At 39.4% G+C, this 144,179-nt stretch overlaps 1 protein-coding gene across 2 annotated transcripts; it reads right to left on the bottom strand.

The window, feature by feature from the left end:
* Positions 1 to 39,013: 39,013 nt before the first annotated feature.
* sfswap (splicing factor SWAP) lies at positions 39,014 to 133,085 on the bottom strand. 2 transcript variants are annotated; one of them, XM_056235627.1, is made up of 18 exons: positions 132,732 to 133,085; positions 130,837 to 131,000; positions 114,278 to 114,409; positions 112,271 to 112,350; positions 110,204 to 110,429; positions 109,697 to 109,800; positions 106,240 to 106,390; positions 98,804 to 99,089; positions 98,543 to 98,716; positions 98,319 to 98,412; positions 79,811 to 79,895; positions 77,905 to 78,141; positions 71,882 to 72,066; positions 53,355 to 53,659; positions 48,813 to 48,959; positions 45,852 to 46,016; positions 44,762 to 44,834; positions 39,014 to 39,707 (listed from the first exon to the last, which is right to left on the bottom strand). In XM_056235627.1, the coding sequence occupies exons 1-18, from the start codon at positions 132,923 to 132,925 to the stop codon at positions 39,642 to 39,644; spliced, it is 2,868 nt and encodes a 955-aa protein (XP_056091602.1). In that variant the 5' UTR covers positions 132,926 to 133,085; the 3' UTR covers positions 39,014 to 39,641. The 2 variants fall into 2 exon arrangements, with proteins under 2 accessions (XP_056091602.1, XP_056091603.1); XM_056235628.1 differs by having other exon boundaries at positions 98,804 to 99,077.
* Between the last annotated feature and the right edge of the window lie 11,094 nt (positions 133,086 to 144,179).

The following is a 144,179-nucleotide window of genomic DNA, read 5'->3' as shown; positions in this document are numbered from 1 at the left end:
CAAGAGGAAGCTGTCTGAAAGGGATGTCTGGGTACTAACCCGGATTCTATCCAAAAAACCACAGCTGCACAACTCACTGCAGAATTAAATGAGCGCCTTCACTCAACTGTTTCCACCAAAACTATTCGAGTCAATATTTATAGTCGGGGTGCTATAGCCAAACCTTTGGTCACTCGTGTCAATAACAAATGTTGTTTTCAATGGTGCTAACAGCACAAATCTTGGGCTGTGGACAATGTGCAACATGTCTTGTTCTCTGAGTCCACCTACACTGTCTTTCCCACATCTGTGGGAGTTACGGTGTGGAGAAGCCCCAAAGAGGCTTCATACCCGGACTGTTGCTGCCCAGAGTGAAGCAGAGGTGGATCAGTGATGGTTTGGGCTGCAATATCATGGCATTCCCTACTGTACTTGATGGTCGATCGATTCACTGCCAAAGACCAAATCATTCTGGAGGACTCTCTGTGCACAGAATGGTTCAATCATTGTACCCTGAAGGGGGTGCCATATCAGTATGATAAATCACCACAGAAAAACTTGTGACAGAATGGTTTGAAGAACAATAAAGTGAAGTCGAACTTCTCCCATGGCCTGCACAATCACCAGATTGGGGGTATTTAGAAGGGAGGAGCAAGTCAGAAAACGTTTTCCTCCACCAGCATCACAGTGACCTGGCCACTGTTCTGGAAGAACAATGGCTCAAAATCCCTCTGGCCACTGTGATGGACTTGTATCTGTCATTCCCTAGACACATTTATGCTGTATTGGCTGCAAAAGGAGGCGCTACACCAGTCCCCATGCCCAATCCTGCTTCTGCCATCGACTGTCCTGCACAGTTCATCTCCAACCCTAATCAAACACACCTGCCATCAATTTTCAAGTGATCCTGAAGACATTAATTGGTTGCTTCAGGTGTGTTTGATTAGGGTTGGAGATGAACCCTGCAGTCGATCGGCAGGAGCAGGATTGGGCACTCCTGCCCTACACCATACTAATAAATTATTGTGGCCTAAAAACAAGTTTTTCAGTTGAATTGTCCAATCAGTAAAACAATAAAAATAAATAACTAAGTGACCGAAAAATATGTCTAATTTCAAAGTTACATAAAACGTATGCAACTCCTATGCAATTATTAATAAATGAGAACCAGTGTCACATTTCTTTAACCCACCACACATATACAGGAACATGGTGCCCTGAATTAAACATGCCACATGTGGTGGTCGGTTCCGCCCCAGATTTTGTGTGTAGTGAGATAACACCAATGTGAAATGAAGAGAAGCAGAAGATCTGTCAACGCTTGGCAAGCACTTTCCTCAGACTCTGACTGTACCATTTGAGATGCCATGTAATTTTCCACATGAAAAGAGAGAGCAGATACAGATATTCCCTTGCCAGGCGCCTAGTTTTAGATGAGGCATTCCTTCCCATATGTTATTTTAAGAGTACAAAGATGGGATATTAAGTAATGCCATCCCAAAGAAGTCATCATACAACTTCCGAATGACAAGAAATCTGTCTGACAAAAACCAAAAATATTTGTGAATCAATCATCCAGATTGGTTATCCAAGCTTCTCATTTGCAGCACTTACACGGTTTTCTCTTTCCAATTCTCATTGTGACATCACATGTTCACACACTGTCCAGCGGGTTTTCTTGTGCCAGATGCCTAAGAAGACAGCTGCATTTGACTTATGCCTTTTGCCGGTTTATTTCTGTTATCATTTACACTCTTTAAAAAGGCTTCCATGACACTCGAAAAGAGAAGGTTAGCGTCTGGCACAGCCACTAGAGTCACACATGCCAGTATTGTTACTCGCTGAGCTCTAATTTGATCATTTTCATCAGAGTGCCATGGGATGCAAACAGATGGCTTCAGTGGCATATTTAATGATGGTTTCATAAACAAGCCTTCTTGAGAAGTGGTCCAATTTTAAACATCACTGTGGTGAATATGAGCAATGTTACTCTGCCCGGCCGCACACTTCTGATGTTGCTCCTGCGCAGATACGAAAAAAAAATTGTAAATTAAAACTAAAGCAAAAAAAAAATCAAAGCAATTGGAAATGCTTTTTTTAATCAGAGCTAGAATAATAGCAGCATTTCAAATTAAGTCCAACCGCATGTGTACTAACTTTTTGAAACTGAAGCTTTGACAAATCATATTGATAAATGTGCAGGGCTGATTAATTCAGAAGATCAGAACCATATCTTAAAACATATGGAGGCCCTTATTATTATCCTTGTGTTCGCAATCTTGACAAAACAAATGTAATAATAGTAATGGAATGTATATGGAATAGAATCTATGTATTGTATTCATTTAAATTGTATTTGTTTACAGAATAAATGTGTGTATTAATATATGATGATACGATGAGCAAATACAAAATATATTCCACCCAAAAATATAATAAAGAAAAATAAATAAATTTGAGGAGAACAACAAGAAAAAACAAGCAGAAAATCGGATCCATGAAAAATTTCATATTTCAGCAGTGTAATAAAAACCTAGGGGGCCAAATTGACCCATTAATATCATACACAAAGGACAGGGAGCACTTCTTTTGATGTGAATGAAAACCACCCACCTTAATCAAAAGGGAATCTACTGACATTTTCTTGGACGGATATCTTTTAATCTGCACCCAAAGGCAAGGGACCATTGAGCCATATCCAGCAAATTAATGATGAACAGTTTGGAGAATGGGCCATGTGGTCGGTGAATAGGATTATGCTGGCAGCTTTGTCAAGAGCAGCTATACATCAAATTAAGGAACAGTGACGCAGCGGAAAAAGCACAGAAAAATTATGGTGACTTGACCATGCTGAACAAAAACATGATCAAAACTCAGAGATAATCTGGGTGGGGCAGAGGAAATAACATTGCTAAATAATAGATCTGCAAAGCAACCAAAATTTTGTCAATTGAAATCATATTTTCTAATTGTGCAGTTTTAATAATGCAAGCTTGATGGTCCTCAAAGTGTAGTGCTCTTCATCTGACAGCGAAAAGCCTCGCTGCTCTTCACATTCATCAACTTGAGAGAGGAGCACTCAGAGTAATAATCACTACTGTAGTAAACACCTGAACATATTTAACCACTCACAAAAAAAAAAACTCATTTCAATACATCAAATAACTACAAAGTAAACAAAAATCTGATTTACAACAAAATATATTTTCAATTACTGAATTGACTTTTTAGGTTGTGGAATCTAACAAATTTCATTGCAGGTGGAAAAAGAGGAGAAAGCTTAGCCATCAAATTCAAGAAAGAAAATAAATAATAAGATGCAATTTAAAAGCTATTTGCTCTCTGATTTTAAAACTACCTCCACAATTAAAGCAGTCTGGTAAATCAATAGGATCAGATGAGAGGATCTGGCTTAAATCCAATGCAACTGAGAACTATCATTGCCGAGTGTGAAAGAGAGGATTGATTACTTGTCATTGTCATAATGTCTCCCAAGAATTCAAAGAAGCTGATAACACAGTCCCCTTTTGCTTTATAATAAATGGGACTATTTTTCAAATGCAATGTGTGAATCTCTGCGTAAACATGCTAACATTTGCCTGAGCGGCCTGAAAATGAGTGTATGAAATCCAACCACAGCATGGCTGACAATGGCTAATTGCATTGCTGCAGAACCTCCAATGACAGCCACCTGAATCTTGAGCCATCATTTAAAAACTTAATCAAATGCATGGCTGAAGTACATCGAGTGACTTGAGAATTGCCAATAATGCTGCCACAAATAATCACTACAACTCTCTCCCCTTATGGCCAATTTCCATCTATCCGTTACCAAAACTGATTTGCATTACTGGCACATCAGCTCTCTTTCAGGACCAGTTTAATCGCCTCTGTTCTCTCAGGACTGAAAGAGGCAATAAGTTCATACCAATACTCACATCCTGGCCATTATGTTTTGATTGCAAAATAAAACAAAAAATCCATTGCTTAACACTGGAAAAGGTGATGATGACAGCAAATGCCATATTTCAAGTATACATGTGCATGTTCATGTGTGTCATGGGAAGTTCTTTATGATATTATTTGAAATGAAATGTCTTTCTATTTCCAAGTGCCTTCAGACTACCAGACTGTTGTAAGAGGAAGGGAAGGAGGATAATGCAGACAGGTCCTTGGAGACGGGTACAGGATGTCATTCACAGTTTTACAGCTTTGATACACATGCATGCAGTTCAAGCAGTTTTACATCAACTCTTTTCACCGGTAATGAAAGCCAGTTGTCTTATGATTATGTCAATATTGAAATAGCATCTTATTGATGATTAAATGGGATGTAACAATTGCAACATTTTGCATAGGCATTTGTCTCATTCGGGCCTTGAAGTCTGCTCATGCCTTTGGGTACCTGAATCATTGGGGAAGTAGAGCACAAGGCATCAGTCCCATGATAGAGCACTTAAACTGGGCCGTTCTTTGAGCACTGAGGAAGAGTCTCTATGCCCAATCGCTGCATCCTTTACTCTTTCCTCTTAAGGGAGCAAAGATCCAAAATGCGCTCAAGTGTGGCGTGTAAGACAGAAGACAGCGATTCTCTCAAAGGCTGACAGGCCTAAAGAGAGTTCCTAAGTATCTGGGGATGGTAGCCAAAAAAACTTCACAAAGAGAGATTGAAACCACTTTAATTTAATGGTTCTGCTACATGGATGCTAAACATTCATGTTAAGGCTTGTATTCAGTCTAACAAAAACCTAAGGGTTAGATTTCAAAGCCAAAGATAATCCACAAAACAACAAGCCCTCTTGCATTAATTAGACCCAGCAAACAACAACAAAATTGTACAGCAGAGAGCTATGAAAAGATGGAGCTTTTGTTTTGTTGAGTTGAAAGCTGAATGAAACTGGGCTTAATGGAATTATATTTTTCCACTGACAACTCACTTTCTGTAAGATAAAAGTACAACAACATGTTTGAGAGTTTGCAAACATTTTCATTTCAGACTCTTCAGATGAGTCATGTGCATGTGTGTTGGAGAGTAATATGCTGTTAGCTGGTCTTTTTATAGAGAGAGCTGATCCATCTAAGCCTGGTTTAAAAAAGTCACAAGTGGCTTCAAATGCTTCATCCACAGAGCAAAATGCAATTTCCTTTTGGGAGATGTACAGGTTTAGAATGCGGTGAACAATGGGGCTGGTTTGTGGGACGTCGGGAGCAGAGAGACGGCTGTAGTGTTTCTTTTGCTGAATGGCGGGGCAGAAAAGCCGCTCACAAGCTACTCCGTAAAAAGCGTTAAACAATGGTCAGTCCCAGAGTCCCAATGCATCTCAAAGCTACTGTTTTTGTGAGGAAAGAAAATCAGATAAATTTCTCTGCCAACTGGAGTCCATTCCATCCAATATGCCAACCTTTAGAAATGAGAAACGACCAAAACACTTGAGACAGAAAAAACACCCAGAGCAGGGAGTCAGATACTAAGGTAACTGAAAGACGATTCAAATGGTGCTTAAAATGCCGAATGTAGCTACATCATCTTTTAATTATATAACATCATATTGTAAATTATTAGAAATTCATTTTATTAAAAAAAAAAAAATATATATATATATATATATATATTATAATTTTAACGTACAATTATACAATTAAAAATATTTAATTATAAATGTATCACTGATAACAGAGACAGACAGACAATACAAACAAGCAAAATAGAACAATATACTTCTAATAACATTAGTATTCATTAAATTAAAAGCTAAAGATGTAAATAACCATCTATTATTAGTAGTATTAATTATAGTAAAAGATAAATATATTCATCTAATAATATTAGTATTAATTATATAAAAAGCTAAATACGCAAATCAGAACATGCATGATGCATATGCCACTGCATCACACTTGTAGTCAAAGGCTTTGATTGTCCGGACTGAGAGACAGGTGTTAAGGTTCATTCGTGGCAAATTCTTAGCTGCACTCAATACCCGACCCGTTCACACGCGTCTACATGCCTCCAAAAACGTCCACAGCACATGCCAGAGAAACTTCTTTCTGAATGCAAACACACCACAGGAGGAAAGACTGGGCTGGATCAAAGTTTCATGCATGGATCCGCCGGCTGTATGTTTAGCCAGAAATACAAGCCACATTTGAGGGGCAGATTCTAATTAAAGACATCGAGGCCTGTTAAACGACAGGCCCTTCCTGCGCTGATATAGCCTTGGCAGCCCCTCTGCAGGGGAACATTAATTTCAGTTTCACTCTGCTTCACTGGTTCCCCTCCGTAACTTATGAACAGCTCCTGAAATGTCTCTCATTGCCCTATCCGTTTTAACTGTCGCTAGGAGGGCACATTTCAAAACTGCCGTCACACAATAAAGCATTATGAATGAAACCTCGACTCGGTGCCAGTAATACTGTGAAAACAAGAGCCTGTCTGGCTTCAATGTCACAGCTATTTTCCCCTGTTATCCTTTGCATTAACGTAAAAAGGATTATGCTGTTACAAATTCGATACAGGGTTGACTGGCAGAGAGGCAGCGGTGCTGATTAGCCCTGCCAGTCAACACAAAGTCCTGACCCTTAGTGTTTATTTATTTAAAGTAAGGCACTGGCTTGAGAGGAAATATTAGAAAAAATGAAGGTTAGAGTCAACGTATGCTCAGGGTGAGGTTTTACTTTGGTATGCTGGAGTAGTCTCCTGACAGGAATGAAATGCTGTTAAAGGATTTGTTCAACCAAAAATGGAAATTTTGTCATCGTTTACTTACCCTCATGCCGTTTCAACCCCATATGGATTTCTTTCTTCTGTGAAAGAGGAGAGTAAACAACAACAACTAAAAAGCACTATTTTTTGTTCAAAAATTAAAGTTACTTTGAATGAAAACTAAAAAGTAAAACAAATTGATAACCTTTCGTTTAACTTAAAAACTAACAAACTAAACTAAAATAAATACATTTCCATGACTAATAAAAATGGTCACAAACTAGTTTTAGTTTTTGCAAGTAAAAACTATGAATAACCATATAATTTTTGGTGAAAAACAGTAAGTTCATTCAAAGACGTCCCTGTGACATACAGGGGTTTGGGCAATGAAACTAAAACTGTTTTAGACCACAATAATGTATTAGTATGGTGTAGGCAGGGCCTCCTTTTGCTGCCAATACAGCATCAATTTGGAATGACAGATTTAAGTCCTTCACAGTGGCCAGAGGGATTTTGAGCCATTCTTCTTCCAGAACAGTGGCCAGGTCACTGCGGTGCTGGTGGAGGAAAAAGTTTTCTGACTTGCTTCTCAAAAATATCCCAAAGTGGCTAAAAAAATATTTAAATCTGGTGCCTGTGCAGGCCATGGGAGATGTTCAAATTCACCTTCATGTTCATCAAACCATTCTGTCACAAGTCTGGCTGTATATTGGTGCATCACCATGCTGATTCATGGCACCCCCTTCAGGGTACAACGTTTGAACTAGGGGTGTAAATCGGACAGTTAATCACGATACGATACGATATCGATTCTCTCAGCCAGCGATACGATATTTGCCGATACCTCAAAAAATTCTACGATTCGATTCGATTCAGGGCTATATCGATCGATTAATCGATATTTAGATATTATGTGCTAAGTGTACACAACCGGTTACGTTTATTAACTCACAATACATCCAAACATATATAACATAAATGTTTAATTAAACTTGTTGAAAATTGCACACCCTCTCCCAATTGGGACATTTACAAGTTAAAAAAAAACATGATAGCCTATATGAAAATGAACAAGAACGCAGTTATCTGTTTTTGCAAATGAACTCTTCTGTTATATTAAAGTTCATTGAAAGGATGTATATATATATATATTTACATTTACATTTAGTCATTTAGCAGACGCTTTTATCCAAAGCGACTTACAACTGAGGCAGACTGATCTCATGAAATGGCTTATGTATGACACGCCAATTCGTATTTCCATTTTTGGCGTGCTATCAACACGCATAATCGCTTTTCAGCGTGTTTATCAACGCCTTTGACTTAACGTTATATTACTGTATTATGTACATATAAATATATGACCTACCCCAACCCCGTCCCTAAACCTACCCGTCACTGGGGTTAATACCATTTATGAGTCTTCTCCTACCATCCTAGGAAAAGAAATATCGCTCCACAGATGTAGAATATAGATTTTGCTTCGTTTCGCTCGGACATTTAACGGCGTACACATACACGCGGAATCACTCGGACGTTTAATGGCGTAGACATACACGCAAAAGATTTCGGCGTGGACATACACGCGGATAGCTCAAAATGCGTATAGATAACACGCCACTTGAATTGAAAGTGGCGTGTATGTTTACGCAAAGTCATGATGTCATGTTGACTGAGGACTAAACCAAGCGAGTCATCGTGAAGAGGCAAAAGCAACGCAAGAAGTGCTCAAAATACAAAGTTCAGACATAGCTCGGAGTAGCATAAGCCAGGCAAGCGAGGATTTAGAGGAAAGGATTTTATTTATTTATTTATTTTTTATGTTAAGTGCTCCCGGAAGAGATGAGTTTTCAGTTGTCTTTTGAATGTTGTCAGGGATTCTGCATTCCGGATGAGGGTGGGGAGATCATTCCACCAGCATGGAACCGTGAATGAGAATGTTCTGGAGAGTGATTTTCTGCCCCGCTGTGATGGTACCACGAGCCGTCGCTCATTGACCGATCGTAGGCTTCTGGTAGGGATGTAGACTTGTAGTAGTGAGTGGAAGTAGGAGGGAGCTGAGCCTGTGGTCAGTCTGTAAGCAAGCGTCAAAGCCTTGAACTTGATGCGAGCAGCGAGTGGTAGCCAGTGCAGAGAGATGAGCAGAGAAGTTACGTGGGCCCTTTTGGGCCCGTTGAAGACAAGACGAGCTGCAGCATTCTGGATCATTTGTAGAGGTTTAGTTGCACATGATGGATGTCCAGCCAGAAGAGCATTGCAGTAATCAAGCCTAGAAATGACCAGGGCCTGGACGAGAAGTTGTGTTGCATGCTCAGTTAGGAAAGGCCTGATCTTCCTGATGTTGTGCATAGCAAACCTGCATGATCGAGCTGTCTTTGTAATGTGGTCTGTGAAGGTCAGCTGATCATCAAAGATTACTCCAAGATTTCTGACCCACCTTGATGGGGTGATTGAGGATGAATCTAGCTGGATAGTGAGGTCGTGCTGTAGAGACGGATTGGCAGGGAGGACGAGAAGCTCAGTCTTTGCCAGGTTGAGCTGCAGGTGATGTTCCTTCATCCATGCCGAGATGTCCGCCAGACAGCTTGAGATCCGTACAGCTACTGTGGGATCATCTGGTTGAAATGAGAGGTAGAGCTGGGTGTCATCAGCATAGCATAGGTCCCAGTGATGTGGTGTAAATTGAGAAGAGGAGCGGTCCGAGAACTGAACCCTGAGGAATATAAATATTGCCACACAATATATATATATATATATATATTGTGTGGCAAAAGCAGATAACTCCACATTTCATGTTTCAGAGTTAAACAAAGCCAAGTATTTGCTATGATACATAATAAAACACTTGGTTAATCTTTGTAACGGTAATCTCCTCAGCTGATATAGACGCCTGTCAAACTTTGTTGTTGTGATTAACGTACACAAAATACAGAGAGCTGTTCACTCACCACTAAACGTGCTGTTTTAGCAAGATTCCGTGACAAAGTTTCAGCTTTTATTTTAATTTTATGCCCCGAATATCACGGGTTCATCAAGTTCGCTGAAATCCATCCTCGATCACTTTTAGTCAGCTTGACGAAACTCCTCTCAGCTAGCGCGTATTTTCAAAGTGACAAGCAGCCTTGTCACCTGACCTGAATACTGCGCACTGATTTGCTAAAACAGACTTTTCGGGGCTTGTTGTTTCTGCTGTAAAACATGAACTCGCGATGATAGTGGAAAATACCGGCTTCTGTGACAAAGGGTTCAGTCAATCTTGTCAGGCGTCTATTTCAGCGGAGAAAAGTTACGTGAGGATGTGGAGTGTGTCAAAATAAAGGTACCGTACATCGATATTTTATGTGTGGTATCGATGCATCGTATCGTTAGACGTTTGACCGATACATCGATCCATATCGATGTATTGTTACACCCCTAGTTTGAACCAATAGGTGCACAGAGAGTCCTCCAGGCTGATCTGGTAGTTTTTGGCAGTGAGGCGACCATCAAGCACAGTAGGGAATGCCATGATATTGCAGCCCAAACCATTACTGATCCACCCTTGTTCTTCAATCTGGGCAGCACAACAGTCCGGGTGTGAAGTCTCTCTGGGGCTTCTCCACACAACTCCCCACGGATGTGGGAAAGTCAGTGAAGGTGGACTCATCAGAGAACAAAACATGTTTCACATTGTCCACAGCCTACGATTTGCACTGTTAGCACCATTGAAAACGACATTTGGCATTGGCACGAGTGACTAAAGCTTTGGCTATATCACCCCGACTATGAATATTGACTTAATGGAACAACCGACAAACAGTTTTGGAGGAAACAGTTGAGTCGAGGTGCGCATTTAATTCTGCATTAACTGTAGACACAAGAGAAAGCTGTCTGAAAGGGATGTCTAGGTACTAACCAGGATTGTATCCAAAAAAACATAAAACCACAGCTGCCCAACCAGATTTCCATTAGATTTCCATTAATAGTTTCAAGACAAGATACGTTATTTTTGTCCTTTCCTTTGCTATATGGTTAGTCAGTCATCACAATTTCGAGAGTGAATCCCGCATTTATAATATGTGGATTGGCCTATAGTGAAGCATGTACGTGGTCACTAACATAACCTCGGTTCTCTCTAGAAGAGGGAACGAGTACTGCGTAATATCTTACACTAGGGGAAAACCTCTTTTCCACGAGATATTGAAGCCAAAAATGATCCTTAATTTTGAATTAATGTAAAACGCATTGCAGAAGCATGCAGACATAGGCAAAGGCGGCTAGCGTGCCTATTGGCTGCCCTGCGGCAATTGCAGCAGCCTATCGAGAGAGGCCCTTCTGTGACGGTCCAATGGGGACGCTTCGCACCCACTGTGTCACCCTCCCGCCGAAAAGGGCGTGGCCTAGCCCTATAAATATAGCTCGATGGGCTGATATAATCTGTTTTTCATCGCCGAAGCGAACCAGAGCGTGTTGCAGGCACGGAAAAGATACGCAGCACTCGTTCCCTCTTCTAGAGAGAACCGAGGTTACGTTAGTAACCGAGTACGTTCTCTTACGAGAGGTTCTCTCTTACTGCGTAATATCTTATGCTAGGGGAAAACGCCGTGCGTGCTGGGATCCAACACCAAAGTCCCAAGGGCAAGTGCCCAGGGCTCATATAGTGCATAATCACCAGGGACTCACAAAGAGTCTGAGAAGAGAGGCTAGAAGCGTCATTCCCAATAATCTAATCACATCAACAGTGTTCCACACAGTCAGGGTGAAAATGTTCGGCCTGAACTGGGTAATGGTATGGGTCTTACTTTTGCCCATGGAGTTATTTTATCGATCAGCAAGCGGATTTTTAGACCGAAAGTAGTTTAGCCTGTAAGGTGGGAACCTCTAGGTTATAAAACCTTATAAATGTAGACGGGGAGGCCCAGCCTGCCACCATACAGATATCCTGGAAGGTAATCCCGCTAGACCAAGCCCACGACGAGGCCATGCCTCTTGTGGAGTGCGCTCTAACACCTAAAGGACACTTCAAGCCTTTAGACGTGTATGCCAGCGCTATGGCATCAACTATCCATCTGGATAGGCTCGGTTTCGATGCGGCTAGTCCCTTAGCACGTCCGCTGAACGAAACGAAGAGCTGCTCAGTCTGTCTAAAAACAGACGAGCGAGACACATAAGCTCTTAATGCCCTGACTGGGCAAAGGAAGCTTGCGTCCTTTTCCTTGTTGTAAACCGGTAGGGCAGACAGGGAAATAACCTGAGCCCTAAACGGTGTGTTGAGGGATTTAGGCACGTATTCGTGTCTTGGTTTGAGTATGACTTTCGAGTCATTTGGCCCAAATTCCATTCACGTCGCGCTTACTGAGAGAGCTTGTAAATCCCCTATGCGCTTCACTGAAGCAAGAGCCATAAGAAAGACGTCTTTAACGACAGATGTTTCATGTCTGACGAATGGATTGGCTCGAACGGGGCACCTTTCATGGCTTCCAAAACCGTGGAAAGGTCCCACATGGGGACTGAGGGGGGTCTGGGAGGATTCAGCCTCTTTGCTCCCTTAAGGAAGCGGATGACCAGATCGTTCTTCCCTAGTGACTGGCCAGTCTCGGGTTTTGTGAACGCTGCTATGGCCGCCACATAAACTTTGAGCGTGGATGGGGTTCTGCCCTTATCCAGTAGCTCTTGAAGGAAGGAGAGAACTTCCGTAACCCCGCAGTCTATGGGTGAAAAGCCTCGAGCTTTGCACCAGCCAGAAAACACAGACCATTTTGAGGAATAGAGTCGTCTAGTAGACGGCGCTCTAGCCTGCGTGATCGTGTTTAACACTCCCTCCGGGAGGTTTGCGGGTACCCGTTGATGGCCCATGCGTGCAGGGACCACAGTTCCGGGCGAGGATGCCAAATTGAGCCCTTGGGGGAGAGGAGGTCTTTCCTCGTCGGTATTGGCCATGGGCCAGTGCTTGTCAGCTGCATCAGAACTGGGAACCAAGCCTGGTTTTACCAGAGCGGAGCCACAAGTAGCACTGAGCATCCGTTTTCCCTGATTCATTCCAATACCTGAGCAGAGTATGTGAGCGGAGTGGAGCGGGAGCGGAGCGAGGAGTGGAGCGGTGTGATTTTGAATGGAGTGCGGAGCGGATTTTTTTAAAGTCGGAGCGTCGTGGTTTTCACTCGCTCCGAGAGCGCTCCACTACCGCTCCATCACGAGTACAATTCATGCCAACGGCTCATTATAGAACTGCATTTTTAGTAAGGATTCACACGTTAAACACATTACTCTAGCATGGTACAGAGATGGATCACTCAAATCAGAAAAAAATGTGAAGGATGTGAATGATGACGCCGATGGACATGAGTGGCTGCGGGAGGTTATTTCTCAAGCCTACTGAATATGATCGGGCAACACCATCTCATGAAAGTGCGTCTCTATAGCACACATTTTATTTTTTGTGCCATTTATACATAAAAAAATTTTTTGCGTGCAAATGAAATGCACTAAACCCCTTTCCTTGGTTATGATTAGGTGTGTGAAGTGCGTGCACGCCATAAAGTGCGTATCATATGCACGTGAAAACTGCGTATCCTAGACTTAGGCTATGCAAGCAAAAACAAGTTTTGGGCGTATACATGGTACGAGAAATAAAATGTGTGACGCACTTTCATGAGATCGAGCTGGATCGGGTGAAAGCACATTTTAAACAGGTAACACTTATTCACACACGCAATCGCTTTCTCACGATTGCGTCTCAATGCATTGCATTCAAAAAATGTAATCTTACAGTGCTGTCGGTTTGATTTCGAACGAGCAGAAAACTGGAAGAAATGTAGTGACCCGTACGTAGATAACTGATGAAAACGTTATTTTCATCTTTCCAAACATCTTTCCAAGCAGCAATGATATTTAACTTATAATGCTGATAATGTAATAAGTCATAGGAAAAGTTTGCACACTATCCAATAAACCACATTGAAACTATTCTCCTAATGATGTTTTAAAAAAAACAAATAATAATATGCCTATATATTACGATGAGGAGAAATTTTGTGAGATTTCAAAGCATACTTAAATAGTTATTCGCAATTTCCTCGGGGAGCGAAGACGGAGCGGTGTTTCTGATATCAGTGAGCGAGGAGTGGAGCGGGAGCGGTAAATGGTGAACCCGGAGCGGAGCTGGAGCGGAGTGATTATTAAATGCTTGGAGCGCGGAGGGAACATTGTTGCCGCTCCACTCCGCTCACATACTCTGTACCTGAGGGAGGAGCGAGACGGGGGGGAAAAGCATAGAGTGGGCAGCGGGGCCAGACGTGGGCCAGCGCATCCCTGCTCTTGGAGAAAAACTTCGGACAGTGAGCGTTTTCTATCTTCGCTCTGCCCAATGTCTCCCACAGCAGTAGGACCGTCTGCGGTTGCAGAGACCATTCTCCTGCTGGAACATTGTTTCTGGACAGTCTGTCTGGTCCCAAATTCAGGTGACCAGGCACATGTGCTGGTCTCAATGAGCGCAGATTGTGCTGAGCCCAGACCAGGAGGCGTTCCGTCAGCCTGTAAAGGTTTCGGGACCTGACGCCACCCTGGCGATTTATGTAGGCCACCACTGACATGTTGTCCGAGCGGACCAAGACGTGGTGACCTTTTATTGGGGGACAAAAACGCCTCAGAGCGTTGTCGACTGCCATCCTTTCTAGACAGTTTATGTGTAGGAGCTTCTCCCGTTCTGACCACTGGCCAAATAATGGTCTGCCCTCGAGCAGCGCTCCCCATCCCGAGGTAAAGGCATCCGTAGACACCACCTTCACACTCGAGGAAGTCCCCAGGTTTACACCTGACTGGTACCAGTCGATTGCTCTTCAAGGTTTCAGAGCTGTGACGCATTTCTGATCAACCTTGAGGCGAAACAGACCGGAAGCCCATGCCCGAGGTGGTACTCACGCTTTTAGCCATAACTGCAGCGGGCGCATGCAAAGCAGACCCAACTGGAGTACTGATGATGCTGAGGCCATGAGACCCAGCATTTTCTAAAACATTTGAGCAGGACTATAGTGCCGCAGCGGAAGGATCTCGTGATGCGCTGAATGTTCAGTCTGCGCTCTGGCGACAGTCGTGCTCTCATAGACAGCGAGTCCAGTTCTGTGCCCAGAAAAGATATTCTCCGACTGGGAGACAGCAAACTTTTTTCGCCCAATTGACTCTGAGACCTAGATTCTCAAGGTGTTCCAGTAATATGGTCCTGTGTTCTATGAGCTCTGAGTGTGATCGAGCTAGAATCAGCCAATCGTCCAAGTAGTTCAAAACTCGCATGCCCCAAAGTTTCAGGGGTGCGAGAGCCGCGTCCATGCACATTGTAAATGTACGGGGTGCTAGGGACAGGCCGAACGGTAGGACTGTGTGTGACTGTGTAGGCGGCCATCTTTTTTATGTTGAGCGAGCATTCATCGAGAGAGTCACCGCTGTGTATTTGCTCTAAAGAGCAGAACAACGGCGTAGGGATCATCGTCGCCGTATTTGTGTCCACCGGACCCTTCGGAGGCTAACCCAGTTTGGCGAGTTTCACCATTTGCTTGCTCCAGGAGCTGCGCCTGGATGACGGCCGCTTTCAACGGTACTTCCGCCTGTCCCGCACCCAGTTTGATGACCTGTTGTCCCGCATCGGAGCGAGGATCACCCCCGCCCTCATCCACCTAATCTGTCATTTATTTTTGTTTTGATGATAAATGGAGCTAGCCTTCAAAAGTGATTAACCTGTCCTGTGATTTTTTCTCTCTCACACAACACGGTCCAGACACGAACTTATGCACTATAGTATGTTGGTTGTCTTTACATTATAATAATATTTCATATAATCTAGATATGGAATAAATAGCATTCAATACAAAATCAATATGTCTTATATATTGAAATCAAGTTTTATGTGCTAAAATATTTGCTTTGTTGTGCATTAGAACCACACCAGGCATTTAGTCATATTACGAAATAATTTATTGAAGCATCCAGAAACTTCACCACATGACAGCAGCAAGCAGCTAGGCTCCTGATTGGTTAACGCGGCGCGAATTGACGTCAAAGTTCAGATTTTTCAACTCGGGCGGCAGACGCGAATTCGCGTCAAACGCGTGAATGCACAAAAGCACTTAATAAAATCATTCACGCGCAACGCGCGAATGAGGCGTATTCACGTCTACCGCGCCGCGCTCTACGTCTCATTCGCGCCGCAGGAATTTTTCACGCGCACAACGCGTCTTTGCATTTATTTAACATTAAAATCACTCGCGCCAGACACTCTATTCGTGTCTGGCGTGAACGCCCCATTAGATCTAGAATGGGTTTGAGACCCCCGTCTTTTTCGGTACCAGAAAATATCTGCTGTACAGACCCCCTTCGCTCTGAGCTTGAGATAAAGGCTCTATGGGCCCTTTGGTCAAAAGTTTCGCTATTTCGGCTCAAAGTAGATGAGCTACTTCGGTCTTTACCATAGTTTCGACACGCGCCGTGTAGCGGCGGGGACGTCGAGCGAACTGTAGCGAATAGCCTCTTTTTATAATGTTCAGCACCCATTCTGATACCCCGGGAAGCTTTGCCCACGCATTTGCATGAATAGACAGGGGTAGAATGAGATCTGGGCTCTGGCCGCAACATAGTGGCGACTGGAGAGATTCGGTGTGCTGTAACGTAAACACTGGTGCGCCGATCACGGCGGGCAGCCTGGCCGCGCTCGACTCCCATATGGCAGTTTGCTGAGAGAGAGCGCATTTTGGTCGTGGGCATTTTTATTACACTCAAAACACCATCGGCCGTGGCAGGAATACCAGAAATTACACTGTTTATGTGATTTATCTGGGTCGTCGTGGAAACGGCATTTGTGTGCAGGCAAGCGGGCCGTGGCACCGGCTTGTTTACTGCAAAATACACTGGAACAGTCGCATTTTCTGGAACTGAACGAGCGAAAAGTTTCGGTGGAAGTCTGGCCGCGGCAAGACTTAAACACCGTCGTTTTCCTAGGAGGGCTAGGAAGACTTTGAGGCCTCGGGCTTTATCTCAATCTTTTGCCGGGGCCCATGCGGAGGGGGGCGGCGGCCGGCAGAGCGAGAGCGTGGTCTCTGGTTCCAGACTTGACAGCGCTGTGAAGCGGCGGCGGGCAGAGGCTGTGGCTGGGAGCTTCGAGCAGACGGCTGTTTTGGGCGATCTGCTGCGAAGCTAGAGCGCTTTGGTAAGAAGTGCTTCATAGCCTGTGACGTCTTCTGAACCTCAGTGAATCTATCCACGAAATCTTTGAAGGATGATCCAAAGAGGCCAGCTAGGGAGATGGGCGTGTCGAGGAACGCGGAACACTCCGAGTCCGGCATCTCAGATAACGTCAGCCATAGGTGTCTCTCAAATCCGGCACGCTGATAGCTTCCGGTCCTTCCTCATCCAGTTTTCGGAGAAGGTCGGTTTGGAAGATCTGCAGTACGGCCATCGAGTGTAAAGCCGATACAGCCTGCCCAGCGGTGGTATAAGCGCGGCTGTGCATAGCGGAAGTAGTGCGGCAAGCTTCAGAAGGTAGCGTTGTCTTAGCTCGCCGTTCAGCAGAGGGTGGGCAAAGATGGGCCGCTACAGCTTCTTCTACTGGAGGAAGAGAGTGGTAGCCTCTGTCTTTAGCACCGTGCACCACGGAGAATGCTGCTGAGACAGAGGTACGCGGTCCCTTTGCAGGAAACATCCATCCAGTCGGTTGTGCGCGGGCGCTGCCCACTCAAGGCCGAGGCTCGCCACGGCCTGTGAGGGCAGACGCGTCAGCTCGGATTCGATGCTGGCCCGTTTCCCTGACGACTCGCGGGCAGAGGGGGGCAGGTCCACAGAGCTCGCCCAATCCTCACTGTCCGACGCCAGGATAGAGCAGCTGGCCTCCTCTACAGATGCAGCTATCTCGTCGTCATTAATGGCGGAAGCGGCAGCGGCCATTGTCCGTCGGTGAGCGACTCGAGTGAAGCTGGTGAAGCTGGCAGGCGAACCGGCGAGCTTTCACGGGCTGGAGAAGGCTTGGGGACCCGCTGAGTACGGCGCGCCACTATAGCGGGCGGAAGTGCAGACTCTGAGTAAAATGCCAGGCGAGTCCTCAGAGTCACCATGGGCAATAGCTCGCAATGATGGCAGCCGCCGTCAACGAGCGCGAGAGCTGCATGATCCTTACCCAGGCAGGAAACGCAGATGAAATGGCGGTGCCCGTCGCTGAGTGCCCGTCGCTTTAAAAAGACGCTGCTCTTTTAGATAGAGAGAGAGAGAGTGTGAGTCGCAGCGGCGAACACACACTCGGCAGAGTAAAAGGATATAAACGCCGGAAAGCGTAGCAGGTACGGCGACTGAAGGCGGCGAGATGAAGGCAAGCGGCTTCAGATGCAAAGGCTCGTCCCGCAGAAAGCTTTTCTCAGACGGCGCGGCTTCTTCACTCCGGATTCAGCGATGCGTGACCAAGAGATGAAAAATCAGATTACATCAGCCCATCGAGCTATATTTATAGGCCCAGGCCACGCCCGCTTTGGCGGGAGGTGACGTAGTGGGTGCGAAGCGCATTGGATCTGACGTCACCAAGTGCCTCTCTCGATAGGTTGCTGCAGTTTCCGCAGGACAGCCAATAGGCACGCGAGCCGTCTTGCCTATGTCTGCATGCTGCCGCAACGCGTTTTACATTAATTCAAAATTAAGGATAATTTTTGGCTTTAAAGGGATACTCCACTTTTTTTGGAAATAGGCTCATTTTACAACTCCCCCAGAGTTAAACTGTTGAGTAAGACCGACGGAAAATGTGAAGTTGCGATTTTCTAGGCTGATATGGCTAGGAACTATACTCTCATTCCTGCGTAATAATCAAGAAACTTTACTGCCGTACCATGAGAGCTGCAGGCGTAATGATATGACGCAGCGCCTGAAAATAGTTCCGTTGTGTTGACGGAAGGTAGCCTATTTTCAGGCGCTGCGTCATATCATCTCTGGTGTCGGGCCTGAGCCCAAGTCTTCACAAATTCACCTCATACAGTCAGACAGGTTTGGAATTACATAAGGGTGAGCAAATAATGAGATTTCATTTCATCCCTTTAGAAAAGGAATCTCACCAAACAATAGTCTGTCTTATATATTAATGGAAAATAAGGCATTAAGGTCAAAGGATCAATATTACATTGACATCCCAGACTCTCCAGACACCCATAATGTTCAGCGCTACAACATAATTAGACCATATAGCTTCAGACAGAACATTATATGATCAGATAGTGTCCCTCTTCACTAATGTCAATTAAATTCAACCGCAGTAATCCACTTATGTGTGGCTGTTTATCTGTCTTTGCAGAGCAGATAGCTCTATTTTTCTTCACAAATCCCTTCATTTCATTTCCACCAATCCACACTGAAATAAGTAAGCAGCATTTATGCATATGAGGCCTAACATATTTAACATAGTCTTGGTCTTGAGCACAAAAAGTGGGGTATAAAAAAAATCAAAGCATTTAGCAGTGTCTGTTTACAGAGCCACAGGAGACAGAAACCTGCATTGTTATTCCCCACTGAAAAGTTAGTCTTTTGAAGCCACTTTTCTCTCCACAGCTAGCAAACAGCTGCAAAGGCATGATCAAATATGGCCCCTAACACGTAATCAGGCTAAGCCCCTACGGTCCTCCTCTTCCGATGCTTTCAAATAAAAAATAAAAAAATAAGACATTTCAAACAAAAAGCCACGAGTCCAGCTGAGTCCTAGAGGGAATATCCACTCGAATAAACACTCAAATACTACGAAACAAAACACAATGAGCAATTAAATTAAGTGGATTCTGACCACTCCAGTTTCCTTTCTCTCAGGCATCTACGGAGATGATGGATCAGCCATATGGACACTGATGTCCACGAGGGACGCTGAGAACATCTGAAATCCGACCGCACATTTGTGCTTATTTGTGTATGAGTGAGAAAAAGATACCGAGAGGGAACGGGAGAGAAAGCTGACAGGGTGTAAGAGAAAAAGAAAATGAAAGGGAAAACATAACGGGAAACATTACTCACACCAAAAATTATTATGCATCTAAGTGCCCTTCAGCGTATATGCGAAAGCCAATTAGGCTGTTATATTCAGTTTGGAACATGGATACATCAGCTTCCCTATGTTAGGAAGATAAAGGAAAACTATTTCTGATAGTGGCAGCGCCCGAAGGTGAGCTCAATGCAATCTCATGGGGGAGATGCATGATTTCGAGACGTCGAACATGCCTCATCACATGCCCTAACAAAATGCCTCTCTCTGAGTGAAATGATCTTCCCCAGTTCTCCACCCCATAGAGTAAGGCACATTCACGCTTGTGCAGAGGCAAGAAAGACGAGAACTGATGAGGCCATTATTCTCCCTGATAAAGGGTGGGTGTATGCCACAGGACAAACACAATGGCACACTCTGCAGGTAAATTACGCTCCTCGCCGCATTGTAATCATGTTGCAATCACGTCTCGTCTCAAAAACTACAGTTCGCTTGAAAGATCACTTTGCCCCACTGATCAAATGGTTTACTTTAGTTTTTCTTTGTTTCATAAGCAGCTTTGGTGTCTTTTAACACCAGAAGGTTTGTAAAGAGTGGTCAACGTGAGAGGACTGTTATTCAGGTCTGTGTGAAAACAGAGGACTTCTGCTAAATCAGAACCAGAGGCTTTGAGGTTAAAATGTCAAGGATTCACCTACGTGACCTCAGCAACGACGTCTTACTTCATTGTTACTACGCGTACAAAACCTAGACCAGCTGAGCTCATAAAATGCAAGTGTCATTGTCTTGGGAAATAAAAAAAGAGCATTTGTATTTTGTGAAGGTTTTGTGCCTTTTTGAGCTTGACATGATTGCCTCTGTGCAGTAATGATGTCTCTTCTTACATTCTTACTGAAACGACTTGCAATAACGTGCACAAATCAGAGTACAGGTAGCTGATCATACAAAATCAATAAATGATATATTCATCATGGTCACATGGTGATTTTATGCACATTAATATTGTAAAGACCACACAATGCACTTTTTTTCTCCAGCCTTGTCAGCACTCCTACAAAAAAAAAAAAAAAATCTAATCTGAATTGGACTCAAAGTTTGAGACTTGACAATACAGCCATCTGAGAGGCCAACCAGGTACTCTCGTGCTGGAGTATTTACGTGTCATGTTATCATAACAGTCCTGTTCATTTTAAATATCGTGGTTATCATCAACACCGGTATATTGCCACACTCTAAATTAACACGATGTCGATATTTCATGATTTGAATATCACGATTATCGTCAACACCGGTATATTGCGACACCCCTAGTCATGAACAACTTTTTTTCGCGATTTGCAAAGATTAATATAAAGATTAATAAAACTTAACACTCACTTCTTCTGGAGGTGCAGCAGGGACATGAATAGTTGGTACGGATTCTTTTTTCATGAGCAGCTTCTTAGCAAAACCAGCTTTATACTGACCCTTGTTTAAAAAGCAGTCTGCTGAGAAATGATTCGCGCAAAGATGAAAGCATTGGCGTTGATCGTGGGGAATATTCCCTTCGAAAACAAAACTCAGCCACTGCGTCTTCAGCGCTTCGGATTTAGGAACATCAAAATGACTGCTGTGTTCGTTATTACACCCAAGAACAGAACACCACAATCGCTTAGACACCATTCTGCTTCAGCGTATTAACAATGGCGGACTATGATGACAGCTCGCTCAGTGCGGGTCTGTGTTGAAACGCTGCTGTCAATCAACAATCGTGGGAGGGGCGTCCGATTTTGTGACGTCACAAAATCGAACGGCTCAATTTGAGGCAGGGGAAAATATAACGAGATTAAAACAAAAACACTGGATGGATTTTTATCATAATAGGATGGTGGTGTACAGGCACTGCCAACACACATATCAGTACAATCAACTTGAAAAAGTGCATGTAGGCCTACCATTATATGACCCCTTTAACAAACATTAAGAAATATTCATCTTAAAATTAATTAAATGCATGAATGTTTCGCCAATCATCATTACATATTCGGGTCTTTAGCGACCCCGAACTTGTTACCTTTTGGAGCTTGGAAGGGTTCAGTTTGAGCAGATGTTTTATACCAGCATCACTGTCCTTTAGGGCTGGGTAAAAAATATCGATTTCTCGATATTAATCGATTCTCATTTTTACAAACCGATATCGATTCTTAAATCTCAAGAATCGATTAGTCATCCTGTTTTCATTTGATGAATGAATGTAACATTGTAGCGCGCATCCCATCCAATAAACCGCAATAATCTTTGTGCTTTGTTACTATTAACACTAAATAAAGTCTTAAATTTCAAATTACGTCCATTTTCTTACGAAATTCAAAAACATAAATAGGCCTACCGTTTTGGCGCTGTGGCGTGAGATCGCTCTGGCTCAGCTCAGCTCAAAAGAAGCAGCATGATCTCCTCTTCTGCCTTAATAATACCAGTTACAGCGCGAAATAAACATGAATGAGCATCTGAAAGTGTGTTAAAAGATATCATAGAGTACAACTTATCGAAATCCGTATCATGTCACATGGAATCGCTCAATCAGTGTTTCAACCGTGGAAAGAACGTCAGTAGCCTAAAACAACTTGTAAACAATGTCATGTAACAGTCACATTTACCTCAGAAAAACCATGTGACCATAAACTCGTTAGTCAGCTAGAAAAATGAACTCTAAAGAGAAGCATTTTGCTAAATATATGCACCATATTACATATTCATTATAATTTTTAATGTTCTTCGATATTTAATGCATGTTTGAATAAATCTGGCAAGTTTTTATGACAGCCACCATTTAAATGTTTATATTTCATATAACTTTATTATTATAAAAATAAATAAGTGTAATTTAAGTGTTTGTATAGCTACAAATCAGTTAATTTTTACCTTCAATATTATAGTAGGCTAATGAAGCCTAGTAGGCTAACTGACTCCCATAGTTTAAAGCATTAGTTAAGAGATTTGTTTTCCTTGAGAAAATTTGCCATGTATTGTACCTGATATCCAAAATAATCAATATTGAATCGAATCGAATTGCAAGCTTGTGAATCGAAATCGAATCGAATTGTGAAATCTTTGTCAATACCCAGCCCTACTGTCCTTGTCAGAGCTCATTTCCCAGTAGATTCAGCATCTGGCTCATATTCGAGATCTCAAACATATTCTCAAAACAATAATTTTCAAAATCAATACTTTGATCGCTGACAACTTCTTCACCATTATTTGATTGCATTCAGTACTTGTTCTGCAGTAAATCACTGATCCACTCCAAGTTTTGCTGGCGCATGGTCTAAAAAGGTTGTCCCTATTCTCTTAATGAGTAATGGGTGTGTTTTAGGTGTAACGTGCAATAAACCAATCAGAGTCTCATCTCCCATTCCCTTTAAAAGCCAGTTGCACAGTAATCAAATCTCCATCTCCGCCATGGCGGATTCACCATTTACAATTTACATTGTAATCCTTAAATATTTCATATTTGGCATGTTTGTGTGCTGCTGCCGTGTGTGTGTAACAAGCAAAGTGTATGCGCGTTGTGGACCCACCTATATATTACCAACGCGCTCTTTAAATAACAAACAAAATACTGTGCCATTGACTTTAGACCAGGTTTTTGTTGGTTAATGGCGCAGTCTATTTCAGTTGCCTCAAAATAGCAACGCGCCAACAATAAACCTATTTAAACAACGTGGTGCAGGACGTGAAAATGATAACTGAGTCGGGCTGAAACTAGCAAAAAACACTTGTGTGGCGCCTGGCGCCGGGTGTATGATAGGGCCCTATGAGTGAAACGTCAATTCATCATTGTGTATCAGACATTGCCTGCTTGTGGAATAAAGGTGAATTGTACTTATTCAGTCCTCAAAGATTCAATTATTGTTGTGCAGAAAAAAATATACTTAGGTTACACACTTCTACACACCTTTTATATATATTTTTCTTGTTATATTGTTATTATGAATTGATTGAGGAATACTAAGAAGGTTGATGTCTAACTTTAAAAAAATTAATGAGGAGGATGGAGGGTTGTGAATTACGTCCAGGGTTACTAAAGACGCGTTGTGTTTAAGGGTTAATATCAGTTTTTCATGCTATACATTATAATGTTATGGTCTAAATTCACTTGTAGAACAATAGATTCTAGTTTTTGGTGTTTTATTTATTAATTGTTTGGACAAAATATATAGAATTGTAAAATCAGTCATTTATCGGTTATCAGCCAACATAAAAACAACTGTCAGCTAATCAATATTGGCAAGAAATGTAATCTTGACGTATCCCTAAAATAAATTATTCTAAATAGCAAAAAACTTGAGTCTTGCAAGGATAAGTTCAAGTCAAGTCTCAGAACTTGAACTCACCTCAAAGATTTAACAGTGGTCTCAGGACTGAATGTTAGCGAAAACCATGAGACAACAAGCCCACATTAAGTATGCTATTTGGAACAGGGCTTCCCTTTATCCATGCACTGCACTGCATACTCCAAAGTGGGAGACGTGAGAAATGGAGAGTGATATTACTTTTAAAAAGTCTTTCTCATCCAGTCAATTCTATTAAACGGAGATTGAAAAGAGCCAATGCAATCTCATGGGTCACCTTCTCCAGTGAGTATCTGCCTGTAGGGCTATGAAAGAAGGTGCAACAAAGCTTGAGGAACTCGTTCACTCTCTCTGAGTTCAATCCGTCTGAACATGCAGCGCTGAAGAGGGAGTGAAATCAGAGCTAAGCAGCTCGAGCTCAAGAATGTGATCGAACCCTGTTAAATGCTCTTTTCTCTCATTACACAAGAAACACAAAGAGTACAAGATTGAAAACATCCTCTCAGGACGCTGTGGGAAGTTAATGACAGAAACAACAAAATCAAAAGAAAAGCGAGATATTCCACCTCCCTGTGAATCTGCACACCCCTGGAGAGGGAAGCACTTGTTCGTATTAATAAGAGGATAATTAAATAGGCGCAAACTGAAATTGATTTTTCTGTGATTGGGATTATATTTTTTGCTGGGTGACCAGGCGGCTTGTTTCACAGGTGTCTAGAGCCTCGCATTCTCCCCTCTTACATTACATGGTCATCTACCGCAAGGTCACAAGTTAAAATGACATTTAGCAGCATGCTGGGCACACTGGGTAGGAAAATTTACGAGTATGGAGTTTGGAGGGGGGCATTTGATTGAGTCCTCAATCTAGTGAGATGGGCAGTGCCAGTAGCCATCATTAACCTTCACTTTTGCAGACACCCATGTTTAAAGGGACAGTTCACCCCAAACAAAAAAAGAATAATTCTGCCATCATTTACTCACTCTCATGTGGTTCCAAAACAAGTTTAATTCAGTACAACACCAGCGCATCATAAATGACTTTAGCACTTAATAAAGCACTCACAAGTATGCACAAAGTCATTTTCTTGGTTTTAGTGAAAACCAACCTAATATTTTAGCCATTTTACAGAAAAATTGTGGCAGCCCCATTTGCTTTTCAATATTTTGTGTTTTGCAGATGAAAAAAGTCTGATTTCCAGGGACATTTATAATGGCCATTTTTATACTTAACTAAATGTATCAGTGTTGTCTTTTGTCATTTACTTTTAACCAATCACTTCAAGTAAAAAATAATTACCAATAAAATTATCAACATAAAAAAAAGGCATCTTTAAACTTCAAAGGTGAAACAGAAGCAGCATCTGGCATGGCAGTTATGTTTAAAGGGTTAGTTGACCCAAAAATGAAAATTCTGTCAGTAATTACTCTCCCTCATGTTGTTCCAACCCCGTAAGACTTTCGTTCATCTTCGGAACACAAATTAAGATATTTTTGATTAAATCTGAGAGCTGGATCACTCCTCCATAGGCTTCTTAAGGGATCGAAACTGGCCGGCCCAAAAGTTATGAAAGACATCGTTAAAATAGTCCGAGTGACTACAGTGGCTCAATCTTAAAGGAGAACTCCGGCGCAAAATGAACCTTTGGTCTAATTACACATTGTTACCTAGTCAACCGTTATCTGAGATTTGTTTTCATGATTATCGAATGTAAATAGTTTTATCTCTAAAAACAGTTTAGCCTATAAAGCTAGTATAACGCTAGTATATTGGGTATAGTGTAATGACAAATAAAAATCGCTTGTTAATACCACTAACAAGGCTCAAAATAGCCCCACACTAGCACGGTAGCATAATGAGGGTCCCTACCTTCAAACCAAAGCATTGAGAACTTTGTCAGTGTGGGGCTATTTTGAGCCTTGTTAGTGGTATTAACAAGCGATTTTTATTTGTCATTACACTATGCCCAATATACTAGCGTTATACTAGCTTTATAGGCTAAACTGTTTTTAGAGATAAAACTATTTACATTCGATAATCATGAAAACAAATCTCAGATAACGGTTGACTAGGTAACAATGTGTAATTAGACCAAAGGTTCATTTTGCGCCGGAGTTCTCCTTTAAGTTTATCAAGCGACGAGAATACTTTTTGTGCGCAAAAAACAAACAAAAAATAACGACTTTATTCAACTATTATTTCCTTCTCTGTTAGCCTCGAGATTTCACGTAGTGAAACTACGCAAAGCTTCTAGGTTGTACGTCACACGCATCACACACATGACCAGCGTCGGCCAATAGTGAGCCTACGTGTGACGTGCAGCACAGAAGCTTTGCGTAGTTTCACTACGTGAAATCTCACGGCCCACAAATGAATAGTTGAATAAAGTCGTTATTTTTGTTTGTTTTTTGCGCACAAAAAGTATTCTCGTCGCTTGATAAACTTAAGGTTGAGCCACTGTAGTCACTCAGACTATTTTAACGATGTCTTTCATAACTTTTGGGCCGGCCAGTTTCGATCCCTTAAGAAGCCTATGGAGGAGTGATCCAGCTCTCAGATTTAATAAAAAATATCTTAATTTGTGTTCCGAAGATAAACGAAAGTTTTACGGGGTTGGAACAACATAAGGGTGAGTAATTACTGACAGAATTTTCATTTTTGGGTCAACTAACCCTTTAATGCAGCTCAAAGGTGGCATACATGTATTTACAGTATTGCATAATATAAATAGTAAATTAAAATAGTAATGATTATTTACAAAGCCCCTAAAGGGATATGTACGAGATAAAAATATGAGATGGGGGAAAAAAAATTATTTGGCAATGCTTTTGCGTTCTCTCAAAAATGTTTTGCCTTCTCTCGCATGTTTTGCGTTCCCCTGATAAACTACGTTGACTCACAAAATGTTTGCACCGACTCAACTCACAAAGAACACAAAAGTGTAAAACCTTTGTGTAAAACCTTTCATTCATTTAGTACATTTGACTTCAAATGCGACAACCATAATAGATTTAGCAAAATTGTGCAGCTTAGCTTGAATTTGGGGGGCATTTTTGCTCCAAACACCACCTCATTAATTTCTGACCCTAGGTTGAGTAGCTAAATGACAGAACTTCATTTTTGGGTGTACTGTCCTTTTAATGGATGTGAGGTAGTTCAGCCAACTGAGTAGGTCTGTAGACATTTTACAGCCAGAGTCCTTGAGCTGTGTGATAAGACTCATATACAAGTCTATAATTCTCAACAAAATCTCCCTCTTCAAGATTAGCACTAAACAAATGAGGCTTTCTGGACAGGGACAAGCAACAGACGAATAGCACTTCTATAAACAAGACAGAGAAGAGAAGAAATGGAGCACTTGGAGAGCTAGGCTACTTCATCCAGCAACTAAAATAACAATGCTTCAGGTATTTATAAAAATGAGAGGATAGTCTCAGTGCCAGGAATGGATTTATAAGGATTTATGAAGTCTCCCCACTTAAATCAACCATTTATGAGTTGAAGGACCTTGGGGACACACTTCCACAAACACAATGCCAAGGGTAAGAATCAAAGCTTCATTTGGGCTTTTTATAAATACTCTCTAATTGATGCATCAAACCAAAGCCATTAATATAATGTGAGGTCGAGGTATAAAGCATCAGAATAAAGCCGTCAAACATTTCCCAAGATTCATGCACTAGTCAAGCCCCTTGATCCCACAGAGTATTTGACTTGCAAATGTCCACTGACACATTTCAGTCAATGGCTTTGATAAAATATTCATTTTATTCTCCCTCGACCCCACAAACCACTGTCTTAACACCACAAAAGACAAGCCGGCTTGACTTAGCAGGTTACAGGGAGCCTGTTTAAATTGGCCTTAAGAAAGAAACTGAGATGATACTAAAGGCAGAGACTGATGTATCAAACCAGAACACTCAAGGGACATTATTAACAGCTGCAATGCATCTCAGGTTTTCAGAAAACCCACCATAATGTAAAAAGATAGGGGTTGGCATATTTATTTTTAATAATTGAACGCTCAATGAACTACATTTTAGCCAACAGTTGAATAGGCCTACTAATGAGCCACATATACACATATTAGGCCTAAAGCCTATATTATAAGTCATTGTGCCTCACTCACTGCATTATACCGGGTCCAGTCGGTTTTGGTTTAAAATGCCAGCTGCCAAACCTGATATTTAAAAACAAAATGTACAACAAAATCTCGCAGTCCTCCGTTGCTGTCTGTGCGCATTGTTCGCGCGCTGCTTCCGCAAACTTGCTCACGTCACGTGTTCGCAGTTTCGCGCGAGGAATTCACGCGACGAAATTGACCGTTCGCAAAAGCCACGCCCCCTAGTTATTGTTGCTACGCCCGTCAAACAAATGGTCAAACACGACCAGCGCCACAGATTGCCATGACGGGAAGAGGTGCGTCAGTGACCTTTTTTGGAGCATTTCCTCCGCGATATCCTCCAGATCGAGGCAAAAGGGGTTACAGTATGCAGTGGAGGGATATATTCAAAATATAAAAATACGCAATGAAGGAGACACGACTACTATCGAGCCTAATAATGCTCTAAAGCTCTCAAACCGGTCTCAAGCGAAATCTGAGAAACCCCATGACCTGTAACGTTACCTCAAATGCAACCAGCACAGCCTTGAAGAAGATTCTATAACCTGTTTCAGTGGCTAATTGTTTGGAGTTAGAAATATATAACTCGCGCTGCATATTTAGTAATTTTGGCTCAGATACAGGATTATTCATTCGCTTTAACAAGCAGGTTGTTCATTGCCACGGCAACCGCTTGCGTGTCATGCTGAATGCGATTTTCGTGTTTAAAAAGTAACTATACATTGGTCGGAAAGATGCAGATAACCATACATTATTTCTATTCGTTACGATATTGCTATGAACTGATCTTGTCAAGTAAGTTAAGCTTCATGCGTTCCCCGTTGCGAACGTGCACTCCTCTAACGTTAGTCTAAACTGTAGTCTACAGGTGCTGCTGCTCATTTCCCCCCGAAAATATCATGTTAACAACAACACTTTAGAAAACGTACTTCCTTTGTGGGTCCTCTTGATCTGCTTTCTCCATGTGTCTTTGACTAATCTCATTGTCTCAGTCTCACGCACGCTGCACACGAGTTAACCATGTTCGACACATTTAACTGGGAGTGGGGCCGTCCACACTGTTTTTATCCATTGTAGGGACAGCGCACGTTGTGTTTTCGGCTTTTGAAACGGAAAGAACACAACTCCTCCAGACAATCTCTCGGGGTATCTAGTGTCCGATTTACAAACGCCGTGGGCGCACCGCTTCACCATCTTGGAGTCAATGTTTGACGGACCTGCTCACATAGTAACGGTTGCTATGATGTGTGATTGGACAATAGCCGTTTTGGGGGAGGGGCCTGCGAACGGTCAATTCAGCAACGACCACGATTCATTCATGAACGATTCTAATAATTTGTATTCGTTTTGCCATGTTTTTTTTTTTTTTCGAAATCAAAATGCAGACAAAGATTATAATGGTTGTTACGCACCTGATTATAGGCCTACATAAGATACGCTTACTTTGTACAAGATCACTACTACATCTGTAGGCCTATAGCAAAATGAACTAAAAATGTATTCTTCATTTTGTTCATTCAAAGTCCCCTGCACTGTAGTCAATAATTGTATCCCTTAAAACGTATCTTTGATCACCAAAATGACATTCACATTTCCTGTGAAAAAAATGTATTTAGGCTATGCTTAAAATAGCTGTTTAGTAGCCTATAGGCTACATGGATTGAGTCATTCTTCGAAACAGGTGCCGCAGCGTTTGATGAGATGCATAAGGCACAAACATGTCCCAAAATGTGTTTCCAAAGCTTAAAGTTATTAATTCAGTGTTCTTGTTAACATGATAAAAATACTATTCTTAAAGATTTACATACTATTTTTTTTAATAATTTTTCCTTAGTAGCCAGTTCCACATGTCCGTGTTGACCAACGTGACATTTGCATCTAAAATATCACCAAATTTTTTTTTTTAAATAGGCCTAACATTTAGTATTTTCAGGATTGTATGTGTCCCTTTTTACATAAGATATATTTATTCAAAATAAGCCTTATTTTTTTTTTTTTTTGTAAATATTTTATAATTTGTGTGCGTCCCTCAGTTTGATACCACCCCATCACACTAACTTGTTTTATCTATAAATCATATACTGTTGCTTTAAATTAGCCTACATCCCAAAGCGTATGTGACATAATTTGAGCGTTGCAGCCACCAAGAACAAAAGCAGGCAAATACTGACATTCTTTTACATTCTTTATTTGTTGCTTTTTCATGTTAGGCAGGTTCCGTCAAGCTCAAATCAACCACCCGTCATGCAAAATAGAGAGGGAAAAATTACATTATTAATGCATAGAAAATTATATTTCAGATTGAATGCATGTATGCTAGGTGAGGAACTTGACCACATGGGAGATCTGTGGCCATTTTGGGATGAAATTTACCACCCCGTCACATGTTTTATTGTGACATGGTGGTAAGGGATGTGACGGGTGGTTATGCATTTGAATGTATACAGGATATGTGAAATCAAGGATTCTAGTATAGGCTAATCAATTTTTTTTACTGTTAACTTAACCCTGTTTTGTTCATTAACTCACTCACTATTACTCACACACATTACTCACTGTCTCTTTCATTCACTCATCACTCACTATCTCTAACTCGCTATCTCTTTCACTCACTCACTAACAGTCTCTTTCACTCACACACTCGCTATCACTTTCACTCACACACTCGCCATCTCTTTCACTTACTCGCTATCTCTTTCACTCACTCACTATCTCTTTCACTCACTCGCTCTCTTTCACTCACTCACTCGCTTTCTCTTTCACTTACTCGCTATCTCTTTCACTCACTCACTAACAATCTCTTTCACTCACTCACTATCTCTTTCACTCACTCGCTATCTCTTTCACTTACTCGCTCTCTTTCACTCAATCGCTTTGTTTCACTTACTCGCTATCTCTTCACTCACTCGCTCTCTTTCACTCACTCGCTCTCTTTCACTCACTCGCTTTCTCTTTCACCTACTCGCTATCTCTTTCACTCACTCACAATCTCTTTCACTCACTCGCTCTCTTTCACTTACTCACTCGCTTTCTCTTTCACTCACTCGCTCTCTTTCACTTACTCACTCGCTTTCTCTTTCACTCACTCGCTATCTCTTTCACTTACTCGCTAACTCACTCACTCGCTATCTCTTTCACTTACTCACTCACTATCTCTTTTACTCACTCACTATCTCTTTCACTCACTCGCTCTCTTTCACTTACTCACTCACTATCTCTTTCACTCGCTATCTCTTTCACTTACTTACTCACTCACTCACTGTGTTTAAAGGGTAACTAAACCCAAACCAACTTTTTTTAGTTAATGATCTGTAAGAATGGGGCTTTATTAGTGGTGATCATTGATTCAATGATAAAAACGTAAAAACGTCTGAGTGCTGCCCTCTTCAGTTTGAACGGTGGCTACTGCAGTTGAATTTTCCTATTGGATGTTTGCGGTGCTTCGTGACGTAAGCGGTGAGAGCTGACGTAAGCAGGTTCCAGCTTACCACGCCCTTGGTACGAGCTACCACGTCCATGGCAGTATAAAAACCATCTTGTTTCGTCAAAACCACTGCGAGTCAAGAGTTTGAATTACGAGCATTGAAAACAATCAGGATAGAGTATTTTAGCATCTATTTAGCATAGCATTTATATAGTTGTTTAGATTATTTTGTGTAGCCTAGTTAGTTAGTTAGTAGCATAGTACAGTTAGGATAGCTTCAAGTTAGCGTAGATTTATCTGTATTTAGTACAGTGGTCAGGATGGTAACGGAATAGAGGTGGAAATGGGCTTCTCCACACAGCTCGCGCTGAAAAGCGACGCAGTGCTAAACACTGCTCCTCCTGCATGGACTCCACCACCGCGCAGCGGCGTCTTGATGTGAGTGATCATGTATATTTTAATCACAATTTATGGTTAGGCTAAAGTTAATCCTCTGGGGTCGACAAACGCGCCGGCGCATTTTGCTGGATTTTTTCACATAGCGGCAAAATATCAATATGAATATATGCCTACAGAGAGCGCGCGCTATTGACATCAACTCGACAAAACTCAGTTAAGACCGCAGTTTGAGCCAGCGGCTCGAATTGATATGGCCCTGTGTCCACAGACAATTCACCCTCCTCCACTTCAGGTGAAGGTGGGGGAGAAAAGTCCTCGACTTCAAATGACCGCTCTGTTGCAAAGCTACTTGCGTCACTCCAGTCACTCTCCATTTTAGAGTCTGACAGCAGCAGTCTCAGGTGCACGCCCCCCCGCTCAGCCCCTCTATCTCCGCTGTGGTCTGCCCATTTTTTCAGTAGCACCTCAATGCAGCACATGAGATCCACGGGGAGGAGTCGGATCAAGATCCAAGGGGTGGAGATGGGTAGGATTAGGGGTGGGTTTAGGGATTAGGGGTGGGTTTAGGGATCAGGGGGCGGAGATGGGTAGGTTTAGGTATAGGCCTATGTAAGGTGGGAGGAGTTGGATCTGGATCTGACTCCTCCCCGTGGATTTCATGTTCTGCAGTGAGGACCATCTCCATTTTTTCAGCATTTTTCAAATATTGCCAGTGGGTGGAGTCAGGCTCTGACCAGGGGTTTAGTTACCCTTTAATGAAGAATGTTACATTTTATAACATTTAGCCGCGACATACCCGATGCCCATGAGCTACATAAGGCCCTCACAGAAACATCTCCAACTGTTAAGTTGTTTTAGCATCTGAAGCAGTGGAGGCAATGGAAAAGATGCCAGGCCAGATTCCACCAGTGCCATCCACAATGAAACCCACCAAGTGGTCACATTCACTCCAGGAGAAATCCTTTTCCGGGAAATTAGTTGGATGTGCTCCACGCAAAAGCACAGCAGCATTTCACTTTTAACAAGACAGCCCAAAAGGTGCCAACAGAAGCAATTGCCTGGGAAACTAAATCTCATTGGAAAATGATGCGTGCTTAAATACGACAATGACCTATATCCTGGGATCATCATGGATACAGATAAAACACATGCCCTTGTAAAATGTATGCACCGTGTTAGTGCCAACAGGTTCTTCTGGCCTAAGAGATGACTTTCTGTGGTATCTCTTTGAAGATGTGCTCGAAATCATTCAAGCAGGACAGCCTGTGACATCCCGCCACATGGAAATCCAGAGGGATGTGTGGATGCGACTCTCCCAGTCACTGTTATGATGCTCTTTTTAGTTTTTCAGAGCATGACCAAAGTTTTCCATTAAATCTCCAATTATAATGTTTCTCATCCCCCAGTTTTATAAAGTTTAAAACAAGCAGATCATATAGAAACACTTAGTGAACACACTCGTGACATCAGTTACCACCCCGTCACAGGGTCATTTTGTTAAAATTTGATGGAAAGGAAATTAAATTGTACATAAATTAATGTTAAATGATGTTCGTGTTGTGTGGACTAATCAAATAAATGTAACTTTATTTGTATTTTTTAAGTGAATTAGTTTTTTCAGTACAAACAATGAGGCCATTGAAATGTCGAATTCATATTTCAAGATTAAAAAAACCTTTAAAAAAAAAGAAGAAAAAAAAAAAGAAGAAAAACAAATGGATTAAATTACAGACTTTCTATTGATGGTTTCCAAAATAGGGACATTTTACTATTAGGAAAACATTAGATTTTAAAAATATATTTCTTGTTTTACTACTCTAATGGCATACATATTGTCCGTGACGGGGTGGTACCAGAAAGACTTCCTTGCCTGAATAAAAAGGATAATATTATTAAGGATTTTGTGCCTGAGGTGGGAAAATGTTTACATATCTTTAAAGTTGTAAGTTTTTAAAAAATAAGTTTATTAATGAAAATTTAGAAAAGTGGAAATGGCATAGAATGACTCGATTCACGAATATGCAAATTAGCCCCGCCTTCACTCAATCACATGAGCTCGGACTACCTGATGGTCAACTTTACTGTAGTAAACTGCATAATGGAAAGTGGAAATACTGGTTTAATTTAGCAATATATGTTTGAACCAGAAACTGATTCAGAAGAGTGGAAGAGCGAATACATGCTTATACAAGTCGATGTATGACAATGTGTTTTATGTATCGCTCTTTACAACGTCAGACACATAACACCAACGGTAATTAATATAGCCCCTTTCACACAGCGCTTTGAACCCGGCAAATTGCCAGAGTGCCTTCTGTGTGAACGCAAACACGACCCGGATTGATGCCGGGATCGAAGCCGGGTTGGGGACCTAGTAACATTGCCGTGTTCAGACCCGGAACGCGCGCTGTGTGAACAAAAGCCGTAACCAATGCCGTGTCGTAATGATGACGCTGAAGTAAAGTGAAAGCAGGCTAGTGAAACGGTACGTTATGCGCTAGTTTATGATCGAATCAGAGAAAAAAATGCACGAGCGTGGTTTCTCCAGAGAGAAATCGCAGCTCATAAGCAAACTATACACGCTGCTGAGACATTACATGTCACATCGATGTCACGTGTCTTTCTGGAACATACACGGGTTGTGTGTGTGAACGTGCTCTCTGATTCCGGCAAATCACTGGCAGTGTGAATGAACCAAAATCAAACGAACCCGGGTCAAATCCCGGGTCGCTTTAGCCGTGTATTTTCCGGAATCTCTGTGTGAAAGGGGCTTATGATTAGCCTTTTGCTTGATTACGATATAAAACCGCTAATAATGTGTTAGTAATAATGTTACACAATCCATGTTCCTGTTCGTCATCTCAGTCAGACAGCTGCCTTCTAAAAATCAGTATCCTTAGAAACACTTTGAACAACGAACGTCAGTGGAGAAAGGCATATTCATCATAACATCATTCAACCGCTAGGCTATATTGCTAAATGTACCCGATTTTTCTCCCCACCGGGTTAACCTGGCTTCTTTTGAGTTGATATGCTAATGCCCGGCTGCACATTGATGTGATTGGTTACAACATATGTCACGTAGCGAACCAGGTCAATTTCAAACCGCGTTTTTGAGACTGTTTTTGGTTCACTTCAGTTGAAAATTCTCAGCAATGGTGTTGACTTATGATGAATTTGCACATGGTTTGTCTTAAAGCATATTAAAAGTACCAGCCTACCACATTGACATAGCCTAGCTATATGCAACATTAAAAACTTGATTTTCACCACAGGGGGTCTTCAAGTCAAATTCCCAAAACACATCCATATACACAATTTTTGATCACTGTCTGAATTAGTAAATCACAATGCATTGCAGCCAAATATATATTATGAGATTCATTTGTAAATTTTGAGATTTGTCATTCCTAAACAAACACCTACATCAGCTTGCACACTCAGATCGTTTTTTACTCCTAATATGGAATGTAAATGCACCAATGTGGTAATGAAAACTTAATACACTGATTATGAATTTTAATAACCATAATGACTAATAATAAGCCTACCCAAAGTGACAGAGGTCGTCTCAGACCATCGCTTGAAACAAGTGCTCTTTAAATCAAGTACTGTACATTTATAGAGATTGACTTTCTGCGTCATTTTTAATAATTGAATGCATCTATGTTAACACATTAAGTTGATTGTTTTTAACTGAAGACAAATCACGTTATACGTTATTCACTCAATAAGTAGGCTATACTCTAAAAAATGCTGGGTTGTTTAAACCATGTTTAGGTCAAATATGGACAGATCAATTAAACAAATTTAAACCAATGTTTGGGTTTGTCCATATTTGACCCAAACATGGGTTGACAACTCAGCATTTTTGAGTGTATGTGTGTGTGAACAAAAAAAGTTAAATATTAATGTAACAAAACTGCATTAAACTGTAACCTTACTGGAAGCCGGTGATATCATCTCACAAATCTCTCACATCTGCAGCAAGAGTGATCACATGGTATCGCCACAGGAGAGATATTGCAACCCATTTCCTGTGGCTGTGTGGGATAGAATTGATACTTGAAGGACTAGAGTGACACTTAAGACAGTCTGCAGCACTTTAATCAGGACGCCTTAAATATGATAACAAACAGAAGACACTGATGAGGACTGGATTAAAAGAACACTGAATAATAGGGATTTGGTCAATCATGCTAATGCATCCATTCCACTCTTTCTAATGTCATACATTTGATTTGGGTTATAAAAGAAGTACATTGAGAAACTTCCATCTCTGTGAATCACAAATTCCTCTTCCCACTTTTGTAGGAAGGCATATAGGGAGAGAAAACATCTCTATTATTACCACATTAAAGTCTTTAGTTTTAACAGTAACACGGCACCTACATTACATAAAACGATGCCTTTGAGGATGAGGTTTTTCATGCCTATTCTTTTCAGCTCAGAAAATATTCTCTGCACTTCCAAAAAAGGCCTTTCTATTTCATAATATTCAGGATATATCACAGCTGGCTGAGATTTTTTTATCCCTTGTGGGAAATTCAGCAAAGCTGCTGAAGAAGTTCAGGCCACAACTTTGAAAAGCGCAACAACCCTCTGCTGAATAACCACATCAAGAGAATCAAACACATGCTTCTGGATTTTTAATTTTACATACTCTATTGGGTCCAGCTTGGATTTCCAACGTGTCGCCACACGGCTCCTTTCATTTTAGCGGGGTTTCCACTGCGGTGGGAAGCGAAGGGACAGAAAACTTCAAAACAAGCCACGGTACTTCAGTCTCAACCCTTCCCAAGGTCATTTGGATTTTGACGGCAAATTTTGCATGTATTTTTCGTTTGAATGCGCAAAAAAGTCACACCAAGATCAATTGACAAACCAACAAACGTACTGCCTACATAAGGCTGTTCCTTCCAGCATTTCATTGTCACTGGCTGGACCAGATTAAAGTCAGTAATTCTTAAATCTCAAAGTTAACAAATCACCTTATCGGCCGCTTCATTCCGCTCTGAGAGTGACTTCTTGGATACCACAGCCATTTCATTTGTGATACACAAAAACTCACAGCGTGAATGGGCGAAACCTTGAATGCAGCCCTTGGGAATCAAATCAATGATGCTGTGAGGGGCATTTAATTGCATATAAATCCATTATTTAATGTTATATGAGGCAATCCAGTTATTGGAGGGAATGTTGCGGCCATTATGAGCATGGAATGAGTGAAGCCTTGGCAAAAAATGAGATATGTGTTTACTCGCAATGACTGAGCAGATTGCTGCTGTGTAATGATGAACAGAGGCTCTCGGGCGAGAAAGAAAAAAGACGCCACAGCCTGCAAGGAGCCTTATGCTCGACCCATCTTCTGTCTACCGGCTCTGACAGCAGGTCAATGTCAACGGCAAAAAACAAGCCTCCAGAGATGGCGTCTTCATTTTCAATCCAGCTAATACGGTTCCATTTTATGATTATAATTAGTTAATTGCCTATAAAGACTTGGCCTGAAAATTGCCCTGAATAACCGTGTCACACGGAAATATTGTACTTCAGCAAACAGCGACAAACGAAATGGGAAGTCGAGCAAAGCCTCTCATTTCCAAGACTTAGTATGTAGTGATAAGAGCAAGGGAATTCGATAAAATAATAAAATTGGGATAAACGAAATATTGAAAAACTAGAAGGGACAACTGCCATCAGGAACTCAGATCTGTTTTAATTATGAATTAAAAATGTTTTGATTATAACAGGCTCTGCACAAAACATTTTTACCCATTATTCTTTGAGGAATAGAAAGTTCAAAAGAACAGCATTTATTTGAAACATAAAAATGTTTCTTAAGCACCAAATTAGAATATTAGAATGATTTCTGAAGGATCGTATGAAGACTGAGTAACAATGCTAAAAAAAATAATAAAAAAATCACGGTAATAAATGAGCAAAACCTCTTAATTATTACAAACTTCTGACTGGTAGTGATTGTTTTACATATATACCCAAACAACTGTGTAATGAGAAGACAAATGAGAGACTAACACAGATGCAGGGTCTATTATTAAGTGTAGTTCAAAGCTGCCCTTTTCAAAAGCACATGGCATTGATTGTGCAATTATTGAACATTAAGCATCAATTTACTAAAGGGGACATTCTATCATATAATGCAAATAAAAAAGACAGTAGATGCTAATCCTGTAGATGCTTAGCAATAGATGCTAAGTGTAAATAGCAACTAGATTCAATTCACACAGTGAAAGTAGCATATTTTCTTAACGATAGATACTATTTACACTAGGTGAAAATGGCAGCATTTTTCTTAACGATATGCCATTTACACTAGTCACAAGTGAAAATAGCGATAGATTCTATTTACACTAAAAATAGCAGTATTTTTAGTAGTTAGATGCTATTTATAATAGTGGCAGATACTATTCGCAACTCCGTATTGTAAATAGACACTCCGTATAAAAAATTACGAGTAAATTAAAGTGCCCTGATTAGACTGTGCAGGGTTTGCTGACCATAGAGGACGGGGTGAACAATGAAAGCCAGATGATCAATAAAATGCACTCCAGATGGACATTTAACATTTATTCTTTGGCACAAAACACTTCCTCTGTGTCCTTTTCCCAAGAAAACGCCACTTGAATCAGACTCAACATGATCTGAACATGGGAAAGCATTGAGTTCTCCATGTCAAGAGAGTTTGGGAGTGAGCGTAAATATGGATTTGGATGGGACCGACCTGCTCCAGGGATCTCTTACCAGTGCAATTTGCTCTCTTGCAGGACCAAATGAGACTCGCCGCATCACCTCTGCGGGCTGAACCCCCATGAGATTAAAGGCTCACTTAAAATAGCCCATGATTCCCTCCATTCGCTCACGCTCTCTCATTCCTGGGGGGCGCCACTCATATGGACCCTTCAGCAGAACATGGGGTCTAATTATCATGCAGAGTGCATGTTGGGATGCAGTACATGCGCCGACGGTCGAAAGGCCAAAGCTCGCAGGTGCAGGAAATGAAAAACAGACGGAGCAGGACGCGGACATGACGAGATGTCGCTCGCGGAAAGTAAGGCAACCACACTTGCGTTGGATAATTCATACTTTATTGACGGTTTTACAAAGTAGCTTCAAAATTAGGCCTGTACAAACTTAGAAATGAAAAACCGAAGGCCACATATTAAAAAAAAAAAAAAACAGAAGCAAGAAAGCCGACGACTTCATATCGGAAAGAGCTCAGACAGAGAGAGGAAAAAAAGAGATAGGTGAGAAAATAAACAGTATTATCCTTCACAGAAGGATATAACTGTGTCCCTCTGCAAGACACAATATTACAAAGGAAAAAGCTCAGTCATCAGAACGCAATTTAAATTTGTTTTTAGTTGCATCCAAGGAATTACGCCTTTAATACTTCTCTCTTGTTATTGCCTTACAGCTAAAACACACAGCAGGACCGAGGCTCCACCATATGCTGCTGGTATTGTGTCTTTCTACACCTGCACCTTCAAAATAAAGAAGATCTCCATGCCTAATGCTTATCTGGAGGCGAAATAAAAACATCTAACTAACGCGAGGTCCAAACCAGGCATACATAAAGGGATAAAAGCGCCCAGCATTGTGCAGCTTATCAGGCGAATGGCAGTCCAGTAGTCGCCCGGAAGGCTGTTGCTGCCGTGCGAGATGTAGACTGATCCTGCCTGGATGTTGTGGAACTCTCTCAAGAGGAGTTCGGCTGAAGGCCTTTGGAGGCAGCAAGCATTGCTCGCACTTTCGCCATGAGGTCCTACAAGAAAGGAGAAATGGAGAAAATGTTCACTATTCGCAAGGGAGAGTTTGCGAGAGAAAGTAATCATAGCATAAACACAGGACAAGAAAACAGAAACATGAATTCATAAGCTTGCTGACAACTTTGCGCAATTTGAAATTCAGATTGGCTTTTGGCTTTTTATGTATAAGAATCCTACGTGCTAAATATGGATACGGATGTCTAGTGGCGTTCTATAAAAAAGAAGGCCATTGGCAAACTGGAATCCTGCTCTTCAAATGCCTCTCTTCCTTCAATGTGGCTCAGGTTACCTTACCCAAGGCTGCTTGCATGCTAAGAGCCCATAGGGAGAATGTGACACCAGAGATGGCACGGCTTGGCACATTTGAATAAACATTTGCTTAATGAATATGCACATTAACTGGCGTCAGTGATTTCATACAAAATGGAATTTGCATCAAAGAAAAAACACTAAAATGACTAATAGAAGTTAAGCTCAATGTTGGTTACCACAAAAATATCCCTCGTTTGAAAATGGAAGTGAATGGGGCCAATTTCTAGAGGGTTTAAATGCAGTAATGTAATCATTTTATAAAGGCACTTACTGTACATTAATTATTCTGTTAGAACCTGTAAAACTTGAGCTGTAAAGTAGTTCTTATTTTTTACGGTTGTTTTAGGGTTTTAGGTGACATGACAATGAAATTGTAAAATGGAACATAGAATAAGTTAGTAAGCAAATTATTCACACTAAAATAATGTATTTTTTTGTGTTTAAGAAAAGGGTCAAGTGGGAATAATTTTTGTGGTAAATCAACATCATGCAAAAAATATCATAGATTGAGCTCACCTATACTCAAACCGGAATATTCCTATAAAATGTAATATTACGCGTAAGAACATCAGTAAATAAGCTACAGCTACAGATACATTTCGGTCTGTTTTCTAGCAATGACGCCTTTCTCTGCCAGCATACATTTACTTCAAGGTTCTTTACTTCAGCTTAACTTGCCATTATATATCAAATCAGTCAAATAATCTTTGGAAACACATGGCTGAATTGCACGGTTGTCATAGGAGCAAGGTTTGGTCATTGACGTTTGCAGAGTTAAAGGCACCGCCGCCTTGCACCCCCTCATCCAGTCGAAGGAAAGTTATTAAACCTGAATTTCCAATAAAGCCCCTGTAGAATTAATCATTAAACAAACAAGTGGTCAAAAAAAACCCCCCACAAACACCACAGGCAAGGACCAAGGTGCCTCTGGAGAGAAGGGTCTGCTGTTGTCCTTCACAGGGCGAAATCATTATGAAAGTCATTTTGGGGGAGCGAAAACACAAATTTACATGGATCGCATTAAATAGTGTACAGAGGCTGACGAAGAAAAACCTGTTTGCTTTGAAAGTTTTGGTAAAAAAGGTAAAAAAGACTAGTTTTTGAAAACAAGGTTTGTGGTCACTATTGAAACATGGAATGTGTTCAGTCAAAGGTTACGATTATTGATGACAAGAAAAGGAATATCTATCTATCTATCCATCTATCCATCCATCTATCCATCTATCCATCCATCTATATATCTACATTTAGACAGACAGACAGACACACACACACACACACACACAGACAAACATAAAGATGGATGGATAGATAGACAAAATTCCACTTCTGGTTAATCCAATTCAAATTCCAAACCAATTTCCTGTATTGCATGGCTAATTTCATTCAAATTCCAACTCATGATTATAAAGGGAGCCAATTCTTAATTTTGCTTAATGCTGATCTAGACAAGCATGCAAGCAGTAATTGCACCCCAAAATGAGTATTGTTATAATTTCGAAATGCATGACAACAAAACACATATACCACTACTCGAACGCAGGTACATGCTAAAAAAATGAAGAACCAGTAAAAATATGTCTCTCTTTATCATAGTGTGTTGATCCAGTACATTAGAGTGACAGGACTAAGCTGGGATAAAAGGCTCTCTGAGCTTCCAGCTGACCCGAGCAGATTACTGCAATGAAAGGAGGATATCTTCGGTATGATTAGAGCTCATTATGAGACCACAGCTGGCTGAAGTGTGAGGATATCGGAGAATATGGAACTCAACTCTCGCACAATGGAAACATTAGCGTTGTTGCTTTCTGACTTTAAACGACCAAACAAGAGCTAGTGGTAATTGGGACTGAGAACTGCTTTTTGCAGTTGGTTGGTTTCTCTATAGCTATTTGGGTCCAGACCTCCAAGCAATTTGAGAGATAACCCACATTCGTACCTGCATTTTCAGAGTTCAGAGAATCGCCCCACTTCGAGTTCAAAAAGGTTGCAGTTCAATCACAGGCCCAGGCCATTTAAAAGCAATTTTGAAATCTCACACTCAATATCACTCTGAACTCACTCCAATTTTTTTTTTTAAAACAATGGTCTGTCGGAGGCAATACCCTTGTGGGCAGCACTCCGACATATAATGCAACTGTGCCTCCGGTTGACCCGAGTTCGACTCCTGTCTTGAGGTCTCCATGCTTTCCTGTCAGATCTGCATACTGTCCTATTCAATAAAGGCATGAAAAGACTTCAACATTCTGACTCAGTCAGTTAGTACAAGATGTCTTTTCCCCCCCAGAGTCACAGTACTTTGGAAACGCAATGCTTTTTCTGTTTTATCTTACGCACAACAACAGTAATGCACTCATAACCTGTCAGGGTGCATTTTGCAAACCATAAACGCCTCCTGATCAAACCATCAGTCACCTGCCACCCATGCTAATCAGTGGCAAATAAGAAAAGAAGCACCACAATGTTAAGGATGAGGAGGACAGCACAGAGCACAAGAAAAGAAAAATAGACTATTCTGTTCCTTAGGGAGAACCATAAACCAGCCTCCCTTGTTGTTCGGCTGACAGGCACATAGAGGGTTCGTAAAAATCGCAGGGGAGTTCGAACACGCTTCCCCAGCCTTTAATGTTACAGCTTTTCATTTGCCGGTTGTAAAAATCCCCGCCAGTCTCCACCGGAGCGCCTCATGAGAGCACTTCTTCCTCTATCAATAGTCAGGATGTGCATGTCAGAGCTGGAACATTCTCCTCTGGAGGATCCGATCTCAGTTGCGTGAGGTAGGGCTACGAGCAAGGGATCAAACTGAGCTGAGCTGAAACCTGCTTCCCTGCCACAGGATCTGCGGGTGGTCTGTGCTGCCCGGAGCTTTCATTGCCTGGGCTAGAGGGGGCAACTGGGGACGGAGGGACTTCCTCATGCAACTGAAATGTAAGCATGCACAGGCCTTCCAGAAGTTCCTGCCGGTAGTTATTTGTCAAGGTGAACCATGCTTCTATTGATTCGAGCAGCAGCTGCTGGTTTTAATAAGAGCCGACTCGTTTTTTCAAGACGTTGCCCCCTGGAAGTCCTGCCCCAGTTCTGAGGTGTCAGAATTGATTTCGTATACCAGGGGAAAAGGGAAGTGAATCAGGTTTCCAAAAGATCTGAAACCATGTCAAGACCGTAGACTTTTTTTTAGAACAGAGAGGGCTAAAATAAAAAGACTTATGCAGCTGACTTCTTTTTGTTGAGGATCAGATGGCTGCGAGTGAAACGCAGTGCAGTGTACTTTGTTTATCTTCTTATGCATTTCTCGCATCCTTTTCTCTTTGACACAACTGACTTTTTTTAAACACATACAGTAGCTACCCTTCGTCTGCTCTGTATAACAATAAGCAAAGGGAAGGAAAGCGAGCGCGCACTGCGTTTCATCCTTACTGCACAAGGCCAGAGATCATAACAGAGCAGCAGAGACTGACGGCTGCATTGAATCAGCATGCGATAGCGACAAGCTCCCTTTCTCTACACATACTCACACACACCTACATACCCACTCCTGGCGACAGGGTCATGCAACCAAATCAACTTATTTCTCAGTTTCAGCACGTAAGGCTCAGCAAACACAGACCACTGAGAGCGTCGGGCTCTAAATTACATATATTAAAGCCTTACTAAGCGTCTAAGGGTTTCATCAGCTCTGCTACACAATTTCAGTCTTTTTTCTCCTTAGGCGCTGAATTAAACTGAGAGAAGTAGCAAAAGGTTTATTTTTTTTTATTACAGTGTTTGCAAGGCAGCACTCTATTGATATTCCCAAGCATTCTGGTCAGAGGTTTATTCTAAATCCACAACCCTACAAATTAATTCAGCCCGAAACTGCTTAACGTACAAACCTTTAGTAAAAAAAATATCAGTCCAAGAGGGCGTTTACATGAATGTGTTCTTACAATAAAACCCAAGATGCTGCAGAATGGAAAAAGAATCCAGGGTGTTGAGACACATTCTTAAAAATTAACTTTGTGGCGAGATGCTGATGAGCAAGATGAGACACAATGGTCAATTATGGCCAATATTATAGAAAAACCCATAAAAAAGTTAATGTTTTGTGGTCAAAGAGTGGCACATGAAAAGGAAAGAGTGAATGAATAAAATATAAATAATTCTATGTTGATGTAGAATTCCAATTCAAATGTGAACTTAAGGAATTAGAATTAAAATGAACTGAAATTCATAGAAATTAATATAACTAACTATTCACTAGAAAACCAAAGCTTGACAAGACATTTTGACATGACCAAAAACAGTAAAAAAAAAAAGGGTTAAAAGTCCTTCAAGTCTGAAGGTTTATGGGCTTCAATATAACATATTAAATATTCTATAAATTATGATTCTGTAACAATTTATATAATATTAAATTGCTGCTGAAAAAGCCACAACACAATGGTCAATCTTGACTGTCCAGAAAAAACAAAAAACATCCATGTTATTTGGTCAAAAAGTAGTCCTGATAAATCTCCTATATCCTATATTATAAAAAAGCAAAGAGTGAATAAAAAAATATCTAAAAAAAAAAAAAATCCGTCTTAACAAATATCTATTTGATGGTATTTCTCTGCAAATATTGATGTATGAAATTGTGAGTAAATTTAAGTGGCATATCGTGTAATTAATTCAATTACATTTTTTAATCAATTAAAAGCCCTTGTTTACACACAAGTGTTGTTGTTATATGAAAATTTATAATATCTTAATGACATACCTGAGTGATTTTGGTTTGCACTGAAGAGACAATAGTGGAGGACACTTGCTTGTCTTTCTCCTGAGAGCCATCCCTGTTTAACAAACAAAGGTAAATCTTTATTTATATAGCACCGTTTAAAAAGTGTCTTTTCACAGAAAAGAAAAGAATAGAATTCATTGGGGCCAAAATGACTAAAGGCTGACTCATCAATTTGTAGCCGTGTTTTTAATACAACCAACAAGTCATTATTGGATGTTCGTAGAGATTTTGCTGGAGCATATTTATTCAACAATGCATCTGCATTCAGAATTCTTTTGTAAGTGTTTAATAGACCTACAACAAAAGTAAAAAAGAAAGAGACAGTGACACAAAGACAGAGATCTGCCAATTGGCCAGGTTTGTGAAAAACACCCCAATACAGTATTCATGATGACTGGTGAGTATGTAACCACCACAGACATCTCAGGCTGAAACTGAGCGACCAGAAGGAGGTCATGAAATATTCACCCAACACCGGAAGAGACACAACAACTGCACAAATGAAACAAAGTTTAGAGAGAGACGCACAGAGGGAGGTAAAAGAAGCAGCAGCAAAAAACAACTGAAGGCCGAGGGAGTTTAAAGCAACTTTTTTGATGAAACTTGAGAAGTTGTGAGGAAAGAAAAGTCAGTCCCTGTATCCAATAACCATGTGCAGTGTGTTCTCCCCGGTTTTTGAATCAAACCCTATCCATAATGTAGAAAATCTATGGCGTTCCTTGCGCAATTCATACAGATTATGCTGTCAAACCCTTTAATTAAAACGTCATAATGCCTGATTTTGAGTGTCTGAGACTTTCATGCTTCGTTCAACAATTAGTCAAGTTGTCAAATCATACCTAAAACCATAATATCTTTCAAATCAAAACGCTACAGTGCAGGCCGTCTTTGTGTCTCATGCACAGTGCTCCTGGCAAAGCTTAAATTAATATTGCAACAAAGTGGGAAAAAAATATGGTTGAAATCTACGATTCTGACTGAAGCAGACTGAGCTTCAGAGAGTGGGTGACTCTCTTGCGAGGTTCATGCTGACTGATTGTTCACTAAAGGGACTGATTGTGCCCTTTACCTGGACCTCCCCAAGCTGGAGGCGGGGCTTGTGGCAGGGGAGGGGCTTGCAGAGACTCTGGGCACGGCTCCGCTTCTGTCAGGGGATGCCGAGGGCGAAACGGAGGAACCCTTAAAATGGTGCGATGACTTTGAACTCTTCCTCTTCTTCTTTTCATGAGGCGATCTGTAAAGGAGATTTATTGAAGTAATAGATCAACCCAAAACATGCACATTCAAATTTGTTGCATTATGTTTGGTTACACCTCTGTGTATGAAACGTACTATATAAATAAACTTGCCTTGCTTTGCCTTGCCTTGCCTTTCTAACACAAAGTTATGGCTTCAGAAGATTTGGAATATTGCACACAAGATATATGGACTACTTTTATGGTGCTTTTTTTTCTTTTCATGCACCACAGAGGACAGAAAGTCATATGGGTTTAAAACAACAGTAAATAAATAAATAAATAAAACAAAATAGTGTCACTTTTCATGTGCTATTCCTTTAAGTTCATAAGACTTTTTTTCTTGCGGCTCTGGGGACGGTGCAGTGAAGTGAGAGTCACTGTGTGACAGGAGGTAACACTGTGGCACAATGTGGAGTCTTAAAACATCCACACGTCCCTTTACAGAGACCCCTGCTGATCCACCACTGCATCAGCGAGGGGACTCAAATAGGCCATCTGCACATACTCTCTCTCCAGAGAAAAAAGCAACCTAAGTCCATATCAAGAGGCCTTTATCTCCAAGGCTGTCCTTTATGAATATTTTATTTGAATAAATTGGGTATGTCCTTTAGTGGGAAAAATACATTTCTAAAGGAGCACTAGACTTTAGTTAATGGGCATAGTGACCTCTAATTATCTGTGGCACTGTAGCAAAATGACAAGATCTGTTTGGAGAGTGGACACGAGGTTAAAAATGCACTCCTGCAGACGTGCCAAGAATTCCACCATACTGTATTGTGACTAATTGAATCAATACAGGAAAACGGATCTAAGTTAATCTTACTGTATCTGATTGGCAAGGTTAAGATTACCTATTAGTTTATTGTACAAGGGAGCAGTATGGAGTACAACAGTGACTTCTAGAAGTATTTCTCTTCTCGTATTCATTTTCTCCAAAACGTTTGAAAAGAATTATTTAGGACATAAATAAAGCCATTCAGCTCTGAGATGTTGATGAAATATTTTATAAATATTAATTTCATGCAATTTTAATCTAATTCTAACTAAGAATTATGTGTTGAATTAATTGCAGGGAACGACCACATCATACTTATTTTTAACGTTATGATAACGCAATAATGATACGGATATATGAGCCTCAGTAAACCCTGGAAAACACAATCTAAGCCATAAATAAAAATCATAAAAAAGACAAAGGTACAATACTGTGAACTTAACATCTTTATGAAGGAACAAACTACTCATTTCATAAACAGTGGCGAATGACAATCATAATTGATGGTATTATATACAGTATATTCTATTATTTTAATCCAATCATTGTACTTTATGTGTGTATATTTACAGTACAATAATCAGATATATTAAATGCATAGGATTAGGATTTTTCTAGCTTGTGAATCTCTCTTCAAAATCATGGGTAGTGCAGTTCTTTACAAGGAACTAGGCTATAAATACATTTCTTTTTTGCAGTTAAAATCTCAGTCACTATTGCCTAACCTCAGAGCTTGTGGCTGGTCTGCCTTGAAAGGTTTACACATTTTGCTAACAATATATGATTCCATGAAGAAAATTAATTATATTATACTTCCGTACCCCAACTGTTGTTACATTTCCAAGACAACAGCAGCTGCTGCTGGGCCAAAAGCAGGCACTCAGCTTGCATGTACAGAAAAGTGAGGTTTTACATCATCAGTCTAACAAACCAAACCTCACTAAAACCCTGCAAGTGATCTAACCATCTATCTCTCATCCTCAATTCATCTCTTAGTTCAAAAAGGGTCAAAGGTGTAATGAAAGATGCTGAGCCTTTTTATCCCTTTGAAGGGAATGTTTAAAAAGCTTGTCCTGGCTTTCTGCAACCTCCACAGCAGCAGAATATGGAGAAACGTCTCAGCTAAGCTATAAAAGTACTGGAGAGAGTGGGCCGCCCAGATAAAGACCAGTGACACAAAAGCCAGTTGAGATCTGAGAAGTCGCCACGACCACCTCTTTCTGCGGTGCTTTAGCGCCTTATAGGTGTCGGTGAGAAAATAATGGTGAAGTAGAGGAAATGAGAGAGAGGGAAGGGTGATGATAGCAGTGTCATGTAGTCTCACAGGACTCTTCAATAGAAGGATTACAGCGAATGAAAAAGATCACGCTTGGTGCAGACTCTGGGGAAACACCAGGAAAGCACTTTTCACCAACTGTGAACAGCGGCACGCATGCTGACAATCAGCCAAACTTCTTGTGATGATATACAGCTAGAGCGTTTAAAAGGAGGCCTTATCTCAGCTGACGTTAATACAAACACATGTTCTTCCTGCTGTCATTAGATTTTGTATTCACAGCATGTGCCAGTGTAAATAGAGTAAATATTTAGTATTAAACTAATAATAACAATAATAATTAAACACAGACAAATTATTTCACACCTGGAGTTGGTAGGATTTTGTAAGTCTCTTATGCTCACCAAGGCTGCATTTATTTGATCAGAAAATACAGTAAAAACAGGAACATTGTGCAATATTACCGTTTAAAATTATTGTTTTCTATTCTAATATATTTTAAAATGTTATTTATTCCTGTGATGGCAAACCTTGAATTTTCAGCATCATTACTATCCTACTGACCCCCAAACTTCTAAATAAAAAATATATTTGCTTAAATGTCTATAAAATACATTTAAACAAATACATTACTAAAATAACTTTTTTTTGTGCCAGAGCAGGTAAAAAACCCCAAAACAAAACAGTGATCCAAAAAAATGGTCCTTTTGAGGTCTGATGTGGCGTAAGTGCCAGACCCACCTTGATCTAGAGCGCTTCCTGCCAAGCGTTGGGTTGCTGCCAAGGCGGTAGGTGCTTGGACCGTAGCTTTCCTTCTCCCTCTCATCACGCTTTCTCTCCGAAGAGCGAGCTCGTCGGTCTCTGTGGCCGGGGGAACGAGACTGAGACCTGAGAGAGGAGGAGAGATTAGAAGGAAAGAAAAAACATGGTCAAGTTAGAACTGACTTCTGCTCAAGAAATCATCCCACACATTAGACTCATCGATGCTGTTAAGTTTAGTGACAGATGATGATGGCTCTCTGCTTTCCATTATCTCTTCAAAACCTTTTTGAGAGATGAAGAGAGTTCTAAAAAAACAAGTAGTTGAGCTCTTAAAAATAAGTGTGTGAAATAGGTGTGGTGATAAATCACACTTTTATCTTCGACACTCATAGGCTTGCAGTAGACATACACAGAAGTAATCACTGTAAACACTGCAAGACACTGAAGAAATGCTGTGGATCATGAAAATTTGGGCAAATATCCAGTGCAAGCCATCTGAGACTGGTCTCAAATGGCAAATCTTAAATGCCAAGAGTGACGGTAGTTACAATTTACAGCTTACAATGAAGACGCAAGTGGCACATTTATAGTAGATTTCACTGACAGCAAGTAGTGCATTAAGGCCTTAAAGAAAATGGACGAGGTTTGACAAATGATGAGCAGTACAATGCTTTTCTCTACAAGATGTCAGAGGGCAGCACTGAGTCATGTCATGTACAGGACATTCGCTCAGAAGGATAGAAGAAGAAAAGTAGCGTTTGCAAAGTTTAGAACAAGAACCAAATCAAACATGATAATAATATGCTGCTTTGTAATATGCTTTTACGGTTCATGGAACAGTGTGTTGTTTTGTACCGCTCATCACTGCATATTGCAACCTAGTGGATTCTTCTATCTCAATTCAAAATCTTCTATATATATATATATATATAAAAAAAATAAATAAAAAAAAAGTGATTAAAAAAAGTGTTGCATATTAAAAAGGCTAATTTAGTTTAATTTAATTTGAATAAGAATCATGTGTTTTAACTTACTGCAGAACATAACCATATCATACTTTTAACGTTCAATAACAGTACAAAATGAGCCTCACTGAACCTTGGAAAATTCAATCTAATGTTGACGGACACATTTCTGTAACAAAATGGATGGGCCGTTATTAACAGGTGTGCGTGGGTTGAAATGTAATCATACATGTATAGAACCACACAGAAGGATAATGTGAATTAAAATAAATACCTTGTGTGCACACTGCACACACACTTGAAACTAAGAACATACTGAAAAGTAGAAAAGCAATGAATCAGGAACAGAGAGAAAAATGTATCATATACAGACAGGAAGAAGAAAAACAGACATTAAATCTAATTATTAATAATCTGCTGCAGGGGTGTCAAAGATATTATTTGATGTAGAGGAAACAATCCCCCCCACCTCTTTTTCCGCTACACTGGACAGACATACTCATTAAGGATAAATGTTAACCTGGTCTCTGGTTTTGATGTGCCGGCTGGAAAAAAGAAATGTCAGGTGTCAGGAGGAAGCAAATAAAATGAGTGAGTAGCTTAAACACTGACACCGTTATTATTAGCGCTAACAAAAATTAGAGGCACAACACTGGCCATGTTTGATGTCTGAAAACAGGAGATTTATAATTATTTCTGGCCCTAGTATTACTAATTTAATGTCCATGTTCAGTGTCAGAGTCACCGACTGAGATATGGGCTTGTTATTAATACAAGCTACAATACAAAAAACAGACACAACAGGCTCAGGTTTGAGTTAATGTTTGTTTTAAACCACTACATGTATAAAGCTATCCAAATAAGTGGTTTTCTGGTTTCTTTGTAGTGTTATATTTATTGACGAAATAAAGGCTAGATACTTCACTAAATAAGGTAAACTGATGCAAAATTGCTGTAGTCACTATTAAAAAGATAAAATGGTGGTTAAAACAGCCATTTTACTGTAATCTTACTAGGAAATTGTTTTGCTGGCATTCAGAAGACATTTATGTACAGTACAAACAATCTAGTTAATGTTACTTTTCTCTCGCCTTGATTTGCATATGGTAAAATAAAAATAATTAAAACTGAGCAGTTTTATATACACAGATTTATATACTGTAGACATATAATATATATTCAAAAGTTTGGGGTAAGCCAGTTTTTTATATATATTTTAATTCAGCAAAGATGCATTAAAATGAGCAAAAGTGACAGTAAAGACATTAATAATGTTTCTATTTCAATCTTACTGACCCCGCATTTTTTAATGGTAGTGCAAATCCAATATTAAAAAATAAACACACACACACACACGCATCCCTAATATATAAGATAATTACAATTTAAACCAATTACAATTAAGAATGTGAATATGACAATGATGCCATCACTGTCAATTACATTAATAAAAAAAAGAAAAATCTACAAATGTAAGTCAAAGGGTGATTTTCACAATCTATACAAGCTAAAAATAAGTTCACAAAGAATGGCAATTACTGGCGAAGAGTACAAAAGGTGACGGCTGAACACATTCAATAGTAGTTTTATAATAGTTTTCTTTGCTGAAGTGGCGATGCTCACAGACACAGACACACTTGACCAGGACTCAGTCCAAACACGAGCTGACCTGCTGTAAAACAAACACTCGTGGTCTGAAGCCCCTCCAACACTTGACAGCAATCAGGGAACAAGTTCAAAACCACAAGGTCACGTGTCTGGCTTGAGAAACGTATGCGTCCAGGCCTGCTAATGAAATGGATGTGGAGGGAGATGACAGACAGGGTGAGTGTGGACCAAGGTGTAGTGTCACTAAAGACGCTTTCATTATCTCAGGTCATCTGAGGATTAATAGAAAAGGGCAACACTAAAAAGCCATGATGGAGCCATTCCCGATGAGAAATTAACACAGATGTGGGACGATCTGGATTAGAAGAAGATGGGATTGTCATCTTAATGCAGACGCTGCAGTCTGCGCAACGGTGCGAAGCCTACGAAGTAAGCGGATGAACTGCAGTTCAATAACAGAGGAATAAGAAAACCATCAGGGATAGGAAGATTTCTCATACAGCTCTTAGCTGGAGAACATGGCTTAGGCCAAGGCGATATCTACAGAGACCCACAGGGGCTCAGCCAAACTAGATTAGTAGTCTAAGAAGAGCTTCTGCCCAAAACCATCTCAATCTCTCACTTGCACAGACACAAGATTTATTCTACAAATATATATATATATATATATATATATATAGAGAGAGAGAGAGAGAGAGAGAGAGGCCATTCCTTATCTGGTATTAGAGGAAGTGGATCTGAGTTATAGCAACACTTTTTACCCTTGTTTGGCAAGTTTGAATGGAAATATAACCAAGGAAATGAGCCAGAAAGCTTTTTACAGCTTTTTACACAGTCTAAGTGATTTAAATCCTGGGGCCGAAGTGATTTAATCTCTAGAAATTATACTATGGCATGTCAGGACGGTCGTGATGAGGGGACTGTAATTACTGGAACTTCAGCATTGGATAATGACAAATCAGTCTTGATTTCTAATAAAGAGGACGAAAAATGAGGGCGGCTGAGGGGTGAACAAAAGTTTAGAGGTGGGCTACAAAACCTTTGACAAGCCACTCTCCCCACATGTTTTTATTATTTACAGATGCAGGAAAAAGTATGTGAACCCTTGGCTTTACCTTGATTTCTACATATACAGGTCATTCGTTTTTATAATAATATATAATTATATCCCTCCTAAATTCTTCCTGAATTCCTATCTGAAAATCTGATCTGCAATTACAGGAATCGTTTGGTGAACACCGAGACCCTAAATGTAGTGATAGTTCACCCAAAAATTAAACCGATGTATGTACATTTAGCAAAACTATATTTACTCATCCTCATATTGTTCCAAACCGGTATGACTATCTTCTGATGAACATAAAAGAAGATATTTTGAGAAATGTCTCTGTGTTTTTCTCTGTGGCCATAAAATGGAAGTCAATGGTAATCAAAACAGCTTGGTTACAAGTTTTTTCAAAATATCTTCTTTTGTGTTAAGAAGAAGAAAAAAAGAGTCAGGTTTGGAACAACACGAGGGTGAATAAATGATACCAGAATTTTACTTTTTTGGTATGTTCAATAAAAATGTCTCATGGTTTGTGTTTTAGTTGTTTAAGCAGATTGTGTTGGTCTATAGTTGTGACAAGATCAGATCACATTTTAGGGCCAATTTATGCAGAAACCAACAGTAAACACCAGGGTTCACATACCTTTTCCTGTAATTCTAAGTTTAATAAGTGAAACTTTCAATAATTCATTCCAACTTTTAAGCCCTAAAACCACATTTTACATTTAACTTAAAAGGCCACTTAGATTAACACATTTTTGGATGGATAAAAAGAAGGAAAAGGCAGTTTAAAAACATAATTACATTTCAGTAAATGTGGCCAGAGGCATAGCAATTAGCAAGCTCTTTTTAACAGTTTAAATCGTTCCTGGAAACATGTTACAACTCTAGAGCGTATACCTGGATCTCCTGAAGGAGCGGTAGGCACTGGGCAAAGAGTGCTTGGTTTTGGATTTGGATCTGGAGCGTGAGCGGGACCTGGACCGAGACCTTCTCTTGTGTTTCTTCTTCCTCTTGTCCCGTTCTCGATCCCTATCCCTATCCCGGTCCCTTTCGGGCCCACGAGAGGAAGACGAGGTGGTCACATGTGAAGCAGGGGTGTTAGCGCTCCTCGATAGTGCGTTTTCCAGGGGCTGATAGTCAAAGCCTGGTATACGAGAAGCATGTTGAGGGATACCGCTCATGGGAAGGTTCGACACCAATGGCTGTAGAGACACAACAAAGGAAGAGGGATTAGACAAACGAGACCTGAAGCGCAACCGGGACAGGCACATGAAAGAAAACGGACATTTTAATGAGCAAAAACCAATCAGGCTGCTTTCTATGGACAAAAATATGGCACATATGAGATGAAAGGTGGTCCCCACTGGCTTTCTAAATTTGCGCATCTGCCCCAATCAATAGAGCCACAACTGGCTTTGAGTGGTCTCGGGGACCATATCCAATTTAGAAAGGTTTTCGCCATCAGTGTATGTCTCCATGTGAAAGGAAGCAGTGTTCGTATGTGGACGGCTCCCCAGAGCAGTGCCTAAGTCTAATAGCTCCTCTTCACTCCTTCCACCCCAGAAATAGCACTAATTAAAAATACTGGGTGTTTCGCGGCATAATGAGGGCCTGAAAGAAACATAATTGGCCATTCTCTTCAATCGTAATCACTTCAATATGTGTCTGTCTGGTTAAATGTGATCGCTTCTGCTGTTGGATTCACATCAGAAATGGAATTTCAAATCAATCAACGTTGAAGCTCAAGCCGTCGAAAACACATCTGCGGGTCTCGGTTCATCACGCGCAAGGAAATAAAAACTCTATTTTATCACAAGGCAGAAAAGACGAGAGACGACAGCATGTGCTGTGCTTAGTCAAGTCAGGCTCAAAATTGAAAGAGCTACAGGTCATAAAAAACAGCTCCGGAGCACTGAACCAGGACGCAATATTATCCTAAAGTATTTTTAAATGTGCCCCAATTAATCTCGAAATAGTGTTCTTCTCTCTCTCTATCTCGAATGGGAAGGTCTCTTATGTAAAAGATAGCGCTGCTCAGGGCAAAAGGGTGCTGAAGTAGGTGGTGTAGATGGGAGATTACAAAGTGTATTCAATTTGATAACTCTCTAGCTGGAGTTACATAATGGGACGCAGGGTTGGGTTTGATTTCAAGGGTTGACATTTGGCTAGATAATGCCAAAAGGAGAGCGTGGCACGAGTGCCCGGTCTCTCATCTCTGGTTTCAAGAGATAGGGACAATGTGCCCTCTGAAATATCAAGCTTGCTAGAGTCCACGTAATCAGGCATGTGTATATTTTTACATTCTATGAAGAAAATCTGGTTGCTAGAGCATTGCTATGTAGTTGTTAGGGCAAAGGAGGAAAGCCTCAAGTCTCTATGATATTGGTTACTGGCTTGGGTGCCACCTTCAATGCAAATTTGTGGAATTTTTCGACTATTTTATTTTCTAACGTTTCTAATTTCTTATAAACATAATAGCACAACATGCCATATGATGCGAGCACAAAATTCAAAGGACAAGTTGCATAGGATGACTTAAGAAGTTTAACTTAATTAGGGTTAGGGGTTTGTTGAAATCCATAGCTCAAGGTATGAGCGATAGCGATGCCTTCCTTATTAAGTACCACTAATACACACTCAGGGAGAGGAGCTGAGGAATGCCAGGTCAGCAAAGTTAGAGAGCTTAGTCATTGCACATGTTAATAAGGAGAAACTGCTCATCTAAAACCCTACAGTACGAAAACCAACTGCTGTTCCGCTATTGGGACTCAATTAAGAAGTCCAAGAGAAAGTAAGAGAGCAAGAAAGATTGAGTGGCAAGGCCTATCCCTTTCATTTCTTTCTCAAACGTTTTTATTTAGGTGCTTCACACACAAACATGGTACAAAATCGCAAACTCATATATATACATATATACTGTATGTGTATATATATATATATATATATATATATATATATAGAGAGAGAGAGAGAGAGAGAGAGAGAGAGAGAGAGAGAGAGAGAGAGAGAGAGAGAGAGAGAGAGAGAGAGAAAGACATTTTAACAGAGGACATAATAGAAGCTTCTCATGGGTTGTGACAAGTAAATGGAATGAGGTGGTACCTAGAAAAACAGAAAAGCAAATATATAGTCATTAAAACCCGGTGCTAAAATCATCTGCTCCGTCTGCAGCGAGAAGTGCGCAGCATATTTAATCCATCTGTTCCTCATACTTGCAGAGAAAAACAAACGTAAGTGGGGTAAATTGCCGCCATTTAGTTCACATTCTTTAGAGACACTGCCAGAAACCGAAGTTTTGGCCACAGTAGTTTTTTTTTTAGCACTTTTTAAACCAAGTGTTTGGACTGACAGCTGGGAGAAAAGTCATGGAGGAAGTGCTTCAGGTGGTAGTGTGCAATCACAGCCAGCAGCCATTTTCTTGTATATATTTTTCACAGTAAGCATACACTACAGGTCACAAAAGGCAGGTAAGCATCATCAGAGGAGAGTCAGTAGATCCATCTTCCTCAACTTGATCACTTCAATCATACAGATTTTCCCTAAAGACTGACTGCACAAGGCAGATTTGGCATGTGTTATGAGAGCCATTTAAATGCATGAGCAGTGGCACAACACTCAGGATAGTCAACCTCTCTCTCTCCTTCTCTCCTATAGCAAGCAAAAGTTTAGACACCCTTTTTCATTCAAATAATGACACCTAGAATGAGTCTCTTTGATCTTCGCCACAGTTTACTTCGCTCTCCCAGGACGCCTCGGATACTGAGGCACAGCGACTCTGGCAAAGACATCGAGCTGACACTCAGCGCTACGCTAATTAGCTTGGGCTTCCTGGAACGAACCATTATTTATGATTCTCTTTAGCTTCTCTAAACGAAAGGCCATTGTTTTTCAAATTTTCTAAGGAGCAGCTGGTGAGTTTGGAGTTTAGGACAATTGCTCCAAAGGCACTTCAGGGAAAGGGGAGTAGAGTTTATTTACGATTTCTCTCTGCACACAATATGTCACATCTAATGGGAGTCTAAAAAGCTATTATCTTCGTAATTACGAAAGAATGGTCTTCATATTTAATTCCAGAATTTTCTTTGCCGGCAAGGAAAAAGTTTTTCCTCTAAAACACAAATTCACCATGGTAGTAAATCTTTGAAGCATTTTTAACATTGTTTATAACCTGCGACTCCACTAAAAGGATTGTTGTGGTGGTCTTAGGGACCATGGGAAAGCTTTAATCTCGACATTCGTTAGGAGCATTAGGACACTTTACTCTCACAGGATCTCTGATTGAGGTCAGCTAACGATGAAGGGATTTTAAAGATTCTGAAAGCCGCTGTGGGCATGGTTGAGTACCTGACAAATCGCTTGACATCCACTGGACAGTGCAAATGCTAAACTAAGTAAATGCTGCTGGGAGAATGATTTGATGATTTGTAGATTTATGAGAGTTGGAAGGGGAGAAGTAGTAAGCAATTGAAAGGAAGCGGTAAAGCTATTGGATCATGTTGGATGGCAATTGAGGGATTATATAAAAAAAAAAAATGACTGAGGCCAGTTCAGAGTAAATTCCCTTAGTCCGTGCAAACAATGCAAGCTGGTCCCAATTTTCGATTCAATCATCTGAGTGATGCAGCATATCCTGTCTTTAATAATAGAGATGCATGGAAAAGTATGTGAACCCTTTGGATTTAACTGGATTTTTTAAGTCATAATAATAGACAAACACAGTCTGCTTAAACAAATAACACATAAACAAGCAAAGGAATTTTTTTGTGAACAGTTCACATTGCAGGGAGGGAAAAGGTAAGTGAACACCTACAGTAGGCTAATGACTTCACAGGAGTCAGCTAACCTTGAGTTCAATAAATAAGTCAATATCGGAGGTCAGTCACCCTGTGCTTAAAAGGGAATTATGGGTTTTCTAATCACTAAAAGCACTGCCTTATGTGAACCATACCACAGGCAAAAGAGAGCTGGGAACATCTAAGATTGAGAACTGTTGACCTAAATAATGCTGAAAGGGGTCTCTAAAAGCCTTGTTGTTGACCAGTCTTGGGTAAGACAAATTGTCTTTCGAAAATAACACCCACAAATTTGCAAAACAGCACCTGGATTTTCCACCACTCACTGTGCAAAATATTCTGTGGACAGATTAAACTCAAGTTGAGTTGGTTTGAAAAAAAACAACAACACTGTGGGGAGAAAAAAGGCACAGCACAGCAGTGGAGGGGTCATCATGGATTTGGGCTGCTTTTATGCATTAGGGTCTGAAGAGCTTGCTATCATCAATGGGAAAATTAATTCTCAAGTTTATCAGGACATATTGTAAGAGAATGTAAGGTCATCTGACCGCCACTGAAGCCCAAAGCACAGGAGTAAAACGGAAAGCCTTCAACAGAAGATTATTGACCTCAAGCTGATTGAGATGCTTGAATGTGTCCTTCAAGAGAGTGTTTTAAGAATACAGCTGAACTGAAACGGATAAGTAAAAAGCAATTGCAACATGTTATTAAATCTAATGGTTTGAATACCTTTTCCACCCTACGCTGTAAAGTGAGCTCAAAAAAGACACACAAATATATATCATTGCTTGTGAGTTATATGTAACAGAATGTGTTTGTCTACTGAATATAATTCCTATTTATGCAGAAATCCAGATAAATGTTAAAGGCGCACATACTATTTACCAGGAACTGCATGACATCAAGTCTTCATCCTAAATAATAATAATAATAAGGTTTTAAAAGTGAGTGATTACAAGTTACTGATTCCCATCAAATACAGATATACTGAACATCTGCGCTTTAAATGGAAATGGCTGCATTTCAACAAATGGCTGAATTCAGTCCTGTCTTCTGATCAATACTGGTGGATGAGCAGTGAATGACGGATGTGTTCACATTAATCAAGTAAACAATGAATAATCTAAAAACTGGCTAGTCATTATGAACAAACTATGAATGTATCAATGCTGGTGGAGCTCTTATCTTCAGAGGGTTAGAAATACCGCTTTTAAGACCAAATAATTGGCTTGTTTTTCTGCAGTATGCCAATATGATGAATAGACATCTGTCAGAAGCTGCCTGGTAGAGTAACAGCAACACAAGGGGTTCTTACCCCAATTCTGGAAGGTTCCCACAAGGGAAGTGAACTATAAAAGAAACGCACTGAATATTTAATTGACAGGCAATCATGAAGGTAACTATTTTAACAATGACATCGCTGAAAAGCTAATTTGTTGGAAAAACTCCACCTGGTGACTAGTTGCAATTACATGAAATTATCTGGATGAAAACAAAATTATCAGCCATTCTAAAACCAACCAAACTAACACAAACAAGGGATGGTTATTGCAATAACGAAAATTCTGTCCTCATTTATTCCTTCATGTCGTTCCAAACCTGTACGACTGTCTTCTGTGTAACACAAAAAAGATGTTTGAATAAGTGTTTTTGTCCATACAATGGAAGTCAATGAGGTCCAAAGAGGGGTGAAATGAGTAATTTAAATTTTATGATAACTATATACCACAATATAACTATTTTTGCTGGAAATAAGATTGTTACGATGACAAAATTCTACATTGAAATTTTACAATTCTCAATACCAATTTTGATACAACAGCAAACACTAATACTAGCCTAACTAATAAAAGTAAAATGTTGGGGCCCCGCCCCAAACTCACACCATTGGTTGACTCCCTGTTGCCATGTTGGGCTGGGTCAGGATTCTCAAACAAACAAAGCTATGTTGTGAAAGCACCACAAGCACGCAGTCTATGAATGGCTTATTGATTTCTCTGCATATAAAGCTGGGATAGGAGGGAAAACTGAAAACAACTAATTGAGAAACGCCGGCCTACAAATTTTCAGATTGTCAACTAAGCAAAGAGTTTACACCAACAGCTTCAGAAATCTTTATATCAGCCATGATACACACTACACGCTTCAGTGACACACCTTCAATCCTTGCATTCTCGTTTTGCACGGACAAAAGAGAGGTGCAACGGCACTGAGTCTCACCTCTGCACCCCTGCTTTTGTCACTAATCAGAAGAGTTTCCTCTTGAGTGCCGACTGTCTTGTTAAAGCAGTACCTGTTGGAAACACCTCTCCCACGAGAGCATTTTTTTTTTATTAAAGAACAGCACAGATACAAAGAGCCCAATCAATTAAATGGTAAATCACACATCAGAGGAAGAGAAGCGCCACAGGCCTGGGGCAGAAGTGTGTGCAACTGGGAGTGTGAACATGCTCAAATACACAGACACACACTAAGGGCACATCAAATAGGTCCTGACAGCCTCACATCCAGGTTAAAAACTTTCACACAAGAAAGAGAGTGCAATGACATTAAGGGAGGACCTTAGTCTTAGTGTCAGATGTCCGCTGCCCATATACTCACTGTCTGATAAATAATGGTTTAAAAACAGAAAGCACTTTATTAAACTGCCAAGCTCTAATCTGATTGGCTGACTTGGCAAGAACTGCACACAACTATTTATTTTTTTATCAGTTTGCCTACAAATAAAACAAAGTCATGTTTACAAGGTACTGGGCTGATCTAACAATGCTTTTTAGGATGTAATACTCACTGGATTTGCCAAAGGTTGCCAAGTTAGTGGAATCAAATCATTTGAAGATATTAACAGATTTCGAGGGGCATTTGGACATAAACGCACTCCTAAATGGATGTAAAAAACAAACCAAACTGTGGTTGGTTGTTTTAGTCCAGCTATACATGACTTTGGATAGTGTTAAAGTATACTATTATAAAGCAGTGTTGAAAAAAAACAAACATGTTAAAGCACATTAAAGCTCAGAGGAATACATTATATTTTAAAATATATTAAGATGATCAGTTATCTGATATTGTAATATTATTTCACAATATTTCTGCTTTAACTGTTTATGATCAAATATATGCAGCCTAGGTGAACATAAGTGACTTCTTTTAAAACATATAAAAAAAAAAGTACCAACCCCAAACTTTTGCACGATAGTGTAATTTATTAGATTTGAGTCAACTACTAAAAAATAGATATTTTAATAACAAATACTAAATATTAGTTCATATTAATGATGTAATATTTATATACAAGAGAACCCATAAAGGTATTTTAAATGCAAGAAAACCTGCAAAGTTTTCTTAAGTACAATTATTAATATTAATTCATTCATTTGGTATCCCGAACTGACAAGAAACAATAATTTCACATTATTTATTAATCTAGGGTGATTAATTTTACACATTTCAAGCAGGATAAATTAATATTAGTTACAGTATGCATTATGGACATGAATTAAAGGAAAAATAGTATTTTTTTCTTCTTAAAAAATTAACATTAACTTAGATATAGAAAACTGAATTTTACAGCATTTATTAATCTCACCATGGACAGCAAGTTGAAAACCCTCACACCAAGCACACAACCTGTTCTTCAAAGGGAAAAGGTAGCAATGCTGAAAATAAAACCAATTGGAATCTTAAAATAAAGACAAGAAACACATAATAAGGGAGGTGGGAACTGGCCTGGTTTATATTTCAGCCGTTGTGAGAACTGCAGTGCCTTCTGGGTATTGTTCTTTCTTAAACAGTGACAGTTTTCGGTTGACTCAAACGGCACGCACAGACGAAAAACGAATACACTAAATCAAAAGTGAAGGTCAACAAGGGTGGTCATATTGTCACATCTGATGTTCTTCTCTTTCAAAAAGAACGGAAAGATGCCGCATCCTGTAAGCACCTCTATTCCTGTGTGTTCCATTTAATAATGAAAGGTCAATAATAAGAAACAGGATTAAAGTAAAAGCCATAGCAATAAAGCAGTCAATCTAAGACTGATGACACAAGGGTCGCTGGAGATTTGGCAGTCCACCATGAACAATTTACGGTGCATTCGTCAATGAAAGACGGCAGAACGACCAGCTGGCACAAAGATTTTCTGCAGGCTGGAACATTTCCTAATTAATCCGAAATACACTCAAGGTGAAAAATATGGCTTTAATGATTACATGCCACCTGTTTTATTTAGCACCCAGAATAATTCTCGAAAACCTGAGACATTTACCTGAGACCTCTAAATTTTCCTGTCCAGCGAGCCAGGAGGTGGAAATTTTGAAGACTGCATATATAAAGTTTTCCAGATAAACAAATACAAAAGCATTGACACATGCAAACACAAACGCAGCCATAGTAATATTGCTGTCAGAGTCTTAAGAGCTCAGTGTTAAAATGCCAGCACACCAGGGATCGACGCAACCTCTCTTTGACATCATCTGCACATGCACAATTTGAGCCCTTCAATGAACCATACAAGAATGGGAGAGAGAAAAAGTAAAAATTTGCCTTTACTCGTCGTCATTCCAAAAGCTCTTCCAACTCTCTTCAGTGGAGGGATATTTAGCAGAATGCCTGAGCTGCTCTTTACCATACATTGGAAGTGGATGGGGACCAAAGGTGCAGAAAAAATGAACACAAAAGTATCATAAAAGTAGTCCATGGGACTCTTGTGCTATATTCTGAGTCTTCTGAAGTCTTTGTATAAACAACAGATGGAAATTTGCGTTGTTACTCATTAAAAATCTTACAATGAAAAGCAGCAATGGTCACCATTCACTTTCATTCTGTAGAAACATAACCTTGTTTTCCATTTTTTAAATATGTAAAAACATTTTAATCTAATTTTTTCCACTATAAAAAGCCTTTTGTGCAATGGAAAGGTTCCATGAATTTAAAAGGTTCTTTATGGAATCATTGATGCTAATAAAGAACCTTTATTTTTAGGAGTGTATAACTCCTTTTTTGAGTCGAACAAGTTTAAAAAGGGGATGTAAATGATGAAAGGCTTTTCAGTTGTGGGTAAACTATCCCTTTAAAAAGAAGTTTCTCGCTTTTGAATGACATTTGGGATTTGTGACAAATGATCCACTGGTGAAAACAAGGTCTTTGCCGAGGTAAAAATTCTTCTTTTTGCTGAGAGCTAATCCGTAGCCAATTTACTCCATTTAGGTCAGGATAAAAGTTATAGTGGGCTCTTAAATCTTTGCCATGGATTTATGTATAAACTAATTAGAGCGAGCACAGGCACAGTTGCAGAGAGCCTCAACAGTTTCAGATCGCCTCAGTTCCTCTGGGTCTATCGATTCCATTTCCCTTTTTAATTCTGTCTTGTGACTATGAGCAGGGAAAAAGGATGGCTCCAGTAAAATATTTGCCTTAACTGAAAAAAGGCCCTCCATTTCATAGTAGGTTTTTACTTCCGCCACTGTCTGTTTGTATTAGTCTCCGGCCTATATTAAAGTTTGACTTTTCAAAAAACTCACACAATAAAACAAACAAAAAAGTGTTAAGTTATTTTTCTTAAGAATGCTGCAGTACAATTAGAGTTATTTTTTATTATTATTTTAATTTCCATCTCAAACCAACTTGGCTTCACAAGCTCGAAGCTTCACAGACAATAGACCCATTTCACATCTCCAGGGTTCTCAGAAGCGGGAGTCGTCATACTTGGGTAAACATCTATAGCGCTGAATGGAAACTACAACAAATTTAATTTTTGTGTTACAATTTGCTCCAATAGCAAAATAAAAATCCATAGCGTTTATTTGACTTTCCAAGAAAGTTAAAAAACAGAGCGATTGATTACAGTGGTCAGAAGAGAGAAAGATGTCACACCCTTAAACTCACACTCACACGTTAACTAGTTTTCTGAAATTTAATGCCAAAGTGATACAGTATAACTAGGGCTGTTTATGTATGCGATTTCTTTTTTCAGTTTAATGCATTAAGCAGTTTAAATAACGCAGCATCCATTTTTTCCCCATCTTCTTTTAACAAGCGTTACATTATATGATCACGCTCTTATTCATGCAAACGCTTTTAAACCATTCAAGCATGATAAGACACAAAAGAGAACTAAGTGCGGTACAGGCTGTGAATCTCCTGTCTGTGTGTACACACACATATATTATATAAACACAAGCTTTTATGTTAGATGCAATTAATCGATTTGACAGCACTAATATATATTTATATAAACTTGCTAGATTTACAATTTAAATGCATCATCATTGTTTGCCTTATAGCAACTGCCCACTTCAGAAGAAAACCAGAGAGGTTAGTCGGTTCTAGTCAGGATATTGGTCTTTTTAACTGTAATCTGTCTGAACCCATCAATCAATGCTAAGCTAACGCATGGCTGTGGGTGTTAAGTGGGGGATTACACTGCGGACAAACTATTTGTTTAAAGGAAAATAGCACAGAGGCGTGAGGTTGCACACAGACACTACATTGAGCAACCACAGGATAAGCTGTCCTGATACCCCTCTCATAGTGACAGACAGATCCATAAGAACAAATCTCTGTCTTGTGCTAGATTGGATGCTTTTTTTGCCAGTAAACATGCCAATGTCTGACACTGGAACAGTGGTCAGAGGACGCTTACTCCAAACCATATGTTTCCTTCCTGAAGATGTACTGCTATTGGCAGAACATTCAATGGCAATGAAGTATAGAAAAGCACTGCACTGATTTAGCAGTTTTTCCAAACTGCTAAATTGGAGTATTTTGTTCTTGTCTGAAGGGAAAACCCCAAATGGACTGTTTTTTGGACTACTATACACAGAAACTGTTGCAACAGGATTACAAAAATAATGGCAGAACATCCAATGGTTCTGTTCATTTGGGGCTTACACTTGTCATAAACCACCAAATACCATGTATGCAACTATATTTTTTCTTTTATATTTTGTATTTTGAGGGCACTTCATGGTACTAAACAATAATGAAAAAATATTTTGTGTGTTCACATATAGCAAGTGGGACAAAAGTTGTCAAGTTCTGTACCATTCAGATGGAGTAAAAATATAAAAAATAAAATAAACTAGAATTTAAAAAATGGCGAACAGTACCAAAGGGTTAAATTAGCAAGATTTAAAATAAGAAATTGGAATGAAGTGAATAAAATACAATAACTAAAACATAAATAATAATAAAAAACTCTATTTAGAGTTTTATTTCCAAACGGATTCTTTTGATGTACAATGACATGCTCACTTTGTTTTGATTTTCAAACCCTCTGGCTACAACTCTCAGAAACGCAGGAAAAACCTGATTTTCTTGTTGCACAGAAGGTGCATTTCTGTAAAACTGCAAACAGCAGCTGAGCAATGCAGACACAGGCACTCTTCTTTGTCTAGTGGTTTTTTTCTTCCAGTCCTCTTCTGAGGGCTGCCATGTTCTTTCTACGATGCTTCCTAAAGACGCAAGCTGACTCACAGGTTCGGTATTTCGTCTCATTTTAGATCTTGAACACAGAATTGCTAAAGTTAATATCATAATTCTTTCATGAAGGCAGTGCTTGAAGGCAGCCTCCAGACTCAACATGGGTCTCAAACTCTAGTTGTCTGTTTCAAAAAACATGTTTAGTGGACTAACGACACTTGAGATTGTATTCCTTGAGAACTGCCTTTTTTCCCTTGCATATCATCAGCCACAACATGGAATTCATAGCGAATTGTAAACAAGCAAACAAGCGAGAGATGCAACTGTCAGTGCACAAACAGAACCAAACTTTTTTGACCGTTTCAAGCATGTAGGCTTGTGTCGTTTTGTCACCTAGCCTAGAATTGTTTATATTTATTTTTTAGGCATGTGGAAAAAAAAAAAAAAAAATATATATATATATATATATATATATAACAGTAAAATAATCTTTAACAGAACTACAGCACAACACTGAAGGCCAAAGCAAACTGCAGAAAGAGAAAATTTACATACTTGGCAGAATTTAAGGCCAGAATATTAACAGATCCCCGTTTTTAAATAATACATAAACCACCATTTTATAATATTTCTAATCATGCTTGTCTAGACAACATTCTATGTCTGAATTATGTGGTTAAAGAATAGCATTTTGGATAGGGGCTAACCTAAAATGGGAAAAGAAAAGAAACAACAAATGTTCCTGAATATTAAATTTTCCATTTTCGAAAAGTAGTCTGTCATTTTCATTCAGCTGTACAGAAGCTAAAACATTATCAATCACTTCACTCAAGCAAATGCAAATGCAAACAACACAGCAGACCATTTGACAAAACCGACGCCGTCAGGAGAAAACGGTTTCAAATCACAGTGTGTCTGAAGCCTTGAACAAAATAACACAAACGATCATGAACAAACATGAATATTGACATTCATCACAACATTATGGTGGTCACAGCAAAAAATAAAAATAAAAAATGCATGTTGAGCTTTAGGCGCTCACAAACTAAATGCATGTTTGAATGTACTGATCTTATTCCCTCTCACTCTCCCATCCTAATTCAATAAATGTCTTTGGCTGCTTTGATTCCATTCATTAATAGCAGGACATATGAGAACAATTGCATAAAATGCTGAAACTGGACAACCGTATATCCCTGTATTAGCTTTTATCGATTCAGATACACACATTTTCACTAATTCCTGCCAAAGCTTTGGACAGACTGAGAAACAGTTGTTCTTTGTCCATTTTTTATGCTCAGCTAACTAACTAATCGATTTTAGTTTCCATTATGTATTATACTTGCTTACTTTCTGATGAAGCTTATTAAATTATTAATAAACTATTATTCAAAAACCAATATTAACAGGAGTTTATGTGAGAGAAAGAACAATTAAAAGTCTTGGAAAGTGACTTGCTTGATTAGTTAAAAGGTAATAAAAAATAAAAGTAGTCATTTATTATGATTAATTATTATTATTTAAAAAGAATCTTTAAAATATAATAATAATATTCATCTTTATTATTTTATCTAGCAAACTAATTTTAATCAATATTTATTTCCATTATGCATGATATTTGCTTATTTTCTGATTTACAAACAAACATTTTTTTCCAGTTCAAAATCCTGTCACATATTAGCCTGGCTAACGTCAGACCACGTCTCATTGACATTGAGACGTGGTCTGGGAACCACATGTTAATTTTCTCGTATTTGAGGCGTGGTTTACGAATGCCCAGAGCCGTTTATTGGGTGCTACGAATGTCTATCAAATGCGCCTGTAGATAGCCAATCGTTTCAATTATACCAGATGACGTATGCAGAGCGAAAGAAATTAGACGAGGAAGAAGACGATGGGTCAGAGATTTATTTGCGTTCTAAACTACTTAGAACAATACCCAAGGCTGCATCGAAAGGTAACTTCACGTCTGCTACCATGTTTGATCCATAGGTATAAACAAACTGCTTCGGTGAGTCGCATAGACATCGTCATCGTCTCGCTGCTCCCTCCCCGTTCTGTGATTGGCCCCCTCGCTGAGGCGAAAATTTGGTCCATGGTATCCAGACTGCCTAGCAGCGTGAATAAAATCGCACTGCGCAAAGGCAGTATGGGGAAACCCAGGCGAGTCACATATATGTAATGGAAAAAAAAGGGAAATAAACTGGATAAAATAATTATAAAAATATATTAAAAAATTATACAAATAATTAATAATACAAAATGATATAAAATAAAACAATGAGCTGAATAATTTTTAAAAATAACTAAAACCATTGCAGAAATATGGAAGAAGTTGCTGATGGAAGCAGAGAGACTCTGCTAGGCTACACTGTGGTGTGCCACCTGGATGCACAGATGACTGTCCACATTTCCTGTTTCAACTTGGCATTTTATGAGAGAGACCTGCCAAACAGCATTTAGTGTGATGAAAGGACGTAGCTACACATCAAACAATTAGCAGGGTCTTATTTTCACTTTAAAGCGCTCCTGCCAGTCACACTAAATCTAACCTCCTAAGCCCTGCGACAGCAGTGCAGATCAAGGTTATTTTATTTTCTCTGTTCTCTGCGATCTTGTGGCACAACCATGTTCTCCAGCAAACAAGAGATGAACTGCTACAAAAACGAGCCCTGCCAGAAGCACTCTACGCTATCTCCAGAAGAAACAGAAAACTCTTATTGAACAAACAGGGCTGTAGTCACGGCCAGCTGGGATGAAACGAGACGACTGTTGGTTCAACAACGCATAAATGTATGACCACCCTAGCCTCTGTAGAGTTCTCTGTAAATGCAGCTATTTGCAGTTATTAAAAGAATATATAGACACTGTGGCACGTCCTTGGTTTAGTAAAAGTAAGGGGACATGACCTGATGCATGCTGAATTGGCTAGATTTGATTTTTGTTGCCATAGCAATAAGTAAATCACCGAAGGCTGTATATCTGGATGGTGAGAGCTGCAAGCACAGAGGGAGCTCTGTGCAGTCTCTCAATTGTGCTGTTTTCTCATCTAAGAGACCTGCTGAAAGATCCAGAAAGGAATTAGGGTTGTACAAAACTTGTTTCTATTTTGCATAACATACCTATTTTCAGAATTGATTAGTCAATTGAATGTCTGAGCAACTAGTAAACTAATCAGTCTCAAGGAAACATTATAATTACGCTGGTTCCAGTTCACGTTCACGCTGTGATGTTTCATCAACAGTGACATGAAATACTGAAAATGAAACAAAATTGGCAAAAGGTTTTTAAATGTTTTACTTTGGAAAATATTAAATGCATTTTTAATGTTTGAAATTAATTTAATTTAATACATTTAATTAAAAAAAATTGTTGTTGGAGCCTCCATATTATTGTATTGACAGTCCAATTGAATATAATATAATTTGAATAGTTTTTCCCAAACAAAGGCTAATTTAATACAAGCATTTTCAATTTTCAACCCAGTGCCAACATATTTTCCGTTTCTGCCAAGACTCTTCACTTCGGAGCATCACTACTTCTCACTAAAAAGGTAAAGGAAGCAAAGATCAATCCTGGCAAATGGCTCCATCAGAGATCACAGCTGGTATTAAGCTTAAATCGACTGAAATCATTACCACCCCTGAGTCACCGGAAAAAAAAGATGGAAAAAGATAACTGTGAGGCAATGCCGAGGATGATACAGCAGTCATGAGTGATGACCAATCGCACAGATTTGCATTGAAGACGCAGCAAAAATCCTTGGAGGCATAACGTCAGTTCAACAGAGTCTAGTCAGCAGATAAAGGGAGAACACATCCATATTTACAGGCAGGCAAATAAGCCTGCATAAACATAAATCAGGCCTTTAGGACAATAACAATACAATAATAAACACAACACGGCTCTTGGACTTCAGGCATTTCGACAGGAACAACATCACACCCTGTCCTGTCCAAGAACAATGCAAAGTTTCCAGCATCAAGCAATTTGTCTATACACACTAAATGCTAAACTACTGCACATGACGTGACAACCACAGCCAATCAGAAGATATTTGATGTTTAATGTTCAGTTGTGAGGAGTGGGAGGTTGGACCAATGAGATTGCACAGTGGGTGGGGCTAAAAGGTTCAGGCAAAAGATGTTGTGGACAGCTGGTTAGAAAAAAAAAAAACTCTTTAAGAGTTAGATGCGAGAGAAAGTTTTTAGCACGTCACTTTCTTGCGTTGTGCCTGAGTTAGCCAGACTGTCTGTGTTTCTTTCCTGAGGGTGAATGACAGAACTGCTGTAAGCTATTCGAAGGTGAATAAAATCAGGCCTTGGGTAAAGTAAAGTAATAAGTTGGAAACTAAATAAGGCGTCTCGCTCAAGTAATTGGGTGTCCAAGAAAAAGGGACATTTATAATGAATTAGATGTTGGGAACGTACGAGCAGTGTTGTGTATATGTGAGCGAGAGACTCAGGTAAAAGCCCAGAGGAAGCAGTCCTGCATCCACCAGCTGCTTCTTCTGATTTCACGCTTCATTGGCCTCATTAATGTGGAGCTGAACCGCACGCCTGTGGAGACAATCGGCGAGATTAGTCTTTACCACAGTCCTAGTCTCTCACTTTTCCTAACGGTGTCTCTCCCACTGCCTTTCTCGTTCTCTCTCCGTGGACACAACGGTACAAACTTTCTGGAGGAGAAACTGTGTTTGCAGCCTGCGGAGAAGATCAGGGGAAAAATATGAGCTGCACACAGGCAACGTTGGCCATTATAGCGAGAGTTGGAGGAAGATCATGGTTACGAACTCAAAAACACCTGCTGAGAATCCACTCTAAGCAGACAGCGTACACAATATTCAGCCATTGAGAAACACAGCCACAGCGTCAAGTCCCCACTAGTGGAACATAAAAAGAGATATTTTAAAAAACGTTCATGCTGCTCAAACTACAAATAGAGACTAGGTAGCTATCAAGATCCAAAAAAGCATCATAACGTAAGTATCATAACATTGGGCCGTGCGACTCATGCATTTGTAATAAGTCATTATTCGTCCCAGCATGTTTTATGGTGTTGTTATGGTGCTTTTGGAGCTGTATCAAGCTTTAAAATATCTTCTTTTATGTTCAACAGAAGAAAGGAAGTCATATGAGTTGAGTATATGACAATTTTCTATTTTGTGTGAACTTTACCTATTTAGTATTTTATATTATTCAATGAAATGTGTTCTGGTGTAAGCTGCTGTTTAAAAGTTTGGACACTAAGATTTTTTTAATGTTTTTGAAAGAAGTCTCTTTAGCTCACAGGGGTTGCCATTTATTTGATGATAAAATTAGTAAAAACAGTAATATAAAATATTTGTACAATTTAAAATAACTATTTTCTATTTTAATATATTTTAAAATGTAATTTCATTCCTGTGATGGCAAAGTTGAATTTTCAGCATCATTACTCCAGTCTTTAGTGTCACATGATCCTTTAGAAATCATTCTAATATGCTGATTTGGAGCTCAAGTAACATGTCTCATTAATACATGTTGAAATGTGGAAACCGTGATACATTTTTCAGGGTTCTTTGATGAACAGAAAGTTCAAAAGAACAGCATTTATTTGTAATAGAAATCTAACATCATAAATTATTTTTGAGCAATTTAATGCATCCTTGCTGAATCAAAGTATTAATTTCTTTTCAAAAAGATCTTACTGACCCTAAATTTTTGAAAAGCAGGTTACACAAATGGTGAAGTAAAGGAGGACATTTTTAACATTTTAGTCAAAGCTTCGATGGAAAATGACATTCAGGAATCATCAGGGATGACACGAGATAAACGCATACAAATAGACGTTTTTCCTGGGAGACACCAGCTTTGTCTGCACAACTAATTAGGAACTCCTCCTTCCTCAAGTCCATAAAAAAACAACTGGGACAGAATTAACAACATATATACATTCTAATTTAATCTCATTTGTTCTGTCAACACGCAAAGTTACATTTGACCCCCAGAGAATACTGAAAAACTGGTTGTCAGGAATCTTTGTGCAGTAATGAGCATTTCTTCAAGACAAGATTGATGGATCAATAAACTATGTTGCTTTTCTGTACAGGGGGACTTGACTAAAAACCGTGAGGAAACCAGAGCAGCGCTATTGAGCAGAAGTCCTGATGTGATGCTGACTGATGAAATAAACGCACTCAGATCTTCAACCGTGATGGCACGGTGCATGATTCTGAAGCGCAGTGCAAGAACATAGAATTTTTTGTCTGGGCAAGCATGTCAAGCAATGCAATGAAAGCGAAAACGATGAGTGGGCGGCTCTTTTCAAGCATAAGCACTAAAGGTAGCAAGAAATTCGTTCTTCATGGTAAAACAGCACTTGTTTAAAAGTCAAAGGTCAATGCCAACATGGTGGATGTAGTATGTTCTACACATTAGGAATACGCAAGACTAAACAATACTGCTGCTGCTAGTCAACATGGGAAAGACTAGTCATTTACATTTGTTTTTATTTCTGCATATTCATGTTTTGCTTTATATTTTTAACAAATGCGAAAATACTGGCTAAAGTTTTGTGTAGGCAATATATAAAACAGGCATATATCAATTAAGCTTGCTTATTCACTTGTTATACTACCAGTTGAGAGGGACAATACCATTTTATACAATTTTAAAGGGAACACATGAATGAAACTCACTCAACAACAACAGATTCCATGTCAATATCCTAACAAAGGGTTCGTTCACCCAAAAATATATATTTTTAAATCTGCTTCGTCATATAAATTAAATCCGTTCCTCATATAAAGTCTCTTAAGTCGAGTCTCTTGAGAATATTTGGACTAAACCACTCGAGTCATATGGATTCGGTTTAAAATCTCTTGTTAACTTTTTGAAGCGTCAAAGTGGTAGTTGCGTAGAGTGTCAATGGAAGGACAGAAATATCTCAGATTTCTTTTAAAATCTCTTCATTTGTGTTTCGAAGATGAACGAAAGTCTTATGGGTTTGACAATTCTTTCATTTTTAGGTGAACTAACCTTTTAAATAATGTATAGTTGTTGGTACACATCAAGCTTTTCTTGCGATTTTGCCACCTGTCATGTGTACAGATTCTTTTTATTGTAGGTGACCACATTTTTAGGTGTAGTGCAGGAATTCAGAGGCTGTCTCGGTATATGTGGAGGTAGATGGGCAACGCTGGAAACACACACACACACACAAACAAACCTCAGACGCAGCAGCGGTTTCCTCGGTACGCTTGAGTTCAGCCTCCGGCCCTCGCAGGGTCTGCAGGAAGAGGGCGGCTTTCCTCTTGCGCTCAGCCTGAAGCTGCCGCTCTTTTGACTCTTTGGAGGCCTGGGCCAGTTTCTCTCTCGCTGCTGCTGCTAACCGGTCCTCCAGCTTCTGTTTGGCTGGAAGAGAAAGGGAAGAGAGGTCAGACACACACACACACACATTTGTCTTGATACACACCATATGCTCTAAAAACTAAAGCACGTGCGAGTGAGCTTGCGTGCCTCTGAGTAAGCAAACGCAAAGTATTTCTAGATGAGGTCACTCGTGACTTAGCTGGTTTTGTAAGCCTCATAAAAACTATATAGAGTTTAAAAAGCTACAAGATAACGATGCGCCAAATTTTAATGTTTCGCATCTAACACGAAAAAAATAACATTCACTCTCTGCTTAGGTGTTAAAGGCTGCCTAGCTACTGATTGTATAATAGTCGACAGTGTCTCAATTTAGCTAGTTCAGGTAGGCAGTGTACTCATGTATAATTTTTCAAGTTTTGTTCATGGGAACAGCGATAACAAAAGAAAAAGGAGGGAAAAAAACAAGTCATTATATTATACAAGAACAAGTAGAGGGCCCTGTCAGCATTCGCACTAAAAATAGGTCCCCTGCCACGAACAATCACATACAACTCCGGAACAAACACAACTGGAGAGAGAACAGAGGCATCTCCTTCATTACGTCATTCTGAGAAAATAAAACTATGTGTTGCAGCGAGAGACAGAGTTGGGAACGAAATTTGTGAGAGATGTTCCTTAATCAGTGAAGCTCAAAAGTTATTCGCACCGCCCTGAAACAATTATGCAGCCTTGACATCCTGTTATGATTTAACCTAGTCTTATATTAATGCACGGCAATGTGCCCTCTCCTTAATGAGGGAGCTTAGAGACAAATCACAATGAAACGACGAACAGAGACTCTTAAAGTCCCACTCCGATCATATTTTGAGCTATTTTTAAACATTCCCAGTGGTCTTTAAATTGTGATTATGCCATTTGTAGCCAAAATCACAAAACCTGTGCCGTTTTCTGGGACTTCGCTTCAGCAGAGCGGCAGTAGCTCATTAGCAATTCGCCTCTGCGTTGTGGGCGGAGCCGTTGGCACGGAGACGACCCTCCCCCTGCCCGTTGCTGAGAGCTCTGTCTCTCCCGCTAGCTTACACCCCCAATACCGGTGGGGCAACAGTATAATATACACGTTAATTATTATTATCCGAAGTTAATCAAAGTTATCACCGATCATTATTTCACTCCAAGACGTCGCGTGTGGAGACGCCCAGTGGAGTTACTACGTCACAACTCCAGTCTATTTTAGCCAGCATTTTAGCGTCTGCTACTGATTCACAGCCATTTGAATGTAGAAATACTCAGAAATACAACTTTGAGCTTATTTTTCTCAAGATATGTCCTCTAACATCAGAAAAATGCCACAAGAACATGTTAACACCTAGAAAAACATTATTTTCATCAGAGTGGGTCTTTAAACCATTTCAGATGTGTTCTGGAAAAAAATTTAAAGAATTGTACATATTAATTGTACAATATTACAATTTAAGTCTTTAGCTGATTCAGTGAGTACCAGATCAGGCCAGTTTATGAAAGAATCATTTAAATCGATTTTGTTAGCTGAACCACAAATTCATTGGAAAGATCTGATATGACACGTTCACAAATTGGACACTGACACTTCTATGATGAGATCTAGGGCAGATCTCCACATTTCAGTGAAAAATAACAAATTTCAATCTGTAAAAAAAATGTATTATTATTATTAATATTATATTTTTAATTTGTTCTAAATAATATATATATATATATATATATATTAGGGCTGGGAAAAAATTAATCGTGATTAATCGCATCCAAAATAAAAGTTTTGTTTACATAATATATGTGTGTGTAGTGTGTGTAATTATTTTGTATATATAAATACACACACATGCATGTATATATTTAAGAAATATTTGCATGTATATACTGTATATATATTTATACATCATTTATATTATATATAAATATACATATTTTTTATATTAATAACAAATTTTTCTTACATATATACATGCATGTGTGTGTATTTATAGATACAAAATAATTATACACACTACACACGCATATTTTATGTAAACAAAACTTTTATTTTGGATGCGATTAATCACGATTAATTTTTTCCCAGCCCTAATATATATATATATATATATATATATATATATATATATATATACACACATACATACACACACACATATACGTTGTTGGAAATCAAATTATTTAAAAAACAATTTACTAAAACTCAAACAAAAATAAATTAAAGCTATATAGCTAATAGAAATTACTCAAACTTAAACTTAAAAAAATGTTAATAATGTTAATAAAATAAATCCCTTTTTGTGTTCCACTTGAGAAAGAAATGAATACAGGCGAGTAAATAATGACTGTGTTTTCCTTCAGAGGTGATCTATTCCACAAGGTATCATCTAAACTGACCCCCAAAATGTACAGAATTAAAAATGAAGAGCCATTTTGGCACATTTAGTACGTATAGTTTTTGTCAACTCTTATAACAAGAGTTGCATTGAAGTTGCAAACAAATCATCCCACGTAGTTTATTTGTTTTTATGTTACTAATCATTCTATCTTTTCTGAGCGCTTGTGCTCATCCCTAGATAAAAGGACTGCAATAATTTACACGTGTGACAAGCATTTTCAATGCAACCCCCAGCACTTAACACCTGTAATTTTCTTGTGGCATTTCTCAAAGCAACGACTCAAGTAATTGTCTGCTTTTTCCTGCAAATGTCCCTGTCTCTCGCATAATTTCTCATCTACACACTTCAGAAGTCAATGAGCAATTGAGGCTGCGAATAACATTGACAAAATCCAATAAGGCTACCTTTTGAAACTACAATTTGTAACATAAACAGGTAAGCTCTGAGGGAAACACAAGGGGTGTAAATACTTTGCCTCTCAGCTTTCCTAAGAAACAGCAGAGTCGACCCAATAAAGCTCTCACTCATGATCACACAAACTCACTCCATTCAGTAACTAAACTAAAGGTAATAGACGGACACATGAAAACGGACTGAGTGCGTGCTGAATTGTGCATCTGTGATCCTTTAACAGCTCATCAATACAGATTATGTTCCTCCGGATGGGTCGATGGTCATGCAATCTAAGCTAGTTTGCCACTGAGCGAGGCCTTCTTTGCCGCAGCGCCATTTATTTCACTTCCCCACGCAGTAAACTTCCTCTGGGCATCTGGTCGTATTACTGTAATTACCCCTGCGTTCCAGGAGCATTACTGCTCAGCGTTTGGACGGAGAGTCTGCCATGTGCAGTCCGGTGTCATTGATAAGGTTTAAGCAAATTCATTTTTAATGAGGAACAAGAAAACCAATGCAAAGCACACATGTTATAACAAAATGTGTATCTCCAGTTAAAGGAATAGTAACTTCACACAAATAATGAACATCTGTCATCATTTACTCACCTTCATCATGTCGTTCCAAACTCATTTGACTTGCTGTCTTCCATAGAACATAAAATATTGAACAATATACTGGCTCGACCCTTTTCCATTTAATAAGAGTAAATTAGTACTGGGGCTGTAGACCTCAAACTTGTTTGAATGGATATGGATGGCAAATGGCAAGATTGTCTATGAATTCTAACTTAAATTTGAGTCTCAAATTATATCATAATACCAAATCAGATGTGTTTTTAAGTCATATTGGAGACATCTCTATTGACATTCATTATATATTGAAAACAGTGGCCAGTTCATTATTCAAAATTTGTCCTTTTGTGTTACAAGTAAGAATGGGTTTGGAATGGCATGAGAGTGATTTAAAATGATGCCGAACTTTCATTTTTAGGTGAACTATCCCTTTAAATGCACTAGGCTATATCATGAAAAGTAAAAACATTCAAGAGCTGATAAGATTTTTAAACTATAAAGTAAGGACCCATTTAACTGATTAATAGTGACAGTAAAGTCTTAGTGTATTATACAAATTCAAATAAATGCTGTTTTTTCGAACTTTCCATTCATCGAAGAATCCTTAAAAAATGTATTATGGTTTCTAGAAACAAATATGAAGGATCATGTGTCACTGAGGACTACAGAAAATTCAGCTTTGCCATCACATGAATAAATTACATTTTAAATATATATATATATATATATTAAAATAGAAAGCAGTTTTTTTTTAAACTGTAATAATATTTCACAATATTATTGTTTTCACTGCATTTTGATCAAATAAATGCAGCTTTGGTGAGCATAAGAGACTTGACGTGAAAACACAAGGTGTATTCTGTTTTTAGCCCAAAACACATTTTCAATCTCTCATGCACACCTGCATGTCTCATTTCCTGTGAAGACACTGTCTGTGTCTTTGATTGAGAGGTGTCCTGCTTGTTTTAACTGTGAAACTCTCCCTCTTAATTATGGGAGACAGTTACTGCCGCTGGTGAGCATGGTCCATATGGACAGATATATTACATTACGGCCCTTGCCGAAATAATTGAATGTGCTGCCAGTCATGGTGACGTGACCGCGATCAGATCATCTCACTATGTAAAGTCTCTGAGGGTCAAAAGAACAAAGAAGTCCTAGAAGTTTAGCGAAATCCGGTAACTCTTGGCTGAATGCGATCATGATAAACTACTGTTTGTTTCGCAATATTTCTTATCTTGTTACAGTAAAAGATGTTTGGCTTCTAAGCTTCTGGCCATTGAGAAATTACATTTGGGCTGCAACAATTACAGTGAAGGAAATCAGCATGAGTTATTTTTGTAATACTCCACAAACTGACTCATCTCTTCTGTTTTTTATGAACATTATAAGAGAACAGCCTTGAAAACAGCAAACGAGGGCTTATTTCATTTAGGAATTACTTATGAAACTTAACTTCTGAACTCTCCAGACAGTCATTCAAAGCTAAAATATGCTAATATGCCTGGCATTTCAAAAGATGGACAATGGTCGAGAACAGAATCCAGTGTCATTAAAAGGACAGTTAAAAAATGAACAATTAATTTAATGTTCTTCCAGAATCATTTGACTTAATCATTTTGAGATATACTCCGGCCACTCTTTTCAATATAACGAAAGGGAAAGACGACTTTCAAGCTCAAAAATGGCAAAAAGAGCACCAGTGAAATATAATATTAATATAAAATAATATATATATAATATTAAAATACTATCCTCCCTTCTTTTTTCTTTAGTTACTTGTTCCTTCCTGCCTGCCTTTATTTCTTGTCTTCCTTCCCTCCCGCCATGTTCTAAATCTACATTTTCCCTCTTCCTTTCCTTCCTTCCCTCTTCCTGTCCGTAATTTCTTCCCATCTCTTCCTTCTTCATTCTTAGTTATTTCTTTTTTCTAATCCTTCCTGTCCTTCATTCTTTCTTCCTTCCAACATTCTTTCCCTCTTCCTCTTCTTCATTCTTTCTTTCATAATACCTTCCTTAAATATTCCAGTTTATTGATCCTAACCACCCTTTTCCCATCCTTCATTTATCCATCCTTTTCACTCTTGTCTTACCTTATTTCTTTCATTCCTATATTCCTTCCAACATTCCTTCCCTCTTCCCGTTTTACATTCTATCTCCCTTCCAAAATTCCTTCCCTGTTCCTGTTTTACGTTCTCTCTTATTTCCAACATTCCTTCCCTCTTCCCGTTTTACGTTCTATCTTCCTTCCAACATTCCTTCCCTCTTCCCGTTTATGTTCTATCTTCCTTCCAACATTCCTTCCCTCATCCTGTTTTAGGTTCAATCTTCCTTCCCCGTTCCTGACCTTCCTTCATTCCCATTTCCTGACCTTCCTTCCTTTCAAATTTCACCTTTCAGAGTTCCACTGAGTTTGGATCAACATGTGTGTGTGTGTAAATGCTGACAGAATGTTCATTTTTGGGGTGAACTAAAATTTAAAGTAAAAATCTTGCTGTACCTACCTTGTTTGGCCTCTTGCTCTTCCAAGGACAGTCCCGGTTTCTTCTCCTCAGCCAATGGAGGCTGAGATGGCTCTCTGGCTGCCTCAAACAATCCTATGGCCAACTCTACTCCCTCTTGCACCTCCCCCTTCATCCCATCCTCATCCGAGTCGTCGTCCAGCCGCACACGATTCTTCTCCAGAGGCAAAAGGTCGTTTTCTTTTGACTTTATGGCAAAGCAGATAGGTGCAAAAGACGCTGGGCAGTGGGTGATAATAGACACGTTTTATTTAGTAAATGTCATTAACCTTCCTCACTTAGCACGAATCTACTGCACAATTACTGTCATTACGGTCAAACACATGACATGATCATTAAGTCCAATAGCTCATATAAATTAACATCACTGGAGACAGTTTTTTTTTAACGCTAAGTGAAACAGCCTGAGCTAGGGCTGCACGAATAATCGCAATTTACATGTAATCACTAGTGCTGTCAAACGGCTAAAATATTTAATTGCGATTAATCGCATTACTGGCATAGTTAACTTGCGATTAATCGCAATTAATCGCACATTTTTATCTTTTCTAAATGTCTCTTGATTTCTTTTTGTCCCATTTTTTTTCTCATTTTAATGCTCTTATCAACATGGAAAAGTGGATCAGCTTGCTTTGTGCAAATCTTTTTTATTGAAAACAACATTGGCATATACAGTGTTCAATTTCACACTAACATTCTCACTTGGAGCAAATAATCTCTCAATGTAACACTGTCCATCAATAAAAGGGTGAAAGAAATACTGACGAGGAGGTTCTGATATTGACAAGGGGGCGGAGAATTCGCATCAGCTGTGTGTGTGTGCTTGGCCATCAAGTGGTATGTCAGACTGGACGTGCTGCGATGATGATAGGTCAGTTCACAACGACAAAACACACAGATCACTTTGCGGTCTCGTCAATGGAACCATTTGGTAACTTTTTAAAAGTAAACTTTCCATTCAGAATCTTATTGGCATCCATTTCGGCGTCTCGCGCTCGTCATCCACTCAAAACTTAACGTTAACCTACTATTTAGCCGGCTCGCAAGCCCAAACAAGTGTGTGCGGTGTGCCTGTTGTTTTGTTTCCGGTCTAGCTAGGTCCGGTTGCGCTTTGGTCGACGAAGCAACAAAACGTCCTCGCACGGCGCAAGCCATTGAAATAAATGGGTTTCATAGCGCCGCGCATGCCGCGTCCTGTTGCAAAAGCATGTGAAAAAAAACGACAAAGTTTTCTAGGCCAAAAAGACAGTAATCTCACGATAAAAAAAATTAACGCCGTGAATAACGCGTTTAACTGACAGCCCTAGTAATCACGTTTTAAAATCGCAACCCCTGCGATTGTTTTTTATGCGCAGCTTGTCACTGATGTACGGCTCTGTAAACACTGCTCCATCTGAAAGCACTGCGAGTTTGAGTCACTTATAATGTGCGATGATGTGGCTTCTTACACAGTATAAGGCAGTCGTGTGTTTATTAGTCAAGTTTAATCAAAACGTTTCAATCTTCTATTTATTCAGATACAGCGATGATGCCTGATAGGGAATTCCTGGAATGATGTGCTTTATCGTATTTCAGCGGCAGGGCATATTTGGCGTGTCTGCGTGAGAGCGCCCTCTGGCTTTCAGATGGAGCAGCATTTACTACCGATCAACTGTGCTGCACTGACAAACTGCACATAAAATAATCGCAGCCTTTGCCAAATCGCAGGCGGTTTTATTGCGATTAATCGCGCAGCCCTAGCCCGAGTAATTAAAAGATGGAGAGACATGGGACGGTGTTGTAACGTAGCTGCATGAGGACATTCTAAAATGTCAATGTGGATGACAAGGATGGTCTGACTGAGGTCAGGTGGTGTGGGGCTCGATCATGGAGCGCAGAGCTGCCTTACCTTTAAGGAGCTTGCCATCGTTCTGCTGCTTGTCAGAAGAGCAGTCCACTGTGCTGTCCCCCCTACTGTTGTGAAGCAAGGAACTCTGTGAAGCCAGGACAACAGGAACAGAGATAGAGAAGAGAGACACAAAGTTACTTTACTTTGCAGACACAGCTCAAGAATGAAAATCCTGAGCTCTCAGTTTTTAGACAAAAGCTCTCTCAAAAGCTTGACAGCATTTTAAAGGACTTTCTTTGTACAGAACATGTGGTAATTCCGAGCCAGTAATTCCTTAAAAGTACCGTTTGACAGGTGAAGATGTGGATGTACAGGGGGAAATAGAAAGAGTTCAGGCTACAGGAAGAGTCTGAGAGAGAATCCATCTCATCCTTTAAAGGGTATATGTGTAATATATTGATGTTAAAGTCCTTTCTGTGCTTTTTCTTTCTCTTGCTTTTAGCTTTCTTTACTTTCCATCCTGCTTTATTTCCCTTCCTTGGTTTTGTTTTGTCTTTCCTTCCTTACCCTTTTACATTCTTTGCTGCCTTGCTTCCAGTCAATTTACATTCATTCCTGCCTGCCTTTGATATTTTGCAGTCTTTCCTGCCTACTTGGTCATTTTACCCTTCTTTCTACCTGCCATCCTTTCCATTTTTACCTTCCTTTCTTCTTTCCTACCATCATTTCTTCCCTTTTACCCCTCTTTCTTACCGCAATCCTTCCATCAATTTTAACCTTCTTTCTTCTTGCCATTCTTTCTCCCATTTTAACCTTCATTCTTCCTGCCATTCATTCATCCATCCATCCATCCAATCAGAGAAAAAAAATATCTTTCTTCACTTCCAGTTCAATGTGCAGAAACAAATACAAGTATGCCTTGTTTGTAAACAATAATTATTTTTGCAACTATGATGTATGCCTCAGAAATTCCCTTATGTCATCTTTAAACAATGAAGAGAAGAAAGAAGAGCATTTCCCACTTGCTATATGGATTTTGTCCTGAACTCTATTAGGATGAGATTCAGGGTTTGAGAATCACTCTGGAAGCAACGCTGATGGACGAGTATAATCTCAGCAACGTTCTGCAGTAGAGGAAAAGCACGACAAGCTCCTTCACGGTCGTGTGGCGTGAGAGCAATGCAAGCCTGATGCTCTCATTTATCAACCATCTGCCAGCAGACTGCACGCTCAAAATGTCTAATTCCACCTCAATACACATGGAAGTCTGGAGTCCACACTGTGGTAAGGTGAAAAACTCCACACTTTAATGAGGTACAGTGTTCCCACACTAATGAGATGTTGTTTTCCTTATACTGACCCAAATCTTTGTGTTTAACTTTTATTCATTTGTTTGAGTCAGCGCAAGAGTAAAAAAAATGAATATTCTACACTGCTGTGCGCTAATGGGTAATGACACAGATAATAAAGAGAATCACACATGCTGTGATAATCCCATGTAATCTCACTGCCGGGTTTTATATGTAACAAGAAAAAAAAAACGTGAGAGGACAAAAGAGAGAGATTCTAAAAGTTTAGTGTCCCTAATGGAAGTTTTCAATATTTTACAGCTCTATTAAGAAGTGTCTGTAGATCCTCACTGTAGCCCTGGGTAAGATGAAGGGTCAGGGGGACATTAAACCCAGTTAAGAATCTCTCACCCACAGATGAAAGACATGATGAAGGAATTAAAGTGGGAGATTGGATCTGTGACCAGACACTCGATAAAAAAGTGAAGAGAGACACTGTGTGGGGAGAGAGAATGTTTCAGAGTAGCCTGTACTCCAACTTAGTGCTGAGAAACAAGAACCAGTTCCAAGAACCTTATTGAGATACATTTAAAAAAGAAATAAAGAAAGAAAAATCTCCATTACACAAAAGAATCACTCTTTCAAAACAATTCTTTTTCATGAATCTATTGCAAAAACAAGAAAAAGAAAATGAAAACAAATGAGCCTCAATTCTCACTGTTTCTAATTAATAATATTATTTATTAATAATAATAATCATAATAACAATTATAATACTAAAACAGCAATGCATATAATAATAATAACAATAATAACAACAACAACAACTAATACATGCAAAATAAAGGGGGCTATATGGTTCAATATATTCAGGATTAATTACGTTCTTCAAAAGTCGAAAAAAGATTTGTTAGTGGAGCCGTTTAGGAACCGGAAACGTTAAGTGGAATTGGAAGCAAAATCATTAAATTCCTTAAATTTCCCATCACTACTCCTACCTAGAGGGAAAAAAACTGCTCTGAATTACAAGCACTCTCCTGAGCGGTGTATTTTTTTCCGCCTGTTTGCTCTGCTCGAAAAACGTGAACTTCAGTGTGCTGTGGTTTCCAGAGAATCCTTCGGTAGAGACCTCTGTTGTCAACTTACATCACCAAATTAATATCAAATGAACATTAATAACAAATCAAGACATGTTGTATAGACTCCCCCTCTGAGCGACATTTCCTAGATTTTCTTAAACACGTTCTCCCCTGCAGAGATGGTGCCATACTGAATGTCTTCATTCTCTCATATAAAGGCAATAATCCCTTAATCCTGTTTATGGGTAAAGTCAGCAGAAGAAATGCATGCTGATGGACCATGGCATGTGGAAGTAGCTCTACAATAGCAAACCACGGATGAGCAATGTGCCTATGGAAGAGTTAGAATACTGTAATTCAGAGTAACATGGCAGGTGTCTATCATGAAGGATTACAAAGATATTCTGATGCTCAAAAAAGGGGAACTCCAAGGCACTCTCAATTGAAAAAGTTAAAAAGCCTTTATTCTTATGGCTTGGTCAAATTAACCATCTAAAAAACTCCAACGCGTTTCGGCTACATGCCTTCTTCTGGGAGTTAAACTCCCAAAGTCCAGGAAGCGCTCCTCTACCCCTCCGGTTTTCTTTGATATTCTGATGCTATAGGAAATATAACTCTGCCATCATCTCTAAGAAAATATGATATATGCATAATTAAATACACTCTTCACATGATCTTGTTAAATCAGACTAACAAAATCCCTCTCTTCACACAATGTACTACATCTCAGAATATTTTCAGATTTCTGAGTTCACATTTCCGCCCCAATCCCCTGACATCACATTGTTTTAATTGGTTCCAAACAGCGGTGCGGTTTCGCCTTCAACACAGTTCCACCATGAATACTACCGACAGCTGTTTAGCTCGGTTGCTATGTAACAACTTGGGAGGAGAAGGAATAAAAACAGGAATATATTGTTCGCTTGACTTTTTTTTTTACTCGTTTTTGTCTATTTGGTACAGGACTGAAACCTACATATGCTATGTTGAATAAAAAATCTGCAACCAAACATGCAATTTGATTGTTTAACTTTCTCAATAAAGTTTTTGTTAAACAACAGAAAAGGTTAACCTTTTTTTTACACCGTCATAAGAGAACAAACAAAACAAAAAAGACTTTAAAGCATGAAGGTTTTTCATTAAAAAAATCCCTTTTGTTAACCTTTCAAAAACATGAAAAGACGACACTTTAAAAAAAAACAGGGATAAAACTGTAAATTACTTAACAACAAGCAAATAACAAAAGATAAAAACACACCAAAATGCTGCTTAACACCTTTCTTAGTGACATTAAGTATTTGCAGCTATTCAAAACTGCAAAAAAAAAACAATGTTAATAAATGTTTAAGCAACAGTTAGTATTTAAAGATGCTTCGATATTTGAACTGACTGCATTACATTTCAATTCATATCTTAAGCTTAGAAATGAGAACAAACATGATAGAATTATGTGTTAAAACATAAAAGTTATGTCAATTTACATGTTGTAAGAAAATGTGCCTTGGCAAAAGCAAATGGTTGTGTCTTGCCTACATGCTGGTTGTGTCTTGCCTACATGCTTATTGCATTTGTCTTGCATCCAAGATGCCAAGAATACAAGCTGCTCACCTAAGGCATTTTCTGCAGAGACGAGCATCACTTGGGTAAATTAATCCAGAATGCTTTCAAAGACGCATTCAAGACTTTCTCAGTGCGGTTTCTCACATCCTAACTCAGAAAGTAACTTTCATGCAAACCGATGTCAAAACTTTGACATCAAACAGACAGAAAACTCCAACGTAAAAATGTCTTACTGCAAGTACAATGTTTACAGACTTTTTTTCTGAGAAGTGGCAAAACTGAACAAAAGGATTCACTAAAAGTTCAGGTGGCAGAGAATGCAGAAGGTAAAAACAAAAACAGATTTTTTAGACAACAAAAGTAGGTTTCTTATCTGAAAAGTCAAAAGTAGAACCAAAGTGCTCTCCAGATAGAGGAAGACAACAAATCAAGAGACCGAGAAGAACATCAACAGAAATATCCTGCTTTAAAGAAACTGGTCACTCTTTTAGAGATGCTGCCCCTGTTCCTTTAGTTAATCAGTCTAAATGAGCTGCTGGAGGTCTTGTGAACAGTTTGATTACTTCCACTAATAAAGCCATCAATGCAGTGGCCCGAGGACGGCTGGGTTATCTGACGAATCCACTGCTGACATGACACAGCAGGGCACTACTACAACACGGGATAAAAAAGGACACAAAACAAATTGGAATAAAAAGAGACAGCGGGGTGACTTGAGAGAGGAGAGGTGCAATCCAGGTTCATTTCCCCAGAGGAAAACACAATGAAAGGAAGCAAACAAAGAAAGCAAGGTGACTGGGGTTTCACCTCTTCAAAGGTGAGCTGAAGTACTGCAGACCGACCAAAGAAAAACAGGCGCAAATCAAGAACAATGGCTTCCGAGCTGCAAGCACAGAGCTAATAGGGCTATAAAAATGCGTGTTGATATTAAGGATGACAATTAAAAGGATGGCTAGTAGCTGAGACAGTGAGAGTTAAGTGAGAGAATGAGAAAGAGAGAGGAAGAAAAAGATATCTCTCAATTTGTATGTAAAAACAAACTAAAAACGTGTCTACATCCATTTTCAATGGAGCTGTATGGGCCAGACTTGGGCAGAAATGTTAAGCTCATAAAACCCTTCTAGTCAAAATCTGCTAAGGGGTAAATTCATGGAACAACCGTTTTAACAACATTATTTACAACAAGACCAGCATTTTCATGGGTTTAAATAAAATATTTTTGTTATAAGAGACAATAAAAACAACTTTGTGCATCCAAAACACTCCTGGGGTACTTCATTTTAGACTCACACTCAGGACCTTCGGGTTAAAAATGACCCGGAGGGCGGCATTAAGATACATTTTATTTGAGTAAAATCAATGAAATATATTTTTGTTCAATAATATTTTTTCTTTTCTTTTTTGGTGTTTTGAGATAATTTTATGATTTATAATTAATATTTATGCAATAATTAAGACCCATTTTTTCCCATTGAACATAATAGAACATTTATATATATATAATTAAAAAAAAATTTTTTATTAAAGCTGTATTTCATTTTAGAGTCAAGTCTAGGCCTCATGAAAGCAATTTTTGAAATGAGATCGGAGCCATCTGGTGGACACACTGAGCATTTTTATCACGCAATAGCACATTTTTACCACTAGTGGATTTACAGCTCTCTGTAGAAACCTATGGTAGAAACACTCTAGTGATTTTTTCACATATTGTTTAAATTTTTTCAGGTTGTTGATTTGAATATATAATAACAGATTCTCAAAGACTATTTTTGTCATTTTTTTAAATTAAAAAAATAAATAAATACATTTTTGGTTGGTTTAAATGGTAATTTGAAGTCACCCATTGTTTTAAGAGATTCACCCCTTCACTGTTGTGTGCTTTTTTTCTGCATCCTGGCTGTATTGTAGATTGTATGCACAAAAAAACTCTGTATTTTCACATTTTTGCCAATTTCCCATTAATTTCCTATGGGGGTCATTTTTGACCCGAAGGTCCTGAGTGTGACTATTTTGTTTTAAGACCACTTATAAATCCTGTCCCCAATTTTTTTGGGTGTTCATATACCAAGTACCAAAAAAGTCACCAAGTTTCGGACCATTCCGATGAAGCTACAATTTTTAACATTTTTTTTAAAAACGCTTCGGGACATTTTTGTCCCGAAGTACCCCGGAGGGTTAAAAAAATTTACTTGATTTTCAAAAGTCAATGAATTTGACATTATGACAAGCCAAACATGTCATTCTCTGAGTAATATGCAATTTATTTAAGCCACGAAATAAACTTCCGTAAAATGAGTATAATTAACTACACAAAAAGTATTTAGAACATCTCCAGCACATTTTATAATTACCCAAAAATCAAACAGTTCACCCCTTACTTACGTTATCACGCATGTCAATAAATTAGGCTGGCGGTCGGATGAAATATCAGAACTAAAAACATCTACATAACACACTCCTGATGAGGCAACAATCACTTCACTGAATACATGGTGGCTAAGAAATAAATAACTATTACCTTACGGTCCATCTGGTTTCAAATCCACATCATTTTAATATTACGACATCTATATCTGTCAAAAATGAATGTGCACAAAACACGGTAGTATTTATGAGAAGCAGAGCTAAAAGAGAATGAATGACAATCCAATTGAAAAACCTTGCCAGGTTAGTGAACATCGTTCAAAGCGTTTTGACAAACTACGTTTTGCACAAAATTTATGCACGAACTACGCATTCTGATTCTGACATTCCTGATTTGAATATTTTCAATAACTTTCTATTCTTGACTGATCTTTCTTTTTCATAATGTTGGCAATAGATGTTAAATGAGTGATCCTGAGATGAGTCCCTGTAGCCGTCCAATTTGAATCTGATGTAATATATATTATAAACTTGACAGGTGATTTTTTATTTTTTTATAAAAAGTTTGATTAAGATTAAGGCAAAAAGTTTGATAAAGTGACTACAGTTGTATGAGGATGGTCAAAACAAAGTTGAAAGACTGGATATGCACAGCTAAGGTTAGCACTTTCACTGCTCTCATGTTAACACATAATATTTAGAGTATTGTGGATAAACTAGAAACAATGTGTACTTGAAGAGGCATTTTTAGCAATGTCTTGCCTCATAAAAATAACTACAAAGGAAAATGTTAAAAAAAACTAACTTTACAACAAGGTTCAATTTGTTAACGGTAGTGAATTCATTATGTATAAGGAAACTAACAAGAAACTATTTTTATAGCATTTGTCAACCAATGTTAATATCAATGTAAAGCACAAGTTTTATAAATTAAAATTCTACAATGTTTTATGAATAAACATGATTAACAATGAACAATAGTGTGTTTGTGAATTAACATTAACCTAGATGAATAAATGCTGTGAACATAAGTATAAAGTTTTTAAAAAGCTAGTTGTTCATTGTGACCCATTTATAATTTTTACAAACTGAGAGATGAGATGAAATAATGGAATGTTGGAATGGAATAATCACCAAGACTTTGATTAAATACACTGGATAATTTTCTTTACAACTAAAAGAGATATAATAAACGAGGTTACTGCGTACAAAATGCTAGAATTGGCGGAGAGACTCTAATTACAGATATAATCTATAATTGATGAAGCAGACAGTAAAAGACAAAGACTCAGCTCATAGGCTTAAAACAGAGGTTTGGGTTTTCAAATATGCCTGCTTAATCACCACAAAAGTGAACAGGAAGAGCTGCTGTTTGTTCGTTTGTTCTTACACCGTCGCTAATGGCCAACCAGATGCTGTAATTACAGACTGTGCTTTTAAAGTAGGTATGAGAGAGGATAGGGGAGTTTGGGGATTTGACAGAAAGCAGATACCCAGGCACCTGGGTTGGTCCTTAAGTGAACTTATGCGAGAGCCACAGCCAGGAGTGGAGGAGGAGAGATCACGTTGTATTGTGAGAAAGTCGTGAGGAGTGACAATAAATTAATGTGAGAAGTCTGACAATGTGCATTCAACTATGCATTTAACACATATTGGAGTTAGCATGTGCACGAGAAGTGTTTACATTCATTACGATATCCAACTGACAGCAAAGGTCCCCCTGTCAGAGATGGTGCAAGACCTGTTTCACACGGCCCATATAAGCTGCACGCAAGATGAACTGTGGTGTTTTCTGGGTTTATAGTGAGCATATTAGAATGATTTCTTAAGGATCATGTGACACTGAAGACTGTGTAATGGCTGCAGAAAATGTATCTTTGTCATCACAGGAATAAATGACATTTTAAAATATATTAAAATAGAAAACCGTTATTTTAAATTGTAATAATATTTCACAAAGATTGCCGTTTTTTGATCAAATAAATGCCGCCTCACCCGCCTGGGTGAACTTAAGAGACTCAAACTTTTTAAAAAGTACTGTAAATATACAAAAACATGCCAAATAACCAATTCAATCTGACAAATATGGTATTAAAATTAAATGATTTAGCTCAAATAATTCAATATATGAATATAGTCTAGCTAATCCACTTGCATTCTTAAGCAAATAGACCAGGATATGCCTTTACTAATAAGTAAATTGGCTCTTTTACATTAAAGGAATACCTCCTTTACATAAAAGAACGACATCCTTCTACGAGTGGTCAGTCGTCTGGTCTCCTCCACCTCATTCTGTCTGTAGTCTATATTCAAGAGCCTGTGGATTTTATTCACTTCTTCAAGTATTTTAAGTCACCCAAAACCAAAGGGAAGCGGTAGCCTTGGATGTACATAAAAAAGAGAGAGGGACACAGGATCAAAAAAGATTTAGCCGTGGAAAAAGTGCCCTAGAGGGGGCTGTAAAATGGCATGCTGCTAAAAATGTGCAGACAGCCTTTAAGCGTTGCTGTCGTAGCTGAGATACTGGTGCTCAGAGGCACTTCTCAAAGTCACTGACATGAGTAGCACATACCGTATCCGTCTGCCAAAAAAAAACATGAAGAGATTATTACAGCTGCCACCTTTTAACCTCCTCCAGGTCTTAGTAACACCCCCTAATCATCAAAATATATTCTTTTGATTAAACAAAAAACTTAAATTCAAAAAGATTTTTATATTAACGCAATGAGCATGATTTATTTGGTAGATATTTTGAAATGAGTACACAATACATGCAAATGTCTTTCCCAGTTACTATGGCCCTCAAAAGCCACAACACAGATAATTCCTGTCTTTCACTTTTCATGCTTTTAAAGCAGTCTGCTGGATATGAAAGGGAATGCCGAAATCATGCCAGAGGGTAGAAAAACTAAACACTTCTAAAAACGAGAGCTTTAATTTACTGAGTCTAAGAAAAAACATGAAATATTGGTAGAGCCAAGAGCTGGGAGAAAGAGAGCAGAGTGGAAAAATAAAAACGTTTGTATTATTTATAAGAAAGAATATTTAAAACAAATATCTCAGATTGTATGTTAAGTGTAGTGCCGGTTAAACCTCAACAGGGTGATCAGGATCCCAATGCAAAGTGGAGCGGTCTAGTGAGACCTTGAAGTTTATTTTGTGATAATTGCAGTTATTCTTGTTCATGATTACATGGATATTATAAATAATATAACCAAATAAATAAATAAAAAGAACATGAAATATAGATCTGCACTTCAGATTCTAACTGGGAATCTTTGGAATACTCATATACTACTTTCAACATACTACAATTTGGGACACTCTAATTCTAATTTCAAATACTATTTAGGACAGATAGTATGCGAATTGGGGTGCAGCAATACAAACCGTGCAGAGCGGGTGCGAGGACTGGAATTGGGAACCCCTGCTCTAGAGAGCAGTGTAATGAGAAAAAGATATGCTCTGTTGCAGAAGAAAACTCTGTGTAGTTCAGAAATCCTTCTAATGTATAAAAATAGTCGCTCAGAGAAGAGGGTGGAAATGTAGTATTGTGGAGGAAAAAGAAGAACATTTTGATAAAATTTTTAATAACATGTTGCAATGTTTGTGGGGAAAAGGAAAATAAAATGTATAGATCGAATTCAAGCTCAGTTACACAGAGGTCTGGAACTGCAGGGAAATGTTTCCACTTCTCATTAAAAGCAGCTAAAAAGCCGACCATTTCATTTAAACATGAGAGCGCGCCAAAACCTCAGAGCTGGAACCGCTGGCGGTGCAGCATTTATGTCTTATGGAGAAACTCAAAGGCTGCAGCACAAAAACATTATTGATGATTTATGAAGTTGAGGGACCAGCCAAACGCCTTGATTATTACACAGGGAAATATTAACAAGGACCTCACCAAAGCAAGCAAACATTTAAATCCCACTAAGGTTCCTAGAATGCCACACAAGAACATAAACTTAGTCGATTTCATTAAAATTAACTTAAGAGGAGAAACTTGAGTAGTTGTATGGTTAACAGACTGAAAAATCTAACAAGTAGACCATTGATAAAACCAGAAAAACAACAATTTTATGCTATCATTGATTGGGAACTCACCAGACACAGTTTACTGCAATTTAGTGCCATACTAGACTTGTTTTAAATGGAACTGACATGTAAATCTTGAAATAGGAGAAATAAAAAAGGACAATGGACCCTGAGACAACCATTACCATGTTTTAAAAGACCTTATTAAACAAGAATACATGTTTTTCAAAGAGAAAACCTCAAGAACTGTGATGATGGCTAAAGCGGACGGTTTTAAATACGAGACTGGGTCGCAATTACAAGAATCGGGACTTTCAGAACCTGCCAGCTTTAAGGTCAAACTTCTTACCTGACCTTAAAAATAATTTAAAGCGCCTGAACCATCCAGGATAATACATTATCCTCTAAAAGTCAATCCACAGCGGTCTCTGAGAGTCTCCAGACACAATTCTGCCTTGTAAAAGCTTTATACAGCACAAGTTCGCTCATATATAAAAAGAAAAATACGAAGAGGGAAAATCACGTGAAATGTGGTTACATATAGCTGACTTAGAACAGTCAGACTTTGCTGAGATGAAGAAATCTGAACCAAATGTCATTTGCTTTGAAGAAGATCCCAGAACATCAAGTTTAAATGCTGGCTGAGACCGACGAATTTACAGGGCTGCTGAACTTTGCGAATCACGCCAAACGTCCTCTGAGGATCCTGAATTAGTGAGTAGGAAAAAAGGAACATAAAATTGGATACAATTTTGTGTTTGTAATTCCTTGTGGTATTCTGCCCTTTTTATTGGTATGATTCAACTTTTATTCGCCCATAAGAAGAAAAAAGGCTTTCTGGCATTTGGTAGGACATGGTTTTTAATGAGGCAGCGGGTGTTAGTGAAATATGACTGTCCAAATAAACTACTATCGTGTAGTGTGACGCTCAAAGCAATTGGTTGTGGGATGGTGTCCGCATACAAAAATGTTACAAGAATAAATTGATTTTCAAAGGCTTGGGGGTTCCTCTGTCCTTCCTCTGAACCTCCGGATTTCTATCCTGACCGTGCAAATAAAAATCCTCCAAACAAGAGCAGTTAAGTGTGCATGAATGCAGATGCACTGTAAACTCACGTCATCTTACAATGCTTAGACATGGTTCAGTTTTTCTATAAGTTTGCTCTAATGACATGATAAAACGCACAATTTAAGATATTAAACTACTCAAGCAGAAAAAACTATTCAGTGTGCAAAACTTTTCTCGACGACAGCCTCGATTTTAGAAAATTTACTGTCCATAAAAATGACCGGGGCATGAAACTGTATTTTGCTGTCATTACATTACATAAATAAATATATCAAATCAAGTGAAAGAAAAGTGTAGTTCTCAGAAGATCTCTAGCATTATTTGTTTGCTTATGCCACTTGAGTTAATATTTAGTTGATCATTTTAAGAGTGATTTAAAGGGATAGTTCAGCCAAAAAAGAAAATTGTCATCATTTACTCACCCGTATGTTGTCAAAAACCTATAGAAAACTTTTTTTGTGAATGACAGGAGAGATTTTGAAGAATGTTTAGGTCCAAACAACACTGAGCCACATTTACTTTGATTGCATGGACAAAAAAAGAACATCATGAGAGTGATTAAATCAATGATGACAAAAGTTTAATTTTTGAGTGAACTATGCATTTAGGCATCCAAAAGAATCCAAATACTTCTTGGGGCCACTGTATAACTTGATCTACCCAGTTAATTTGGGGAATGCATGGTGAATTTTATGCACCCAAAGCAAAGCCAAAGCTTTAAGAGTTTGGGAAGCGTTCAGCACATCCGGCAGCTGGAATGATTGCCACCCAGCTGGAAGTACAATTAAGAGTGGAAGACATTCATAATGAATAAACAAAAAAATTGCACGGCTTACAATACAAAAAGTGAGGGAAAAGTGAGGAAATTAGCTAAAGCCGTAGCCAAGCTCTGTCTCTGGAGACGATATTACAGGCAGGGCAAGCAAATAACAACAGATCCTGCTGTGAACACAGCATTGTTGAGTTGATTGCGACAATGGAACATTTCATCTAATTTTCCCACCAAAACACTTTCTTCCTCTGTTGTCTTCAATGTTATAAGCTCCCATTTTCTTTCATTACTTATTAACTATTACTTCCTAACTCTATATTTGAAAGATGTAGGCTGTAGATATAACATCTCTTCTGACACAGTGATGGTACACTCTTGAAAACAAAGCTTATTTTGGGCATAAATAACCTTTAGCATACATGGAAACTTTCCATTGCATAAAAGTTTCTTTATAGTGGAAAAAACTACTGATTATTATTCACAATATTGTTCATACTAAGAAAAAAATGGTTCTTTTAAGAACTGTTCACAAAAAGAATCTTCATATAGTGTACCAGCTATGCTAACTCTACAGGAAACAATTCAAGACAATATTCAATTTTATTTGCAACTATATGTCAAACAGCCCCTACGGCTAAACATACCTGACCATAGACAAAAGGGCTGAATGATACAACGTTTTTGCATCAATATCGCAATGTGCACATCTGCAATAGTCACATCACAGAATGTGATGTCAAATATAGGGATCGTAGTTGCTATGTGATCCATACGGACAAGGCACCAGGTTTGAAACGCACATGATTCTCTAATTAATTGCAAGGTTTAACCATCATAGAGTGAAAGTCTATCATTTGCCTGTGTTTAGGTCCAGTCAGTTTAAACATTCAAGCGATTTTATACCATTCAAGTGCAAGAAAACACGAAAGAGAACTCAATTCAGAAATCGCGTGCTGTTTTCTGTGCACACAGAGCCGTGCAGACAGAACACGAACACCAAATTCCGTTCTATTACCATCTATTTGTGCTTGAACGGACACACACATGCAAAGCTATGTCAAAATCTCGGTTATGGCTTACGTAAACAATTGAGAAAGAAAACGGATGCGTATCATTTTATTGGATCCGTACTTTGGCTCTTAAAATCACTTCTGTAGCTTAAATTTAATTTATACAGTGAAGACTAAGCAGTCTTATTTTACATTTGAGTATCTTTATGTTATTATTAATTTATATTATTAAATTAATTATTAACATATTATTTGATAATTTCTGTACTGTTAGAATTACCTGAAAAACAGACATAAACTAAAGCACTGTTTATTTCATTTGTATTCATCTATGCTAGTAATTTGGAACTCTCCTACAAAATCAACCCTATCATTCTAGAATGATTAATTCTTTCCAAATAGAGCTATCCATCTGGTGAAACTGGTTTCATATCGCAATATATATATCGGAGAAAAACGAAATATCGCAATGTCATGGATATCGTGCAGCCCTAATAGGCAACCAATAAAACTGGTTTGAAGACTGGTTAGAACAAGGGCTGTCAATGTAATGAAAAAAAAAAAAAATTAATTCAGTCCATACGCCTGATTAATTAATCATATTAAATCACGCTTTAATTGCACCAACGGTGGAAAAAAATAAAATAAATCACAATTTAAGTATGGATCAGGGGGTTTGATTAATAGTGCATTTTTTAAATGTGTTACTTAATAATTAATCAAATTAAATTAACACGTTCCATTTAAATCCCTAGCAAGAATGAAAAGTACAACCTCTACCAATGAGAGAATTGACCAAACTAGAAGGTCTACCCTCAAAAACACACTGAGGTATCAAACAGTCCAAATTAGCAGAGATGACTATGACATGGCAGCTGAATAAGGATTTGATTTCATCTGAGCTACCGTAGTCTCTGCTTAGCCTTGGATGAAAGCAGTGCATCACACACAGAACCACACATCAGAGCCTGATCCTCACATTTCTGACCTAAACGCATACCGACAGAGACACACAGCCAAAGCTCGCAGCCGACTGTCTCATTAAGGGAAGAAGGATCTTCAGTCGTGATCACGCACTGTGGAAAATCAGCAGCTACAGACTCAAATCAATGTGTGTAAACTTGTGAGTGACATGAAAACAAATCAACACGTAATATGAATTTGTATAAAACCATCAGAATAAAACACCTTAAACTATGCAAACTACATTCCACAATGTGATTGGCTGTTTTTTGTTACATTCCACCTAATAAACAGAGACAGCATGTAAAAGTTTGCTAATATACAGTATATGCAAGTACGTCTTACATTCCATCCATTTTCCTATTCCATTGTGTCGTGCTTCATCTAGCTGTTTCTAAACAAATAACCTTGTTATGTATGTACGCCCAATGAATTCAAGGTATAGCGAATATTAATTAGATCATGCAGAAGTTGCTTGGCAACCTTCCATGGGAGTCCAGTCAAGTAACTAAATAAATATTCATGAACAACGCCTTTACAATAAAAGGATTCCTTAATTCGCCAGATGATTAGCACATACTTAGAGGTGCAGGAAGCATATTTTAAGAAACACTGTTGATATCTGAAATCAACCCAAACAAACACACACCTCCCTTCATTGCTCCACCACTAAAATGCAAGGGCACGCAATGCAAGAGTGGATATCTCTTTATCATAGCTAAAGTGAAGCAAAATAATGCTTTGCGAAAAATAAAATGAAGATGATGAATGACAAGGAAGAACAAAAAATGAACATACAGTACACAAGAGTATATACAAGCAAGAGTTAATTGTTTGTAACCAGCAGCCCACCAGCTCCAGACAAACAATGACACTCAAAACTGTCCTGTTTTTATGGCTTACATTATAACAACAGCCTATTTTGGTTCTGTGAAACAGCAAAACCATTGTTACTCACATATGAAGCAGAAACAAAGCAACCTCAGCGCCTGTTTTCAGGCTTTCCCGCTTACATTGCTGGAAAGCTTTTCTAATTTGAATGTGGGTCCTAAAGCTCTTGCCTGATCATACCCCTTCTATTTCCAGTGATATTCCTCTGACCTCTTTTGTAATGTCTCTCAGCCATCTCTCTTTATTCGGTCTTTCTTCAAATCTCCCTCTTGCTCACTCTCTCTCCTCCTCCATCACGAGTGTATACGCCCCCTACTGCTGATTGGCTACAAGTGTGTTGTGCTGCTCTGTCCAATCCACTTTCAACAGCGTTTCTTAGAAATCACTAACTGCATTTTTAATGTCTTCTTTTTACCCAGAAATTTAGTCCCCTTGGACAAATATGTAACAAATATTCAGATGAACACATTAACATTAAAGTCTTTAAAAACATTTGACTGTGCTCCTTACATTTATGCATTTGGCAGACTGTTTTATCTAAAGCAACTTAACACTGCATGCAAGGTTTACATTTCATTAGTTCCATGCTTTCCCTGAGAATCAAAACCTCAGTCATGCTCTACTGTTTGAGCTACCGAGCACAAGTGCTTCTGAAACCAAACTGTAAACAAATCCCTATTACTACAACTGAAAACAGACTATTATTGTTTAGGAGATTTATTGGGAATTTAGATCACTTCAATGTTAAACAGCACAAGTGCAATATCAATTTAAAGCAGAGAATGGGAACATTGGCCTTAGATTCACTTACGGTGACCAGGGGTCAACGATCACTTAAAGCATGCATGCGTTTCATTCAAAACCATGAAGAATCCCGCCTCCTTTCTACAATAAATATTATGCCAGTCTATCACTTGCTTTCAAAATTTGTATTAGCCAGTGCCATGCGTGGGAGAATTAAAGAGAGGCCGCTCTGAGCACTTACCGGCAGATGTATCCAAAAAACCCTCTTATTCTAATTCAATTCACTGGAACGTTCTTTATATTCAATAATGCGCAGCTGCAGTTAAGTCTATCTTGCCTCTCGATGCATTAAGAATGACCAGTGAGTTAATTATCAGTAATGACAGGGAAAACAACAAGTAGTCTTGGCATAATGGATTTACAGCATCGCACACACCATTAGAGGCAAAATACACATGACAACAAATAAAAAATAAAAGAAAATATGGCCAAAAAATGAATAATCAAGGACGGAATTACGAGCCCTTATTATGTCTGTCCTTCTTGACTTCTTTTTCAAAGCACCATGACTAATTGACTGGTAAACATATCAAGATGTAATTTTCTGGCCGGCAGCGGTCAAAACTGCCGTCATTTGCTGTTCACAGACTGAGACCAGTCGCAAATAATCTTGGATTTACCTGGACACACAGCTGAAGTGTGTAATTTCTGCGGCAAATGGATTTGCAAAAATAGTTTGGTAATAAACAAAAAAACAAACAAACAAAAAAATAGTCCTGGCCCAAAATAATACCACTGATTGAGTGTATAGTTTAGTTGGTTGTCTCTGCACATGAAACAGTGACAGGAGAGATTATTTTAAGATTGAACATTGAACAGTTTTAATGATAAATTATGAGTGCTTCAATGTTAATCATTTAACTGATTAAGCTTCAACAATTATTAACGGTAAAAAATATTATTAAATTAAATGTTCATACTAAAACGCTTTCTGAAAATGTTATGCAATATTTGGAAAATACTAATAAATTCTTAAGTATTTAGTTAAATTCTGGTTAAAAATGGACAACTAATCATTAAATTTAAAGTGCCACATTGTGCTTTTTCGAACATTACCTTTCATGCAGTGTGTAATATAACTGTTTGTGAAGATAAAATGTCTGCAAAGTTTTACAGATCAAAGCACATGACAAAAACAGTTATTGTCTCCTCAAAAAATAATCAATTCTGAACTGCTGAAACGAGTCATCAGCAATTCCAGTCTTACTTCCTCTTACATACCTTTGTGACAATGTAACAAATTTGCATAATGCCAGCCTATGGTCTACATTGGTCTTTGCGAATGACGTCTACTGCCTTATATCTGCGCCCTCAAACACTGTATAGCTGAGGCCTGGAAGAGTTTGGTTCGTGTTGTCGAGAAGACGCAGTTTTCAATGCTGTGAATCTAGTTTACATGCACTTCAAAAGGCTTAGGACTCGCGCTGGAATTGACACGGAAAAACTGACACCATCGTTCTCCGAAGCTGAAATTTTGTTTCCAACATGCTCTAGACCAATCACAAAAGACAGGGCCGTCTGACCAATCAGAGCAGAGTAGGTTCGCGGTAAGTTGTGGTTTAGAGCGAACAAACCGTTTTCAGACTCTTTGAGAAATAAGGTGATGTTGCAAAGTATTTTTTTTTTATACATTGGAATTGGATGCATGTAAACCTATTGTAGGAGACTCCAAAACAAAATTAGGATCCTTTAAAATAGCATTATAGGGGCAATTGATAATGGACTATGAAAATTCTAGAAAATCAAGTAAAATTAAACCGATTCTGCTAAAAGAATGCTCTTCAACAAATTATTAGCAACCTCTAATATATCTGCACTGAAAAACAACTGCTCAATCTCCTTCCACAGTATACCAGTGTTAAACTAGAGCAAGGATCAAAGAAAACTGTTTCTGTATTGACTGCATGAAAACCTCTATTGTTTACTAATTGCCCTTATATTGCACCCTTTACACTGTCCTGAACTGCCTTATTGAATTACCATTAAACTGAATTGCATTATAGTATTGTATCGCACTGTTTCTACATTACTAAAGAGGACCATAAGGCGGTAATCTGCCTACAGCACTGACTTATAATTCATCTGCATTAAGCTGAGGTTTTTCTTGAAAAAATATATTTTGGGCTTTGCATGATCTATATTACAATTGTTTTATCCTACCGGTACACAAGAAACCATCACTCACAGAAGTTACCGTCTTGAACGGTTGATAAAACACTACATTTCTCTAAAAATCCATGTACTGCATTTTTGCATACTGATGTTTTTTAATATTTCTACTGAAGTAAGTCAGCAAATGTCAAATCAAGTCTCTCTCCCTGAAAATGTGCGCAATTAATGAACAGAAATATACGGGGGTGAATAAGCAATGCAGAATCCACAGAAGTGGCCTTGGAGAAGAGCCACCAAGTATTAAAAACCTTGAAGGTTATGAAACATGATTATTTAAGTTGGTAAACATCAATTTCAGAAACCAAATGAGTAGTTAATGAGACGCTAAATATGTCATATTGTGCTATTAGCATTGCATATACATGCAAAAGACATCAAAAGTATCAAAAAGACAAGGCTCTGTTCACACTGAGAGGTCGTTCACACAGGACGAGGAGCTGTTCTTGTAATAAGTGTACCTGCATCTGCTACACAAATACTTTTAAATGTAATTAGAAATGAATTTAAAAGAGATAAAAACTAGCGTGCGAGAAAAGAAAAGGAAAGAGAAATTAAACTACCTCCTGCACACTCAGGCCTTCTTTCTGCATGAAGTAGTGCTTTTTAAACTCGTAATAGGAGTTGTACTGGTGCCAGGACTGCAGGAAGTCAAACCTTTAGGGTGAAGAAGACACACGCAGAGAGAGTGGTTTATAGTCATTACATATTACAGTAATTTAATAGGAGCAGTGAGACCGTTGTATCTGTAGGGATGACTGTAACAAGCAGGAGCATAAATGCTTACCGTGGGTCATTCTTGGCACGCACGCTGGTCTCAAATTTCACCCCGTTTCTGGCCACATATGCTGCTAGTTTGTCAATGACAGGTTGGATGTCAGGAGGCGGAGGGATGATGGCTGCAACAGGGGCGGCAGCGGCCACCACCGTCGGGGCGACAGTGGTTTGAGGGGGCCGAGAACTGATGAATGAAAAGAAAAATAAAGACCCCATATAGGATTTTTGAAATACTTCAATCTCTAGAGAAAGCAAAAACAGAGATGCTTACCTGGAAGTTGGAGGGGCGGCAGGAGCAGAATGGGAGAGCGGAGCAGACGCAGGAGCTGACACCGTGACTGGACCTGCAGCAGGGGCTGATGGGATTACAGCTACAGGATCCAACAAAGGTGTGGTGCCAGGGGGAGGAGGAGGACAAGATGCAGGAGGAGCTGACATCATGGCAGGGGGCAGCGAGGTGTAATAGGCGCTGGCGTCAATCCCAGGTGGCGGTGGTGCAAGGCAATATGTACCATCAGGCAACATACAGTAGCCATAGTACATGGCTGTCACATTAGCTGTGTGAAATGCAGAAACACACACACACACACACACACACAACACCACACAGCATTCTTAAATACGATGCACGTAAAATAAGTGTCCCTAAACCTTTGAATGGTAACACACAGTAGTTCCACAATTGTTATAAATCATTATTATATCTCTGCCTCATTTTCTCTGCCCCATTTGCAATGTAAAGACGGAGCTTCATTTTGGTGATATATGCCGAGCCCTGCATTAAACATTAGTCATTAATAGTATTTCTGCTTTGGTTATACGACAAGGAAAGTACACGGAGGGAACTGCTGATGCAAATTAAGTATTAAAATAATCTACGTTTAGATCACTGTCCGCATAATTAAATTTCCTTTTCAAGTAGAAGATTAAAAGCGAGCGGAAGAGAAAAATCGCATTCGTTTGTTCTGCTCTACCACAAATAATTAGGATCAGACTGTCCTCATGTTGAGATGGCAAGCATGCAAAGACAGACACAATTCTTGAAAAACACTTAATAAAGCCTAATTACAGTCAAGCGCTGCTCCTTTCCTTCAGTCAACTGTTACTGTGGCAAAAAAGAACCATTAAACAAAGCAGTTTAATAAGAACGCAATGCAAACAGAGCCGCGAGTTCAAGCTCTGTTAACACAACACAACCAACTCTGTGCCATTAGGCAAATACAGAAAATATCTGCTATGTGCACATTTTTTAGAGGCTTAAAGCTTTAGTTCACCAAAGAATAAAAATCTGTCATTATTTACTTACTCTCATACAGGTTTAGAAAAACATGAGTGTAAGTAAATTAAAAAAAATACATTTTTGAGTGAACTATGCCTTTAAGTGTGCACAGAGGTGTTTAGACTTCATAAAGGTAAAGACATGAACCTGCAGCACTCTGACAATGATGAAACAGCATATATAAGCCATCTCCTGAGTACTCTTGAAGTCAGGGCTGTTCAGGACCTGGAAGAGACCAAGAGTCCTGCTCATTTGGGCAAGTTTAAAGAGAAGGGGAGAGGCGCTGGGAATCTGGACACAACTACATTTACTTCATGACTGACTGTGAATGTTTGAACGTGCATGGGAGTGTGGGGAGAAAGGAGCAAGAGAAACGGAGCACAAGAGTCAAACAGAAAATAGCAGAAAGACCAAGGGAAAGAAAAAAGAAAGAGCAGCAAACGAGATTCTTGGAGAAGAGAAGAGAAGAGAACGAAGGAGAGAGCGAGAGATGTGTGTGGCAAGTGCATCTCCAACATTTTATTTGAGATGTGACTCATAAAATTTAATGAAACAACTTTAAGATCAACATTACAAAGCAATACTATAAAACATATTTCATCTCCATTTATATGCTACTAGACTGTAGTAAGTGGGATGATGCAGTCAGCCAGTCATTATTGCAAAATATACCCCTTGAGCAGCACACAGTACGGTAAGAAAAAAAACCTATATATATCGTACAGTATATGTCATCGCTGTCGGGCGGAAACATGGTATATCCATATTTCATCATTTTTATTATTATAAATCTTTATATTGGTTACCCTTTACGTAACTAAACTTGTGACTAAATCTTGTATCTCCAATGGATCCTCAAACTGTCAGTAAAACAGTTTAACGTGTTCACGAGAGCACCACGACGCATACATGTTGTTGACGAGAGCAGATGTTGTTGGAGATAAAACATTTGTAAATAAAGTGGTAAATTATGTTTTTGTTTTTAAACACTTCTGTTGCTTCATAAAATTGAGTTTAAACCACTGGAGTCACATGGATTACGGTACTTTAATGATGTCTGTACTACCTTTCTGGGGCTTGAAAGTGGTGGTTGCGTAGGCTGTCAATGGAGGGATAGAAAATCTCAGATTTCATCAAAAAGATCTTTATTTGTTTTCCGAAGTTGAACAAAAGTCTAACGGGGTTGTAAAGATATGAGGGTGAGTAAATGACAGAATTATTTTTTGTTTGGGGTGAACTAACCATTTAATTAGCCTGTGCGTAGCACTTCATCTTTAATAACATGAGATTTTGCCAAAATGACAAAAAAAAAAAAACTGAGTGCCCTACAGTGAACTTCATTACCCGTAAGTTAATGAAAACGTAACACAATGCATTTACTACCTCAGATGCGGCCGTTCTATTGATGGACAAAACACGTAGGTCCTACATTCTCTGAAATTCGCTGGTCAAAATCCTCGTAACTTAATTTGAGCTTGCAAAAATTAATTAAATAAATGTATATTTTACTATAACATTTCCATAAATACACTAACATAAATAAACATTTAAATTATTCAAATAAAAATCATTTGTATTGCAATTTGTGTTTGGAACTGGAAGTCACGCGTTGATCGAATATCGGTATTTAAATCAAATAATCATACACAGATGATCATATAATCATTTATATAATCATTTTAACAGGTCTATTTCCATCAGAGTACATCACAACCATATAACTGAATGACATCACTGCCCCATTAAACCACAGCAGAATTCACACATCTCATAACTAATAGGTCCTTCCTCCATCTCAAACTTCATTTTCAATGATGGGATCTAATCGTTTATGACGTCTCCCTGTGGAGATAAAGAGGTAGAGAGCTGTGAAAGATCCAGAGTCGGGCATCTGCTGCTGGATTTGACTCGAGCGCTATTTGAGAAAGATTAGCCAGAAGAATCAACACATAATCTTCAATGCCTGAGGGAACACGTCTCAAACGCAAACAAAATTATGCTTACTCTGGCAAATAAGTCTGAGTGAGTTCTCTTCAATGAATTCTTTTCTGAATCTCACAAGTCACCTCAGAGAGGCTGTAACCCAGAATAATCCTAAGACTTAAACTGAGCATGTAGTGTAATACAGAGGTTAACGGACACGTCCAAACGGGATGAGATGGGATTTGCAAAGAATAAACCGATTCTGACACTTGATTTTAACAAGTCAATTAAAAAAACATCAACCGTTTTTAACATTTATAATAGTAAGAAATGTTTCTTGAGCACCAAATCAGCATTATTAGAAAGATGTCTGAAGGATCATGTGACACTGAAGACTGGAGAAATGATGCTGAAAATTCAGCTTTGCCATCACAGGAATAAATTTACATTTGCATTACATTTAAAATATATTCATCTAGGAAACAACGTTACTGTTTTTACTGTATTTTTAATTAAATAAATAAGACAATAAGAGACATCTTTCAAAAAAAAAATCTTACAGGCTTCAAAAATTTTGAACAGTTCAGTATTACAGTGAGTGAGTTCATTCAAAAACCATTTCAACTGATTCAATGAGAAAGTAATCCGTTTTAGACCAGTGAGTTCATCTGTGACTCATTAGTGAGTGGTTTAATTCATTTCAAAGAACTGACTCAGAAGAGTCATTCGACTGTACGATGACAACCCAGATAAAACTATTCCTTTGCTGTACAGGAAATAATGTCAGAGTCGTTTAGTATGGTGTTCTATACCAATACTATATTAACCTAATTATGCAGATCCTCCTGACAAGTTCTAACCACCGACACAATGACAATGGTTAACACAGTAAAACCACAAAGAAAAGTACTGTGAACACTAAAGAGACTCATTTTACAACACATCATGACTCATTATATAAAAACAGACATTGTAATCTGCTGGGATTGCAGTTTTGGCAGATGCTTAGTCCAGTAACTGAGCAGTTCAAAGGTCACACCTCCCTACTGTCAACATACTTAATAAACTGCATTAATCATGCGAGCTGAATGGATGTGGAACAACAAGGTCTACTGAACCCTAGCGAAATGAGTGTAATTGTTCTAGCGGTGTGAAGCGGACAGAATAGCCTGCTCTTTTCGGCAGAAGAGCGATGTCTTACTGGAGTAATGGGGAGGGCAAAGCTGGCACGGCGTGTGGTGTGGCGCCAGGGTGACTCACAGGCAATGAGCAGAGCATTCTGGGACAAACGAGCAGAACGGCGTGCGTAACGTAATAAATCTGAAGTCTGCCTAAGCTATGGCCACTGGCCGTAAATAAGGATTCCCAAGAAGGCTTGAGGTCAACCAGCCGTGCACGTCTCTCAATCCCACTGAGAGTGCACTTCCATGAGTCTCATGACATCCCACCACCAGTTAACCAAAGGAATCTGATTTTATAAAAAGTTTTCTCCTTTTGTCGTACCACATGGTTGGAACTTGACAGCAACCAGTTTAAAATATCAAACAGGGGAACTAATTCCAACTTGATTTGAGAAGAAAGGGAACAATGTTAAAACAAACTTCAAATTTAGTGCCAAACATCCCTCAAAGACAAATACACAGCAAACCCCAGATACAGGCCAAAGCCTTGGAAAAATAACCCTCACATTTGCACAAAGATTATAGGATGACTGTGGTTAAGCCCATAGAACCTCTTTGTAATGCTGTTAATCCTAGAAAATACACATTTGCAGTCAAAGTAGCTTTTCTTTTGAGAAACTGGCCCACTGAAGCGCCTTCGGGCACTGTAATCCTGTGGCACTTCCCTCAAGAAACCAGTGGTGCTCTTTCAGTCAAGCTAATTGAGACAAATCAGCAGTCCCAGCTTGAGTGTTTCACCAACTGAGCGCTAAATTCTCTATTTCCAATAAAAAGCGAATTGCTCGTTCCCCACAGTACCTTAAAACCTTGAGAGTTAAAGCAAGAGAACCAGCTAACAGCGAATGGAAGATTAAACGCCATGGGACTCTGGAGGACAAAAACTTTCTGTTATTCTCTTTGGTCAAAATAAATCTGCTGGTGCTTGTTGTCCTACTACCTTTACTCAGTTCAACATTGGGAACTGCCCAGCCAAATTACGAAGACAAGCAGCAGCTTTATTTTACCAAATAGCATTACACAAGTAATTGTAAGCATAATTATGCCTGATTCAGTGTTGCTACTGTTAAAGGAATAGTTCACCCAAAAATGAATATTCTGTCATCATTTACTCACTCTCAAGTTGTTCCAAACCTGTGTGAAATCCTTTCTTCTGCTGAACACAAAAGAAGAGATTTTGAAGAATAAGGGTAACTAAACAGTTGGTGGGCCCCATTGACATCCATAGTATGGAAACAAAAAACTATGGAAGTCAATGGGGTACATCAACTGTTTGGCTACTAACATTCTTCCAAATATCATCTTTTGTGTTCAGCAGAAGAGGGAAACTCATACAGGTTTGGAACAATTTGAGGGTGAGTAAATGATGGCAGAATTATCCCTTTAACTAAAACTTCATTAATTGAAATAGAACTGACACATACATACATACATATATACATATAAAATAAAAATAATCAAAAAGAAATAGAAATAATTTAAATATAAGAAAATATTAAATTACAAATAATTAAATCAATAATAATAATTAATAATCACACTATAACAAAATGACTAAAACTAAAAATGAAAGTCTAAAAATAAAAGAGAATTCAAAATAGTAATAAACAGTACAATACTATGTAGTAGTACTACAATAATACTATAAAAATAAAATACTATGAATAATGCTTAAATAACACTTATTATTAGAACTTACATTAACATACTTATTTAGTGAGGGGCACAATCAAAACAGGCTGAGAACGATGTTGCTAAATGAATTCATTGCTGTTTTATCAGTAAATCAAACTTCAACTTCACATCTGTCCTCTTGGCAACAGCAAAAACAAAACAGCTATTTGTTTTTTAATAGATTTAAATCACAAAAGCAGATGCAAAAAAATTTTTCCTTACCCATTATAATGAGCAATTCTATCCACATTGCACAAATCTCTTATTTGTGTCAGTGCCCTGTTGATTATTATAATAGCATGTCATAGTTTTGACGTTGCTCGATTGCCGCATACCGGGTACTACACTGCAAGCAAGTGCTGCAATATCAAGCAAATTCAATATTATTCCAAATTGCCACTGATTACTTTTTGGTTTGCTTCTAAAGTTGCGTTGTTTGAGCATCAGGTGCACTCATTTTGGCAGCAAGAACAGAAAGCACGCATCTGTGGATCAGACTGCTTAAAAACTCACTCATTAGAAGCAGATGTTATTACTGACAGACTTCTAGACTAATTTGAGTACCTTTGTTTCGCCATTGAAATAACACGCACAACGGACATGTCTATGATCCAATATGGTGCTCAACAGCTGCAAAAATCTGAGGATGTAGTGAGAATCAATTCAAGTGGTTGAAAGAAAAACTGCCTTTAAAGTTGTTGAATTAGAACTGACTGAAGATAAGGAGGGCAGTCTGCCTGTTTTAGTACTTAATTTAATGAACTTTGCTCGCATTGGAAGGTCAGCTTCATTGCCAAGTTCACTCAAGGATGCCCTGAAAATCGATCATCCTAAAAATAATTCAAGATGTTAATGATTTGCCACAGTCTTTAAAGAGCTGGCATTGTAGTCCACTTCCATTAAAGACTCATCTCAAGAGGAAATACGTCTTTTTCATCAGAATGAGTCATGCCAAGTACTACCGACCACATCCAAAAAAGACAAACAGAACTCTATCATGCTGCAGGTTCAGTTTGTCTCAAGCTTTATGGTGCATTGTAAGTCTAAGCACACTGTAAATGTCAAGCCCATTTATGTTCACCATGTGTTAAAACACAACCAAAATGACTAACAGTATATGAGGCAGATACATATTTTAATATAGCACTTTAGTAAAATGATGACATCGGAATAAAAATATTCATGATTCTAAAGCTGAAAATACAGAATTATTTTAGACAAATATGCTTGCACTCTGTCACTGACTAGATATATTTAAAATAATGTCGGACACTTTTTACTGGTAACAAGAAATTTTGGCATTATCAGGACCCACAAATATTCCCTCATTGCATTATTGTACATTATATAACATTATAGCACTGATATTAAAACTTTTTTCTCACACAGTAATTTTCATTTTGGGTGAATTATACTCAATACAGATTGTCACCATCCACGACACATATTGTTGCATTTTTGTATTGCGATATATTGTGACACGATATATTGTTATACCCCTAGTTATTATTATTATTATTAACAACAATAATAATAAATGCATATCATGATTTTGTATTCATTTTCATTAATTGTGAAGCCCAAAGCTCTTGTAACTTCTAAAAAGTTATTCCTTGTTTAACCATATAGATGTTGATGTGGCATCATACTCACGGTCGGAGCTGTATTCCATCTGTGTGGCTACTGCCGGCGGCTGATGCTCTTCCTCTGCTTTGGTCGCTATCGCCACAGCACCATTATTCTCCTGTTTGGCTTTTCGAACAAGCGCTGCCAACGGGTGATCTGGATCAATGACCTGCAGAGGCTATGACACATAAAAACATGGTCAATGGGCTGTGCACTACTTTCCTCACTATGTATAAATATATCCCACCCAGAAAATGTGTGTAAAGCTGTTTAAACAAAACAGAAAAGATTTATTTGCGATTTTGCATGTAACCATACAATTGAGTTAAGTCAACAAATCAGGTTATAAAACTAGCCAGTATTCTGTGTTTCCCCTTGGAAGCAATTCCCTGGAGCACATTGTTTTGTAGTTATTTCAGGTGGCTGTATGGCAGATCCTTTCAAACGTCTTGCAGAGTTTGGCTGCATTTAATTATTTTCCTTGTCCATGTGAGACACCGCTCCAGTTGTGTATAAGGTAGCCAGTCTAACAATGTAAGAAAAAGATGTCTAACATACTGGGACGTCCATATTAACCAAAGATTTCAAGTCTGCACTCGTCTCTCCTCAGTACTTCCTGCCACTGGATGTCACTCCATGCTTTATAGACTTTTGAACGCTGTCATCACTTCTGCTTGTTGCAGTCCTGCATGAATGGATCCTTTCCCTACCCGGCGAGACCACTTCTTTTTAGACAAAGTGCTGAACACGCACTTTACTGGAATCCCTTCTGTCCTCTAAGGAGGTGACCTTTTAAGTACTGTTCAACAGATGCAGACAGCTTCTAGTCTACACATGTCTGCACCGTACTATGACAAAAAATCTTAAAAATCCAGTTTCCTTGACTGTTGCTAACTGAATAACAAACATATATTTTAAGAAACAACAGGAGGGTGAGTAAACAATGACAGCATTTTCATTTTTGCCTGAACCATTCCTTCAACACATGCTTATTCAGCAGAATCTGCAGTACTACTTTTCACCACTAGAGATGCTATCTTACAAGTGTGAGCTCTTGCATACTCATCACATGAGCAGAAATGATTCCTCAAAGACTCATATTTCAAGCTTCCAATAAATGAGCTCTCTGGGTAAAAGGTTCTATCCTGTGTGTACGAAATTGCCTCCATTTTTAATATTTCAAAACATACAGACTAAAAAATGTAAGAGAAAGGACAAAATTATAATAATATATATAAGGTAAAGCTAAGGAAAAGCTTATGTTTTCATGCCTTACAAAAACTAAACATCTGGTTTGCTGTGATGGATTGAACAGTCCTAGTGCAAACTCTGATGATTTAAATACGTTAAGGAAGTCATTTAGCTGGCTTACATAAATGAGGTCTTGTGGAAATTGTGAGAATGATTTGTGATAGACTTGGACGTATAATTTAAAATGAGGTGAAAATTATAAACAAACCACCATATGCCATCATTTTTCATAATAAACCTAATAAATGTAGATGTTAGAACTTTTAATGTGAATTACATTATATAACATTATGACAACTTCTATATAACTGTAATTTCATTACATAAATTTAAATAAATGTAATTACATTGCATAAATGTAATTATAGTAAGCAATATTTAGCAATGTGTGCAATTTATTATCGATTATTTTCAAATGCCCTGCAAACTTAATAATGCTGCTTTCGTGATTAGCCTTTTACTAAAACAGAAAAGTTTTTCCGTTGCATTTTTCGCGTACAGATGACAACGTTGTCAAAACGATCCCCGTTCACGCGGAATCCGCAAAAACAACTAAAAAAACGCTCTATTATGCTGTCAGGCCAGTAGTTAACAATGCCACTTTGTAAAGAAACACTATTAAAGACTAAACATGTAATATGCATGCGCATGGCGTCACCGTTTTCACAAATTCGCAATTTTGTAGTTAAAGGAGAACTCCGGCGCAAAATGAACCTTTGGTTCATCAAACCACGAACGCCATTCATACAGTTCAGAAGTTCACTGAACTTCATACAGTTCAGCTCACTTATCACGTCGTTCGTGGTTTGATTAGTCGAGACTGTTTTCCAAAGATGGCGCCTGTCTGTATACACGAAGTGGACTGTCTTTATCTTCTTATTAAACGGTCTGTACACTTACAATGTTCTCAATGCTTCATTTTGCATGTAGGGAGGGACCCTCATTATGTTACTGTGTTCGTGTGGGGCTATTTTGAGCCTTGTTAGTGGTATTAACTAGCGATTTCTTTTTACTTATTAAATGCCCCCATTACTAGCGTTATATGCTAAACAGTTTTTAGAGATAAAACTCTTTACATTCGATTATCATGAAAACAAATCTCAGATAACGGTTGACTAGGTACCAATGTTTTATTAGACCAAAGGTTCATTTTGCGCCGGAGTTCTCCTTTAACACAGAGACAATACCGGCACCGTTTTCAAAGACTTGCACTTTAAATCCAATATTCAAAAGTTTTCGTTTTCCGGCCCCCAAAATGCCGCTGTCGTGTAAATGAATGGCCAAAACGCATACGTTTTCAGTTTTTAGTTGAATAAGGTGTCAGTGTAGTGTCGTTTTTTTGTTGAAAAAACTGCCCCCAAGAATGCATGACTAGTTACCTGAGCTGCTATTAAGTTATCAATCCACCATAACATGTGGGTGGCATTAATCCCATATTCTGGAAGAACCAGAACACACAGGTTGACTAAGCCACAGAAAAACATGACACACCGAGGGATCTCAAGCATAAGACCTGAGATGAATGTTCAACAGTCACTCTTCCTTTAGCAGCAGAAAACTTAGTTTTATAATTTCTGACAAGTCTGGCAGTATTTGACAGTAATAACCATGAGTGAGCTCCTTTAAATAAATTAGACAAGTATTGCAAAAGTTAAAGTTCATGATTGAAAAGCCAACTTATACCATCAAGCCAAGAGCTGAAGACTTCTATTAGGAAACCAAATCAGACAACAGTTTATTTTACAAGCTTTTATCTCCAATGTCTCTCTGTGCCACTCTCTAAAAATGACGGAGCATCTCAGATTAAACATACAGAATATTAGATGAAGAACTCAAAGCTATAACCATCTGATGAGATATCCTTATTTGAACAAATATATAAAAAGGGAACACTTTGATGTCAGATCCTTTCATATCAGGCCCAGTTCTGCCAAAAAATACAACAACTTAAGAGCAATCTGACACTAATTTTGAAATGTATGGCTTTCAACACTTATCAATTCAATTAGAAAATAATGGTAACCACCTATTTAACTGGGTTAACTGATTGCAAATAAATGCGTTTAAGCACAGTGTGCATAGCAAAGGGCTAAATTGCATGTCATTGCTGTTCTAGTTATGAACACGCATTTTACAATATTTGATACAAGGTGCAAGGTACATAATAAGTCTGAAAATGTCAAAAGCATGTATTCATATTTCTAAGCAGCATGGGGTATGTTTGAAGTCATACCTTGATTATTTCCTCCAGACGAGAACACTTCTTGGATGCAAACAAACTCGGGTGCAGGTAGTTTCCATCCCCATCATCATCATCAGAATCATCTGACTTTGATTCTGTTTTAAAAAAGGACCAATTGTTTGGGTTGTTAACTGACTTCAGAAATGTCACATTTTTTCATATCTGGTCATTATTTTAAAAACAATTGACTCTTATTAATTTTTTGTAATACATACAAAATGAGAGAAATGCACCCAGAGAAATGAAATTAATTAATTTAAGTCAATATCAAACTGAATTCGCAACCCATTTCATTTGTATAATGGTGGTGATATATACCATTCAAAAGTTTGGGGTTGGTTAGGTTTTTTTGGTTTGTTTATAATGATACGCACCAATGAATTGTGGGGAAAAAAGGACAATGTGTATAAATATAAGGGGTCAGAATGTCTAGTTGACTTCAACAAATGCTTAAAAACTAAGGACAACCTAATAAACTGTAACACATGAAAAACTTACCCTGTTGCTGGTCCTGCTTGCCCTCTGAGGCCGGTGTGTATCTCCCCTCCTTCATAGCTCGTAAAATGTGTTTGTAGTAAGGGTTCAGGTAGTGGTCGAACCGCAGGAAATCAAACTGGGAGTTCCCAGACTGCTTTGCCTTCAGCACAATTTCAAATTGGGCCCCCTGCTTGCATACGAAGTTGGCGGTGCGCTCAATAATAGCATGCGTCTTGGTGGTCGCAGGCTGAAATAAATGGCAAAAAAATGGGGTAAACAAGACTGAAATTATGAAAAAGCTTATAAGAGAATATATGCCATTATAAAAAATGTTTTATATAAATAAAGATTCATTAGAAAATTTGTATAGGGAAAAACTGGTAAAGAACATTTATCATCAATGACTTCAGGCGCACGATTTTCTGGATACTGCAGTTCAACACACAAACAACTGATGTGTGAGTGTGGGCCGGCGCTTCATGAATCTAACCAGGGACGTCATTAATTCATTTCCAGCTACGCACACAGATTTAAAATAGTCACAAATCTTTCAAGCTGCAGACAAAATCATATTCATGTGCTGAACTGATTTATGGCAATGCCATATTTTAAATGACAAATGGTTCCAATAGTGTCACAGTTGTGAAAATGACACACATCCCTCATTAGAGGGAAGTATGAATATTGCATGAGAACTTTTCAAAGGGCTGTACTTTGGCTCCAATGTCCAGGTAAACAGAGAATCTATTGCTTTCAAAGCCCCAGAGACCATGAGAGTCAAATAATGACTTGCTAATTTGAAGATAAACAACCCAACGTTTGTCTTCAAAATCGGATTCTTTTGTTGCTTCAAGCTATGTGCCGTACAATAAGCAAGGTAATCAGAGCAGCTGAGGATTAATAATTCACAAGGCTCCGTCAAAGAACCTCACAGACTTGAAACTAATTGGGGTTTTCAAGCCTAAGAAACTGAAGGCTTCCACTTATATTCCAACCTCGAGAAATATATCACTCCCACCAACAAAGAAAGAGCAGGTTAGGGTTGTTGTTTTCACAACAAGTGGCTCACTGGATGGATAAGTATTTATGTTGCTATGTTTCCAGTAGGCCTTGGTGGGAAAGTGCTGACAAATCCTTGGTTTAAGAGGATAAAGGAGGGGCATTGAGACTCCTGAGGTTTTAGAGAATAATAATTTGGTTGGATCAACTTTCTTTCAGCTACAAGGACTGTAAAAAAATCATCAGTGATTGTGTGTGGCTCTGAAACGAGGGATCCTGCAGTGATAAAAGCCCATATTGACGTTAGCATCCCACCATGCGCACAGGTTATACAAAGGAAGATCTTTATAGCTCAAATCAAATCAGAATCTTCTGAATGGAAAAGAACAGAGAATAAAGTCTTTATTTGCTAGATAGTCATAAATGGCCTCTTGCCGAGTGCAAAGCTACACATTTTCGGTTTAAGTTAACAGACATCCAACAACAGAAAACCAAATCAAGTACATATTTAATCAAAGTAGGTAATGGTGATTATAAGTAGGAATGCACAATATATTGGTCCCCTATTGAATATCTGCAAATATTAGAGACTTTTATTTTATTTTACTTATTTTATCTGCGTCGTCATTATTTAATAATTGAATAAATAATTTTAGTATTTCAAAGATTTTATTAGATATTTCCCCAATTTGAATAATTTACTAACTATATGTAATATTTATCAAATCTATACATGAATATCCATTTCATGCTGTACGTTATAACATTGTGATGCCTAAATTCACTTGTAGCATTTAAAATCGAAGTTAATTTTTAAAAGCACTTTTAACAATAATACTATATGTAATCTTTAGCAAATCTCCAAAAGAATATCCATTTTAATGTTGTACAGTATACTATTGTGATGCTAAAATTCATTTATAACTTTTAACAATAATTGATTTTAGTTTTTGGTGTTGTATTGTTGAATTTAAATTTATTTAGACATAATAGTACAAAAAAGCCATAGACTTATTGGTTTCAGAATTTTAATATTCTTGAATTCCCAAGTAAACTTAGCAAAATAGGTATGGTTCATAATCTGTTTACCAGCTCTACATCTGGAGGGATGAGGAGGCCAGGGGGCGCCACAAACGGCTCCTCACTCTCTTCCTCCGCCTGCTCTTGATCTGAGAGAAGGGCAAAGGTGAGGGAAAAACAGAATGAACAGACAAAATCAGATCGGCAAGGCAAAACCAGCATAAAATAATCAGAGTGCAAGAGGGGGAGCAAAAAAAAACAGAAGCAACTATGAAGCCTCTTTAAGTAAGGGCACTTTAAAAGAACTGGAGGCTCTTAAAGTTTCATTTTGAGTTACTCTAACTTTCTGAGAGATCACAAGCCCTGTCATCCCTGTTTACCGCTGCTGCATCCGTGCACTCTTCAACCCTCGGCCTCTATGAATTGGCCAGGACAGGTTAAGACCAAATTAAAATTTTATGCTGAATTCAGTGTGAAAGGAAATGGAGGCTCGAGATGGAAATACATTGCTGGTGCAATAATGTGCAAGAGCCAAAAGATATTGTGGGAGATAAATCTAGTTGTTACAAGTGGCACATTAACTAATCAAACAGCCCTTCTAAACCTATCCAACAAACAGTCAGTTGTCATTTGGGCTTAATTTTTTTACGTTGTTGATTACAAAAGACAACACAGCAATTGCAGCATCTCACATAGTCTCACAAAGCTAGATCTTTGAGTAAACGGCATAAGGTCTGGTCAACAGTGCAGATTATTTTGGCCAAGAGCCACCCGCACAATGAGAACAACATGTAAATGACTGGCCACAATTTCTTTTGTTTTTATGTTTAGATCATACCATAATTATTTACACTGCCATTAAAACAAGGCGTTTCTTTGAACAGAAAACACTGGAGAACTAGATGAAAATTGATATCAAAAGTAACAAGCACAGGAAATATCATAGATATAACTCAAAAAACAAAACAAAAAAATGCTGCTCTGCTCATGGATATCCGGTTCTTGTATCTAAATTCCTTACACAAAAATTCTAATATCTTTCTAATATAAGACGCCATTAAACTGGCAAATCAACTAAATGATTTCACCTTTACAGGGGCTTGGTCTATAAACCCGCACTTAGATGCTCAAAACTTGTAATTGTAACTACAATTACAAATAAGTTTTTTTTTTACTTTAGAATTTCTTGCAACTAGGCACTGGTACCTTGTAAACATGACTTTATTTCCAAGTGAACTGATAAAAAAAAAATCCTGGGGGCCCTTATTTTTGGAAGTTGTGTAAAGCCAACCGATCAGATCACAGCCTGCGACATTGAAAAAGTACTTTCCAATTTTGAGGGCAATATCAAGACGGTAAAGGACTGTGGGCCGTGATGTCAGAGGCTGATAATCGCGAAAAATCTTACTCTGATGAGGGGGGAAAAATGCTGTCTGGCTTCCAGTTCAGCTCCAACAAAAATGATGACTTCATCAGTCACAGTGAGAAAAGGAAATCAATGACAATAGTTGACTGTATGTGTGTGTGTGTGTGTGTGTGTGTGGATAATGACTGTGCGCCAATAGGCCAAGTGTTTTGTTCTCTACAGAGTACTGTTGCAAGCAGGTGTGAATGAGGATTACAAAAGCATCGAGGGTGATTACTGTTTGTTTTAGAATCTCATTTGTCACCGAATTTCCGCTCGAGACGAGCTTTGATGACTCAAACTAATTCTAGGCTTCAGTGTTTATAAAGCAATAAGCCATGGAGTGTGATGTTTTTTCTAAAACTCTTTAGTGCTGAACCGCTGGACCTTGCTCGTCATTAACAGTCTCTGCATATCCACTACTTGCCACGCTCATTCTCTTTAAAAAACATTGAGCTTTTCAATGCCTTGAGGCTCAAAAACTTATTTGACCTAAGGGAAATGGCCTCATTTCATCCCTGAGCATTTTGAAGTTCGTAGGCTAAAGTATGTCTGAGAAGAACAGAAACTTGTCACAGAAACCGAATCTCCTTAGGCAGACTCAAGCAGCAGTTCAAAGTAAGTATGTGGTTTTTGAAGTTGTGTGGTTTCTAGACTTGTACGGTTCCCACCTGCTTCTCTGTTGGCCTCCTCTTCCTCAGTGGGCTGGGAGGGGTCGTAGTAGTCCGCACTGTAGCGGAAGGCCACTGCGCTGTAGGTGCCTTCATCGGCCAATGCTTCGCTCAGCCTTTTATACTCCTCCTCTGCAAACAGAACAAAAGATTCTCATGAACAAAACTCAACTTAACTTCTGCAAATGAATTGCAATGTTCTTCACAATTTTACAGCTGATTCACATTGCCTCAAAATTTGAACATTCTAATGTTGGGGCTAAAACACTGATCCAACAAATCATTATTTGACTAGCCTTAACTCAGATAGAAATGCTTAACTTTCTAAACTATTTTTCTATCTTTAGGTGTGCTATCTATTTTTAGTTTACATACACTGTTCAAAGGTTGGGTAAGATATTGTTAATGCTTTTGAAAAAAAGTATTTTATGATAATAAAGGTTAGAAACCAACAGTTTTCTATAAAAATAATATGTAATTTCTTTCATGTGATGGCAATGCTGAATTTTCAATTCTTCAATCCTTTAGCCTTCAGTGTCACATAATTTTTCAGAAATCATTCTAATATGCAACTTTGTTGCTAAAGAAACATTTCTTATCAATGTTGAAAACCGTTGTGCTACTTAATATTTTTGTGAAAACCATGATACATTTTTTTTAGGATTTTTTGATGAATAGAAAATTCAAAAGAACAGTTTATTTGACATTGATTTATTTATTTAACATATATCTTTTGTAACATTATAAAATGTCTTTACAACAACTTTTGGCAATTTCATGCATCCTGGCTAAAAGTATTAATTTCTGAGCCTAAACTTTTCAGTAGTGTTAACTTAAATAAAATAAAAGCACTTAAATAATTTTTCTTTTTTAAGAAAATTAGCAATAAACGTTCACTTACTTGGATTATAATGAGTTCTTTAATTTTGCTGCACCATTCTATTAAACGTTTAATGGGCCGTTTACACTACACTTGTGACTTTTGCAACTAAAAACGGAATCATTTTACATGACAACAGCGTTTTGGGAGCCTGAAAACACAATTTTGAAAACTGGTTTCAAAGGGCAAGTTTTTAAAACAATACTGTTATTGTCTTTTGTAAACTTAAAAAATGCGAATTTGTGAAAACAAATACGTCACATGGATGCGTATTACATGTTCAGTCTATAGGCACGTAGCATTTCTTTACAAAGTGACATCGCCAACTACTGCCCTGGCATGCATAATACATCGTTTTGAGATGTTTTTGCTGATCCATGTGAACAGGAATCATTTTGACAAAGTTGTCGTCTGTACAAGAAAAATGCAAAGGAAAACCTTTCCATTTTTAGTACATCGTTGTCATGTAAATGTACCATCAGACTTGTCTTTTTTACATGTAGACCAGGGGTGAAAAACTCAGTTTCTGAAGGGAACTGCCCTGCAGAGTTTAGCTTCAACCCTTATTAAACGCACCTGATCCAGCTCAACAAGTCCTTCAGGCTTATTTGAAAACAACAGATATGTGTGGTGGAGCAGGGTTGGAACTAAACAACTAAACTAAACATATGATGGTATTTTGATAATGGTATGATGAGAACTTGAAGAACTTATAACATGTGTAAAGGAGTCAAAACAATGGCAGGAATTCGTCTGTCAAACACACAAATGAAGGTCTGCTGCAATAGACACGGTTCTGATGCATCATCGTAACTATAACGAGAAAAAAAACACTGTCCTTTTTAGAGTCGCATATTGTGACATGTACCGTTTTTGGTTTGTTTCATGTCTTTGGTCCGTGATACGTTCCCTCAACGCACAAAGAAGCTGCTGAGTTGTTTCAGGTGATTTAACTAGTGAGACATCTAAAACATTCTGGTAAGAGGATCCCCAGGCCTGTAGTTGAGAAAAACTGATCTATAGCCAACTTTATACTGCAAATGCAGCACAGAAACTGTATTGATTCTCATGCATAGTTGAAAGAAAACAAGGTGTGTGCTGATGACAATGCAGTGGCAAAGCAACTCTGTTGCTGCATTAAACATACACTCATCTAAACACAGTTTACCTAAAACTGACCTTCTGGAAACACAGTCTACAAAGAAACATATATTCATACCAATCTGCATATCCAAAAAGCCAGTTTGTTCTCATCTTTAACGATCTCACTACAGAATCAAAACTAATTGTGCAATTGAGCAAAAGGACAGTCCAACATTAAACAATCAAAATGCTTTATTACAGTTTACAGGATGTTAATATAGACAGATTGATAAAAGTTTAATGAGGTTAGGTCTCATCCAAAGGGCAAACACCATCAGCAAAGGACATCATAATTCACTCCCACTTACTGCGCACCAGTTTAAAGATGGTTAAACTGCGTATTGAGCTAAGGAACATTACTTTTGAACCTTGTGATGCATATACCAAATTATTATAATGTGCTATAATATTAGCTACACTTGATTCGTCAGCATAGCACGAAGACTAACTAGTTACGAAACAACATTCTGAAAATGTTAAACATTCCAACAGAAGTGGAAAAAAACAGATCGTTCCAGCTTTAAAATGTGATTTGGAAAAGCACTTGTAAAATAGCTTATACATACACATACATACATAGAGTTTAATGACATTTTTTGGATGATATTTCAGTACATCCGAAGCAATATATAGCTTATTGATTATAACACATATTTGATGATTTAAGCAGTCTTGTGTTAATCAGGTCAGGTGTTACTAGGGTTGCACAGTATACTGGTACTGAAAAAAATATCAGTATATTATATTTCAAATGGTACAATATCATGACTTTGCTCATTTTGGTCCTTGATATGCTGCTGTTCCGAAGTTCATCACTATGTGACAGTGTTATCCAAACTGATGAGAAACCGGCAAATGTGACAACAGAGAAACAAGATGTATCAAACAAATAAATCTCACTCTTCATGATAATTGTGATGATGATATAAATTTGAGAATATCATGAATATCAATATAATGTTAACTCTTCCATGTGTATTTGTCCAAACGCTCTGTGAAGAGCAGAGTTTGCAGCGTTGAGCATTGTAGCCAATCACAGACATACCTGTTAAGCATGTGAACGTATTGACCAATCAGAGGTGTTTATTTAGTAAGAAGCTGCTTATCACAGCTAAAAACGTCTCTGGTTACTCACGTAACCGTAGTTCCCTGAGAGGAGGGAACGAGACATTACGTAAGGGGAAATCAATTTTCCTCGAATCATGAAGTCTGATAGAATAACTCTTTTGCTTGCAAATAGCCAATGGCGGTCCCGCCATCACCTGATTGGCTGACACTGCTCAATATAGGTGACGGCGGGCGCCAAAAACCTCAGAATCTTAGCTGAACTGGAGACTGGAGAGTAAGGAGACTGAGAGTCCCTCCCACGCGGCAGGTTACGTAATGTCTCGTTCCCTCCTCTCAGGGAACTACGGTTACGTGAGTAACCAGAGACGTTCCCTTATCGAGTCGGTCTCTCGACATTACGTATGGGGAACAATAAAACCCCCGCCGCGTGGGAGAAACCTCGCCCAGCTCTCAGGAACAGACACCGGACCTGGTTGAAACATCTATTGGCACAGAGCCAACTCGGCATCTGCACCAACGAAGGCCCCTCCCATCAAGCTAAGCAAAGCTGAACTGAATGGAGGGAGATTGCAGGTGATTGGTGCTTAGGAAAATACTGCCGGCTATGAATACGGGCATAACAAAGGGCACAATATAGTGAACATGATAGCTATGCTAATAATAACTCGCACTGTCTGACGACTAGTCGAACCGTGGCTAGAGCGCGGGCCATCGGGGCAGTCTAGCCTAGTCCAACGACAGCTCAGCTTTCTCTCCCTGCACTGACAGACATGTGGTGCGAATGAAGGGATATCCAAGTTATAGAATCTCGCGAAGGTATTACGAGACGACCAACCTGCCGCGAAACAAATGTCTTGAATAGACATGCCTTTCGCCCACGCCCATGATGACGCCAACTCCTAGTGGAGTGGGAGTGCACCCCTATAGGGAAACGGCTTCCCGGGAAGCATAAGCCAACCAGTGCACAGCCTCCACTTTCCAGTGAGATAGCCTCCGTTTCGACAACGCGCCGCCTCTTAGCACCCGCGTAGCAGACGAAGAGCTGCTCTGAAGTTCAAAACTGGCTTGTTCTGTTCACATAAGCACGCAGGGCACACATGGGGCACAAAGCGTACTTCTGAGACTCTGAAACACTGACCTCATCCGGGCAAAATGCTGGAATTGTAACCACCTGGGCTCTGATGAATATACGCAGTAGATAATAGCCCCATAATAGCATAGCACCTCAGTAAACAACAAACACATAGCCGTAGCTACAACTGTGAGTAGACGAGTTAGCACAGAATAGCCAGTTGCACCGAAGGAAACGGGGCAACAGAACAGCACAGCACATGTACGTAACAGCATCGGTCGCTGTAGCGCATCCATGCATGTACATAACGCAGCATAAGTCGCCGTAGCAACAGAACTGCGTAGAGACAGAAACTGAGATGTACAGTTCGATCAGGATGGCTAGCTGCACGGAAACGGGGCAGCATTACAGCATAACATATGGTAAATTGCACATCCGTGTACGTACATACATCCAGAAACTGTGAGTATGCACGGTAGATTAAGATAGCTAGTTTTGCACTGAAAGAAACAGAGCAACAAAATAGCAACACACGTCCTTATACGTACATAAGTGCAGTGTAGTCGCTGTAGCGACAAACTGAATATGCAGTTAGATAGGATAGCTGGTTGTTGCACTGAATGATAGAGGGCAACATAACAGCATAACACATCAGTGTGCATATTTTAAACATCTGCGTGTATAATGCAGCTCAAGTCGCTGAAGCGACCGAAACTGCATGAATATGCGTACACAATGGTCCATTACATTGAAGGGCAGCATAACGCTTCAATATCTACACAGATGCAACGCAAGTCGCCGTAGCGACGACTGAGACTATGCACAAGCAGTTTTGTACACATTTTTGTGTACAAAAAACACAGCGTCAGAGGCATAGCGACATCGACTGTGAATGCGTAGTTAATCGGAATAGCCGGTTGCACTGAGGATACAGGGCAATATATAACGGCATAGGCCTAAATAATAGACGCATATCAATGTACATAACACAGCATCAGTGGCATAGCGACATCGACTGTGAATGCGTAGTTAATCGGAATAGCCGGTTGCACTGAGGATACAGGGCAATATATAACGGCATAGGCCTAAATCATAGACGCATATCAATGTACATAACACAGCATCAGTGGCATAGCGACATCGACTGTGAATACGTAGTTAATCAGAATAGCCGGTTGCACTGAGGATACAGGGCAACATATAACGGCATAAATCATAGACACATATCAATGTACAAAACACAGCGTCTGTGGCATCGCGCAACAACTGTGACTACACAGTAAAAGAGTAGCCAGTTGCACTGAAGGATACAGGGCAATATATAGCGGCGTAATAGTTACACATCTCAGTGCGTTGTGTGTACACAGCGTCAGTTGCATCGTACAACAATTGTGAATACGTAGTGATCAGAATAGCCCTTTGCACTGAAGGATAGGGCAAAATATGACAGCATAGATCATAACACATATCAGTGTGTAGTGTGCACAAACACAGCGTCAGTTGCATCGCACGACAACTATGAATACACACTGCGTAGTAATCAGGATAGCCATTTGCACTGAATGACACAGGGCGATATATAATGGCATAAATCATTACACATAACAGAGTGCGGTGTGTACGTAACACAGCGTCAGATGCATCGCGCACCAACTGTGAATACGTAGTAATCAGAATAGCCATTTGCACTGAATGACACAGGGCAATATATAAGGCATAAATCATTACACATATCAGTGTGCAGTGTGTACAGCGTCAGTTGCATCGCACCACAACTGTGAATACGTACTGCGTAGTAATCAGAATAGCCATTGCACTGAAGGATACAGGGCAATATACCACGGCAAATTCATAAAGTGTGCAGTGTGTACGTAAACACAGTGTCAGTTGCATCGCGCAACAACTGTGAATACGTACTGCGTAGTAACCAGAATAGCCATTGCACTGAAGGACACAGGGCAATATATGGCATAAATCATTACACATAACAGTGTGTAGTGAGTACGTAACACAGCGTCAGTTGCATCGCGCAACAACTGTGAATACACACTGTGTAGTAATCAGAATCACCATTGCACTGAAGGACACAGGGCAATATATAATGGCATAAATCCTTACACATAACAGTGTGGTGTGTACGTAACACAGCGTCAGTTGCATCGCGCAACAACTGTGAACACGTACTTGCAGTAATCAGAATAGCCATTGCACTGAAGGACACAGGGCAATATATAATGGCATAAATCATTACACATAACAGTGTGTAGTGAGTACGTAACACAGCGTCAGTTGCATCGCGCAACAACTGTGAATACACACTGTGTAGTAATCAGAATCGCCATTGCACTGAAGGACACAGGGCAATATATAATGGCATAAATCCTTACACATAACAGTGTGGTGTGTACGTAACACAGCGTCAGTTGCATCGCGCAACAACTGTGAACACGTACTTGCAGTAATCAGAATAGCCATTGCACTGAAGGACACAGGGCAATATATAATGGCATAAATCCTTACACATAACAGTGTGGTGTGTACGTAACACAGCGTCAGTTGCATCGCGCAACAACTGTGAACACGTACTTGCAGTAATCAGAATAGCCATTGCACTGAAAGACACAGGGCAATATATAATGGCATAAATCCTTACACATAACAGTGTGGTATGTACGTAACACAGCGTCAGATGCATCGCGCAACAACTGTGAATACACACTGTGTAGTAATCAGAATAGCCATTGCACTGAAGGATACAGGGCAATATATAATGGCATAAATCCTTACACATAACAGTGTGGTGTGTACGTAACACAGCGTCAGTTGCATCGTGCAACAACTGTGAACACGTACTTGCAGTAATCAGAATAGCCATTGCACTGAAGGACACAGGGCAATATATAATGGCATAAATCATTACACATAACAGTGTGGTGTGTACGTAACACAGCGTCAGATGCATCGCGCAACAACTGTGAATACACACTGTGTAGTAATCAGAATAGCCATTGCACTGAAGGATACAGGGCAATGAATGCTGCGGCGGGGGCTGGGCGCCAGCCACCGGGGAAGCATCGACTGCTATATGAAATGGTATAGCTCGTCCGCGGCATCATGCACGGGGACATAGATAGCCATCTCCTCGGGTTTCCCCAAGCTTCCGCTCTGCGATGCGTCTCCCGGGGGAGAGGCTTCGCCTATGAGGCGGGTAATAATGTTGGGGAGAGAAGCTCTTTTGCTGAGACATGTAATGTACCTTGTTATTGAAACAGAACACAGCGGTTTCAGAAACAACACATTCTCGTCGAACTCTGGGCGGGAACACGCCCTCTTCGCACGGGTCCGACGAACACGTCCCGCGCTCTTTCCTCCCTGACACGCACATCAGGAGCGCTGTTTTTTTTTTTTTTCAGCGACTTCCTGAACTTCCTCTGGCGGAAGGGAGGCTCTGGCTCGCGACATTCTGCCGCGCTCGGGGACGCGCGTCTGTTAGGTCCCGCTGGCGCTGCGCAGAAGATGATCTCGATCTCACCGCCGGGGGGGGGGGGGGGGGGGGGGGGGGGCTTGAGACCGTTTCGGCAGTAGATGAGGCGTCATCTTAGATTGCTTGACGGTATCTTTTTTGACGTGGAACTCCGAGAAAAGGGGGGGGGGGGGGGCGCGCCGAGGCCACCTTTCCGACGGCAGCTCCTTGGGCGCTGTCCACTCCAGCTCCATATCTGCCACCGCCTCAGTGAGAATGGCCATAAGCTCCGCATCCAAAGAGGCGAGGGCGCCTTCAGACGGAGACTCGGACCATTGGCGTCGTCATCGTCGTAACCGAACGAGATAATTCCCGTGCTTCCTCAAGAGGGCGGTAAATGGCCTCAAGAGTAACTCACGGGCTCTGCCACATGAGGATGGCGTGGACCTTGGGCCGACGTCAGCGCCTCAACAGAACCCGCGAATGGAGATCTCTGCCGTCTCCTGGTCCGCGGCTCGACGGCGGCAGACTGGGGAGAGGCAGGAGACACAAGGTCGTCACTACGTGCAACGGCCAGCCTTGCACGAAGGATCTGATGGGAAGCTCCTCACAGGCGGGACATCCCGATCCCTCGAGTGCCGCCTCTGCGTGGTCCCGCCCCAGGCACAGCACACAAGTTGTGTGCGTCCGGGGATTCGATGGGTCCACCACACGGACGACAAAGAGACATAATATAATCCACCGGAACGCGAGAGGGGAATTAAAACTCCTTAATATACTCCGCTCTGAATGCGTACATCAACGGTGAAAACAGACTCGAAGATTCTGAGGTTTTTGGCGCCCGCCGTCACCTATATTGAGCAGTGTCAGCCAATCAGGTGATGGCGGGACCGCCATTGGCTATTTGCAAGCAAAAGAGTTATTCTATCAGACTTCATGATTCGAGGAAAATGGATTTCCCCATACGTAATGTCGAGAGACCGACTCGATAAGGGAACGTTGTATATTTGTTTAGAGCGAGCTCACGGAGTTCAGCACGTTTGTGTTTGTGAATCATTTAATTATATATATATATTAGACATGTGCCGGTATTCGATAATGCGATAAATCGCGGTAATGAATATGCATGATATTGTTATCGCGGGGACTTCAAAATACCGTGAAAAATAAAAGATCCGAATTTAGATTTTTAGAACGCGCACTAGCTTATTTTCCATCAACCGCTTAAAAAAGCACTGCATACATGCTGTGCAAAACACGTGCGCACTCTGATGTAAACAATCCCCACATGTATTTGCACTGTGTGCATGCGGCGCAGTGCGCACCCTAGTCTAATGTAAACAAGCCTCACACGGAGAAAAAGCATGGCGGAAGGAGGAACGCTGCCGACGATTTATCCCTCTTCTAAAAGCAGGGCTGCCAACACGCATTGACCGTGAGACTCAGGCAATTGACACTTTTCACACGCTCTCACTCCACACATCCATTTTCTCACGCAGAGAAAAATCGCGGAGCAAAGAGGACACTGACACCGACAGACTAGACGGAGCAGGATACTTATGATATGAAAAAAAATCAGCTCTCAGGTTCTGTCCATTTTATTACGAAATTCAGACAATAAATGACGTGACAGATCGCTGCGCCTCAGTTCAAGTAAACCGATCATCTGTTACTTTTTATTAAAGATACAGTACAACTTACCGAAAGGTACATAATTTCGATCAATCAGTGTTTTTCAACCAGGGAAAGAGGTCAATAAAACTGCAGGAGAACAATTGTCACAGAACGTTACATTTACCTCAGGAAAGCCATTTAATGACCAGCACGTTATTGACTAGAAAAAATAGCTATAGAGAGGAGTATTTTGCTAAATATGTGCACTATATTACATATTTTAATGTTTACTTGTCATTACATAATTGTTATTATAATGAAAATTATATTATATTTTTATATTATTATTATATTTTATTATATTTATATTGTATGCATTATATTTAATTTCTCTCTGTATGTTTACAGCATTATGTGAGATATATTTTTCCTTGAGAAAAATTAAAATGCAGGCTATCTACTGTAGCCTACCTTATATTTATCCAAATGAGTAAATATTGAATCAAGATTGAAATCAAATCCGAGAATTGAATTGAAATCGTGAAAATTGTGTTAAGCAATAATACAAACAGTAGCCTCAGTCATTGTACCATGTAAACATTGTAACATGTTGTCACTTAACAATAAAATTATTTTTAGTTACCAAATATTTTGACAATCACAATTACACATTGTGATGAAAGTTTTTTTTTTTTAGATGCCCCAAATCCATCTGTTTCTCTTGTGCAATTAAAATATTGTGATAATACCGTATACCGTGATAAAAGCTAATTCAATTAATCGCAGCATGAAAATTTGATACCGGCACATGCCTAATATATATATATATATATATATATATATAAAACACATCACAATGTAAATAAGAGATTCATTGTGCAGTGTTGTCAGCTTCATCGATTAAGACAGGAGTTTAGGAGCGCTGAGATTCAGTGATTGTACTGGGAGCCCTCTTTGCTTGCTTTTTGTATACTGCCCATTGCAAAGTTTCTGAAATGACAGCCTTATTTAAATGCGGGATTGAATCTGAAACTGTTGACACACTAGCCGCATTTCCCTTACAGATTTGCGCGAAACTTTCGCGAAATTTTCTAAATGTCGATAAAAAAAACCTACAAAATAACGCGTTTCCATTAACAGATGTTATACGACTGAAACGTAATTTTTTCCTCTAGTGATAACTCATTCCAATAATTATGTTGCAACCAATATTGGTATGGGTTTAGATATATCACACCCATCGTATCGAGCCAACCCTAGGCGTTACATTAATGCACTTCATTGAATTAACAGTTTAATTGCTGGGTGTAGTCAAGTGACAAACTTGATTTTGAACAACATTCTACTTGAACATAAACATTCCAGAACAAGCTTTAACAAACACACAAAAACAAAACCAGGAGCCAGTCTGGTGACCTAGTATAACCCAACAAGAACACTTTGACATTCTGCAACACAACTTATTTTATTTATTCTAAAAAAACAAACCATGTCAGGTTAACGCTCTTCACACAAACAATCCTAACCAAGTACCTTTCACTATTCATGAAACGTAATACAATCAAAAAGATATTGGAGGAATGCACTTGAAGTCTGACTGCACAAGTCGATAACCATGAAAAGCATGATTTACTGAAGAGCGCTGTTTGTCCACTTAGACGAAAGCTAGATTAATTATTTCCAACTGAAAAGGTCAACAAAAAAGTGCTGCTATAAAATGGTCTCTTCATGCTTTTCTACTTTTATATATGCATCCCAATGAAAAACCTCACAGGGACAAGAAATCATAAAAGATGTCGAGGTTTCAGAACATGCAGAGGTAACAGAAAAAGTATATGGTTTATGAGTTAAAGCTGCAGTCCGTAGCTTTTCCTCTTTGTCGCCATCTCTCTGTTCGAAATCTGTAACTGCAGTGATTCGCGGAATTATCATCTTTACGTCGGTTGTAAATCGGCATGAAACAGCGGGGATGAACACAGTGCTTTGAGGCGAGTGCTGCTGTCAGTCACAGCGCTGTGTGGATACTGTCATACAGAATCACAGATTCACTTTTTGAAAGTATGACCAACATAAGAATTTCCATAAGAAAATGTCTTCTGAACAAGTAAGTAACATCCATTTTTGTTCTGACCAACTAAGGGGGAAAAAGCATTCGACATGATAAAGAGTGTTGTGATGGAGACATGTTCTTGTTTTTCTTAAGAGTCTCATTGTGTTCTTTTTATACTACTTTTATCATGAAATTGTAATTTGGTGTTTGTTATGTATGCATTTGTTGTGATTTGGCTGCTACCTTGGCCAGGTCTCTCTTGTAAAAGAGATTCTGAATCTCAATGGGACCTCCTGGTTAAATAAAGGTATAATAATAAGCTTCGTTAGATTTAATCAACGCGATTTACAGCAACCGTGCAAATTATAGCCTACTTTGTTCTCAAATTGTTCATGTTAACAACATCACATCAGCATTGCGTGACTAATGTTAAATTTAATGTGTTTTATGGTTACCTGTGTAGTTCAGAATTCATATTCTCCATAATAGCAAAACGAGAAAGGCACAACAAAGGAAACTCCATAACTGTGTGAATTAAGAAAACGTACTGTTACATGATTGAACTATTGAAATGTCTTAACTTAAGCCTAGTTCACACTACAGGATTATAAGCCCGATTTAAGCTCGATTTGCAAATCGTTGAGCTCGCCGGCAGGTCAGGGTGTTATCGCGTGCAAATCGCGGGGGATTAGCGAACGATGGACGCTCGCCAATCTGTTAGTATGAAAGAGCCAACAACGCATCAAAGACGCTCGCTGACGCCTCGCAGACGCGTCGCCGAGCCCAGAAAAATATCTAGCATGCTAGATATCCAGAGCTGTCGCCCGACTCAACCTCAGTGATGTCATGAGCTACAGCCAATCAGAGCAAGGCATGGGTTGCTCCAATCAGAGCAAGGCATGGGTCTTCGTCTTCTTCGCTGGGTATTAGCGCACGTGCTGTTTGGCGCCATTTCCGGCTCGTTTTATGGCGTGATTTTTTGTGACAAAACGTGGTTTGTAGACAAGATAGAATCGTTGGGTGACAGTTGTTGTCAACTCGTGTAGTGCGTTACCTCCTGTTGCGGATCAATCACGTTGTGTCGTGTGGTGTGAACACCTCAACAACTTGAACACTCCTGATTTCACAGAGAGCAAGTCATGTAGTGTGAACCGCACAGTTCAGCCTGACGTTTTAAAATCATGTAGTGTGAACTAGGCTTTACTTGTTCTGTAGAAAAAAGCCGTCTCTTCTTCCGTTTTGAACCCCTTCAAAACACGGAGTTCACGCACTTTTCAAAAGCCCGTGAACCCCTTCAAAACACGGAGTTCACGCACTTTTCAAAAGCCCGTGAACTCCTTCTAAACACGGAGTTCACGCACTTTTCAAAAGCCCCGCCGATGTTTAAATCCTTGTGTTCGAATGAGACGGTTTCTTTCTCTTTCTCTAGCCACCTTAAATCCGAAGTACGAAGTCTTTTGGGTTTTATAACTGCTGAATCTCCAGTTGACACTGATGATTGTTGTTTGGATCTTTCTGGATGCCATAAGTTTAATTATGTAAAGTGCTGCGAGAAAAGCCTATACATCTAAACATCTCGTCACGCGCAGTATAGCCGGCTAGCCGAAACTCCTTCTTTATGTGTACGGGTGTGACGTCATGACGCAAAGACATGCTCGAATTTCCCGCGGAAACCCACCAGTACCACTGGAATTAAAATCATTATTACAAGCTAACCGTTTTGAATCTAGCTATGGCAAGCAGATAGTTTTGACCACTGGCAGAATAAGTTTTTTTTTATATAATTATTTTGGATTATTTTTAACTTAAAAAAGCTACGGACTGCAGCTTTAATAAAATAGCACAAAAAAAAAAATGCATTCAATTGGGTAAAGTGTGGTCCAAACTCCAAAGGTCTGAAACCGTTAAAAAAGCTATTCAGTATTTTTTCTAACTGATTAGGGTTTTTTTTGCCATCACATTATCAGCATTCGAGTATATTTTAATAAATGTTTATTATATTTATAAAATAATTATATATACACTACCATACAAAAGTTTGAAGTCACATTTTTTTTAAATGTTTTTTTAAAAGAAGTCTTTTATGCTCACCAAGGCTGCATTTATTTGGTCAAAAATACAGTTAAAACAGCAATATCATGTAATCATCAATTTAAATGTTTTCTATTTTAATATATTTTAAAATGTAATTTATTCCTGTGATGGCAAAGCTGAATTTTCAGCATCATTACTCCAGTCTTCAGTGTCACATGATCCTTCAGAAATTATACTAATACATTAATTTGCTGCTCAAGAAACATTTCTTATTATCAATGTTGAAAATAGTTGTGCTGCTTAATATTTTTGTTGAAATCCTGATACTATTTAGGACTTCAGGATTCTTTGATGAATACAAACTTCAAAAGTACAGCATTCATTTGAAACAGAAATCGTTACTCTCACTTTTGATAAATATAATGCTTCCTTGCTGAATACAAATATTTATTCCTTTAAAAAAAAAAAAAACGTACTAAGACTAAACTTTTGAACAGGTGTCTACACTACCATTCAAAGTTTGCAGTCCTTAAAAAAACGGTTTACACAAAAATATATTAAGCAGCAAAGCTGGGTTTTTTTTTTTACATCGATAACGCTAGTCTACAGCTTGTTCCGTTTCCCTCTTTTCCCTTTGCTTTTAAATCGCTTATAAATGCCAGTGTGGTCGTGCGCATTTTACTTTTGTTTCGAAATTAGCTGGAATTGCTCTTCTTAATGAAAAACGAAACGTGCTTATATTATACATAGAACTTTTATTGACAAAACGAATAAGCACAGCATACACCATGCTGATAAATGAAATCTGACTCCTGCTGCTGATCTGTGCTCAGGCTCACGCTGAATTGAGCAGACGCATTTCGTTTTTAATTGTAGTGCCTGTTCTCTAACTGAACTAGTGCTGCCACTAACGACTAATTTTCTAACGACTAATCTTTCGACTAATTTTTCGATTAGTCGACTAATCTAAACGACTAATAAAAAAAAAAACCAAGAGTTTATTTCGTTGTGTCCATTTTATTTTGAACTCAACTGAAGGGCCAAAACATCAAATGTCACCTGTTCAAAAACATTATGTATTAACAATCTAAGCATTAAGTATCTGCATTTCCATTAGGCTATACCATATTAGTCAGAGTCCTAATCTAATCCTCTAATAACAAACATGTATGTATTACTTAAATTAGCTCTTTGTTCTGCCTTAAAAAATGTACAGTAAGCTAATAATGATTAATTTATGTACATTTCTGAAAAGCATAACTGATAACATCACTCTGAATAGTAAAGTAGATGCAATGCATTTTCTGTGAAAAGCGCTATACAAATAAATTGGAATTGAATTGAAAGAGTCTGGACTAGCCCACTATGAGTCGCGCTGAAAGCAGGCAGGCGCGCAGTTATGTAGCTCGCGTTTACACTTGCGTGCATGGCGGGCCCGTGCCGCGGTTCGCGTGAATGTGAAAGCAACACGGACTCGGGAGCGCTTGTTCAGGAAGTTAAGTAACCTGCCCATGCGTTTTAGCTGATTATGATGCATTTAGTTAAATAAAACACATGTAAGGGATGATAGTGTTGATGATTTACCTTGGATACGCGAGAGTTGAGTCTGCAGTGTATTCGTGCATTGCGCGTGCAATCAGGGCAACACATTTGGAAATCCACTGTCTCCTCAAAAGAGTCCGTTTGAAAAACACAATATATTGACCTTTGTTCTGTTTTCTATCATGCGCCGTGCACGTTGGCGATGGTATAAGATGCACGCAAACTCAACAGGGTTCGATAGAATTGAGTGTGAAACCAGACCAACGCTGCGGGAGGCGCCGGGAACAATCGGGCGCGCGCTCGGACTCGGACCGCAGCAAACGAGCCCACTGTGAAAGCTCCGTCACCTGCCTCCGCAATTTTTCATATCAAAGCAGTGAAGGCGGGCGGGAACGTGAAGGAAAATGATAGCAGATAAACCAGCAGGGCGCGCACGAGCCGTTTGTGACGGGAGACCAAAAATAAATAGCGGTCAATAGTAAAACGGCACGTCGACTAAAAAAATTGCCGTCGACTAATTTGCATGGTCGATTACGTCGACTAAGTCGACTAATCGCGGCAGCACTAAACTGAACTAAATTATTTGCATTGCTATAAAAAAAATCGAAACGACAGTGGTGACGGTGCCGCGATAGGCAAGTGATGTAATCGATGTGAGGTAGAACACTGACTATTAGCAGCAAGCCTAGTAGATAATAGTTTTTTGCCTTTTGTTTCATAATAAATTTAATATATAAAACCCTTTTTCTTATTTTTAAAGTGTTGCATAAACAGGACAGGTACTATAGTATCAACACAATATACATAGGCGTAAAATGTAAAACCTTGAATATTTTGTAAACGGTAGCCAATCAGATGTTTTAATTGTCATTATTGAATTCAGCACATCAAAAAACATAATAAATAGCACATTTTATCTCTGAAGCAGATGACTTTTAAAAAAATAGTAGAACAGTGTAATAAAGAAAATGTTTCTTGAGCAGCAAACCAGCATATTATAATGATTTCTGAAGGATCATGTGACACTGAAGACTGGAGTAATGGCTACTGAAAATTCAGCCTTGCCACCACCAGGAATACATTTCATTTTAAAATATATTCAAATAGAAAACTGTAATTTTAAATTGTAATATTTCACTATATTCACTAAATTGTAATATTTGATTTTTTAAAAATGCAGCCTTGGAGAGATAAAAAAAAAAAACTAAAACAATGGGAAAAACAAAGAAAAATAAATAAAAGGTAGAGTAAATAAAAAGTATTTCTCAATATCTTATAAGTATAGTATTTGCTTAATGAAACATATTTTCTTGAAATAATGATTTAAAAAAATTTAATTTAACAAAACAAACTAAATGTAACGTGCATCATGATGTTAAATAAATGATTTATAAATCAAAAATTTAAAAATACTGTTGACAAAAAATATGTTTGAAGAAAACTGAAAATGAATATGAAAATCTTTTTGAAAAATGCTTTAAGAAAAAAAATATTATTTTAAATAAACAATGCCCCAATGCATCCTCAACCAGTTGCCACTGAGTCAGAGTAAAACTGACAAAGAAATACAAAGAAATAAAACTAAAGCATAAAGCTGTGTAAAAAAAAAAAAAAAAAAAAAAAATCAACAATGCACTTCACAGGTTTGAATTATACATAAAAATTGACAGATTATAGATCGCTGTGCATTTACCTTGTCTGGCCTCCTCTTCCAGGAGATCGGTGTGCATGGCCAGGTACCGCTCCTCATCACACAGAGCCTCTATCCTGGCCTCCTCCTCAGACAGCTGGTAGTCGTGATTCCACGAGCCTGCGTCATATTCCGAAAGATCATGTAAATGACCACGGCCATCGTACCTGCAATACGAATCATGTGGTTAAAGGTGAGAGGAAATTAACATTGGATTACATACAACAAATACTCACCACACTGGAGAACCCTAAAAGTAAAGCCTTTTGTTGTATATTCACATATGGTTTTCTTTCAAAATTCTACTTTGCTTACAAGGATTGCATGAGGAGATGCCTGGGCAACAAAAGGCAGATGGCCTATATGATGCACCCCAGAGAGGGCATACGGCTCAACAGGTGAGTGCACTTGCATGATAAACTTATTAAATCCATTTAATTCTTCACTAAAACCATAAAAAAGACGCAACAGGCGAATAAATAAAAATAAAACGCAAACAACAACTCTCATCTTACCTTGCATGGTTCAACAAACCATTCCAACTTGTACCCTTGTCAGACAACTGAGACTTATTGAGACAACTGCCATCATCATTCCTACATTTACTGCAAAAGAAGTACATCCACACAAGCCCGAGCACATAAATACCTATCCGTAAGAACCCATATGGAGGAAATTTTCCTGCGCTCGCTCCTGTATTCCACTTCTCAGTTCCAGTTTCTTCGGCAAAAGAGAGAAGTGGGCGATGAGGTGGCAATCGGGGCCTGGAGGGACCCCTTAGCCTTAATTGCTGAGGAAATAAGTTCTGCATTACGTGATAGAGAGACACACACATACACATTGGAAACAAGAAACAGATCCATGCAGATTAAGGTGGCTCAATGCAACCCGCTGCGTTTCAACACACTCCTGGCTCATTATACCAATGTTCACGTTTTTTTTTAAACGTCTGCAGCTGAACTGGAAAAAGAGTTGAGGAAGAGAGAAAACAGATAAAGAACACAATATTTGACTGACTACTTGTTAAAAGTACTTCCTGCAAAAAAACAATGTTAGACTTTGGATCTATGCACAAAGACAGAATTCATATAATGGGATTCCATTGATAGATCACATCATATGTGAGAACCACCTTAATGCACGGACTAATTTACAGAAGCAGGCTTATCTAACGTGAATTTGCTGTGATTTGCATTTAATCGTATAAATGCAACAAATGTGACCACAGCAAATTCACTAAGTGTTAAGAAGCAGAGGCCTCACATGACCAGTGCAAAAGGTTCATATTATGCTTCTAATTCAATTATTCTAACCACCAAATAATTAAATATATGGCCTAGTCATTTAGACGTAACTAGTCAATGTGACTTTTATACTTTAAATTATATAATTGAGGGCGCCAGGTGAGCAAGGACTCTGCCTCGGATTTCAAATTTCCCCTAACCCTGAAGACAAAAAACAACATCTTAAACCAGCCTAAGCTGGTTAGCTGGTCTCTCAGATGGTTTTAAAGGCGTCTGGGCACTTTTTAGCTGGCAGGCTGGGAGACAAGCTGAGAACCAGCTTGGCCAGAAGACCAGCTAATGACCATCTTGGCCATGCTGGAAGACCAGCTTAAACCAGCTAAGACCAGCAAACCATCTTAGGCTGGTTTAAAGTTCTTGTTGAATCCATTTGACAGTTCTGTCATTGCATTGAGCTTACAAAAAAGAATCACAATCCAAGCAAGTTATCTTAGATCTGTCATTGTCAAGTTCCTTTTATTCACGTTTGGCCATGTAAACATCACACAATGCCATCAGCTCCTCCTGTGCTGCAAAACAACAATACATCCAAGGTCCCTTTGGAAGACATTAAGTTGGTTAAGTAATGATTCCCATTAGGTTTGTTTAACCGACCTATCGATCATGATGTTCTTGTCCCCCATCCATGGGATGAGGTGTTTGCCCTGCTCGTGGTAGCTGGCCCTCTCATCGTCCCGGAACAGCTTACAGGCGTAGCCGAACACCAGCAGCTCCGCATACTTGCTACTGTCGCTCTGCTCCTTAGCCGCTTTATTATGATCCTTCTTGCTCCCCCCGCGCCGGTACATTCCAGATAATATCCGCTAGACACGCAAAATAAGCGATAGACTTTTAGAGCTGTATTACCATTTCTTTAAAGGTGAGAGAAGTGGGATAATATATGTTAGCTAGCAATTGCTCCAACACATATCAACACACTGCTGAAACAAATATGGCGTGTTGAAGAACATTGCGTTTCAGAGTTGCAGATTCGTTACATTGTGTTTCGTTAAACCGAATGCAGTTCTGCCGTTTTAGTTTGTAAAGATATTTGTATATGATATGTGGGTAGTTTATAATATTTTAACATTTTTGGTATGCGCTAAGATAGGAAAGATGGATATTATTCTCAATCAAGACGAAAATGTCAACGTTAAAGTGAAAATGAAGGCGCATATTTGACCCATGCTAAACTTGTGCTCATCACACAGAAGCAAAGTCACAAAAAAGAAGCACAGTCTGAGAAACAGTAGGCATTCTCCATCCAACAAAACCAAAAGCAAAATGTATGCCCAGGTAACAGTTTTTGAGTTGTTTGCTTTTTAATGTAGAGTGTATAATTTTGTCCATGCGCACTGTAGCTATGAATGGGGAGCAAAATAGGGATTTGTTTTTAAACAAATCGTCTGTCAAAGGAGGTGCTGGAGTGGACAAACTCAAACAAAATTGTATCTGAGTTTTTGTATTTTGTTTTTATTTTTCAATATAGGGTTTTTAATGCTTGCAACCCTGTTACCAGTATTTAGGACACATTGAAATACAGCCTAGTTTAAATCACAAATATTACATAATGTCATTTATATTGATTTGTGGTTTGAACCCTGATTTGTGTTATTTCTATAAACAATTTTTTAAACAATAAACATAGTATTAAATAGACAATTTAAACATTAAACAAAACTACATTGAATGGTTTACATGGTTGCTCATTTATCCATATCCTGTAAAGAGCACATTCAGGGCTTTTCAGAGATACCAAATGTTTGGAGGTTTCACCAGGACTTCTCCTTGGTCTTTAAAAATGACTGATATTAATTTAGTGCTGAGCATTGATTTCATACATGTCCACTGCAGAGGACACCAGGGGCCTGTTTCAGAAAGGAAAGGATGTTTCAGAAAGGAGTATGTTAACCCTGAAATGAGGGAAACTCTGGGTTTTCTGTTTCAGAATGGGAGGTAAGTCAAACCTGAGAAAGCAGGGTAAGTCAAGCCTGTTTCTGAAAGAGAGGTAACTTATACTCAGAGTCAGTTACCATGGTAACTTACTCTGTGAACCTAACCTGGTCGGGAGCAGGTTTACTTCGGTAAACCCAGAGTTTATTTCGGTCTCCTCCCCTTTTTTAAAGAGGAAGCAGTGTTTAAACACCTCATTCATTCTTTCGGTACATTTATTCATTGCTGGTTTTTTTTTTCTCTCCAATTTTTTTAATAAGATGAAGTCAATATAACTTCTTAACTGGCAACTGAAAATACAGTAGATTAGAGTTACATCATGTAGTTCTAAACACATTCTACAGAATTAAACTGGCATTCACTGAAAGTCACTGAACTGTGTTTATCTGTGCACCAGAAGTTGATGGACCTTCTCCTGCTGTTCTTCCACACTCTGGGGACGGGGGGAGAGATAAGAATATCCGTTTATACTTAGAAATAAACTTAGATTCTATAGGCTACTCTACATAAATAATGTGAAGAAATTTGAATGTGTAGACTGTTTGATGTGTAGACAATATTAACATTTCCTAGTAGGCCTCTGTGTGGCAGCAGAAACTGTTTCTCCATCCCCATCGTCCTGTGAAGATGAGCATTTGATTGAGCACATTTTATAATACGATTTGTCATAATTTCTGGTGTATTGAGTAGGCTACTTACAACTGTCTGGGGTTCTGTTGGGACATGAGGCTCCAAAAGACAGATATTACCATCAGAATCGGTTGGGAGCAACAAAAAAACCAACCCAAAGTAAAATATATGGAAATATCAACAGCCTATATAAAAAATAACACATATGTAGACCTCTTATACATTTTATGAAGGCACTTGAATCTTCGGGAGTGACTGGCTCTGATGAAGTCCCTCCAGGAATTCCCTCAGCCATTGGCCTTCCAGCATTCAGGCACAGGGCCATCTCCATCTCCTCTGCATCTTCATCTCCTCTGCATCTCCATCTCCTCTGCATCTTCATCTCCATCTCCTCTGCATCTCCATCTCCACTGCATTTTCATCTCCATCTTCTCTGCATCCCCATCTCCTCTGCATCTTCATCTCCATCTTTGTGAGCCTCTTCCTTTTTTCTGTTGGCTGAGTAGAAGTCAAATGAGAATGAACATTTAATTGTGTTAATTAGACCTATGTCAAAAATGCTGCTGCACTGCTAAACACTGGATGCTATTTAGTTATTTAATGTCAAATGCTTGTAAAGTCAGGTACCCTACACCCATGATATGCTCAAGCCTTACCTGATTGAATTATGTTTTTATATTTCATTTTCAGCTGCTGCCATGTTCTTTTAATGCCTGCAGGATTGCACCTACATGCAAATTAAAATTAGGTTGAATAACATAGGCTACTGTTCTTCCAGTTTCACCTCTAATATTATAACAGTTGGGTAAGTTACTCTAAAATAGTTATTAATTACTAACTACAAATTGCATCTTCAACAGTGTAATTAGATTCATGTAATAATTACTCTAGAAGGTATTGGTCTACTTATTACTAATTACTTTCTAAATCCCATATCAACCTCAACCACTTGAACAATACAAAAAGAGACAAAACTGCACTTTTAATGCTTTCAAATTAACAATATACAATTGCATGAATTATTCTTGAATTGACCAAAGTGTGTAGAGAGTGAAGGTTACATTAAAAATATACCTTTTAAAAATGTTATGTTAAATCCACTATTGTTTTAAACAGAATTGTTCTATAGTCTATGCAGTATTTAATGCAATGACATCATATTTTACTTTATATTACAGAAGAATTAAGAGTAATCCCTTTAACTAAATGACAGTATTTAGATTACTTGGTAATTACACCCAACACTGTATAACAGTAATTAAAATGTAAACTTACGCATTGATTCGAGCAACTATTTTCTCCCAAACTAACTCTCTCGATCGCCGCTGCTGCCGTGTTACTTAAAAAAAAATTTTTGCGTACTGCTGATGAGAAATATGCAGACGTCTTTTTGTCTGGCGCTGTTACCATGGTGACTCATAATATCTGCGCTCCATTGATAATGGCTTTTTATAGTTGTGGTGCACGCGCTTAACTCAGAGTCAGTCAACTTATTAGAGTTGATTGAACTTACTCATTTCAGCTGTTCTGTAACCGAAAACGTCTCTGGTTACTCACGTAACCGTAGTTCCCTGAGAGGAGGGAACGAGACATTACGTATGGGGAAATCCATTTCTCCTCGAATTATGAAGTCTGATTTGAATAACTCTTTTGCTTGCAAATAGCCAATGGCGATCCCGCCATCACCTGATTGGCTGACACTCCTCAATATAGGTGACGGCGGGCGCCAAAAACCTCAGAATCTTAGCTGAACGAGAGTAAAGAGACTGTAAGTCTTTCCCACACGGCAGGTTACGTAATGTCTCGTTCCCTCCTCTCAGGGAACTACGGTTACGTAGTTGGGCGGTTGGGCCATTTGGGCGCTACCAGAACCAACGCACATCTCTCCTCCCTGATCTTTTGCAGCACCAGCGGCATTAGTTTGATCAGAGGAAAAGCATACTTTCGACCCTTCGGCCAGCGGCTCGACAGTGCGTCCCCCTCTAGAGTGGCTGTCGTCAATGCAAAGTACAGTGGGCAGTGGGCGTTCTCCTGTGATGCAAAGAGGTCGATCTCCGCTTTGCCAAACAGATTCCAGATCATGTTTACCGTCTGCGGATGAAGCCTCCACTCCCCGTGCACAATGCCATCCCTGGACAGCATGTCCGCGCCGTAATTCAAACTGCCTGGCACATGCACTGCTCGAATCGACTGCAGTACTCTGTCTGTCCATAATAACAGCCGTCTCGCTAGCCCCTGAAGGGATCGCGAACGCAAACCTCCCTGGCGATTTATGTACGCCACCACCGCTGTGTTGTCCGTCCTGATGAGAACATGGCGGTCTTTCACAAACGGGAGGAAAGCCTGCAGCGCTAAACGAACCACTTCCATCTCCAAGCAGTTTATATGCCAGCGCGTCTGGTCTCCTGTCCACGTACCGAATGCCGATCTGCCATCGCAGAGGGCTCCCCAGCCTGACTGTGACGCATCCGTAGTGACCACTACGCGTCTGACCACTCTGCCCAAAGCAGCCCCCTGCTCGAACATGGTCGTGTCGAACCAAGGCGCTAGAGTCTCCAGACACGAACGCGTCACGATGAGGCGTTCCGTTCCCGCTCTCCACGCCCGCGGCTGTACGCGCCTGTGTAACCAGTGTTGAAGTGGTCTCATGTGCAATAAGCCCAGTCTGCAGACGGAGGTTGCAGCTGCCATCAGACCGAGTAGCCTCTGAAACGTTTTTAAGGGGATAGCTCTGCCTTGAACGAATAGGGCTAACGTATTCTGAATTGACTGGATTCTCGACTCCGACAGTTTTGCAATCATAGTGCGTGAGTCCAGCACCATACCGAGGAATGTGATGGACTGGCACGGTTGAAGCACGCTCTTCTGCATGTTCACAGACAGACCCAAACCTGTCAGGTGGGCGAGGAGTCTGTGTTTGTGTTCCCCCAGGACACTCTCCGACCGTGCGATGACTAACCAGTCGTCGAGATAGTTCAGAATGCGCATTCCACTGAGCTTCAGGGGAGCAAGCGCTGCATTCATGCACATTGTAAATACGCGGGGGGCCAGGGCCAGCCCGAACGGCAACACTTTGAACTGGTATGCCACACCCTCGAATGCAAACCGAAGGAAGCGCCTGTGATGCGGGGCTATCTGAATGTGGAAGTAAGCATCCTTTAGATCCACTGCAATAAAGTAATCGTCGGGCTGAACGTGCGCGAGGATCTGCTTCACTGTTATCATTTTGAACGCGTGTTTCGTTCAGTAATCTCAGATCCAAAATAGGGCGCATACCTCCGTCCTTCTTTGGTACTAGAAAATAACGGCTGTAGAAACCAGAATTTCTTTGCTCTTCAGGTACTGTCTCTACTGCTTGTTTGGCCAGGAGAGAGGAGATTTCTGCCCGAAGTAACGGGGCGCTCTGTTCTGACACCTCTGTCAAAATCACACCGCCGAAGCGGGGTGGTCTGCGAGCGAATTGAAGCGTATATCGTGTTTAACACCCAATGTGATGCCGTCGGTAGTGTCGACCACGCGCTCAGGTGGCTCGATAAGGGGGGCTTTAATGAATGCTGCGGCGGGGGCTGAGCGCCAGCCACCGGGGAAGCATTGACCGCTATATGAATGGTAGATAGCTCGTCCGCGGCTTTTTGCACGGGGACATAAATAGCCACCTTCTCGGGTTTCCCCGAGCTTCCGCTCTACGAAACGTCTCCCGGGGGAGAGGCTTCGCCTACGAGGCGGGTAATATTGCTGGGAGGAAGAAAGCTCTTTTGCTGAGACATGTAATGCACTTTGTTTATTGAAACAGAACACAGCGGTTTCAAAATCAACACATTCTCGTCGAACTCTGGGCGGGAACACGCCCTCTTCGCCGCGGGTCCGACGAACACGTCCCGGGCTCTCTCCTCCCCGACACGGACATCAGGAGCGCTTCTCCTTTTTGCCTGGCGGGCGCCCCTGGCTGCTAGAGGCCGGCTTCGCACCAAAGCGGGGCTTCCTGAACTGCCTCTGGCGGAAGGGAGGCTCTGGCTCGCGACGTTCTCCCGCGCTCGGGAAAGCGCGTCTGTCAGGTCCCGCTGAGCGCTGCGCAGAAGATGATCTCGATCTCACCGCCGGGGGGGCTTGAGACCGTTTCGGCAGCAGATGAGGCATCATCTTAGATTGCTTGACGGTCTTGGCGTACTTGTCGGATAACGACTCCACTGCAACACCGAAAAGGCCTGTGGGGCTTACCGGTGCGTCCAGGAACTGCCTCTTGTCAGTCTCGCGCATCCCCGACAGCGTCAGCCACAGATGGCGATGTAGGGCCACAAGACTACCCATATTCAATTCAATTCAATTCAAATTTATTTGTATAGCGCTTTTCACAATACATATTGTTTCAAAGCAGCTTTACAGAAAGTGCATTTCAGAAATGTACATAGAAGAATATAGTTAGTTAATCATCATGTATTAATTTAGGGCATAACATATCGCCGGCGTTGAGTCGTCTCTTCACAGGCGTCGAGGCGTCTCTTTACAGGCGTCGAGTCGTCTCATCGCAGGTGTTGGAGCATCTGAAGTCTCCGTGAGAGGCTGGATACAAACTGGAGCTGACGAACGCTATTTACCTCGGGACTAGCGTCCCGAGATAACAGCAGAAAAGCAGATGGGAAATAATTAGCGTAGCTGCTGTTCATAATATTAATGCAGTCGATCTGATTCAACAGTGGTATAAAAGGTAAGCATTATGTGAATGCTTGGCTGAAGAGATGCGTCTTTAATCTATTTTTGAACTGGGAGAGCGAGTCTGAGCCACGAACAGTATCAGGAAGGCTATTCCAGAGTTTAGGAGCTAAATGTGAGAACGCCCTCCCTCCTTTAGTGGACTTAGATATCCTAGGAATGACCAGAAGCCTCGAATTTCGGGATCTTAAAGAACGCGATGGGTTGTAGGGCGATAGAAGGTCCATTAAATACACAGGAGCTAAACCATTTAGGGCTTTATAGGTCAGTAGTAGTACTTTGTAATTGATACGGAACTTAATAGGTAACCAGTGCAGAGATGATAGAATCGGTGTTATATGATCATATTTTCTTGACCTAGTAAGAACTCTAGCGGCTGCATTTTGGACTAACTGTAGCTTGTTTATTGAAGATGCAGGACAACCAGCTAATAAAGCATTACAGTAATCTAGTCTCGAGGTCATGAATGCATGAACTAACTTTTCTGCATCAGAAACAGATAGCATGTTACGTAATTTAGCAATGTTTCTAAGGTGGAAAAAGGCTGTTCTTGTAACATACGAAATATGATTTTCGAAAGACAAGTTGCGGTCTAGTATAACACCCAGGTCTTTTACTGTAGTCAATAAGGTAACAGGACAACCTTCTAAATTAAAGTTGTATTGTAAGAGATTTTGTGGGTAGTTTTTTGGACCAATAAGTAATACCTCAGTTTTATCTGGATTTAGTAGCAGGAAATTACACGTCATCCAGCATTTTATATCTTTAAGACATTCTGTCAATTTAGATAAGTTAGTGTATTCATCTGGTCGTGATGAAATATATAATTGAGTGTCATCAGCATAGCAGTGGAAATTAATTCCATGTTTTCTTATAATATTACCAAGTGGCAGCATATATATTGAGAATAGCAGAGGGCCTAACACCGATCCTTGCGGCACTCCATAGTCTACTGACATTATCTTTTTTCCCCATTTAAACAGACAAAATGGTAACGGTCCGATAAGTACGATCTGAACCAGCTTAATGCCTGTCCCTGAACAGCAGTGTAGTTTTGTAGTCGATCCAAGAGTATTTTATGATCTATAGTGTTGAACGCAGCGCTAAGATCGAGTAGAACTAGTATTGAGATACAGCCTTGGTCAGAAGCTAAAAGTAAATCATTTGTAATTTTAACTAGCGCAGTTTCTGTGCTATGATGCGGTCTGAATCCTGACTGAAATTTTTCATATATATCATTTTCTTGCAAGAAAGAACACAATTGAGCGGACACAATGTTTTCTAGTATTTTAGACATAAATGGAAGATTTGAAATGGGTCTGTAATTTGCTAAGTTATTTTGATCTAATTGCGGTTTCTTAATAAGAGGTTTTATTACTGCCAGCTTGAATATTTTTGGAACATGACCTAAAGATAAAGACGAGTTAATAATATTGAGAAGAGGCTCTTCCACTACAGGTAACACTTCTTTCAGTAGTTTAGTGGGTATTGGATCTAATGAGCATGTTGTTGGTTTAGATGCAATAATAAGTTTATTTAGCTCTTCCTGTCCTATCGTTGCAAAGCGGTGTAGTTGTTCTAGAGGGGCCATAATTGAGGTTGAAGCATAAGACACCATAGAGGATTGTACATTTACAATTGTATTTCGGATGCTTTCTATTTTCTCATTGAAGTAATTCATAAAATCATTACAACTATACTGTAACGGAATATATTGCTCTGGTGATGTCTGTTTATTTGTTAGTCTAGCCACGGTGTTAAATAAAAACCTTGGATTATTTTGGTTATTTTCTATTAGTTTGCGGAGATGCTCTGCCCTGGCTGCTTTTAGAGCCTTTTTATAACGTGACACACTGTCTTTCCACGCGATTCTAAAGACCTCTAAATTAGTTTGTTTCCATTTACGCTCTAAGTTACGAGTTTCTCTCTTGATAGCATGTGTAGTACTATTGTACCATGGTGCTTTAGTTTTCTCTCTAACCTTTTTCAATCTAATTGGTGCAACAATATCTAATGTACAAGAGAAAATGGTGCTCAAACTGCTGGTTATTTCCTCTAGTTCATCTGTTTGTTTGGGTTCACTGAGCAGCTGAGATAGATCAGGTAAGCTATTTGAGAATCTATCTATAGTGATTGGAAGGATTGTTCTGCCTGGTCGATAACGCGGCGCAACATGACAAATTTCAGCAGTACGTATTATACAAGTTACCATGTGATGATCAGTGAGATCGTCACTTTGCGGTATAATATCTATATCGGTTGGATCGGTTCCATATGATATAATTAAGTCTAGTGTATGATTTAGACGATGAGTGGGACCACTGACGTTTTGCTTGACCCCAAAGGAGTTTAATAAATCTGTAAACGCAGTCCCTAACGCATCATTTGTGTTATCTACGTGTATGTTAAAATCTCCAACAATTATTGCTTTATCGACATTGACCAATAGATCTGAGAGAAAGTCTGCAAACTCTTTTAGGAAATCAGTGTAGGGCCCTGGAGGTCTATATACAGTAGCCAAGGCTAGAGATAGTAGGGATTTCTTTCTTACATCTAAGAGCGTAACATTTAGCACAAGTACTTCAAACGAATTAAACCTGTGACCTGTTTTCTGAGTAACATTAAGAATATCTCTATAGATTGTTGCAACACCGCCGCCACGACCGATCAGACGGGGCTCATGCTTATAACAATATCCTGACGGAGTAGACTCATTTAGACCGAAATACTCATTTGGTTTAAGCCAGGTTTCAGTAAGGCAAAGTACATCGAAGCTATTATCTGTGACCATTTCATTTACAATAACCGTCTTAGGTGTGAGCGATCTAATGTTTAGAAGACCTAGTTTTAGAAATTGTTTTTGTTCACTGATATTTAGATTTTCTGGTTTAATTACAATAAGATTTTTCCTAGATCCTACACTAGATTTATTGTTTGGCCTCACTAGACGAGGAATAGACACAGTTTCTATATAATGTTCTACACTACTTATATCAATTAAGTTGGGACAGCAAAGACTGTGAATTGGACTTTGACTTACTAGTCAGATGGTGTGCAACGTCTTGGAGATGTTGTCCGACAGAACAGCCGCTCCGATTCTGCTGGGGTGCAGGCCATCAGCACGGTAGAGCCTAGGTCGCTCCCAGAACAGATTCCAATTATTTACAAAGAGCAGTTTCTGTTCATTACACCATGACATTAACCATTCATTTAGAGCAAATAGTCTACTGAACCTTTCTTGTCCTAGTCGGTACGTGGGAAGCGGTCCAGACACGATGATCGTTGCCTCAGGCGCTGTGCTGCGTACCGCCTCAATCAGGCTCCTGTAGTCCTTCTTCAGAACCTCCGTCTGCCGCAGCCTGATGTCGTTCGTTCCCGCATGGAGGACAACGGCTCCGACGCGCTCATCACCGTTCAGAATCTCGGGAACCTGTGCGGCGACATCAAGAACACGAGCACCAGGAAAGCAGTGAGTGCGCACCTTACCCTTACCTGAGGTAGCGCGGACATGACGGACCATGGAAGTGCCGATGATCACGGCGTCGTCGCGTTCCGACTCGTGAAGAGGGGAGAAGCGGTTCCGGGTGGAGATCTCGAAGACCGGGAGGGGCGGAGAGGTTCTTGCTCTGGTCCTGGCTCGTGTCTTCCGCTGTGGGATCACCCAGGGTCCATGGTGTTGTGTAGGTGCCGGAGTGAATGAAGCCAGAGATGATCGCGTCCTCCTGGGCAGAGAAACGCACGGAGTAGAGGAAGTCGGAGTCAAAAAGTTACTAACCACTGACTTATGTGCATCGGCGCGGGACGTTTCAAGCGCTGATCGCCGATCCCGCAGCTCGGCTTGCCTCTCCAGCAGACCACGGATCTGTTTCTCCACCGATTCCAGTTCCAATCGTACTGAGATCAGCTCGAATGTATCCTCACCTGCACTCAGAGGTAACGTTAGACACACATCCGATATGTTCGCCATTATAACAGATGAACAGTAAATTAGCAGTGATACTACCAATATCACTACTAATTTAGGACTGGAATGCTGGATATAACCTGTATCCTTTCAGTGAAACGGGTGTAAAATCAGACGCTCGATAGGCGCGAGCCCACGCGTGAAATGCTAGCGGGCTAAAGGCTAGTAGCCGAGATTCGCAAAGTTGGATCTAAGTAGCGATATCAAAGCAATCCGATTGTTTTTTTATAGGGAATAGTATCGAGGATAGGTTCACACGATATAAAAATAGAAAGTGCTTGTTAATAAATGAGTGGTAAAGAAGAAAATCAAGGATTAATTAATCAATTCGACGGAGCTCTAAACACAAACAAACACCGCCCGCGCATGCGCAGTTCTAGATTCATCCGCAGTTCTAGATTCCCGGTCCGCGGCTCGACGGCGGCAGACTGGGGAGAGGCAGGAGACACAAGGTCGTCGCTACGTGTAACGGCCAGCCTTGTACGAAGGATCTTGATGGGAAGCTCCTCACAAGCGGGACATCCCGATCCCTCGAGCGCCGCCTCCGCGTGGTCCCGACCCAGGCACAGCACACAAAGCTTGTGTGCGTCCGGGAATTCGATGGGTCCACCGCACATGCGACAAAGAGACATAATATAATCCACCGGAACGCGAGAGGGGAAATAAAAACTCCTTAATATACTCCGCTCTGAATGCGTACATCAACGGTGAAACAGACTCGAGTGAAGAAAAAAGATTCTGAGGTTTTTGGCGCCCGCCGTCACCTATATTGAGGAGTGTCAGCCAATCAGGTGATGGCGGGATCG

Source organism: Rhinichthys klamathensis, unplaced genomic scaffold (genome assembly GCF_029890125.1).
Source record: "Rhinichthys klamathensis goyatoka isolate OS25496 unplaced genomic scaffold, OSU_Roscu_1.1 h1tg000424l_1, whole genome shotgun sequence".
Classification (NCBI taxonomy): Eukaryota; Metazoa; Chordata; class Actinopteri; order Cypriniformes; family Leuciscidae; genus Rhinichthys; species Rhinichthys klamathensis.
The sequence above is the reverse complement of the archived record's forward strand: the minus strand, read 5'-3'. Positions and strand labels throughout refer to the sequence as shown.

Excerpts from the sequence above, each read along its gene's own strand:
- sfswap (XM_056235627.1), bottom strand. The coding sequence starts at position 132,925 with ATGTACCGGCGCGGGGGGAGCAAGAAGGATCATAATAAAGCGGCTAAG. Across the intron at positions 98,717-98,803 it reads GCCGCCCCTCCAACTTCCAG|TTCTCGGCCCCCTCAAACCA; the intron begins GTAAGCATCTCT and ends TTCATTCATCAG. Across the intron at positions 78,142-79,810 it reads CGATGGCAAGCTCCTTAAAG|CGTCTTTTGCACCTATCTGC; the intron begins GTAAGGCAGCTC and ends CCCACTGCCCAG.